At 37.1% G+C, this 119,751-nt stretch overlaps 1 protein-coding gene across 1 annotated transcript; it reads left to right on the top strand.

Annotated features, from left to right (window-relative positions):
• Positions 1-56,220: 56,220 nt before the first annotated feature.
• Positions 56,221-118,000, top strand: LOC126811582 (G-protein coupled receptor GRL101-like). Its single transcript, XM_056098414.1, has 8 exons — positions 56,221-56,241; positions 56,940-57,036; positions 57,289-57,864; positions 58,090-58,344; positions 58,978-59,105; positions 115,723-115,853; positions 116,439-116,581; positions 117,867-118,000. The coding sequence occupies exons 1-8, from the start codon at positions 56,221-56,223 to the stop codon at positions 117,998-118,000; spliced, it is 1,485 nt and encodes a 494-aa protein (XP_055954389.1).
• Positions 118,001-119,751: the final 1,751 nt, after the last annotated feature.

Genomic DNA, 119,751 nt, shown 5'->3' with positions numbered 1-119,751 from the left:
TTACAAGGATCAATTTCCGATCGATTCATCAATCATGTTTTCTTTTAATTATCAGTTCTGTTAATTTTGACAGTTCAATTCATTATATATTTTGATGGGTGGTATAACACGGCAGCAGCAAGGTACGGTGGGTTATTCGGGGCTATTTATGATCTCTTTTTCCCCACCTCCACCATGCCTCGGTTCCACGAAGTTTTTCTTTATATCTCTCTTAGTACCGGTACGTAGTTATGCGTTTGTGTACTTGTGTTATATTTTGTCAGGCGCAGTATATTATTTTGTCAGGGCTGGTATATTAAAGATACATTATGTTAGATTTTTATAAAGAGCTGACAGTTCTCACTATAATAGTGAGACCGTAGAGAATGGAAAGATAATATATAGAAAATCAATCAAATTACTTCATTCTCAGCGGAGTAATCGCCGTTGGAAGAATAGTGTAGTCTCGGTTGTTATTGCTATCGTTGTTACGATAATAAACAAAGTCTCCATTATCCATTTTAAATTAAATTATTAACTAATTCAACCACCCGCTGCTCTAGAGAGTTGATTATGGATTTAGCATTCTAATAATGATTTATATAACATTTGAGGCCACAATTCTTAATCAATCGTCTTGAAAAATTTTCATATGAATTGCTTATACCCTAAGTATGATCCCTATTGTTTTTGGTGCATGCCCGACCCCCAGGGGCAGAACCACGCCCATTCCTTATATTTATTTATTTGTTTGTCATCTACAGACAGCATTTCTTAACGTATCAACTTAACATACTTATTCCTTATACCCTAAGGATGATCCCTGTTGTTTTTGGTGCATGCTCGCCTCCCCGGGGCAGAGCCACGCCCATTTTTTGTATTTGTTTGTTTATCGTCTACAGGCCACATTTCTTAACGTATTATCTTGAAACTTTGCATACTTATTCTTTGTACCCTAAGGAACATCCCTATCGTTTTGGGTGCATGCCCAACCCCCAGGGACAAAGCCACACCCATTTTCTTTTTTATGTCTGTGTGTCGCCTACAGGCCACAATTCTTAATCAATCGTCTTGAAATTTTTTCATATGAATTGCTTATACCCTAACGATGATCCCTATTGCTTTTTTACCCCCAGGGGCAGAGCCACGCCCATTTTCTTTTCTTTTTATGTCTGTGTGTCACCTACAGGCCACAATTCTTAATCAATCGTCTTGAAAAAATTTCATATGAATTGCTTATACCCTAACGATGATCCCTATTGTTTTTGGTGCATGCCCGACCGCCAGGGGCAGAGCCACGCCCATCCCTTATATTTATTTATTTGTTTGTCATCTACAGATCGCATTTCTTATCGTATCACCTTAAAACCTAGCATACATATTCCTTCTATCCTAAGGAACATCCCCATTATTTGTGGTGAATACCCAACCCCCAGGGGCAGAGCTACGCCCATTTTCTTTTTTATGTCTGTGTGTCACTTGCAGACCGCATTTCTTAATCGATCATCTTGAAAACTTTTTTATACTTATTCCTTATAGCCTAAGGCTACTTTTTATACTTATTCCTTAATCCTAAGGCCGACCTCTATTATTATTTTTGGTGCATGCTCGACCCCTTGGGACAGAGCCACGCCTAATGTTTGTGTGTCTTGTGTTTTGCCTACAGACCGCAATTCTTAACAGATCCTTTTGAAACTTTGCATACCTATTCGAAACGTCATGCTTTTGGAATAAAGACATCGATTGTTTTAAAATAAAAATTGTGTTCTGTTAATGTGAACGAAGTGTTAAACTGATAGCAGTCCTACAACCCAGTTTTATTTCACAGACCCTCAATGCAAACTGGACCATATCAAACAAAACAGGAATGTGGACGTATATTGCTGCGTTAGCGATGCTCTTGTTATTATCACATTGATAGACATTACAAAACGTCACTATGCCCACCAAGATAAGGCCGATATCAAGAGCTACATTTGCACACAAAGTAAGTGCGCTTTCTGGATCAGACGAACAGTTTGTTTCTCTTAAACGAAGGGCTGGAAAACAGAGAAGACTATTATACTGTAGTATATTGATCTGCTAATGTACTGACTGTTAACAGCTTTTGATAATTATAATTCACACCAATAAACCTATCGTCGACACATTAGGCAGAATAAACGACAAAAGGAATTATAAATCCATAAATGTTTAAATTTCTACTTAATATACTATGCTACAATATTCTTATCTCACAGAAAATTTTGATTGTCTTTTTGATAAAGTTCCGTTTGAATAGTTATACACTTGGTGGCCATTTACTTGCGAGAAGCAATATGAATAATTAAACCGTGCAGACCGACGTTTACTTTCGACAAACAAATCTTCAAACGCATAATACATATTATTATTGCCAATGTCATTTTTAAGGTTGGGAATCTGATAATACAGCAGATAATAAACCCGATCATGTCCCATTTATTGCTAATAACCATGGTTTTTTAATAACAAGAACTGCTACAAGAAATATAAAAAACTTCTGAGTAAAAAAAATTTAACTAAAATATATCCAACTATATTTATTTTACTTGATTATGTGTTTCGGTATCTGTAGTTGGCCTCCGTGGAACTGTTATCAAAAATAAATTGGGTCATTTTTGACCAACAGGAAGTGTTTTACGCATGGGACAAAAAATAATCTCAGATTGCCCATATCTCGGTTATTTCTCAACAGATCTTCGTCGGGTTTTCATTTTTGGATTCTTTGGACGAATCCCATAGGGGCTCTGACTGACGAAATTCGGAAGTTCGCTCGATTAGTTTTAACATCAAAGATTTGCAAAAGTTTTCTTCGGCATTTTTTCAAACTTTTTAAGGTACCCAGTTGGTAGGGATATAAGGAACACGTCGATACCTTCAAAATGACATATTAAATTTTTTGTGAGGGCTTCGGGAAACTTACAGCAATAACTGAGGCCTTCCGATTTTTCCAGAGAATGAATAGTGTTCTCTATTTTCAAAATAGACCAAGAATGACATATGGTGGTGTTAGCCTCAGATATTATCTTTCATTTTCAGAGACCTTGTTCCATAACTTTTTCAACCGTTATGCCGCCATATTGGATTTTTTTTTTTTTTTTAAAAAAGAGCTTCAAATCGATATCAGCCGCCATTTTGATTTCGATTTCCGCAAAATGTTTTTGGGTTTGAAGCCAGTCAAAGTGGGAACAATTCTTATGGAGCCGATTTTTGAATTTCGATTTTGTTTTCTTCCTGTTCCACTTTGAAATATTTCGATATTCAAAGCCTACTATCAATGAACTTTGACCTATACATATTAGATTACTTTGACCTATACCAATAACTTCTGGTTTTATTAAGAGTTAAAATGGCAGGTTTTTCCACAGTAATATAGACGTGACTTTATCGATAGCGCATAACATACAGAAAATATATATGCAATGCGGGTAGAAATTATTTATGCAAGTGCGAGTTATGAGCGGAGTTGTTTCCCATGTATCATGTATATGGTACTGAATAAAGTCTCTACGACACGCTTGATAAAGGCTATTAAAATCAAAATAAAATGAAAATAAATGGGGTTTAACGTCCTACTGTTCTGCTCCGACTGGGCTAATGAAGGCGGGATATAAAAGCTATTAAAGTCTTGAAAATAAAAGTGAAATGATGACGCCGAGTGAGGCATTTAACCGAAAAACGCCAGTACTAGTTATTACGTGTTCGGTACCTTTGGTACGAAACATTTTTTGTTTTCGTAAGAGTTATATGCATGCCAAGTTTAAATCATAAAATGCCATGCATTCTACAGCGCCATTGTGTCATAATTGTTATTATGTTTAACTCTAACTCCTTTGTACCCGCATTTAGATATAAGTTATTCAAAGTGGCCTACGGGATTATATATCTTATTCAGACCAAACTAAAAACCTTTCATAAGAATTTGCGCATTATAGTCCAATTCTTTTTTAGTGACCAATCATGCCTTACGAAAAGAGCATTGGCGTCTTTTCTAGAGGAACGTCTCTCATAAAAAATTTGTCAGAATTCAATTAAAATATTTCTTAGGGCTCTGATGCCCTCACCAGTTTCGTTCTTTATATTTGGTTCTAAACTTTCAAATTCCCGGTTAAATAAATTTGGATTCATCACGACTTAGTTCGGCTCAGTCTGTAAAAGTATTTCCCCGATTTACTAGTAGAACACTAGATGTATTACTATCTGTATTATTATTTCTTGCTCTGGGTTGCGACAAAGATTGCGTCATTGTCGCTGCTGTAGCCTTTTGGTCCAATAATAATTTCTTGGTTGCTTCCATTAGCATAATTGAGAGAATTACCGATTATCGGTGTTGATGGTGGGTATGTTGCTGATAAGAAAGGCGAATAAGTGATCATAGTTGAAGACATTATCTAAAGTTGACGCGGTGTCAATTCCTATAGTCGATGATGAACAGATTCCTGAATATAACAGTTAATCATCTCCCAAAGTTGGCGATGTATTAATCCGTGTAGATTGTTAAATTATTGTTGAAGGAATACATATATAATACTGAAGCAGTTGAGGGGTATTATGTGGTAGTGACGACATAGTTTCATCTCCTTTTCGAGAAAATGAATTATATGTTATTTTTTTCACGAATTGGGAGCCGCGGTGGCTCACTGAGTAAGACATTGGCTCGATAACCTGGCGGCCCCATGTTCGATTCCGTTGACGGCCGAGAAAGTCTATCTGAATTTTTTTCAAGCGTGGTTCTCCCTTGCCAGTGATGCAGGACAGAGGGCCTGGCAAGGGAAACGTATAGTCGTTCGGATGGGAAGAAAAAACGTGGTAGCGTGTATGCATTGGCATGCACGTAAAAGGCAAAATAATAATAATAATGGATGAGTGAATGACTAAATGAATGAATGGGTGAATGAATGAAAGAATGGGTGTGGTTTATTGTCCGCTCAATACCTATTACACGGATGAGGCGTGCACTGCGGGACATTTTGCGGCACCACTACTACTCTTGTTTCGATTTGTGTATGCTAGTGGACCCCAATAGTACAGGTTCCACGGTTTTCCGTCTCATCCTAGGACTAGAAACTTTTCTTACACGCTCTCCCAAAGCCTTCTCCATCCTTAGTATTACAATACAAACAACCCTGAAAATAAATATACTCATTCTACGCTAAAGCGGTATTCTCCACCCAGATAACGTTTTACTATACAGTTCATCTAGCAGCAATTATACTAATCCTTAATATGTAAATACAAACTGAACTGACAGGCAATGTATAGTTCTGTACACCATGAGCTTTCACAAATTCAGCAAAGGCACCTACCATTTGCATGTCATGAAACAATAACTTCCCTACAATGTTGTGGCTAACTTTAAACAAATTGGGCTTTAAACCATGAATACCTTCCAACACATACGTATTAAATCACATTCTTTTTACTTAAAAAATCGATCGTTTTTCAAAGTAAATGGGCTTATTACTAGTCATCTGAATTCTTTATTATAAATATTGATACTATAAATATTAGTATAAATTTGGGCTTGTTTCTGAATCCTTTCTTTTCCTGATTTGTAAATATGAAGGGGGGGGGGGGTGATCTAGTGGTCTGTCACTGATCATAATGTCTGTCACTGATCATAGGGTCTGGCAGTGCTAAAGACCCCTACGTGCAAGTGAATTATTGAAATACAAATTGAACCATATGTTAGTCCCAAAATGACATAGTTTGCGTCGAATGGACGTTAAACCACATTTCTTTCGTTCTCTGTAAATATGGAGATATCACAAATGAATAAAATTTTGTTTAAATCAAGTCGATTTAATACGGAATAAGCAGTAGGCCATCAATGGATACAGGACATCATAACTGATTCATAAAATGATGGTTCTGCTAATAGGATTGGGATTGTTTAATAATAAAATATATGGATCTAAATGAAACACGATATAAAATGATATTTTTTAGTTCAATGTTTTGGGTTTGTTTAATAATTAAAACAAATGAATATGAATTCCACGCGATATAAAATGATACTCTTAAGTTCTGGTTATTGTCGTTAAATTATAAAAGCTATATACTTTAATCATTGATGAAAATCTATTAGCAAGTTTTGTTTGTTTTCAGAATAAAAGCTTCTGTTAGTAGATACAACTATTTTCTTTATGTATTAATGATGTCGATACAGCATAATAATACTATTCATTTTTATTAGTGATGCTGATACTACACAATAAAACTGTTTGATTGGGCCCTTGTGTCGACGCTTGGATGTATTGGAAACCACCCAATATTGGAAAAATTGATGACATATTTAAAATGTAACCGCGCTATTTTGGTATAATAAATTACACTATAGATACATCGAGTCAAACCGTTTATCATATAAGGTATGTCTCGTATATAATCTGTGTGGAAATTCTCAAAACTTCCCACATGGGTTGGTCTCGTTTCTTGTAAAAAAAAAGCAAGGCAGTAATTAAGAAATAATAAGGAAATGAGTTACAGATTCAAACCAAACACCGCTACTAGTTTGAATCTTTCCCTAGCCTTTGTAATGCTAGTTTGATGGTTTATCCATAAAAATAAGTCTATACGGGCAATAGTCACAACACCTTGATAGACTACATTATTACAAATACCTCAACCATACCTAATTATTGTGCATATAAATTTCTCTGATATATAAATTTCTGTTCTGTCCTTCCTTTTCTCAAAACGGATTACTACCCTAATTTGTTACTACTTCGTTTCCGTGAAACTGAAGCGTGAAGCTATTTATTTTATTGATTGAAAAACATGGGCGTAGCCTTTACTAGCCGACCAGAATAATCAATTGGTAGATTAATTATGTAGCTGTATATCATATCTATTCTGTAAATTCCAGCTGGCAAGCCCCGCCCTTTGAGCGAAATCCGAGTCATCCAGTAAATCAAGTCCAAACGAGAAAGTCTGTTGCAGAATATCATATTAGTTCGTTGTAACAGTCAGATCGAAACAAACACGATGCTGTTTTTATTACTTATGTGTTTAGGCACAAAAGGAGAAATTTTAAGAGATGGAGATCTAAACGGTAGGTGTGAAATTGAAAATGATTAGAGGAGTGTGTATATAATCTAGCTATTATTATATTATTTTGGTTCCGTTTACTCGATTGGTTACTCCATTACTATTTCTTAAGAGATGTTGAACAAAACCTCATTTGCGGCCTGTCACGAACGCACTAGTAGGCATACCTTAATGAAAGCTTAAGCCAATTTTTCAGCATCAAGACTTTTGATTGGTAGGTTCATCTGAAGTCGACTAATCTCTACCTGCGTATTGCTGAAATGTGTTTACACCAAGTCTAACTTTTTGTCATATATTCCTGTTTAAAAATATAATTACAGGTAAAGCAAAGCCTATTATTTTTTAAGATAACCATATGGTTAATTTTAATACTGAATTGAAGAAATATCTGCCATCGCGTATTTGAACTTTGATTAAAAAAAGGGGGTACCCATTTTAGGAATGCGAAGACACAATGATTTTGAGAATAACAGTGACCAGGGTGGATTAAACTATAATATATAGATTCGATCGTTTCTTAACAAAAAAAGTCCACTGTGTTCATTAGGTATTTTGAAATAAATGTCACTCTTACACTAGTGGCCTCTTGCATCCTTAATGAAAAGGAATTATGCTGATGGTCAATACCATAGCTTATGTTTCATGAAACATGAATATAATGAAAATCTCAGTCAAATTACATTATTCTGAGCGAGGTTATGAGTGTTTCAATTGGAGGAGATAGTCTCGATTGTCATGTACCATTGCTACAATAATAACAAGTATCCATTTTAACGTTAAATGACGTGTGTATTCCAATCCATTCAGTATCAACGGCCATCCGATGGAATAGAGAGTTGATTATGGGCTTGTCATGTGCAGAAATGTCAATATAATAATTTATCTAATATTTGAAGCCAAAACAAAGATCTACAATGGGCAGATTAAGCCTTTACAGCAATTTTAAGAATTTAATTAAGATATATATTACCCGGCTGTTTATTTTGCCGGTAAACTCAGCTCTCGTGATGATCATTTCGATCCAAACTAATTCCCCCACCCAGCGCGAGGAGTGTTTATACACGTGGCAGTGTATGTTTAATATTTATGAAACAACAGATACCACTTCTCATACAACGTGCCTTGAATTAACACCTCGGCGATTTCGCTTACAGTTAGAGATTCCGATGTGAAAATTTGGGTATATTAAGTGCTTAATTGCGACTAAAATGTTTACAATGTTTACGTTAATTTCTATCAATGTATTACTACACTCTTTAATTGACTAGATCTGCCACAGTTGCCATATTAACCAAACCTTCTTATATGCTGTATACTTTCGATATTGTTGATTTTTTAAATATTAATTGACTTTAATGAGAAACATTAAGGTATATATCTTTAAAGAAAATAGATTATAATCAGTCGATAGACACACTGCATTCATTAATTTAATGCTCAAATGCTGATAACTATAGGAAACCATTGACCATTGGGCGAAGAAAACGCCTTTATGAACTATCCTTAAAGTCAAAATCTTAAACTCAAAATCTCAACATGGGGTATACCAATTTCGACTGTACAGTTAAAGTTATTATAATAAAGAAACTAGGAAGAGAAATTAGCTGTAGCATGTTGAGCTAATAGTAATATACAGTGAAGCTATTTTGTCAATGTTTAAATTTTTCAAAAATAATACAATATCTATTTTATTTTGTCACAGTATGCTCTTTTATTGAGTGTCTTAATAATGGTGTTTTAAATAAAACTGTATATGGTAATGTTGAGACGGTGTGTTCCTGCACCTGTATAAATGGCTTTACAGGACGATTCTGTGAAAAAGGTAAGCTTTCCTTTTTCGAATATTTAGACTAATTGGCATATAAAAACCGCGCGACCATTTATGATATAAAGAAGTTTTACCTAAAGAATAATAATTATTAAGAAAAATGATCAAAACCAGCTAATCCTAACATAACGTAAAGTTACTGCATCCGTGAAAGGTTATTTTTTGTTTAATTGTATAAATTACCGTCTTAAGACTTTTCAGTTCTATTTTGTTATATTAAAAAAAGAAAATGATTATTGACATTGGTACTTTAACAGTATTTGTTACAACGCCGTCACCTGCACGCTGCAGGAAATTATTGATTTTACTACTAGATACGAAATGTAGGGAATTCTTTCCCTGTGAAAGTACCAAGTCTATCATAATCCTGAAACAATATTTGGGCCTGATCGGCTCATTGCTACACCTGCAATGAAAACGTTATGTCTCTTGTCCAGTTATCTTGCCATTCTGTTCCATTAAGTTCATCTCATCATTAAAATTTGTGTATCGAAGTTATTGCACGGAAAAGGTTTTATCTGATAGGACAGACAGATAGACATTGTCATCTCCTGACTGTTAACCTCCAAAGGTATCCAGACCACTCGGACCATCACATAGCACAATAATTTGGAAATATTCAGCTAAACAGTAATTTTATTACCTATATAAATGTCAAGTGCTAATCATAAAGTATAATAGATTCTGAAACGTCATGATTGTTTTATTAGATATAAGTCGTTCAAAGTGGCCTGCAGGATCATATGTCATACCAAAACCAATCTACGGATGTCCAGACGACACATTTAGGACAGGGTTGGCCATGACAACAAAAACAATAGCTGATATAAGTCATCCTAGTTTTTGCGGTAAATCCAATTTTACATCGTCAGTAAGCTGGCCAACAGGGAGATACTGTGTCTTAGCAGAACATAATAAATATTGTCCACAAGGTAAGTTTAACTATGTCTTTTATCTAAAACACCTTACTGGTGCCGCCCCAATTAATATTGATGTCCAAACAGTCTATTATGTTTACACAAAGTCTTTCTTAAAGAAGACACCCGATCTACATATCCAGGGAAAGCCCTTAACGCTTTTAACTAGCGACAACAATTTATCTGAAGCTATGTGATACATTTCAAAGTAACGCCACGAATATCCAGTAGAACAGTGGAGTTAGAGACGATCATCTTGATCAGCAATCAACTTCTGATCACTTTTTTCTTCTTTGTTAAACTTGGAAATGGACTTCAATATTTTGACTTCATTGTGGACTTTACGTTGTGTTTTCTAATAATTAAAACTCAGAAAATAGTATTGTTCTAAATCCGCGTTTATATTAACAGCAATGCAAGACACTAATGATATAATACAAGTAATAATCTATTGTCTTGAACTCAGCTCTCTGAATGGTACCTTTTATAGTCCGAGTTGCACGAGCCTTTAAATCAAACCTAACGTCTGAAACGCTACGTGATGTCTCCAGGAACTCTGAACGATGTCTGTCTGCGGTGGCTGTTGGGGAACCAACGTTGGTAGTTCTCCATCGTGGCACAATGACGGCTTCTATAATCTAACGCAAACCTAACTTCTGAAACGCTAACTGATATTTAAATCGCCTTTTCATGGGCGCCGGAACCCGGTTACCAAGGTACAAATGGTACCATGCCCTTTTCTGGTGTACACTTGTATACCCATGCCCTAAGGATGAAAGTTTTCAACCCATTTTACTAGTCTATTCATTTTTAAATGATAGATATGTAATTGCTCTCTGCTCGGTCGCGAACAACTGTCTCGTTCAAAAGGCTTATTCTATTTTCTTGATGAAGATTGGTGTATTGAATGTCAAATTAAAAATAATTTTTATGAGATGAATTGCTCATGATAAGAAAATTGTGAATATTAAGGCTTTTGTCTCTTTCATTATCATGCATTTTAAAGGGTTTTATGTTGGAATTGGAATGCTACACTAGGCGCTCTAAACAGCGTTCTCTGAATTGACAAATATTTCAAAATTTTCTAGAGGCTTTTTTAAATGCTCATAGTTGAATGCGTCAGAGAGTGACCCCTAAATCAACGACGTACTGTTTACTTTATTGGTAATGTGTAAGGATTTTACGCCAGATTCAAGCACAGTGCTCTAACATAGAAACCCCGTGTCCGTTTTTCACAGAATGAGCTAGAAGGGGATGGGTTATTTCGTCAAAAGTTTTGTGTACCAAAAACTTATTAAAATGATTAACCATAAATCTTATTTGTAATCCAGACGGACCTCCCATATACCTGAAGGTGATTGTCTTAAGCAATTACAATAATCTAATTTGTAACATGGATGGGAAGTCTTCCTTTGTTCTTTTCGCTGAATAAGCAGATTGTTTTCCCTCTAGTAGATTGGGTGTAGCTTAACCGTGCAATAACTAGACATGTTCAATGTTATTGCACACTTTTGCTGGTTTACACTAGTTTTAGTAGGAATCATATAGAGAAGTGGGGTAGATTTTCTGTGCAATAACAATAAGCATGTAGAGCAGTTGTCAGTGTTTTCAAGTCATTTATAGCACGCTTCATTCGTTAACAGGTTTAACCGCTCGGCATTCGGCCTCTGGTTAAAGCTGTTAACTCACGAAAGCCGTGCTATAAATATAACATAGTAATATTGTAATACAATACCAAGTTAAACTAGAACTCCTAAGGAGTACTGACGTGTTTCGGTATGTCACGTCACGTCACGTCACGACACGCCATGTCACATCAACACGAGTATAGTAACATCCAATACCTAATAAAGTGGAAAAATTGTCATTTTGAACTATTATCACATGTCATTTTTTGTCTATTTTTAAATTTTAAACCTGATACCTCAAATAGTGACAGAGATACGCCATCTTGAATGTCCCAAAAATGATGAAAAAAACTTTTGCAATACTTTGATGCTAATATTAATCGAGCGAAATTCCGAATTTCTAAAAAAAAAAAGTCAGTAGATCCCATATGGGATTCGTCCAAAGAATCCAAAAATGAAAACCCGAAGAAGATCCGTTGAGAAATAACCGAGATATGGGCAATCTGAGATTATTTTTGTCCCATCTGTAAAACACTTCCTGTTCGTCAAAAATGACCCAAGTTACATTTAACTATTTAAACCAAATCTGTCAACCATATGTAATTAATGGCCTAGATAATATACTAAACATAACAGTGTATTTTTAAGCTAAAGGTATATAGCACAGTTGTTTAATTTAAGTCTATATATTAAAATTTCCTATTGGAAATGTGGTTCCTTGAGTTATAAAGTGCGAACGGACAGGAGGGTCGACGTACAAGGTGACGACAGTATACGACTATAGCAATATGTGGTGGTATTTAAATTATCCCAAGAATTATACCCTTCATAGATGTTATACATCATATATTTTCCGTGACATCATGGTTTTTCACTACAACATCTTATGTGGCAAAATCTCTTCGAGAGTCCTCTTCTACCCAAAGCTTTAAGACTATCTTAAAAACATACTTATTTCAAAAATGTTTTTGAACTGTTTTGTTGTGAATGTGCTTAGAAACACTCATGTGTAATGAAGCGCTATATTAATCGAACAATAATAATAATAATAATAATAATAATAAAAACTGTTAACGTTTAATGATGGTATTTTCTTGTTTTTCTTAGGTTTTAATGAATCGTCCATATATTTAGATTATGAGATGACATGGCTAAACACAAAAGCACCATATCCCTGGACAAAATATGAAGAAGATTATACAATATTCATTGCTTGTTGTAGAGATGATGGAAACGGTAGCAGTATTTCTCTGCCATCAAGCTTTCCCTTTTATCTACTGAAGGTGGGGTTTCGCTGGTCTTTTTTCTTGCTTTTTAACATTGAAATGTTCATAATCGCTCTTTTACATCACTTTTGGGGGGTAAGTGGGTAAGACGCTGGCTCGCTAGCCTGGAGGTCGGATGTTCGATACCTGCATTGGCCGGGAAAGTTCATTCAGATTTTCCGGCGTGGCTTCCCCGTGTCAGTGATGCAGGATGGAGGGCCTGACAAGGACAGCTGTCTAGTCGTTCGGATGGGACGAAAAACCGAGGTCCCGTGTACACATTGGCGTGCACGTAAAAGATCCCTTGGCAGTAGGAATTCGATATAAGAGTAGGCCGTAGACCCGCTGCCAGGGCAACATTTCCCTCATAGCACACTGTATGGCGTATGCCCGTCTTCATTAGCCCAGGTTAGGAGCAGAACAGTACGACGTTAAACCCCAATTCATTTCATTTCATTTCATTTACATCACTTTTGCATTATCACTTTTTTTTACATTATTATCTTGTAAGTTAAAGATGTATTATGTAAGATTTATAGTTTATATAATGATTTATATAACATAACATTTAAAGCCAGAATAGGTAGATTTAGCTCTTGCATAATGCATCTTTAAGCTTTCGAGACAAAAGTACAACTTTGCCTCAATTTTGATCATAACACGCTGAATGAATTATGTTACACAGAGTCTGTTATGTATTGTTTAATGGTCGAGAGCGAGACATTAAGTAATATATTGTAACAACATGAGGGCCGTGAGGCCCGAATGTTTTTACAATATATTACGCAATGTCTTAAGCTCGAGACCATTAAACAACTTAAAATACAGACACTTGCACGTGCTTTGCAATGAAATACGTCACTCGAGTTCAATATTTTACCAAGTTACGCTTGGCACATTGCCCGTACGATTATTTGAAATAATGGTACTCCAATATCAAAGGATGACGTCACATCTGTATTTTAAGACTAGATAAGAGAATCTTTCAACCAATCCCGTTAAACCAGTGATTCTTAACCAGTGTGCCGCGAGATCTTCCTAAGTGTGCCGCGAAATTTTGAACGGCACACTCAGAAAATGTGAAAAACCACGTGATCCCAATTGGGTATCCACTGGTGTCTACTGATAAGTTCATAGCTGTGTTTTTCTTTAAGTCATTTTATGTGTCCATGACTAGTCTCTGTCTACGGTTGTATTCCGTCTGACGGCACACTAAGAAAATGTGAAAAACCGCGTGACCCCAATTGGGTAATCACTGGTGTCTACTGATAAGTTCAGATACTAATGTCCAAAAGAAAGTATACACACTAAAGATATGGCTAAGTTTTGTTTAAATCAACAAAATGTGATAAAACTACACTGAACATCACTCGTGCGTCCAAACTCAATATTTCTAAGCAAATAAATGGCAAAACAAATGAACATTGTACCAAAATATCGCATACAATGAAAATACGACTTTGTTTGAAGCAGGACGAAATGCACAGTGTATACTTTCTTTTGGACATTAGTATAGTTGTGTTTTTCTTAAAGCCATTTTATGTGTCTATGAATAGTCTTTCTCTACGGTTGTATTCCGTCTGACTTATTTTGCAAAATTCAAATATTTTTCATATATATTTAACCAGGTGTGCCACGAATATACACATGTATTTGTGTTCGGGTAAGGCGTATCTAAAACTGGTGACCAAATTTTGAATCTCTCCGTAGACTGAACCCGCCACTTAGAATGTCTACTTCAAATTTGAATCCACGGTGAAATATTTTCAATTTCAACCATAGCCCCCGCCCCACGCCCCACGCCCCTCCAGTACAGATTGTGAGAAAATTCTATAAAGCGAATATTTCATCAGTTAAAAATTAGTGCATTAATGCTATTCTTATCTCAGGAGAGCACCGTTGAAGAGTGTCAAGCTGTAGACAAAATGTCAGTTAAAGAAGAAACTGTAAAATATTGGGGTTGGATTAACGCGTTTGGGCATCACAAAGTCATTAAGTGCTTCTATACTAATGGTAAGAATTTTAAATAGATACCTATCTATACCTTACTTTTCGTCAGCATCCAAAATGTTTCCTGTACTTCTGCATTTTAATTTTCAGAATAGGCTTCGTGTTACTAGTACACTTACTTTGGTCTGTTATATAAATGTCATTTTTGAGTGGATAGAAAATGGACATATACTTTTTTGCTTTGAATATGTCGTATAACTAGCATACATTCAGAACATTTTAAAATATAGACAGGCGGTTTGCAGCAACTTCAAATTTGAGATTTACACAAGCAAAACAGTGTCCGATTGATTATTGTAATGAAATCGAAATTCCTTTTTGCGCTACGATTTCAAAATGATTCGTTTTTCTTGTTTAATTGACCACGAGATGTTATTCATGTGTTCAGAAAACTGTTCTTCTCTGCTATCAAACTGTTTCTTCATTTTTCAGCCAGATCAACAAGCTGCACAATACGCGATGCTGTTAATATGGATATGTCCAGGGAAACCTGCTTTGAATTCCCGAACCAACCTAAAAACTGCACAAAACCTTGCCAACGTAAGTCAAAGACTTAAGGCTAAGACAGACGAGCGTAATTTTCGTCCGATCGATCCGATTTTTAAAATCGCTCGAAAGAAATCGCGACGACGATTCTATTCGTCGAACCATTCGCCCGATCGATCTCCCTTATCTAGCATGTTAGATATTTTTGGCCAAATATTTTACGCCGGTAATCGATTTGCCGGCAAATCTGTGTCCAGCGCATATTGTCGAACGAACCTTTTTTGTAAGCCAATCAGAGACATCATTGATATATGGCAATTCGCCATTTTGTACAAGTCACATTTACGACGTATTTTACTCGCAGAGTGGCGTACGCTCTCGAGACGATAGCTACGTGTGCCTGTACGTGATCGGCCAAAAGAAAATCGATGGCGGATTTCAATTGGCGCAATCATGCGAAAAATACGCTCGTTTGCCTTAAGCACTAGCCATCATATTTTGAAATGAATAACTACGCGGGTTACTATAGTTTTTTTTATTAAATGAGAAATCCCAGATATCAGTGTGAAATATTGAGTGAAAGGCATCTGGACAGGGGAGGATCCAGGAATTTTTGCAGGAGGGTGGTTTACCCAGTACCTGAGACAATGTATATGTGGGGAAGGGGGGGGGGGGCAGGGGGTATCCCCCCGTGCCTTGAAAGTTTTTGAGAAGTATATGGTTTCTATCGACATTTTGGCGTATATACAAGCACACTGAGCGTTTTAAAAAGAGATCCAACGATAAATAATGAAAGTTAAAAAGTGTTGTTTTACAAATATTTTACAGGGGATCCGCTCCACCTTTATTCTAGCTCCAAGAAACTATTTGAAATTCTATGGTGCAATTCAATCGTTATATTACAAATTCGTTTATTATTTTCTTCTATTCTTTTTACAACTTTCTTTTATCACCAATCCAAGAAAATTTGGTCGACCATTCATTTTTATGCGTACGGTAAATGTCACGTCTACAAAATGACTTAAAACGTATTTACAATAATGACAAAATGGTATACATTTTACATTGCTTATTTTCAGTCTTTGAATCCGAGAACTATCTACGAGTGTATTTCAACTTGTTTACACTAGAAAACATACTATGTAAGTATCATTCAGTCGGATAATTTCGGTACTTCGCGAAGATGGTATTTCTTTATTTCGTATATTTGGGTACTTTATGAATTATGGGTTTATTAGGGTATTTCGTGTGAAATTTATTTCACCGTGAATTACTTTGGTTTATTTCGGTACACGTGAATAGTGGATTTCGTTAGTTGTTGCAGAGTTTTGCTAGCCATCTAGATATTTTAGAATGTCTAAAGGCCCTGTTTGCATGCACATCATTTACTCCAGATCCGCAGGGAAGCTCCGGGGATGTTTTCCTGGAGCTTCCTGGAAATATTTTTCCCCGAGGCATCCCTGAAACATCGGCCATCTCTGGCCGAAGTATCAGGGAGACCTTCGATGATATTTGAATACTCGGCGAATGTACGGCGATCATTCGTTGACCTTTCGCTGACACATTCCCGAGCGCGGGGTTTGAAAAGTGCATTCTTCCCATTTCGCTGATTGGTTGGTTTGTGCCAAAAGTCAATACGACATTGAATTTTTTTCACAGTTCTCCCAATGGTTCCACATGGCTCGCGACACTCCCGAAGCTTACCCCGGGATATCTGCTACCAACGCCTCCCAGGGCTCACCAATTTCCATCGGCAGTACATCGCCGAGGTAAATAAATGCCCAGTGGGACCTAGCTCTAAATGGACACATAGTTCCACTTGGCTCGCGACGCTCCCAAAGCTTGCCCCGGGAAACCTGTTACCGACGCCTCCCGAGGCTGATCAATTTCCGTTGGCAGTAAAAAATGCCCTGTGGTCCCGGGGCCTCCCGATGGTTCCACATGGTTCGCGACGCCCCCGAGGCTCATCAATTTCCGTCGGCGAAGTGAAAAATGCCCAGTTCTCCCTCTAGCCCTCAATGGACATGCAGTCTATTACCATACCGTCGAAGGATAAGACTATAATTACTTTGTCGGGTCTAATGGCTACGGCTACGGGTCTAATGGGGGGGGGGGGGGCGGTGGCCGAATGGCTAGCACGTGTGCGCTGTATCATGAGGTCTGTCATTGAGTCAACTGGCGTGGTTTCAATTCCCCGGTTGTACGTGACAAGGGGTATGGTCGCCTGTCCAACCTCGTGGGTTTCCTATGGGTCCCCCGGTTTCCTCCCACTGCTAAAGACCCTTACGCGCAAGCGAATTATTGCAATAAAATTAAATCGTGTGTTAGTTCTGAAATGACCTAGTTTGTGGCGAGTGGACGTTAAACCCTCTCTCTCTCTCTCTCTCTCTCTTCTCTCTCTCTCTCTCTCTCTGACATATTTCTCAGATTGTGGTCACGCCTTTGAAGAATCTGATAATTTTCTTTTAATTTGCCCCTTACATTAGGATGCACGATCTGCGAAAATATCAAAACTCCAACAACAAATTCTCAAAATTTATTATTTGGAGCTGCAGACAGAAGCAATTCTGAAGAAATTATTTCGTTAGTACATGACTTCCTCGACATCTTCCAAAGATCTTGAAAATTCTGTTTGAAAATGTCTGATATTTTAAATATTCTGACTGTGGTTTGTACATATCGTGTATATAGCAATCTTATAATTTAATCGTTCTTTACTTTATTTTTCTTTTTTTTCTTTTTTTACATCATATATTTATGTTGTACTTTTATGGAGATGGGGTCTATAGGATTCCGCCTGTTCTCCAATCCAGTTTCTGTGAATAAATATTGTTTAGAAAAAACAAATTGATTAGTCACTCGCAAAGACGTCATCCTGGATTCTAATACAATATACTAATATGGGACCTGAGGGGAGAAACTCTTTAGTGACTAATGCTGGATACAAATTTGAAATAGGACACTGTGACGCCACTGATATAGTTTTTTTTCTAGGTACCTAATAAAAACAAAATCATAGTATATCCAAAACACACAGACCCCAGCCACATCTCCTGCATGCATAAAGGCACCTGCCCTAAGCAACTACAATATTCTATCTAATTCTATCGACCCTGATACACTCACCAGAACTTGTATTACTTGTATTCAAAGAACTTGATTAACTTTATAATATTACAAATGTTTGCATAACCGTTAACTGGATAGCATCAACAACAGCAAATGATTTTTGCGTCGGGAATATCATGATGTCTGATAGCATGGATGTGGTGTCTTAACTGACCTCGTTAGGAACACTTAAAGGGACTATCCCGATTTGAACAGAGTCTCAAAAATCAAAGTCCGAGTACGTATGAAATTTAAGCGCCAAAATATAGAGGAACGGTGTACTTACCCTGTCTCAAAATTTCAGCTCAAAATATTATGTCGTTTGGACGTGAACGTCAAAACTGCTTATCCGGACACGTAACCCTTTTAAGATTTCGGGTCATATTTTTCGTTGGGTGACCTGATAATCGATTCCCGTTACTTTAGACGTCTATACAGTGAATGACGCATGTGCTGTACTTGATAACGAAGGGTAAATTTCACCTTCACATTATTTTTATAAAATAAAAGTTTGCTTTTATTCGGATACCGTATAATACAGCTAAGGAGACCGATCTCCATTTCCAGATGAAGACTGGCGGGTTTAAGTTGTTTGAACACTTATCAAGTATAATGATAAAATAAAACCAAGTACGAACAATCCAAACCATAAGACAGAATTGCTTGGCTCTACGGTAAAGGGCTTTAATGGATTATAACACAAAATTAAGCAGTTTTTTTCTCCAAAATGGTATTGGGATTGGCCCTTTAAGTAAAAGACGTATGTGAGTTTAATATTATACTTTGACATGACACTATTTGCACATGGTGCTTATATGAACAGGTGTACATAACATTTTGCACTACACACTAATTTAATATAAATGTATGCGTTAGCAAGATACCATGTGTAAACCTATGCAAATTTTCATGTTTAATGATACATGCGAACTTATTGGGGTATATGTTGTGTTTGTATTGCTGGTCAGTTACTGTGAAATCAAAATATAACTTAGCTTGGCAATGCGATAGTCCAATAATACAGATTTGAGGAAGTGTGGTCAGGAAGTCGAAAATTCTAAGCAGGTGCTAACTGAACTTCGATCCGATCTAAAGAAAGTTGATACATAATAATCTTGTTGTACTTCTTTGGTCGACTCTCTTCCAAAAAATCCTAAGGTTCTTCTATTCAAGCGTGACATAATTTATAGTGATTTCCTGATTCATACAGTACGGTCGTTCTTTGTATTAAGTAACCATAAAGTTATAGGATATTTTAAATTGATTGTTTGGTTTGACCAGTGTCACCTTAAAGGGCTAATCCCGATATTTTTTGGAGAATAAAACTGCTTAATTTTGTGTTAAAATCCCTTAAAATCCGCTAGCTAAGGGCCGAACAACTAAATCATTATTTGTGATAAGTTTTCAAACAATTTAAACCCGTCAGTCTTTATCTGGAAATGGGGGCCGGTGTCCCAAGCTGTATTATGCCGTGTCTGGATAAAACCAGACTTTTATTTTATAAAAATAAAGTGTAGGTGAAATTTACCTTTCGTTATCAAGTACAGCACATGGGCCATTCACTATATAGACCCCTCAAGGAACCGGAATCGATTATCAGGTCACCCAACGAAAAAACTGACCCGAAATCTTAAAAGCATTACGTGTCCGGATAAGCAGTTTTGACGTTCACGTCCAAATGACTCAATATTTTGAGCTGGAATTTTGAGAGAAGGTAAATACACCATTCCTCTATATTTTGGCGCTTACATTTCATACGTACTCCCACTTTTAATTTTGAGACTCTCTTGAAATCGGGGTAATCGCTTTAAGGTTAAGACTAATGTATAATAGTACCAACTATTCAGACCCAACGTTCTATCTTATATTTATTCAAATATATTTCTAGATATGTCTGGCATTTATACTAAAGGCTACTGGCAACAGATAGACCTAAAGTTCTATCATTGGGTTTCCGGATTTTCAATAAGAGGTAATGAATTAAAAGTAACACCGCAATTTAGAATTACGGTATCACTTTCAACAAAATAATTTATTTAATTAATTTTAATATCATATTCCAGCTATATATCCTTCTTTAGATTGTCATATAATTACATAAAATCCACACAATCACCTTCTAAACTTTCGAGACATAGCTGTCCAGGCCTAATTCCAGGCTTTGCTTGGCTATCTTTTCAAAAGTTTAGATGTGTTCTATGACTAGAAGTATTTTGTGTGGCTCAATAGGCCTACAGCATTTTGTTCACATTGGAATCCATTCTGGTGGGCCGAAACCCGATTAGTGCTATCCCGTCGCTTTAGTTTGTTTCTTCTTTGGAGAACGTAGCCTTGTTTTGTGACAAGCGAGGTGGTCGCATGCCTTGGGTTATATTTGCCACTTGCTCTCACACAGAAAACCTAAATGATAAGAAAACGGTTATTGACACATATCTCAATGGATAATGATAATTGTGCATGGGAATGGGTTTACATCCTAAGGCAGTTTTTGGTCAACATTAATAGGAAATTATATTTTCACAGGTAAAATCATAAACGGGGCAATGGGCATTATATATGTCAATAAACATCGTTTCGACTTCTTGCAAAATACAGCAATTCCATGTTCCCCTTCATTTGAAGTACCGATCCATGGTGGATCTAGTGAGTCATGTTTCCGTCCATTTGAAGGAAGGTTTGTCACTTTTCATCAGCTGACTCCTGCATCTCCATTACTGGAACTGGAATATCTGACTATTAATGCGACAGGTAAAAAATTTATATTTCATATAATATTTGTTTTCGTCGAAGAATAGAGACTAAAATATTTATAACAAATTTATCTTGGATATTATTCGGAACTTATGACAGAAACAATTCTGAAGAAATTATTTCTGTAGTACTTAAGGTCAATGAACATTCAGTATCATGAATTATAGCGGGTTACATTTGGAGGTATTTGATTGCAAGATAGTACACTATATATAGCAGAGTTACAGATCAAGGTCGCGTAACATGGGATTCCGTTAAAAACAATTTTTAGATTAAACGTCGAAGTATCTGATTAAAGGTTTGTTACAGATTAATGTAGAGTTTTGTGAATTTCCGTCAGTATTTTCATCTGAAGAACTTAGCTTTGAAAAGGAGGAACCTCGCCACTAGACACGTTATTATTCCACACAAGTGATTCAAGTTCGGCTTAGTATTAGTACAACTCCCAGAGTACAATAGAATTAGATCATGGTCCCACGTTTTGACACTACAGTACAAGCACCTATGTATATACATTATCTTGAATTTATATTTCACTGTGATTTTTTCAGGCACAGATTGTGGTAAGCCCCTTGGAATAACTACCGGCAGGATATTTTCCAGTCAGATTACTGCTACTGTTAATGATGACCAGACATATGCTGCATTAGAATTTGACATAAACAGAAGATTATGTTTTTCGTCACTTGCTGGTAATATGGGCACTGTTAAGGTAATCAAGAATATGTAAATTAGAACCTAATTAATCGTTTAGAAATTGACAGAGATTATGATTGCCGGTTGGCAACAGGCTCATTGTTATGGTAATCAATGAAATTCTCGCTCTGATAGGGCGTGGTGTCACGTGTCGTTATTGAAATGGAATGGACTTGTGAAAAAGAAATACAATGAAATGAAATGAGTTTAACGCCCAACTGTTCTTTTCCGACTGGGCTAATAGGTCATCCAGTCTGCTATGAGGTGAAGATTTGCCCAAACAGCGGCGCTGCGGCCTAGTCTTATATCGAATTCCAACTGTCAAGGGTTCTTTTACGTGTCATCCAACGTGTACGCGGGAACCTCAATTTTTCATCCCATCTGAACGACCAACGTTGTACATTGCCAGGCCCCCGTCCTGCACCACCGACAAAGGGGGACCACGCCGGAAAATCCAGATGAACTTTCTCGGCTAACACCGCGATCGAACACGGGACCTCCATGTTAGCGAGCCAGCGTCTTACTGACTGAGCCTCTGTGGCTGCTATTTTAAACGAGACAAGACTAGACGTATGCAGTGCATTGAATGGTTTGGATCTGTAATTCAGGAACTGAGGATTATAAGGTAGACGTTAAACTTGTCAACAGAAGTGTCGCAGGGAAAAACGAAGAATAAACTGACAACGTCCCAACAATACTCCAGGCAGCACAAATAAATCAAATCGTCAAATTAATAAAATAGAAAGGTTTTAAAAACAAATTTCATTTCAGATTGATTTAATCATCCCAACGTTGATACAAGCTATAAGATGTGATAATTGCGGCAATATGCCTTTAATCCAGCTGGGTTTGGAGAACCTGGAAGAACAAGAGTTTAATAATTTTCAGGTGTGTTTAAGTTTTGATCATTTTTGTACTTGCATTTTAAACGATATAAATCTGGTATAAATCTGCAGCTATAAGATCTTTATTTATCAAATAATGTGTTTATATATTTCTTGTATATATAAATTATTGCAGAACCCCGTATCCATAGAAAATTGGCAATTAGAAATTGTATTTATATACGAAAGCGAAACAAAAACTGTTTAACTTGCGTATTGATAACACTAGTAAATAATAAGAACAACAGTAACAATAATAAAACAGGATCGGTGTCCGTCCACGATTCTTCTCGTCACATGGCCCTCATGTGTGATAGAAGAATTGGCAGTCTAAATATCTGACGAGTGACGGCCAGTTATTCCGACTGTTGCTTGTACTTCAAACGGTCACGCATTGTTTGAATTTGAAAGACAGTTTATGACTCAGATATATCTTAGCCTATTATTAGTACCACATTAAGTTATTCCGACTTTCTGGTTGTTCTCGACCATTTCTTTAATTATGATTAGTCTTGTTTAACATATTTATTGTCTTTCAGATTGTTGATTCCCTAGCAGAAATATATTATGTTCTTGAAGAGAAAATTACCAGATATGTATCTATCACAGTTCCGTTTTTATCAAATTATTTTTGTTTAGAAATTGAATTAGTTGGGTGTGTGCGAAATGGTGAGATACGTTTTAATATATATTGCATTATCTCCTAGGTTAGGCGTATATAAAATTCTAGAATAATAATAATAATACAAACGTACGACAATAAATTTGTAGCGTTATAAATGTCGCAAACGAGAAGCATTGGATAATTTAGAAATAATCAGCATATATATGCCCCTTCGATGTATTCATGTATGCATAGACTAAAATGTATGCAGTGAGAAAAGGCTGAATAGTTATTGCATCGACAAAATTAACTTAGGCTACAACTGGGTTGGACAAAAGTTATTAAAAACTTATGAACATTCTTTCCGTAATTAGAAACTGTATAAATATAATTATGCCATTTAGTTGGAGAATTGTAAGATTTAACAAATATAAATCTAATTTACATAATGAGCAACAGCCAAATACACAAGCAACAAATACATATCATTTAAACAACATTTGGACATTTTCAAACGTAAATTCGTTGTACCCCACATTAGGATGTGAACATTACTTATAGGGAAAACGACCAGGGATACAAATTAACTTGTTCTTTCCCCGATAAATTGTTTACATTGTAAAATGAAATGATCGCCGTTTTCGTTTGGATATCCATAATTACACTAAGGACCATTAATCAATAGTTTTTTTAATGAAGATCTGAGTTTAGCAAACTACACCGGTGACGCCTTCTAGTAGGTATGATATTTTCTTTTCTGTTTCCGTAGTGAAATTAATTGGGCGCTACATTGTCAATGTTAGTACTGTATATTTTAATTTATATCAGTAATTATTTTAACAGATTCCTGTAAGCTGTAACGAGTTTCGATGAACCCCTTGTAATGGACTACCAATATTTCTCTGCGATTTCAGAATGGCTTTGTATGCGAATGTGCGAATGTTCTTAACAACGTCTGTTCATTCTATTTATACAGTTGAAAGAAACCATCATTGTGAAAAACATAGCAATTGGGTTGGTTATGGTATTGAACCTGGAATTAGTTTAGACCTACCAATAAGTGATGATGAATTCACAGAATTTCTCAACAGCTCAGCTGAATGTATTAAGCGATGTGAGAGCGTCCAGTATTGTAATTCAGTTCAGTATAACCAAGGGTCTTGTTTATTCCGTATACCATATCGCTATCATCGATACTATTTGAATAGTTTAATAAAAGTAAATGGAATTTATTCGACATCTGATGGTGCTGAAAGTTTTGGTAACGTGTATTCTCAAAATATATGCATAAGCGGTAAGTATTTTGTGACCATATTTCACAGTAGTTTATATTTAGATTCATGAATAGTAAGTTGCATGTCGAATATATCTTCGTAAATGATACCGGGGCGGGGACTGTATATACAATAATTGCAGGCGTGGAGCTGATTTGGCGTCATAAGCGTAAATTGTAGTCAAAACTAGACTTTGTTGTAATCGGATTAGGTCTGGGCGATAATTCAATAAATCTAAATATCAGTTTGGAAAATATATCAAAATATTTATGATGAAGGTTATAGAAGTTTCAGAAGCGACTTATTTTTATTTTGCTGGATCAACAAACCTGTGGTCTAGCAAGACAGTGGAGCCATATATGAGTTGCACAGCTCACTTTTTAAAACCCATATTATGATCATGCAGGTGGGGATCGACTCAAAATATGATTGACCGTTTCTAGGAGCAGGAAAAAAACATGTAACTTGTTTTATAGTCTGACCGAAAAACTATGTTCATTATAATTCCAAAGTAGGACTTAGTAGCCTTTGTGACATTTAATAAAGTCGCAGACTCAAATTTAGACTTCGCAGATGCTCTTAGCGCTGAAATTGCTTGTATTTCACCAACAATGAAATCCATAAATTACCATATTGTAACACCCGAAACACTAAAATATAATTTAATTTAAAAGACAATTCGTCGCCTGAAAACCAAAGTGTTCTATGTCCACTTTTGGTAAAATTGGAGTTATTGCCCTTTACCGCCAAATTAGGCTCTATTCTATCTATTTATGAAATTTTTAGCCTTAAATATGAAAATAGAGGTGATTTCTCAACAATTATCACCGTACTATCTCCACTTTCTTAGCCCTCTATGAATTCTAGAGTGTTCTATGTGATTAACCAATGACAAATGTCAGATTTGTCACGTTACTTGGAGATAGTATAAATTGGTTTTGAAGTTCTGTTGGAGGGAAAGTACAAACGTCAGGTAACAATATTTGATTTTTCTTAACACCTATGTGATGTTTCTAACACTTTTCATGCCTATCAAATCCTTTTGATCCAAGGATTTGTACTGATGCTTTATATTTTAATTTACTTTAGACATCTGTGTTAAAATGATGCATTTGTTTACTTATGGAGATAGAACACTATGGATGTGAAGTATAGAAGAGATAATAATAAGAGTTGCAATACACATAGAACAATTATCAATCATTTCATCTTATATATCAATTAATCTACATTCCAAACTGAACGTTAAACCCAATTTCATTTCGTTTATATTTCAGGAACATTAAACTCAAAATGTCAGTTTTCTTCGACTTCAATGATGTTTTATCCATGATAACAAAAGATGACGAAGAACAAGAAGCTGATTTTGAAGCAGTTGAACCAGTCATAGAACTAGGCCTACACCCTTCAAAAGGGGATACACAAAGTGATATACAGATATTCCAATCTGTTGACTCTCCAGTTTCAAGTTCACCAGCTGAGATATCTACTGATGAAATTTTAGATTCCCCGGCCGATGTTAGTACTGATGAATGGGTGCCAAATGATGATGAAGAGAATTCTGATAGCGATAAATCCCAAAGTAATGATAATAATAGTACAGATCGAAATAATGATGACGAAAATATAAGATCAAGAAAAAGAAAAAGGGATATAAACAAGTGGAAAAAATGTGAACGGAAACGTCAAAGGCAAGCTGGAGAAGCCTATACAGGTTCTAGAGGTCAAGCTATTCCCAAACGAAATGTTAAAACAAAAAAGGATTGTGTAGGGAGCTGTAAATTTAAATGTTGTACCAAGGTATCACACTCAGATAGGCAAAACATTTTTGCTGCGTTTTGGTCTTTAAATGACAACGAAAACAACCATTTCTACTCAAAAACAATAGACAGGGCAGTTAAATCCAGAAATAGATCTAAAGATAAAAGTAGAACATTTTCTTATATTTACAATTTCTATATTGAGGACTCTAAAATAAGAGTTTGCAAGGTCTTTTATTTGTCAACTCTTGATATATCCCAACGGAGAATTTCCTACTACTTTGAAAAAAAACATGATACCGCTTCTTCAACACCGATGTGTGGTGATCAAAGAGGAAGTAAAACAAAGGATAGAATAAATCAAGAAAATAAAGATTTTGTACGCGAGCATATTCGATCATTCCCAAAAATAGAATCTCACTACTGTAGACAATCAACTACAAAAGAATACCTTGAGAATGATCTCAGTATCACGAAGATGTACAGGTTGTATCTTGAAAGGTGTGAACAAGATAGAAAAGATTCTGTTAAGGAGCATATTTACAGACAAATATTCAATACAGAATTTAATCTCAGCTTTTTCTCACCCAAAAAAGATAGATGTGATAAATGTGAAGAATTTAGAATGAAAGAAAGGTGTAATCTTTTAGATGAAGAAATTATTGAATTGAATAGAAAACATGTAGAGTCAAAACTTGCTACGAAAGTTGAAAGAGACAATGATAGACAAGGAACAGATATGGTTGTTTGCTTCGACTTAGAGAATGTAATATCATGTCCTAGAGCAAATATTTCAAGTTTCTTCTACCGCAGAAAATTAAGTGTGTATAATCTGACAGCTCATTGCTCTTCCAACTCCAGTGCTTACTGTGCTATATGGCATGAAAAATTGGCCGGTAGAGGCTCAAATGAGATAGCCAGTGCATTAATTGTCATACTCGAAAAGATCGTGGAAGAATACAATCCCAAAACAATCACGCTTTGGTCAGACTCTTGCGTTCCCCAAAATAGAAATTCAGCTATAGCATTTTCCCTTAAAGACTTTCTGCAAAAGCACCAGGTAGTTGTCATTCATCAGAAATATTGTGAACCCGGACATTCAGCTATCCAAGAAGTAGATAGTATTCACAGCTGTATTGAACGACGACTTTCGCAACAAGAAACATTCAGTCCCCTTTGGGTGATGAATTGTCTGAAAACCTGTATGAGAAAACCAGTTACAATTATTCAAATGAGGGAGGGTCATTTCAAGAACTATCTGGAATCATCCAAGCTTCTAAACTTTAGAAGTGTACCATTTTCGAAAGTTAAGCAGATTTCATACCGTAAAGATGCGACATATCAAATAGAATATAAATTATCCTTCGAAGAAGGACACACTGCAAACAGTTGCTCCATACGTTCACAAAATATGAAGAGACGTCTTTCTTCACCAGAAAGGTGGCCAGCTGTTAAATGTATCCACAAGAAGATGCAACTTTCCCAAGAAAAAATTAAAGATTTAAGAGCTATGTTAAAGTTTATGACAACAAAAGATAAAGTCTTTATGTCTAAATTGACTGAATAAGATGTTATTAATGATCGTCAAGACACTGATGTTTATATTGAAGTCTATTTCTTTTATATTGTTCATGTATCATCTATAGACTACATCATATGGAATGTATTTTAATGTTCTTAGTTGAGACTGATGTTGAAACTGATCTACCAGGAGTTCCAAGTTCCAAGAACCAGACATGCATGCTAATAATTTTTTCAATCTCTGTGTATTAAATGTCAGATATTACAATATTAGTAAACATTTAGTTCAATTAATCTGTTATTATTATTATAAAGCTGAACCGGTCAAGGAGGTTTTCATGGCCTCTAACTATGATCGAGTGAGTGAGTGAGAGAGAGAGAGAGAGAGAGAGCAAACATGATACCATTTTATTCTGATAATACCCATGTGCTTAGAGGGGTATAGTGGGGGAGGGGGGGGCTTAGAAAACACACGAGGTTGGGTAAGCGAGCCAACTTTTTGTCACGTACAAGTCAAGTTTGGGTTCGAAATCATGCCACTAAATGACAGACCTTATAGTCTATAGCGAACACGTGAGCTTCCCCCTTCTTAAACACCCATAATTGGATAAAATTACCAGTTACATTTCCTGTGCATGTTCATATGCATATATAATGGACATAGAACATTTTGGATTTCAGTTTGAACGATTTCAGATTTAGGAAAATGTTCTATTTCCAAACAAAAAAATCGTTTTTTAGCTTTATTTCTCATTATTTCATCTAAAATTGATGCTCCAAATTCAGGTATAATTCATATGCATGTGATGTAAAATAATAAACAACTGATGGCCAATAATATAAACAAATGTACAGTGTCAAACATTTGATCTCATTTTTCTCAAAACAGAGGTCATTGGAAATAGAACAATATGGTTTTCAGGCGACGAATTATTGAGTTTAATTTCAATGCTGGCTGCACAAATGGTTTCTTAACAGCTCAGATTCCTAACTATTATTAAATTATTGTGACAAAGTGTCGGGTGGAGCTTATAACTAATTTAAAGGAAGAATCCCAACTATATTTTAATAAATGCAACAGGTTGCTTCTGTATTGAAGAGTCTTCTTGCTCTGAGTAGATTTCGGAAGCTATATGATGAATTTTCAAAGAAATGCCGAGATCCATTTGTCATTCCCAGACTTTGCCTGTCATTATTATCCTAAGAGTAAGGAAACATTACAAGGATCATAAGGAACATTCTAGTTCAATAAGCCCCCTGCCAATGGAATCTGTATTGTGCGTTTATGTTGTTTACAGGTTTAAGTATCGTGAATAAGGTGGCAAACTTTAAATAAAAAAATGACACCAACAACATCTAAATCATGCTTATTATTTTCTTTCTTTCTTTATTTTCTTTCTTTAGATGAACACAGTGCAGTCATCCATAACAACATTGCCAGACCTGGGTTACTCTACTCCCCATCCTATCCAACCTATATAGCTGGGATATATTGGACAGTAAACATTACCCTATCAGTAGAAAAGTTTTTGATTCTGGAACTGCTTGAAGTATCTTTAGCGTACGGCGTGGTAAGTTTAAATACACATATTCACCTTTCGTATTAAAGTATTATCAGCTAAAAAGCATTAAACGAGTCAGTATTACTATTTCGCGTGTTTGAGATAAATCGGGCATGCAGTCAAAGGTGCTTTTGTTTAAACATGGCAGTGAAGATCTGGAAGGTGGGGGCGGGTGGTGATGGTGCCTTGGGCAGTCTGTTTGCAAGTATAGATATATAGGTTCCATACATGTCCATTTTTATTCAGTGTTTAGACATATTACACAAATAATGTTATTAGAGGAATCGAAGGAAAGGCCATAAAACCATTTGCATAAGTGCTGTATTTGTTTTTGTTTTTTTTTTAATATTAATCTTTGCTTGAACTATCTGTCAGTATAAATAGCTTATTTTAACTGAATTGTAACAGCATGGAGTAACAACAGATTCCGCGGAGTTGAAGTCAAGGACAATACCGAAAGAAAATTGTCGAGATCAACTAACGATACAATCGTTTACCCAAACCAAACCAACAACAATCGTACTCACATCAGACAACGCTACAAACTATAATGGTAACTATAATTGATACTTCATTGCTGAATCACAACACAAATTGGTCAATTCCATTGCAAAACTGCTGAGTAGATTCGTTTTCCAGGAAACAAGGGATGAAATGCACTTTTATTTTATATTTATTTAATGTTCAAATCGTTTTTGAAGGCCTTAAAATTAGCCTTCACTGATTAAGCATAAATAAAAGTAAAAGACAAATTATGTATAATAATTGCACACTAGAGGCATGGTGACACATGATTTTGCATGAGGAACAAGATCCCGTCCGCCCCCCCCCCTCCAAAAGAAATCCAACAAATTTTATATGTGTGTGCGGGGGAGGAGGTGGGTTGGCAGTCCCTCCCAGTGCCCTCGGGTAATATTGGGTTGCGTAGAACATGGTAAAGTCGATTGTAGCATATCTGACCCACGGTATAAGTTTGACACTGGTTGGGCAATTTGATTATGATTCTAATGTTGGATACCGCATTGAAACCGCGTGATTTTTTCCCATTTGCGAGGGGCGCAAAAACTCAAGGGGGGGGGGGCAAAAACTCAAAACCCCGACGCAAACCTCGTCATTGCGCCCCCCTCACGTAGCCCCTGCTGTACACCCAAATCCAAGTAATCATTTTTCTGTGATGTTGAATGTTATAAGTCTATAAATATACTCATTTTGGTTTATACTCATTTGAAAAAAATCAAGTGGCCAATTTCATAAAATCTGCACCATCATAATATTAAGAATACTAAACGCATAGAATCTATCATGGTTTAGATATTAGTTCATAAAATAATTATTTATTGCTGTACATTTGTATTCTTAAATCTGAACATGGTCTATTTTTATAATCAAAATGGGGGTATACAGTTAACAATCTAATATTGTAGGAGCAAGTATCCGGGCCGAGGAGAATTCGCTACAACTAACGTACAAGACATGTTTAACTGGTTTAACTGAAGAAGTTTATGGGGTGGCGATAAATATAACACAAACAGGTAATGTAAAATAAAGTATCCTTATGTTTTTGAAATGACTTAGACTTTTTGGGGTCTATAATAACAAGTATCGATTTAATTAATTTTGATGTGTTATTTTGGTAGGAGATGTTGAGATGTAGCTGGTGTGTTTCACTGCCGACAGTTTAAACCAACACGACGGTAAATTAGTAAACAAACCAACTTCCACTTCATATTTTGAAATCAAAATCGTAATCATACGTCAGCCGAACCCAATTCAACAATTTATTTTGACTTAAATGGAAGTGGTATATCCCCTTTAAAGCTATTTTTGTAACATAACACTATTATGATCAAATATCGTATGCCAATAGGATCGCGCTCTCAGATCATGGGTCATAATTCAGAGAGAGAGAGTCAGAGAGAGAGAGAGAGAGAGAGAGAGAGAGAGAGAGAGGGACTAACATATGGTTTAATTTTATTTCAATAATTCTCTTGTGCGTAGGAGTCTTTAGTAGTGGGAGGAAACCGGAGGACCCGAAGAAAACCCACGATGTTGGACAGACGACCATACTCCTTGTCACGTACAATTGGGGAATCGAAACCACGCCAATTGACTTTATGGCAAACCTTATGCTACTGCTCGCAGGTGTTAATCCCCCTCCACCACCACCACCAACAGGAAATAACGAATATACTGCTTTATTATTAATAATAAAATAAAATAGGCCTAATGACGGTTTCTGTTACTTTTCAGATGATTGTGGTGGTTGTAATTTTGAATACGATATGAAATGTGGCGGTTCTTCAAACGAATGTAACAAACCTTGTGGCTACATCAATTCTCTGTTTTATCAAAATTATTTTAACAAAGTAGTCGACTGTTCGTGGGTAATTAAAACTCCTGATGTGAATAGATTCTATATAAGGTTGGAAATTATTAACTTTAACATGATTAGTGACGAAGACTGCTACAAAGCCAGTGTGACAATCTTTAATACACACCTCAATGGTTCCAAGGACAAATTAGGAAAGTACTGTGGGTATAATATGCCACCCAATGAGATAATCTCAAAATGGGGACAGTTACATATAGAATTTCGATCCACTGGTGAAAGCAAAGGAACTGGATTTCTTTTCAAGTATACCACTTTAAAAGCTCACAGCACCATTTCTGGTGGTAAGTATCTAATTCTGTTAAAGAGGCCACCCCAGATATGCTTTAGTGAATTCAAAGAAAGCAAGGTAAATATAAAACCAAGGTACTGTTAACAATTCTGTTGTTATAATTGACGACTGTCAACTGAAAACTTATAATTTCAAGAGAATTTTAGTCACGTTTCAATATGTGAGTTTTTTAAGATGCCTTAAAGAACAAAAAATAGTTCTTAGTATAAACAAGGGATTAAACTCGAAATGTTGCCAATCATGTTGTTCACTGGCAAAGAAAATAATCACACATTCCTAGAAAAAATGTCGGAAATTTTAGGTTCTTGGTCATGTCCGGTCTAATCCATTTTACTGAATTATAATCTTATGTTTCAGGGGCTACAACTGAATGTGAAAACGGCTGGATAAACTATAGGGACAGTTGTTACAAAGTTCATTATGAAACAGACGAGCTCACTTGGAACGAAGCCATGCGTGCATGTTCTGTTTATAACACAGAATTGGTGTCCATCGAAGACAAAGCTGAGTCAATGTTTATACATAAAACTCTCACTCAAACATACCGTCTGAAAAATCCACTGATTTATATAGGTAAATCGTTATAGATCATTCTATTTATGCCATGAAAAATTAACATATTATCCGACAAATACACATGATGGCTTTAAGCATACAATTATACCCAAAGTTAACGAGGTCTGTAAGATTCATGGAACAGCATGTGCATACTTCTAGAATATCTGATACAAATTATAGCTGGGCATATATGTCAGACGTCTATTGAATGAATGAGTTTTATGGAACATCAGCTCCAACCGGGCTATATTACGCCAAACGTATGGTGAAGTGTTAAATTACAATAAATTTATATTCCTAAAAACAAATATCACAGCGGTTTGAAAATAAAAATAGATATAACTATGCATATGAATATATAAAATATACAAATGAAATAATACTTGTATATAGAATAAAATTGATAATAAAAACCTGTCTCTTTAATAGTCTGATGTCTTACAGCATAGACCCGATTGGACAAATAAGTGGCGTAATGACATCCTTAAGATGCATGCATACTATCAAAATGTGCTTAATATTCAAAGGAACATGACAGTGTTCACATTCTGATTGAGGCTCTCGCTTTAAGACAAAAATGTGAGTTATCAAAGGATGTCCTGTGCAAAAGCGACATAAAACAACTTCATCTCTCCAGCTGGACCTATCGGAGGCTTGATTTATTATAGATTTAAATTCTTTAGAACTAATATAAAATTCGGAAATGGTAAATCAAAAGCAGACTTGACAGTCATGTCGTGGACCTCGGCGTATAAACTGTCCACTGGCCGTTTCTATTAATATACATGTACAAAGGAGCATACCGAATAAACACTGCGTATGATTATCCAACTACCCATGTATTGCATACTTGTAGATTAATCAAGCTGTGCGCCGTAAATAATTTAATGTACCCGTTAACCTAGGAATTTCTTTTTAAGGTCTGATTGTTGACAGATCACCCAGATGGAGTGTTGGTTCGCCGTTATCATTCATAAGCTGGTGAGTAGGTTTTACCTTCCGATTACCGACGATACCGCTTCTATGTTGCCACACAGAGAACAGCTGGGTTAATTAGCTATTCATCCCTGGGATTGTTTTCCTTTGGGTTTTCCATACAGCTATGTTTCTAAATGTTTCATACGGGGCGCTGGCAATGACCGAAGCTATGATTCTTTCCTCCAGTTCCTCTTCCGTAAATTGGCTCACCCGTCCTTTCGTCTGGTTTCTAAACTTGACATTCTGATTCAACTGAATTCATAGTAGAACCGAAGTGATTTTATTGTTCCCCACATGTTCTCTCCTATGGTTATTGTTTAGATGAACTGAAAGATTGATTTCTTACTTTGTCAGCAGTGTCTTAGTAAAATCCGGCGTTTCTCTAGGTCGTATATTCCTTTTTATTTAGCTAATTGTGTTGTTCATTTTATTTATCTAGCTGTGTTGTTATTTTATTGATCGAACTGCGTTGTTCTTTTTATTTATTTGACTGTGTTGATCTTTTTATTTATGCAGCTGCATTGATCGTAAAAACAATGGTGGTGACCAAGGGCTATGTGGATTAATGGACATCAAGTCAGTCTTACCTGATGAAATACAATGGCATACAGTACCATGCACTTCCAAGGAAACAAATCAGTATGTCTGCGAGAAAAAGATGAAAGAATACCCATTAAATACGAACAATCCGTTTGGTAAACTACGTAATAATTATATTATCAGCCAGTGTCCGTTGTCAATGTGTTATAAAGAATAGTGGCGTAGCGAAAAGAGAGTAAATGTTGGGCTTTTTGCACGTCAATTTTAGGAAGAAAATTATCATTGCTGTTGGAAAAACAGTTACGAATTGTCGTAATAGTGGGGCAGGAAAAAAAAATCGTGCACTTTGGGTTAAAAGCATGAAACTTGGCACATAGATGGCATCAACCCTACTGATTATTTTGGGATGTGGATCCACCTCAGCAGCCCCCCCCCCCCCCTGGTGGTCGTTGCGGCCATCTTTTCCAAAATGGCCGCCTATCCATTGAAATACATATCTAGGGGTGTCACAATAAGACATTTTTTTTACAAATCATTTCAGGCCAGCAATTTCCAAAGGCGAAATTACTAGCTGAACACGATTTTTGAAAAAAGATTTATCTATGACGTCATTTTCGGTTGGGGTTTGTCTGATTTCAAAATGGGGTTTGTCTGATTTCAAAAATAGCCGCCAAAATTTGAAGAAAAATGAATTTCCAGATAGGATGGGTGATTATCACGCAAGATATGGCTTGTAATATATCAAATATAAGGTTTTTGTTGTAACTGAACTGAAAAATAATCTCTAAAACTAGTTTCCCCAAATCCAAGATGGCGGAGATAAAAGTCATTTCACTCTTTGGTATGGTTTGTAATATGTAATATAAAGGGTTTGCAAAGTAATTGAACTTAAAATCTAAAAAAAAAGAGTTTCCAAAATCCAAGATGGCGGAAATTCAAAATGGCGGTCAGAATTTTCCTAAAATGATCAAATTTTAAGATAATCATTCCTGAATTTGATAATTGTAGATTGTTTCAGAAAATTGGATTGGTTTATAATAGAAAAGTGTAATAGTTTTTGGAGGGCAACTGAAATTTACCGGACTCAGGAATCTACCTGTCAGTCAATTAACCATGTGCAGAACTTACCAGTAAGCTAATTAGAATTTCAAAGAATTTAACCTTAACACACAATAAATGTAGTTAGATTGTTTTATGCATAAAAACATATGAATGATGCTAATGATAATGTTAAGAATTGACACATTCTTTGGAGAAAATATCTGGTTATTCCCCCCCTCCACCCACCCCCCACCCCATAACAATACAACTGGGGCATTTTTAATTTAATCTCCTTTGTCTTTGCACCGTTTTACCGGAGTGAGAATCATTTATGGTATATGCAGTTAAGAATTTAAGTTCTATTCGTTCAGAAATGGTAATGTGATCCGTTTTTGCATCGAAGACTCTGTGTCTAGTAACTTTTGTGGTAGAGTCTAGATGTGGTATCCATAGGTCATTTTCGTCAGTGACGTATTTCACAACAAGTTCTGCATGTAAGAACAACACATTAGAAAAGAGGTAATCGTGGGGGATGACTTTTGGGATACCAATACTAGTCGTAAATGCATTTCAAATTATTTTCGTGATGATTATTTTTAAACTTAGAACTTGGTGTGCAATACATTGCAGACGAAAATGAACTGTGGATACCATATTTAAACTATACCACAAAAGTTGCCGGACATACATGTAAAGACTTTGATGATTCATTTTACACTTTTTACTTTGTGAAAAACATGATTGACAAATATGAATCCATCTGTCTAGATGATACCACAAACGGTTTCCGGACATAAGTCTTCTGAACCAGAAATGATGCAATGGGGTTTAATGTCCTACTGCTCTTTACTAACAAAGTTAATGAATATTGTTATTCGTTAAGCAGTGTGCTATGAGGAAAATTGGCCTACTCTTATTTCGAATTCCAACTGTTTATGGTTCTTTTATGCGCACGTCAACATGTACATATAAACCTGGTTTCTTGAGAAGCACCCTTGTTGCATCCTCGAAAATCCTGAGGTACTTTCTCAGCAAACATAGGGATTGATCCCCGGACCTCGTTCTTGACGAGTCTTACTCACTGAACCACTGTTTCGAACCATTTCTGAATAAACAATAGATAAATTCGTAACAACTGGATATATATGCCTCATTGTTTTGCTGGAATAATATTAAATCTTGTTTATGTGAGATCCAGTATAACAATTCCAGTTACCATCAAAATAACTACTACTCTTCGCTATTACAAGCCAATCCAAGAGGAAAATTCACAATTGTCCCTTTTTATTTTTAAGCCATCATCAATCATCTTCAAAATTCATTTTTGATGTAATATTCATTTTCAAAATTCATTTTTGAGATAAAATTCATTTTCAAAATTCATTTCTGAGGTTATTTTCAAGTTCATTAACTTTGAATACCCAATAAAGGACATTATTACAAACCATACAAAACCGAAAAAATGACGATTATCCGAAAAATCTTTCCTTTTAGGGAAATTCTAGTCGCCATGTTGCATTTTCAACCTTCTTGGATTTTGGAATTTCTTCTTTTGAGGTTGTATGTAAGTTCAGTGACACAGAAAACCCTTTAAATCGCATATCACTAGCCATATCAAACTTTAAAATGACGATTATCCGAAAAATCAACCATTTTAGGGAAATTCTGGTCGCCATTTTGAATTTCCGCCATCTTGGATTTTGGAAACTCTTTATATTTTGATTAATTTTAAGTTCAGTGACACTGAAAACACTTTAAATTACATATTATAAACCATATCAAAGAGTGAATTGAGCTTGAAAAGTTATTTCCAATATTTATTTATTTTTAAGTTTAAACAAAATATGCTTTTAATTTATTTTGATAGTGCTGTTTGATGTAATTGATTATATCTTATGTTTTTGCATCCGCTTGCTTGGTTGACCTTAGAGCAATACATTTAGACACCTAGATCATGGTTCTACAATGTATACCTCTAAAGATATATATGTATTTCAATAAATTGGCGGCCATTTTGAGAAAAATCGCCGTAACGACCACCAGGGGGAGCTGCTGAGGTGGATCCACATCCCAAAATATTCAGCAGGGTTGATTCCATATGTGTGCCAAGTTTCATGCTTTTAACCCAAAATGCACGATTCTACCAAAAATTCTTCCTTAACCGCTCCACTATAAGGTTATATTTCATTCTCATAATCCTGTTCATCACCATCCGTATAAAACTGGATAGTTGACTGCACATTAGGCTAGACTCTTTACATCCCAATGCTCAGACTGTATGATATCATCTGTATACTTTATGCTCTGAAATAATATTTTAAAATATTGACGTCCAAAATAGAATTAAAAGTCTATTTCTAGAGGGGGGGTTGGATGGCTGAATGGTTAGCGTGCGCGCGCTGTATCATACAGTCTGTCATTGAGTCGACTGGCGTGGTTTCGAATCCCCGGTTGTACGTGGCAAGGAGTAGGGTCGCCTGTCCAACCTCGTGGGTTTTCTCCGGGTCCTCCGGTTTCCTCCCACTGCTAAAAGACCCCTACGCGCAAGCGAATTATGTAAATAAAATTAAACCATATGTTAGTCCCGAAATGACCTAGTTTGTGTCGAGTGGACGTTAAACCCCATTTCTCTCTCTCTCTCTCTATTTCTAGAGGATGTTGATAATATTTTGAGTATGTATCAGATAATCACTATGATTTATTTAGAATATCTGGGGGTTGGGTGGTCGTATGGTTGACGCAACGCTCGTGCGTTGGATCATGAGGCCCGTCACGCTTGTACGTGACAATAGGTAGGATCGCCAGTCCAACCTCAAGGATTGTCCCCGGGTCTTCCGGTTTCCTCCCAATGCTAAATGCGCCTACGAGCAATCGAATTATTTAAATAAGATATATACCATATGATAATCCGAAATGATCTCTCTCTCTCTCTCTCCCTCTGGACTATCGTAATATTTGTAACGTACCCAGTGTCGTTACTACCACACGAGATAATTGTCAGTTTTGTTTACTACTTTACTGAACTGGGGTTAAAGTATTTAAGCAGGATTTTTAGCCATTCAAGTTGTATTTGTGGACGTCAATTTTATTCTTTGATTAATTACGATAATTACGAAATGATAAGTACTGCTTAGCTATAGGACATTATAAGTCTGTGGTTCAATTTTATTTCAATAATTCGCTTGCGTGCAGGGGTCTTTAGCAGTAGGAGGAAACCGGAAGTACCGGAGAAATTAAAAGCTATGAGGGTCAATTTTCAATGTTGTTATTCAGCTAAATAATTGATTTTAAAATTGTATTTTAGATTCTGTCATACGATTTAAAAGAACAACCAATGTATCAACCTCCGATGTAATTTTCCAGTGTGGAAATATGGAATATATATCAGAATTGTTTTTGTGTGATGGGGAAAACGACTGCAGTGATGGATCGGACGAGTCCATATGTGATACTGGTATACTTTGATGAATTATAAAATTCCCATTCGCGTAGAAGCAGTCGCGCATATTATTTAAAAATGACCCCGAATGTAAAAATTTCTAGTTGAGAAAGCATTACATTCCAGTAAGGAATGGCAGAAAGTAGTTATTGTTTCATTAATATGTACATGTTCCAGATATCTTTATATTTTGACGATATGGGTGATCAGGTCCATTTCTGTATTTCCATCTATATAAATTTATTATATTTCAGATTCGTTGTCACCAGAAGGATGTCTAGAAAGCAGTTTTCTTTGTAAAAATAAGCGTTGTATTTCTTTAGCATTTTACTGTGATTTTAAAGATGATTGTGGCGATTCCTCAGATGAAGAAGGTTGTGGTAAGGCGTAATTGATACAAGATCTAATATCGCTACATGTTCCCGCTTTGGTCAATTTTATTTATACTGTATTTATTTTGTAAAAAAACTCAATAAGGAAATCATTAGACAGGGAAATCTTGCTATGACATGTTTAACTCGTATATCTATTTCCAAATGAATGGCAGTGTAACAGGTCTGAACAATCCCAAGGAACATTCTCAGCTAATATCGGGATCGAACCCGTAACCTCTTGATTATTGAGCTAGTGCCACACTCAACCCACCATGGCTCCCAAAATCGAGCTGCATAAACACATTATGAGAAAGTCGAAGACTCGAATAGCATATATTTGTTTTCCAGTTTGTGCAGTTTCGAAACTATTAAACCAACAAAAAACAGCTCCTGGTTCCCGTATTAATTTGTGGCGATATAATAATAATAATAACAATATCAGGATTTATATAGCGCATGATTACTAAACAATTTGGTTCCTAATGTGCTTTTAAGTATTTTCGCGTTGGTCACATAAAACTATTTTGAAAAAGATGGGTTTTCAATGCTGAATTGAATGTTTCGATGGATTTGGATTGTCCAATACTGGTAATTTGTTCGAGAGATATGACGCTGAAAACGCAAAAGATCCTTTGCCCAGTTCAAATTGTATTGGTGTTGTGACACGAAGGTCTTTAGAAGAAGGACATAGTCCTCTGGTGAATTCATGGCGTTTGAGCATTCCTTTATGTAATTAGACATTTTGTCATTTAGTCCTTTATATGTAAGGAGTAAGATTCTGAAGATGATCCGCCAATGTAATTTTTAAAGAACAGGTGAAGATATATTGTAGTTATGTTTTTTTAGTTTTGTGAATGTTATTCGTTATTTGGTATTCAGACGATGTCTTTAAAAGGGTGATAACGTAATATTCTACAGTGACATTTAGCGACTAAGCTCAATAAAACACAACATAATTTATATTTAAACTATTCACTGGTACATGTATGTACATACATATCACGACATTTCGACAAGAGAACATTTGAATATAGATATTTTAGATCCAGAGAAATGTTTCAAATAAATAGAAGCATAGCCAAGTCATTGCTAGCCCGTAGATTGAAGACCTGTTTACTTTTTTGTCCTAATTAACATTATTTTTTCCATCCAAAAGTGTTAGATATGTTATTGATAGGTTCTTTTAGTTTGGGGTATCCATGTGTGTTTAAATGATGTTTGATTAAATTTCTCAACCTTTTAAGCGAAACTACTTGATGGCATGCAACCCAGCTTGGTGAATATTTTTGCTAGGGTGGCGCGTATTGACACATAGTTACTTGGCTCCACAGCTCAACTTCCCATTGTATTCCAACCAAATTTGGTGTAACATAATATGCTGCTTGGTTGGTTATATTTGGATTTGTTCAAATGAGTTTGCTGATGTTCGAAAAAACAACTGTGTATGGATGTTCGCCTTTAGGTATTTATTCAGATGTTTGTGAACTAATAAGGTTGCATAAATTTTCTCTTAAATAGATAAATTATTAACGTATTGAGTATAATCCAAACCACGGATGGGAGAGTGACGGATAACAAAGTTATAATATTGAACATCCTTTTTATTTTCAGAATACCGGAAATGCTATGTAGATGAACGGTCGTGTGATCGGGGTAAATGTGTACCCCCTAGACAGCGATGTAATTTGGATGTTGATTGTCTTGACGGTTATGATGAATACCTCTGTGGTAATTATGTTCTTTTTACAACAGCTGTAAACGTTTCACGCCTCTGTAATCGACAGTGTTGACGGCCTGTACCCCACCGTGAGCGTGTCTGCTTCAGAGCACCGAACGCCCCATACTATTGAATCACTTTTATGAATGTTGCGTTAGCTTAGTCGGTAGAATGTTGGCTACACAAATTTTGTGCGATGGATCAGGAGGTCGATTTCAATCCAGTGTTGAATCTATGGATCACTCTAATAGGTCACACTATTTACGATATTTTGCAATTTGTGTAATTGACAATTATTGTCGACTGTTTTGTGATTGGGGATATTATAGATTAGCCTACAGTAAAATGATCATGAGGTTCCTGCATCTTTAACATCAGCCTAAAATACAGTAGGTTGGCATCATCTAGATGGTTACCGGTCAAATCATTGCTACCACTTTATATATCCAATCATCAACACTGATGCTATAAATTGGCATATTTAACGGAGATAAAATGTTAATTCAGACAGATACACGATACAAGTAGCATATCTGTAAATATAATGTTTGTTGCTCCCGGTGCTGTACTGTATGATCAAAACATGCAAACAATTAATCAAATTAAGTTTGATCACGACTCCAATACGATAAAAAATAACATGGTTTTCCCAAGGTCATAACTAACTGTAGCAGATCCAGAGGAATGAAAAGATTCAGACGACCATGATTGAATTATTATGATGTTCGATTCTGTATATGACCTCCAGACGGAGCAGAACAGTAAAACGTTAAACCCATTTCATTTTATTTTATTTCTGTATTTGACTTTTATCTACTAATGGTAGCAGTTAATAAACCAATAATGTTTATTTCTTTTTAGGGCCTTGTGCAGACTCGTATTTTCCATGCATTGATTATATATGTTTACCTTTATCATGGCAATGTGATGGGTTTTGGGATTGTCTTGGGTGTGTTGGGGAAGATGAAATCAATTGTGACAACAATTTCAGAACATGTTTAGATTACTTTAAAATTGGCCACCGAAAACGCGGATATTACTCTGTAAGACATACAAATGATACAACATTTAAAATCGAATGTGATTTTACGTCGGATGAGAAGCATGTACTAAATATATTTCATCATTCGGCTGAAGGGATCAACATCAATAACTTGAAAACCACATACAATGTAGAAACTGACATCTTACGAGATATTTTTAAATCGTGTGAACAATGGTTTCAGGTAGTTTATACTACCCCTCACAAACTGGAGCTTATCGAAGACGATACTGATGAAAATGTTTATAATAAATCAGATTTATCCTGCTACGTACCAAGTATAAATAATACTAACAGAAATAAAAGGCAAGTATTCATTTTTGTTTAAATCATAAAAAATCACAAATGGTCAGTTGTAATAACGTTAATAATGAACTCGATATAGTCTACTCTAGTAAACTGTCAACTACAACGAATATTAATCTGGACAAAATAGCAGCCATCTTGTATATAACAACTGTCTGCCTTGCTTTTCGCATATACAATAGTAAGTTCAATGGGTATAAATTATTTGTTTTAATATTAGATTGTTACGCCTTCGACATGCCTTCGACAGGGCAACGCAGAACAAAATCCCTGTAAGAATTCGTCCATGCAAAAAGTGCACATAAGATTGGCAAGCAAACTTTTCAGTACGTCTAGCCAATGGTTACAATATCCAATATTCACACCAATTTGACTAAAATTAATTCAGCTAGCTTCACTCAAACTCGCAAAAAGAGATCGAAAAATCCCCGCAGACGCCAGTTTATTCCTTAATTACCTATATACAGCCGGCGTGCGTATTTATTAACGCCTGACTGATTCTTGTAATCCCCCAATTAAATAAAACAATTGACTGTGGAATAATTTGTTTTGCAATATATTCCCCGTGTCCTTTTAATCAGAATAAGGCGACAGTGAATGACGATCCGTTATCAGAGTAGACAACTATATCTCGTTTTCTTTCTCCGCGTGGATGCTAGATTAGACTTCATTACTCTGAAATATCTCACTACGTTAGAATCAACAGTACAACTAAATTTGGGGTAATTAATTTTGTTGGTAACCAACTAAATCGAATAACAGATTGTTTGAACATACATCTGACTATAACCCCGTTTACATTACAAATGTTAAGTGAGCCAGGCACGGTACCAGGTACGAGATAAATACAAGCGTGTCGTACTGAGTAATGTGCCAATTTGGCCAACTGAAGTGAAGTGGTCTCGGCACTGCACGGATAATTTTTTGTAGTGTAAACGCTATCCGGTCTGAGAACGGTTCTCAGTACGGATTACTGCGCATGCGCCAAATGAACCTTGACCTTTTTCCCCGCGAACTTTGACAGTTCTGTCATCAGTTCTGTCAAAATGGCAGCCCAAACTAAATCAACCGCCATAATTGTTTTTATCCGTGTAATTTGCATAGGGACTGAAATTAACTTTTCTGTGAAGAGCTCCATATTTGGCGAGTCTGGCACGGTTCCAACCAGTTATTTTAGTGTAAAGTAAACGGGTCAATTTCTTGAAATTTATCGCGGCCTGCTACATTAACCAATCGGACTAAAGTTGCACAGACGTCTGCTTCATATATTAATTTACACCTGGATGTTAGGAGTGAGTGCTAGTGAGATTAAGAACGCTGATTAGGTAATTATCCTTTTGTACGCCGACCAGATCAAAGATATAGATTAACACCAGTGGTTCTCAACCTTTTTTGTCAATGGCACACCTTGGAACACATGAAAAAATGGCGGTACACCTGGCTAAATATATATAAAAAATATCTGAATTTTGCAAAATTAGTCCCTATCACACAAACAACTTTCGTTTTACATACACATACAAAGTTATATTCACTCTCAAATATTCTAGTCACAGATATGTAATCTATAACAATTCAAGACTAGAACGAACATATCTTGGTTCGTTAGTTCGTTCCTTTTTTTTTTGGTTGTTTTTTTTTAAATAGTTTATTTACAAGAATAAAAATACACTCAGATATGCATGAAACTATATAAAATGTAATATACAATTTAATATTATAGCATTGAATTATTTACATTTACTTGAGAGTCAATATTTAATTGTTTACATTTACTTCAAAGTCAATATTATTATATATACAATGTGTAAAATACATATGATATATTTATACAATTATAAACATAAATACTAGATCTAATTGTTTCGTAGCCGAAAGTGTCTGGTTGGTCGAGATGCACGTACCCTTCCCCTTGATACTTAAAATAGAGATGACGCGGTCACAGAATTCTGGGTTAAACAACATGGCCTTACTGTGAGAAGATAGGTGTGCAACTTTAAGCCGCATACTTCCACTTCATATCCAGTAAATGCTTTGACTTATATAGTTTTTGTTGTTGTTTATTACAAATTTAACGTCCAATACATTGAGTATGATATTATGTACAGGTTAATTTAATTAAATTATTTACACTTAAAATGGTTGAAAGACTTATATAGTGATATGTAGCTTAATTTATATGTAGATAATTAGTAGTTAATGATTAGGCCATGCCAATCATATTTTAATTGAACCGCCAATAAATACTTGTCAACTGGTGGAGTGCATAGACAGTGATATATTTTACAGACATATTTTATAGATAATGTATATAACTATGTGTAGTCCCTGTGACGTCACCGGTCGATCAACCGGATTAAGGACGTAATTGAAAAATTGAAAAGTGTTTTGGAGTGTAGCATACTTAAACATTAACAGCTGAATTAATTTTAATCAGATTGGTATGACCTTCCGTAAAGTGGATATAGTAACCATTGGCTATGCGTACCGAAACGTTAACTCGCCCATTTTATGTGCACACGTTCATCCCAAACTCCCGTAGTATAATAAACACATTAAACACTATATTCGATATACTAGACGAACATCAATGTAATAGGTTTTACAGAAAATAATTTAAATCACGATAAAAGCAATGATACTTTAATTCGCATTGATTCTCAAATTGATTAATTGTAAGTTGAATTTTACTTGAGAATCTTATGGGATATCGTCGTAAACACATTACAAATGAAAGAACTGTTGTAACAAAAATAATTTTGTTTAACTTAAAAGTATCATTAACAAGATTTATTTCTAACTTTTCAAAAGCCTTTGTTCAAGTCAACAGATACAATCGTGGTATAGACTTAAAGAGTTTGAAAAGGTATATGAGTATGGATATTTGAATTGGGCAATTAAAGAAGTACTTCAACAACCAATATTTATAGATTCAGATATACAAGTTACACTTGGACCATTTGTCTGCAAAGAAGGTATTTCCCCACGTCCTTTATATACTATTCAAAAAAAGTAGGGGATATTTGATTTTTAAGTGTTATTAAAGTCACCTAATGAAACTGACGAAGAAACAAATGACAAAATGAAATGAAGTTCACATTCATCGATTTATTCCAAATGATCGTTAGACTAAGTAAGGCACAGACTGACCATTATAAGGGTAAAATGATACCCGGGGTCAAACAGCAAAGTTACCACAGCATCACAACCAAGTCAGTAACGGGTAAATCCTCCTCTGTTTGCCAAACAAGCATTGATCCGATGTGGCATACTCCTAATGAGACGTCTAAGGTCATTTTGGTCCAGATTGTCCCATTCCTGTTGCAACGCAGCAGCAAGTTCTTGGACATTGGCAGGACGTTGTTGACGTTGACGTAACCTCTGTCCAAGCATGTCCCAGACATGCTCGATGGGTGATGTTCTGTTGTTGGAGGTAACCTGTAACGATCCTGGCCCTGTGACATCTTGCGTTGTCATCCTGGAAGATGAAACGGCGGCCATGACGTCGTGCGAACGGCACAACATGGACTGCCAAGATGTTGTCCCGGTAGTACTGGCCTGTAACACGCCCTGCAACAACATGTAAAGCCGTTCTTCCAGCAACAGTGATGCCTCCCCACACCATAACAGAACCACCCCCAAATCGATCATGTCTGATGGCGTTAACGTCTTGGAAGCGCTCGTTTCGACGACGCCACACCCTCCTACGTCTGTCCAAAAAATCAACAGTGAACCTTGACTCATCTGAAAACATCACATTGCTCCAGCGTCGATTATCCCAGTGTTGACGATCCCTACACCAACGACGTCTTGCCTGAATGTGATGATCTCTCAAACAAGGGATCACGCGAGGACGTCGGGCGCGAAGGTGACCCCTATGCAGTCGATTCCGAATCGTCTGGCCACTCACTCTCACACCAGTGTCTGTTTGAAGACGAGCGATGATCTGATTTGCTGTGATGACACGATTTCTCAAGGCCAAGGTACGGATAAATCGATCCTGGGCTTGAGTTGTCGCCCTTGGTCGACCTGAGCGTGGTCTGTCCTGTACAGATTGTGTATCACGGTATCTGGACCATAGCCTGCTTATGACAGACTGAGAAACATTCATCGTCCGCGCCACAACCGCCTGTGTTGTGCCGATCTGTAGCATGCCAAGGGCACGTAACCTTTCATTTTGGGTAAGCCGACGCATATCAAAATTTGTTTTCTGGTCACTAAAACAATTAAACTGATGTTTCCACCCTGGAATTCAATGCCACAATGACTGTAACATTCAAAGTCAGAGTCGTGCAAATCTTGGGTTGGACCCCCATGATGATCCCAAGCATCACCTGCATTCCATGCGGTAGCTATTGGTGCGTTTGGGCGTCACATGTAACTGGAAATGTTTCTTCTGTTAGGTTCTATAGTGACTTTTTTCGTAGTCATTTGCATATTTTAGTATTATGCCCCGAAAATCAAATATCCCCTACTTTTTTTGAATAGTATATATCAGTAAAGATAGGGCGTCCATTATGTATAAGTGAAATGCGTTGGTAAATTTATATATGAAAATGTTTAGAGAGCATAATCCTTTCACGAGGTTTGACCTAGACGACCAAATCCTTTCGGAGACTAAACTCCTGACACTTATAGTCTGGTCGAGGTAGAAAATTTGTGGGAAGAAATTCCTACCCAAATGATTTCTTCATTTTCTGAAACAACTATGTCCCTAGTGTTCCAGAAAAATTTTCCCCGCCATTATGGGTCAACATAATGAAACTGAAAACCATTTATAACTTCAAAAATATCAATTTTACAGCCTAGAAATGTATTATCAACATATAGGAAAGTGATACCAAGGATTCCAGAAATGATGTAAAAAGTAACATACGACGTCACCGTGACCTCAGAATACAAAATGGCGGAACTATGACGTCACTGTGATGTCAAAATTCAAAATGGCGGAGACGTGTTGTGAATAAAGCAACTCTTCCAGATTCTAGTATAGTAAAGACAATTAAAACGAAATTTTGAACTATAAAAAACTCAAAAGAAATAGGATCTGTTTTTTAATCAGATTGTGTTAAGCTTGTCTGAAAATTTCAACTCATAATATTGAGTCGGTTTACGTAACCGGTTTACGTAACATTTTTAAGATTTTGGGTCAAAGCTTTCGTTGGCTGAGCTGGAAAACATAACAATTCCATACCAAACGTAATCTTTTAAATTGAAGAGTTATACAAATTGAGTCGTTTGGGTTTAAAAAAATTTTTGTTTTTTTTAAACAATATTTTTATTCAGGTTGTCTGAATGGGATTGGGGAATAGGCTTAGGCTATGTAAAACCCCTCACCCTTAGTTATCACGTATAACCATGGCCAAACGTTGCGGATCTAGAAAGACACATTTATATACGAGACGATGGCAAATTATATGGCGTATGTCCGTTTTCATTAGCCCAGTCGGAGCGGAGCAGTACGTTAAATAAACCCAATTTCATTTCTCACCCCCCACCCTCCCCCTTAAGCAATGTATATCACGTATGTGTTCAGTTCAAGGAATTCCTCTATCAAGTAAAAGAGAGTAAACTAACCCAAGTCAAACTAGGGAAAAAGCAACATTTTCAGGATAACCAACCCTCATGAGTTATTGCAATATAAGAGTGTTTGAACATTGATACCTTGTATATACGGGAGAATTCGCAACAACGCTTGCTTGAACAAATCAATGTCCGAGTACCCACCAAGTACAGTCCCGGCAAATTACAACAAAGAATTCTATCAATGAGGTCCACAAATCTAGAGCATTGTCGTAAATTCTAATAAAGTGAGAATTCAATTACTTGAAAAAGTTTAAACCGTAGGTTCCAATTAGGACCTACACTGTAGACTTTCAACTAACAGTACGTTTTGGGTATTTGTCTCTATAATAACGTATACTTTCGTATAGAGGACAACAAAATAATAATAAGGAAAACAGATATTTTGTTGGGTAGACTTTCAACTAACAGTACGTTTTGGGTATTTGTCTCTATAATAACGTATACTTTCGTATAGAGGACAACAAAATAATAATAAGGAAAATAGATATTTTGTTGGGTATAACGAAGTGAGATTTTTGTTTTTGTTTTTGCCTATTCTCTGTGATTAATAAGGGGTGGTTGGTGTGTGTGTGTGTGGGGGGGGGGGGTAGTGCGGCGTGATAATTACTGTTTAATGTGTGTCCTTTTAGTGTGTAATACTGCTTATATTGTAGTTACGTATATATAAATGTACAGTGTATTTCAATAAATAAATAAAGAATTCAATTTCTTAAAATTAAAGATGATTGTATCCAAAGTAGGGCCACGGGCCTAAAATAATACCGTGTATTCCAGCACAAAGCAATATACTTACCCAAAAACTTTGAATAAAAAGCCTGGCGGTACGGAGAAAGCTTGACACGCATAGCTTCCATGAAATATGAAATACATAAGTGTTTAGATAACCGATGGTATATTAATAAGTCACGCGTTACAATTACGTATCGGGTTTCCCCAGTAAATATTAAAGATGCATTACGTAAGACCTAATTCTCCCCATTATAGGTTTTCATTTTGGCTTTAAATGTTATATAATTACTATTCAGACATTTATTTACATGAAAAGCCTATAATCAACTCTCTAGCTCACCGGGTGGCGCAGATGAACAAATGGATTAAAATACGATTGCCATTTAATGATATAATTCAAAAATGGGGTAGCAAGACTGGGTCTCGATTAACAAGTAACGTTGCTAGGATAATGAAGACTTAAATGTTGAAAAATAAGAATATGTATATATATATATATATAAAATGAAATGAAATGAAATGGGGTTTAACGTCTTACTGTTCTGCTCCTAACCTGGGCTAATGAAGACGGGCATACGCCATACAGTGTGCTATGAGGGAAATTTTGCCCGGACAGCGGCACTACGGCCTACTCTTATATCGAATTCCAACTGCCAAGGGATCTTTTACGTGCACGCCAATGTGTACACGGGACCTCGGTTTTTCGTCCCATCCGAACGACTAGACAGCTTTCCTTGTCATATATATATATATATAAACAGGATTACAATTTTAAATGGCACTTTTACTATAGATGCATTAATATATGCACATTTATTAGATAAAGTGCTGTTAGTTCTTACTATAATAGTTAAGAACTAGATAATGTAAAGGAAATTTGCTGAAATTTCAGTCAACTTGAATTAATCAGAAGCAGCAGACCGGGTTCTAATCCAGTAAATATCGCAGGCTAGCGATGACATCGAGCGTTGATTATGGTCAAGCCAAGTGATCTAAATACCGACTTTATCGTCTTGATAACTTTAAACATCATTTACTAAATACCGACTTTATCGTCTTGATAACTTTAAACATCATTTACTCAAATTATATTGGAACCAAGATTTCTATAAATTAGTGTAGTAGGAAGTGATTCAGGTTGTCGAAATGGATTATTAATATCTTTATATATGTTTGGTTGGTTGGGTGCAAGATGGAGGGCCATAGATTGTGAATGATCCAAGTATACATGGATTAATAATTCAGAAAGTCATAATAGAATTTCGCTTTTGAAAATATTTAGATCAGTAAATGTTACTTTAAATATTAAAGGGACTTTTCCGATTTGAACAGATCGTCTCAAAAATAAAAGTCTGAGTACGATTGAAATTTAAGCTCCAAAATATAGAGGAATGGTGTGTTTACCTTGTCTCAAACATTCAGCTCACAATATTTAGTCGTTTGGACGTGAACTTCACAAATGCTTATCCGGACACGTAACCCTTTTAAGATTTCTGGTCATTTTTTCGTTGGGTGACCTGATAATCGCTTCCCATTCCTTTAGAGGTCTATACAATGAATGACCCATGTGCTGTACTTGATAACCGAAGGTAAATTTCACCTACACAGTATTTTTATAAAGTAAAGGTCTGGTTTATCCATAAGCCACATAATAGAGTTTGGGACACCGGTCTCCATTTCCAGATGAAGACTGACAGGTTAAATTGTCTGAAAACGTATCACAAATATTGAGTTAGTTGCTCGGCCCTTTGGTGGAGGATTTTAAGGGATTTTAACACAAAATTAAGCAGTTTTATTCTCCTACATATTATTTGGATTGGCCCTTTAATATATTTCGAGGAATAGACACATAGGGGATTAACTTAATTTACTTGAAATTTGGACTTTTAAGCCCTCCAGATAATATACTTGGTGTTCTGTTTCATTGTGTAATATTTTATGTCAGGACAGGTTTGATATGTATAGGAGAGATTCACGTAACTGTTATTTAAATTTGAATTATATTATATTTCACTAAAGTAAATATATACTATTCAAAAAAAGTAGGGGATATTTGATATTTAAGTGTTATTAAAGTCACCTAATGAAACTGACGAAGAAACAAATGACAAAATGAAATGAAGTTCACATTCATCGATTTATTCCAAATGATCGTTAGACTAAGTAAGGCACAGACTGACCATTATAAGGGTAAAATGATACCCGGGGTCAAACAGCAAAATTACCACAGCATCACAACCAAGTCAGTAACGGGTAAATCCTCCTCTGTTTGCCAAACAAGCATTGATCCGACGTGGCATACTCCTAATGAGACGTCTAAGGTCATTTTGGTCCAGATTGTCCCATTCCTGTTGCAACGCAGCAGCAAGTTCTTGGACATTGGCAGGACGTTGTTAACGTTAACGTAACCTCTGTCCAAGCATGTCCCAGACATGCTCGATGGGGGAGAGGTCGGGACTCAGTGCTGGCCAAGGTAATGTGGTGATGTTCTGTTGTTGGAGGTAACCTGTAACGATCCTGGCCCTGTGACATCTTGCGTTGTCATCCTGGAAGATGAAACTGCGGCCATGACGTCGTGCGAACGGCACAACATGGACTGCCAAGATGTTGTCCCGGTAGTACTGGCCTGTAACACGCTCTGCAACAACATGTAAAGCCGTTCTTCCAGCAACAGTGATGCCTCCCCACACCATAACAGAACCACCCCCAAATCGATCATGTCTGATGACGTTAACGTCTCGGAAGCGCTCGTTTCGACGACGCCACACCCTCCTACGTCTGTCCAAAAAATCAACAGTGAACCTTGACTCATCTGAAAACATCACATTGCTCCAGCGTCGATTATCCCAGTGTTGACGATCCCTACACCAACGACGTCTTGCCTGAATGTGATGATCTCTCAAACAAGGGATCACGCGAGGACGTCGGGCGCGAAGGTGACCCCTATGCAGTCGATTCCGAATCGTCTGGCCACTCACTCTCACACCAGTGTCTGTTTGAAGACGAGCGCTGATCTGATTTGCTGTGATGACACGATTTCTCAAGGCCAAGGTACGGATAAATCGATCCTGGGCTTGAGTTGTCGCCCTTGGTCGACCTGAGCGTGGTCTGTCCTGTACAGATTGTGTATCACGGTATCTGGACCATAGCCTGCTTATGACAGACTGAGAAACATTCATCGCCCGCGCCACAACCGCCTGTGTTGTGCCGATCTGTAGCATGCCAAGGGCACGTAACCTTTCATTTTGGGTAAGCCGACGCATATCAAAATTTGTTTTCTGGTCACTAAAACAATTAAACTGATGTTTCCACCCTGGAATTCAATGCCACAATGACTGTAACATTCAAAGTCAGAGTCGTGCAAATCTTGGGTTGGACCCCCATGATGATCCCAAGCATCACCTGCATTCCATGCGGTAGCTATTGGTGCGTTTGGGCGTCACATGTAACTGGAAATGTTTCTTCTGTTAGGTTCTATAGTGACTTTTTTCGTAGTCATTTGCATATTTTAGTATTATGCCCCCAAAATCAAATATCCCCTACTTTTTTTGAATAGTATATCTAGTTAAACAGGCTTGCAATTTCCGAGAAATGTCCCTCTTGTGTAAAAGTTCGTGTCCGGGTATCTTGAACGAAACTATTATTTATTTAAACTAAATTATATTATATTTCACTATTGTTAATTCTTTTATATATTGTATTGTCCTTCTTGATCAACGAATCCGTATTTTATTATTTTATCAAAACTGTATCCATTATTGGTTATATATCATAACAAGATTATATATTGAAATATTGTTTTAACTTATGTTATATAATTTAATTTTATTTTATTTAAATTTCAACATTCAGAAACAAACATAATACGAATCAATATGCCTATATACAGGCACAGATTAAGATTAAAACAAACAAAAAACTAGTCGGGGGGCAGGGGGGACCCTATCGAAATTCAAACGCCATACAGTGTTCTATGAAGAAAAAATTTCCCGGACAGCCGCCCACAGGCCTACTCTTATATTTAATTCAAACTGTCAGGGTTCTTAAACGTGCGCGCAAATGTGTCCACTAGGCAAAACCTAGTAACTCACTTTTCTTTTTTTTTTTTATCAAAATTGAGTTAGGACCAAATTTGTAGTTACTAATGTGTGTGCTTCCTGTTGTTGTACTAGATATTCCAATCTTTTCATTTTGTAAGCAGTTACACCCATGGCACAACCTAGCAACTTCCTTCATTTCCCTAGTATGCCACAGTAAAACCTAGTAACTCAATTGTCCAATCAGATTGCTTGAAACAAAGATGGCAGCCCCCGTTGTTTCAATTTATTATTAGAATATGTTTAGTTTTCTTTGAATATACATAAATTACATTATGTTTTCGACAAATCGGGGGAGGAAGTTAGTACAACTGGCCTTGGAAAATGCAAAATAAGTATTTTTAAGACCCTATTTATTTATAGTGAGAATCAATAGACTGCTTGGGTCCTGGCTTAGGCCTAGAAAAGTAGAACGTGGTCTATGCATGGCTGATAAATAATTGAATGCAGTGCCCAATACATGACAATGTGCATGCAGAAGGTGACAGTTCTGTGCTATGACACATAACCAGCCGGTTTATGTATGGTGTAGGCCCTGCATGTTTGTTTGTTATGGGAAAGGCCCCAATATAGGCCTAAAGCCTTTTGTTTATCTACTAAGTTATCTTGGTTGGTGTATAAACTGCCTATCTTCTCTAGCGTATATTCAGTCTTGGTACTATATAAAGAGAATACCCTTTGACATATAATAATGTTTTTGATCCCCACCTTTCTTTTCACCCGCCAGTCTGTCCGATCAAATGTACGGTGGAAAGTTTGGGACACAATAACTCTTTATTCACAACACGTCTCCGCCATTTTGAATTTTGACACCACAGTGACGTCACAGTTCAGCCATTTTGTATTCTGACGTCACGGTGACGTCGAACATTACTTTTTACATCATTTCTGGAATCCTTGGTATCACTTTCCTATATGTTGATAATACATTTCTAGGCTGTAAAATTGATATTTTTGAAGTTATAAATGGTTTTCAGTTTCATTATGTTGACCCAGGGGGTCAAAATTTCAAAATGCTGTAAAAAAATTTGCTCAACTCCGGTCGGCGGGGAAAATTTTTCTGGAACACCAGGGACATAGTTGTTTCAGAAAATGAAGAAATCATTTGGGTAGGAATTTCTTCCCACAAAGCTGGATTTGTCACCTTCTCCAACCAGCCTATTACACCAATGACAGTGTCATAATCTACATCTGACATGTTAGACCCCTGTCACAAACGGAAACCATTAATGTAAATTTACAAAAACAATATAAAGAGTTCAAATGGAAAGATTTAAATGTTTCGTAATTTCATATTTTTTCAAAAAGGAGATTAAATCACGAATAGCAAGTAAAGTGACGGGATTGATGATTTAAACAATATTTGATTCAGATAAGATTCATGTTAAATACATACATTGATGATTTAAACAATATTTGATTCAGATAAGATTTATGTTAAATACATACATTGCTGATTTAAACAATATTTGATTCGGGTAAGATTCGTGTTAAATGCATACATTCTCATCAAACAGCCATTTTGTAACTAGCCTGTCAACACTACCCGACTAATCTGTCGTTACAAAAATAATTCTAACTTTTTTTTAACACCATTGGACGTAATCTCACGAAACCCCCAACCACTTGAGAAGGTGATTAACAATCCTGACATGCAGTTTGTATAAGCCTTTGAATGGGATAAACGTTGGCACATGATTCTGTGAAATAGAAATAGAAAATTATCAAAAACGTCCATGGATATACCGCTTTTATGATTTGAAACTCGTGTATCTAGTGTTCCCTAAAGGGTTAATATTAAAATATGTCTTCCACCTTTTTTTTCCTTCCAGAGAAACATGCTACAACTGATCATTTTTTATGTAAAAATGGTGGTGCTGTGTCAGTAAAAGAAAGATGTCTTCTAACACCAGATAAACATGGTATCTATAAGGGATGTAGAGATTTGTCGCATATAGAGAATTGCAGTAAGTAAAACCAAGTAACACATCACCGTTCACATAATTTCAGGGTGGCTATGAAAATATAATTAAAATCGTTCGCGATATCACCTTCAATGAAAACGGATGTTGAGCCCCACGAATCACTGAAAGCGCTAGTATTAAATCGAGCCTTTTAATCCATCGGCCATGCAATAACATTATTTCTAGAGAAATTAGACTACAGAAATCTGATCGGGTGTTCCTTTGAAACCAAAAGCCAGGGAGGCACTGCATAAAAATTGGCCATAGAGTAGGGTCTAAAGGGAACCCTATTAAAGTGGAAATCATTCTAGATTATATAGGTCTACATCGTATTTGGGAGTTCTAACGCATTTAAAAAAAAATTAAAGAAGACACATAAACTCCTTTGCCTGACCCCAACCCGTTAGAGCATGTTTGGGTCATCTTCGGGCCCACATGTACAGACTCTGGCGCACCTGGAGGCATTACTTCATCGAGAATGGCAGCAACTGCCCATTCAGCATATCAGACGACTTACTGGAGGGATGAGATGAAGGATAATCCGTGCACGTGGCGGTTTAACCGCTATTTTTAGTCCACAGCTGATATTGATGACGCAGGGCACCGAGTCTGCTATACAATCTAATAAACAGTCAACCTATATTTATAGTTGTCTTTATTTATTTAAACAATGATTTATTAACGATTATGTTTGCCAGGAAGATATTCAAAGACTGGCATATTTCTAGTTAATGTTTATATCATGTAATTTGTTTAACAGATTTTGGCACAATAATTTGATACTTTATTTTTTCTTTATGGTACCAGTAACCATATCGTAGGGAAATTATATTGTTTCATCATGAACAAAGCTGTTACACTACAAGAAATGAAATGAAATGGGGTTTAAAGTCCTGCTGTTCTGCTCCGACTGGGCATACGCCCTACTTTTATATCGAATTCCAACTGTCAGTGGTTCTTTTAAGTGTATTCAATGTGTATACGGGGCCTCGGGTTTTCCAACGAACGACTACCTACCACCCCCTCCCACCCCCACCCGACACCACTCCGATCCGACACAACTCCGGCACCACTGAAAAGGCAGGACCGGAAAATCACCATGATTCGTGAAAATATAAGTTTTCTTGCTTCTCGATGAAATAAAATATGTTATTCACTCTAAAACGACAAATATCCTCTATATATCCTTTGGGACTATGCCGCATGTCTAGGGAATCGAAGTCCGCTCAGTTCTTTTAAAGCCGACCTGGCGGGAACCCTTTACCTTTACTCGATTGATAAGTCTACACATGCCCATTTTCTAAGATTGACCTTGAAGATGAGGGTTATTTCGTGACTAAAATGATGGAAATCTATCCAACATTGTTCACTATACCATAATCTATCATCATTTTTCTGGTTTCCTTGTAAATATTTACTCGATTAAGTCTTTCCTTTGAAACGACTCTTGTAGTATTCATTGGTACAGTATTTGTATGTTTAATAAAGTAGCTAACCATATAAATTATAGTAAAACCCCAAACTACTAACTTGTTTATAGTCCGGCAGAGTGGTGAAATAATTGTGTATCGTGGTGATAAGTTATGGTAAAGTGAACAATGTTGGGCGTAGTCCCAATGGAATTCTATCCCTCAATTCTGATTATAGATTTCCTTTTCACCACCTGGATTCCAATATGTAATGGCGGCTGACACATATTGTAAATTGATATCTTCTACTTTTCAGATGATTTTATGTGTCCTGCTAATTATTACAAATGTAGTAATAGCTACTGCATACACGTTTCACTTCTTTGTGATGGTAACAATAATTGTTTAAAACATGATGACGAAGGTCCAGTATGTAGTAAGTATATGATAGTCTTCCACTAGTATTATTTATACGCGCTCGAATTTAATCACATTTAAGATTTCCAAAATATTGGAGTTAACTTACTTTGGTGTTCGCCACCTTCTTTCATCTGTGTTTTATTTCGTCAAATTGTATAATTATTAGTCGGTATCTATGTACATTTGAGCGAATAAAGCGTATTTTGGTTCTGTTAATGCATGTGTAATTGACGTTTGGTTTTGTTAATGTATGTGTAACTGACGCTTGGTTTATCGTCATGTTTAAGAATCGGGATGCTTGCCATTTGTAAGTAAACGATCTGACTGTGATAGCATGTAATGTGTATTACATCTTCCTTTTCAGATAATAAAACTTGTTCGGGTTTCTATAAATGTAGGAAATCCAACCAATGTATTGAGCATCAACAAGTTTGTGACACGATCGAAGATTGTCCTAACGGTGATGACGAATATAATTGTGACTTTGTGTGTCCAGAGTCTTGTGCATGCCAGGGGGCTATGGCAAAGTGTAGCGGATCACGCATTCATGAATATGTTGTTGATTTGTCAGTTACTACAAAGAAATTAATTTTGGACAACAACATAATTGATTTAGAAAATATTAATTTTAAAAATCTATCGTTGCTACGAGAACTAAGCTTAAGCAGATGTGAAATTTCATACATTCCGGAAGATCAATTTATCAACCAGAAGAATCTTCTTTCCCTTGATTTAAGTTATAATAATATTACTATTCTATATCGTGGAACATTTCGAGGTTTGCACAGACTACAAAATTTGGAACTCCTCGGTAACGAACTGCTTCGTGAAATAGAACCGGGGACGTTTGAGGGATTAAGCAGCCTTCCCAGTCTTTTAATCTCTCGTACCAATGTGCGTAATTTAGAATCATATACTTTCCAAGGACTTAGTTCATTGACTAAGTTGTCAATTAATCTCGGTATATTACATACTATTCAGGATCGTTCATTTGCCTCACTGGAAAACTTACAAAACTTGGATCTCAGAGAACAGAATATAGAATCATTTTCTGCGGGAATATTTCAAGGTTTAAGTAACCTGATAACTGTTCATAGTGATTCATTTATCTTTTGTTGTTTAAAACCCGATTCAGTGACAGATGACAACTGTTATCCAAAACGAGGAACATTTTCATCATGTGACAATTTGATGCGACGAGAGGTCTTGAGGATCTTTATGTGGGTCATCGGTGTTTGTGCTTTAACAGGAAATTTTGGTACTGTCCTTTACCGCTTGATTCTGGACAGGGGGATGCTTAAATCCGGCAGTGGACTCTACATTACCCATTTAGGAATTTCTGACTTTTTGATGGGAATATACATGCTAGCTATTGGCGTTGTGGATGCAATGTTTCGAGGGAAATATATATATTTTGATCAATGGTGGAGAAATAGCACGTATTGTCAGGTTCTCGGAGCTTTGGCTACTCTCTCTAGTGAAGCATCAGCTCTTTTTCTATGTCTGATAACTCTTGACAGATTTCTCTTAATAAGGTACCCTCTTGGACAAGTTCGAATTTCACCACGAATGTGTAGAACGGCGATAATTTGTGTTTGGTTATTTTCTCTTGTAATAGCCCTGGTTCCCGTTTTACCAGGTACAGGATTTACAGAATTATTGTACAGCAGAACAGGTGCGTTGATTTAATATTTCATTTGTGTGATATATTATTATCCCCCCCCTTTGCTGATAGTTTTTGCATTTTATCTATATAAGTATCAGAATAGGAGTGATCATTTTAATGAAACGATAATTAATAGTCTTAGGAATTTGGTGTTTTTTCTTTAAAACTAATATATTTTTTTATCAAAATGCCTTACAGGTATCTGCTTGGCATTACCGTTGACTCCCGACAGGACACCGGGTTGGCAGTATTCCACGGCAGTTTTTGTGTTTTTCAACTTTATGACATTTCTGTTGATATGTATTGGTCAAGCTATTATGTACAAATCCGTTGTTCAATCTGGTTCTTGTGTTCAAAGTAAGGAAAGGCAAGCACGAGATTTACAAATAGCTAGAACATTGTCTATTATTGTCATAACGGATTTTATTTGTTGGTTCCCAATTTGTTGTATGGGTAAGTTTTCCTTTTCGTACGCCAAAATTTTATGCATTATTATATTTTCGCCCCCACCCCCACCCAGTCATTCCATCGACCCATCTGGCTATCTGTTAACATTTCTTTTAAGCACTGATAGTACTATGATATTGTTGGTAGTGGGAGTTCATAGTTGTACATTCTAATCATGATTCGACTTTATATCTATCAAACACAGCCTAATACGAGATTATCAAATTGTGCTGATAATGAGGATTGGTCCAGCAGTGGGATGTCCATTATTCTGCATTGTATACCCTATCGAAATGCCTGACAAGAACAGCTGTCTAGTCGTTCGGATGGGACTAAAAACCGAGGTCCCGTGTACACATTGGCGTGCACGTAAAAGATCCCTGTCCGGGCAAAATTTCCTTCATAACACACAGTATGGCGCATGCCCGTCTTCATTAGCCCAGTTCAAAGCAAAACAGTAGGACATTAAACCCCATTTCATTTCATTTCATTTCCTATCGAAATGATTAGTGTAGTTATGGGCCTAGCCCCCTCCGCCCCCCCCCCCCTCACCCCCCCCCCCCAAAAAAAAAAATAATAAAAAATACCCGCAATCCTATAAGTTTACTGGCGTTTTTAAGTTGATAAATATTGTTTCAGGTTTGATGTCTCTTGGTGGTGTTTCTATTGATAGTGAGGTTTATGCCTGGGCTGCTGTTTTCATATTGCCTGTAAATTCTGCTCTAAATCCAATCATATATACAGCTTCAGCTTATTATAAGCATTACGTATGCCATTTTATCGATATACAGTACAACAAAGCAAATATGCACTCACGAATATATACATGTATATACAGGGTGTGCCAACAAATGTTACCCATTCTAAGAAGGGGTGCGTGGATTGAGCATATCATTAATTATTGAACCGTGTTCAGAAACAATGACAAAATAGGAGACTATAGTAGTATCCAATAAAAGTTCGTACTTCTGTGCCATTTTCTGTAAAAAATTATCAAAGTATTCACATTTAAAAAAAAGTAGTATACAATCAGAATGGGTAACTTGTTTTGGTACACCCTGTACATTATTTAAAGGGGACCAGTGGTGGCTCAGTGAGTAACACGTTGGCTCGTTAGCCTGGGGGTCCGGTGTTGGATCCCGGTGTTGGCCACAAAAGTTTATCTGGGTTTTCTAGTGTAGTTCTCCCTTGTCAGTGGTGCAGGGCAGAGGGTCTGACAAGGTAAAATCTTTCGGATGGGATGAAAACCGAGTTCCCGTGTACATATTGGCGTGCGTGTAAAAGAACCCTTGACAGCTGGAAATAAGTGTAGGCCGTAACGCCGCTGTTCAGGGAAAATTTCCCTGAAAGCACCTTGTGTGCCCTATGGCGTATGCCCTTCTTCATTTGTCCAGTCGGAGCAGAATACTTCAATTCATTTAATTTACATTATTTAAAACCATTTAATCCAGTTAGCATGAACCTTTCAGATACTAATAGAAAACAAATTCTACACAGAATACCGCCAAATGATCACGCCTACCATCAGTCAAATTCGATCTTTCAGCGTGAACACATTGCAATGTTCAGGTTGACGAATCAAGTAAAACGAGGCCTAGGCGTGCTAAAATATGGGCTTTGTATGACTTGACGGCCTAAATACTTCAGTCATATATAATCCGCTAATGACAATTTGATTATAATTTAAAAATTTCCATTTTTCAACCGCAGTACACTTTTAATAGGCCACGGCAGAATATAAATTAAATGTACAATTTAAGGGGAATCGTCTTACTGAAAACATATTAAAATATACTCTTTCAAAAGAAAATAGGGGATATTCAGAAACAATACAAAACTGCGGAAATACACTGCTGCTTTTATTAGAGGTAACCAGTGTATGTTAATAACAGGCCAACTGCCAAACATGAACATAAACAGTTCATATTGGCGGCTTATTTGACGGCCCCATTTCACTCGCAAAGAGATACACTGTCAACTGTCAAAATTGAAATGGACGTTTTAGATTTTTGTCTTAATATGAGTAATTGCTCCACCAATCCCCAGACATTCAGCAATTCGTCGTGGCATGCTCCTAATCAACCGTCTAATCACGATTTGGAACAATCTGACCCACTCCTCTTGCAGTGCCACGGCCAATTCTTGCAGTGTTGTCGGTTGACGTTGACGTCGATGAACACGTCTCCCGATCATTTCCCAGACATGCTCTATAGGGGAAAGCTCAGGACTCATGGCTGGCCAAGGCATATGGACAATATGGTGACGCCGTAGGTAGGCATTCACGACACGAGCGCGGTGGACACGGGCATTATCATCTTCATCTGTGAACATACTCTCAAAGCATGTCAAGTGTCCATGGCTATTAATTATATCACAACCTGCATAGGTATTTTCATTTCAATATCCCCTACTTTTTTTTGAAGAATATAGATCATTGCCATTTGGAATGTCAAATTAGTATGTCTAATCGTTCATAGTATTCTGCTAAGACCAAAGTTTAGTACCCGTTGTAGTTATTATGTTGGATTTATATCCACTTATCGATGTCAGAAGCCACAGTTTGAGGTCAGTGTTCTAAATTACATTCTGAATAACACTAGCAATATTATGCTATCTCAAAGTCTTCACGTCACTACTAATATAATTTTTAAAGGAATAACCAATCCATCAGTCATAATGTCCTTAATTCTTGAACACATATTGTTAAATTGGTATATTTCAGCGAAGAAAGCACCCAAAAGCAGAACAGTCTTTTGCAACATCCAGCATCCAGACACTCGAAGTGACTGCCTTAGGTAAATTATAATGCTTGGTGCTTGAAATGCATTTGTGCAGCATGAATGAAGTTGGGAGCAGGATTGAATTCGATCATAAAGATGGTATCATTAGTAAACTGTTGCACTGGTCGTGCCTTATTTGTTTACGCATTAAATAACTAATTAAGCTTAAAATAATTCGTTTTATGTTATTCAACGCTCAGATTTATACTTTCCGATTCAATCAATTGTCTAGTCATACGGGGTTGGTATCGTTGTGAATTGTGGGAAAGCGTATACAGGAACAATTTTGGATGGTTTGGGAATAAAATTGAATGATATAAATATTTTCCTGATCGAACATCTTGATTAACATTACAATGTCGCGTAAATTCAGTACGTTTACACGACATTGTAATGTTAATTTAATTAGATTGACTTGAAAATAACACATCTTTAATTTAAAAAGAATCAGTTGCTTCTCATTGCAGTAGATATAAAACCACTTGAACTATTCATGCAACTATTTCTGTTTACCAATGTTTACTGATTATTAATTCGAACTATTTTCCTCTGAAAGATTTTTTGCAGTCGGCTGAAAGAATTGGTAAAATATTACGTTCACAACAAAATGAGTCGGCATCTGACAACAACCACGTGTTACTTAAAACCTACATGAGTTCACCATCATACACCTTTACTGCTGAGGGGATGTTATTTATTACAAGTGAACTAATGAAAAGTATGGCTACTTTGCATAGCGAACATGTGCTGTATGGAACTATATCAGATGAAGATGTTCTGATTTTATTGGACAAGTCGGTAAGTAAGAACTTAATTTTGGAATCTAATGAAATGAAATGGGGTTTAACGTCCTACTGTTCTGCTCCAAACTGGCCTGATGAAGGTGGGCATATGCCATTCAGTGCTATGAGGGAAATTTTGCCCGGACAGCGGCACTACCGCCCGCTCTTATATCGAATTCCAACTGTATACACGCTAATGTGTACACTGGACTTCGGGTTTTCGTCCCATCTGAACGACTAGACAGCTGTCCTTGTCAGGCCCTCCGTCCTGCATCACTGACAAGGGAGAACCACGCCGGAAAATCTGGATGAACTTTCTCTGCCAATGCAGGGATTGAACACTCGACCTCTAGGCTAGTCCACTTAGCCACCGTGATCTCCTTGGAATCTAATGTGATTTGGCTTAGAGTATTGGTGAACTGCTACATGTACAACACGTACTAGATTGAGATAGAAAGTTAGTTAGATTAAAATGTAGGGTAAACATCAAAAAACAACATTTGAATTCCATTACATTGAATCGCTCAGATTGTTCGATCATCATCACCTTATTTTGACCTACATCCTTGAGATAGTGTTTCCTGAATTATAGATGCGACGTTTAAATATTTTTCAGAAAATTATTTCTGTCATACTAACTGTCAATGAAAGAACATCGGAGGTTGGCAGTAAACAAGAGGATGTATTTGGTTTGGGTACACTGCTGTCCAAAATGCTGGATATTTATGCAAGCAAGAGAAAATAGCAATTTTAAAAAAAATTGAAAACCTACATTTAACTAGTTGTGAATTAAAGTATGATATGTTGCATTTTTTATATAATATCTTTTGTTGTTTCGATGTCTTTTTGTGAGCTTTCAATTTAAAGATATATATCTTTGACAATCCATATCCTAAATATATAGAGACGCAATGAAAACGTACCACGTTAATAAATGAATGAATGTACATCAGATACAAAATCCTGAATGTTACAAATTCAGATAACGGCGATAACACGAGTGAATGTTTTCACGGTCGCGATGAGTCGTTCCTGAGTTACCCCTTTTTTAAAACCCTGTTAACGCGATAGAAGCTACATATTGTTTTTTCAAAATTAGTTTAAGGATAAAATTATTAGAGAATCGATAAAAGTCGAAACTAAATCGAAGGTTACATAAAATTGAATGTTAATATAGGGCTAAATATATCACAGAATACATATAAAAGTAAGTTACAAGCGATATGCAGTCTAGATTTAAAAACTGAGATATTAGGTTTTTTTTTTACATCTTAAGGCAATTTCTTCCATTCACAAGGAGAGGCGTACTCAAACGCTTCTTCACAAAACGAGTTCTGGTCGTGGGACAGATTAATTTATTTTGAGTTGATGATCTGAGCTTTCTTGAAGGGTTGTATGGATGAAAAGTTCAGCGAGAAAGGCTACAATATGTAATAGATTGTTTTCAAACTCAATGTGAATCATTGAGGTCATGTGAGGACGAACACCATCTATATTCCGTAATCTTCTGTTCAAGAGTTACCCCCTCCCTCTTCCCTTTCTATAAAATCACTGGAATCGGAAAGGATAAGTCCGCTAGAACGTGTAAACATGATAGCGACTAGATGTCTTTGGAAACCCTAGTCAAATGTAGTCAACATCCGAGATTTCCTATTGGGCAAGCTGCTGTGTCGCTATTTTCAATGTCTGTCATGGTCTTTGTCATTTATTCTTGAATATCGGGCTTTTAAAGGACAATATTGGTGTCAGTCATTATAAAATATGTGATAGAGCTCGTTAAATACATCCCAAATATAATTTTAACACAGAGATCATTGCTACGATAGCTGAGTAACAAGCATGTGAAGAAACGGGAAGTGACGTCAAACATGACAAACATGAGTTGTCCTTCTATATAACAGATTGAAGTAACGAGCGGTAACAGACAAACGATCGAATTTCTTTTCACTGATAATTCAGTTGAAGATGAAAAGTTGTTATATGGGACGATGAGAGGATATCTGACAATTCAAAAAAAGAATTGGCTGTCAGTAGATAAAAGATAACGAACAAATTAGAAAAAGTCCGTGCATTGCCATGTTTTTATTAAGAACAGAATGAATAAAGACGGGGGAATGCACGGGATTTTTCTATTTTTCTCGTGTCCCTTATCTAGTGACAGCCAATTCTATTTTTGAATTGTGAGATACCCTCTCACCGTCCCATATAATAACTTTTCAACTTCAACGGAATTATCAGTGAAATGAAATTCGATCGTTTGTCTGTTACCGCTCGTTACTTCAGTCTGTTATATAGAAGGACAACTCGTGTTTGTCATGTTTGACGTCACTTCCCGTTTCTTCACGTGCTTGTTACTCAGCTATCGAAGCAATGATCTCTGTGTTAAAATTATATTTGAGATGTATTTAACGAGCTCTATCACATATTTTATAATGACTGACACCAATATTGTCCTTTAACCGTGGGTGTATGAAATCCCTATATCATTGAACATGACACGCTTTGGCTTGCGAACCTGATAGCGGATGTCGGTTTTGGTGGATTCTTTTTGCGGAAAGAATTTGGGCCGTGAGAGGAAAAAACATCTTGATATTACGACACTAATTTTCCCCTTTTCCATTACACCCGACGTGTTAATTAATATTAGATTTAGAAAAAGAGTCTACAACGACTAGACAAATTCCCCATTATTTTAATTTACTTTTCTCGTTGCATTATCGTTGCATTGTTTTCAGCGAAATTATTGTCTTTTATTAAAACATCTATTGTTTCATTGAATAAAATTACATAACGCTCTGTATTATGTTATTATTCTTTTTGAAGCTTGCAGTGCGATCATTTGGCTCGGGCAGCTACTGTTCCAATTACTTAACATTAAATTAGTTTTCTTGCCTTACCGATTTGTAAATAGGTTGTCCGATTAACACCCAATTCAGAATGATTGAAAACACCTTCCAAATTGACTAGCGCACCAAATCGTATCAATATGTGCATATTAACCAATCACCAAATACATTAATAATATTTGTGAACAACCAACGCTGAGTGTTTGAATATACAAAATATATGACTTATAATTATACAGAGGTGCGTGGTAATAAACCACTAACCAAATACAAACTTTGTACACATTTCATATTTTCCGTAAAATGCATTGGGCATAACTGTGAAACGGAAGGTCCGATGCACGTCAACATCGAACTCATCCAAGAATCGTTGACGCTTAAAGATACATTCCCGCGTACAAACTGGGAGATTTGATGATATATTTGGGCTAAAAACATATTCAACCTAAATAATTTATTATAATTTTGTTTCAAATCCTTCTCAAAACATTGTAATTGTCAGGGAATACGCCTGCTATAAAAACATCGATCAAAAGAGGTCATGTTTGTGTCACGTGACTTAACTCGGTACCTTTCAACGGCTGCGAAGCCGGAGGAGAAGAATTCATTGCATATACAAGACGATGTTGTCTTTAATCGCTGACTATTTATTGCAAATATCGAAGCCCAATAAATTCTCGGATTATCCATTGCCCAAGCTTTTTTCCGTGGCTTACATCAAGCGCTCACTAACGCTGGGAGATTAGGCAATCTTCGCAAGCTACCTTTGACGTTACTCGAGCAGACATCACTAATCGTCGGGTTGCCGGTTAATAAAACCCTTACGTTTTTGCCCTGTATGCACTCCATGGGTGTTTTTCATGGAACCCAGTATATTTCCAGTAAGATTGGATGTTTCTACTTTCCATATATACCAAAATTGCCATAGTTTTATTGGAAATAAACACCCGATAAATACTTTTCTGGGGAAGTACCTTTAACACACATTTTAAATGTCTCTTCTGGAGGGTCCACAAACTTTAGCCTAAAGGACAGGAAGCATGACTCCGGCACGGAGCGTCCAATGCGCACTACACGCGCACTCATTCAAGGTCTTTTGATTCGTAACATACATTTTAAGTCTCCTCGAAATCGGACGAAAATTGTGGCCTCAAGAGAGTCAGCATCCTTGGTGATACAGGTTTACGCACTATTTGCGTAAAAGGGGGGGGGGTCATTTTGATGGAAAGTTTCGTCCAATTTAACGAAATTCGAACCGTATTTATAGTGTAACTGTGACATTTTTGAATGTTTTTAAAATCAAGTAAGAATTTTGACCTCTAAAGTGTACACTAGCTGAAAAATGCGATTTTTCGTTCAAAGTTACGGTCCGACATGCGCCAATATCGAGAGGAACCGAGATATTTGGAATATATTAAGTTTAATAAAAATCAGATAAAAAATTATGGCGTATGAAAATATTTGATAGGTCAGCGGTGACCACTTAATCGCCAACTCAACAAATCGAATTGCTTATCTCATGGCATGCACATATCGAACACATTCATTAAATCTGAACAATCTAATTAGAAGCAGAGCTATGGTGTTAACAAAAGGTGTGACGGACAGCTAGACACGCGGACATTAAATACACGTACCTAATGAACATCTACACCACGTTTGAATATTCTCTCTCAGTTAGTACTAGAATTATTGTGTCACAAAGTCAAAACCTATCAAATTGCCTATCTTTAGTTTATTCCTGAATAATTTTGTAAAAATAGATAACACTCTGCATCTTACTTTTGACCTCAATACAATAACCGCTATGGACTAGAGTGACATTTCATTTCATTTGAGTAATTAGAACATTAGATAATGTTTAAACGTTGGTTGAGGTCATAACATTGAGTTAGCGTTAGGTTTAGAGGTAAACAATTGAGTAAAAAAATTTAACTAATAATTGAAAATAGTAATTTTCAATTTAATATATTTCCAGGGTGTAATCTAACCGGGTAACCTCGGGAGAAGTGCGGAACAAGCTTTGAAATTTTTCTCGATGTGTTCTTTACGTTTTGTTTGGAAAACAAGCCTGTGAGGCATTTGTGGAGCTTTCCAGGTCCACGGGGACCTGGAGCTTCCTCGAAATATTTTCCCCGGGGCATCCCCGATTGAAATAGCTCCATTACCGATGCTTCGGGGAAAACTATTTTGAGGAAGCCCCAATGAAACTAACCACAGAGCCTCCCCGTGGATCTGGAAATGTCCGGGGATGCCTCCCTGGGCTGTTTTTCGACAAAACGTCGGGAAAACATCGGAAAGAATTTGAATGCTAATTTCGCAGTTTTGCCGATGGTTCCACATAGCTAACAACGCCCCCGAAGCCTCGATCGGTAGTACATCCCCGAGGCAAAACATGTCCAGTGGGACCGGGGTATAAATGGTGCCGATACGCCATGATGTTTATTATCGGCGAAGGTACTCCGGAGCTTTTCCAATTATTGGACGCCATCCCCGATGATTCACGGCAATTGTTCGGGGGACGTTCTCAGAAGCTTTGTGACCATAGCCGAAACACCAGTGAACGTTCATCGGTCCATCCCCAGTGCCTAATATCAAATACATCGGGACTAATCCGGAGAAAATTTATTTATTTCCACATCGCTGATGATTTTTCCCCAGTGGAATCTAGGCCCAGGCTAACTCTTCAACTGACATAAACTCTTTATCCTGTCACTATTGTTTAGTTCTCCCATGGACGTACCCCGCTCCCAAATATACGGATAACCCCCTGAAACATAATTAACTACCGACAATATCATAGAATTAGTCGCCGTGTGTCCCTATTCAACATACCTATTAAAGCAAGGCAATGGTTTACAATTGTGCATTCATCTATCACCATTATTTCGGAAATTTTATGACATAATTACTCCAGTGTTAACTTAGGAAGTTTGGTGATATTCTTGTGGTACTGGAATACCCAAGCATCCCAGAACTACATTTGCCATAGAAACTATATCAAAAGAACAATTTTAACCTGAATTTATGCAGAAAAAAGTAGATCATCTACGCAATGTGTTTTGTAATCTGAATAATTACCCTACGTCAATATTAAATACATCAACGCAATCATAAAACTATCACCTAATAGAATCAATTGGCTCTTTTATGGGAAAATAACGTAGCAAGTCAGTAAATTATTAAAGATGTCCAACTTTGATACCATGTTCTCCGTCCCTTCCACTTTGAAACATAGAGTAAAAGTCAATGGCAAGTTTACCTTTTTAATAGAGTCTTCCATTGTCTCAAGAAAAGATGTCACTAAATTCTAATTCCATATTCCCTGAAAATATAAAAATATTTGATCATTTGAACATTTTTGGTAGTTACAATTATCATTATCTGATGAAAACTATCTCTTTCTTGTTTTTTTTTTCTTTTCATGCTGGGTCACAATTTCTGGTGGCAGTTCTTCCTTAGAACTTATATTGACATTGCCTTTGTATATGTATTACATATTTAATCATTTGAACATTTTTGGTAGTTACAATTATCACTATCTGATGAAAACTTTTCTTGTTTCTTTCTTTTCGTGCTTAGTCATAATTTCTGGTGCCAATTCTTCTCTAGAACTTATATTGACATTACCTTTTGTATATGTATTACATGCTTTGTCACTATTTGCGAAAAGGGGATGACCATTTTCACGACAATCGAACTCATCTGCATCGAACTGGATCCTTCCCAGGAAATCGCGAGAATGATCTGTGGTGAACAACCACTGGAGTCTTCCTGTCTCCCCCACTCACCCCAAAAGAGGAGTGCCACCACCCTGGAACCCCCACCCCCACCAAGGCACGGGGGAAAGTCTGGGATGTCCTGTGCCCCCGAACGTACTCCATGTCCTAACTCAAGAAGTGTGGTGGGGATTTCGGATCCTTTCCAGGACAGGATACGGGTGGTCTGGGGTCTTCTCCCTTCCCGGACATACTCAACCCAAAAGAGAGTGGAGTCATCCCCGATGCTCCAAATATTACCTATATCTCCCCACTCCGTGGTTAGAGCATTGGCAGTATGTCCATCTGATAGAGAAAAATAAAAATCCTAATTGCCCAGTGTGCTAATTGTCTTTCCTCCCTGGGTTATCCCATACCCTAACATCTCTGTTTGAAAAGCGCACTTTTTTAAGTTTTGAGATTTGATTGGGTCCAGTTATTACCTCGTAGTACTAGGACATGAGAAAACACACTGACCAAATTTTCAGTCAAATTGGGTAATATTTAGCACTACCATAAGCAATTTGAAGATTTTGACATTAACTGTTGTATAATTTTAATCGAATTTGTCGTTTCTCTGTATTTCGCAGTGGAGCACCCATTCGCTGTTACTATTACCATGTTCTACACCCCCACCCCTCCTATTTAACTTGCATATCGCGTCCCCCTAGGATGATTTTTTAAAACAAAATTGCAGAAGAAAAACAATGACTATGAATATCTTTAAGTGGTCTAGCTGAATGATAGTTCTGCTAATATGATTTTGTATTGTTTTATAATAAAAATAAATGGATATAAATGAAACACGATATAAAATGTACTTGTTAATATTCCTTTCATTGTGATGTTAGGATATTTTTAGTTGAACGATTTTGCTTTGTTTAATAATTAAAACAGATTGGCATGAATGACACACTCTATCATATTTTTAATGTTGGGGTCATTTTTAGTTGAATATAAAAGCTACTTTAATCATTGATGACAACCTATTTGCAATTAAGTTTAATTGGTTTTCATTATAAAACCTTCTGCTGCCGATATATCTTCGTTTCTTATTAATTATTAATGCTGGTATAAAATAATACTATTAAGTCGCTGGCTATGGAGCTATTGGTTAAAACCACGGGCGTAGCCTTTAATAGTCGACCAGAATAAACATCAGGTAGATTAATTATGTAGCTGTCTATTTTGTCCTATAAATGAGACCAATGTCCTGGTGGCGTTTTATTCGAAGCCACGCCCATAGAACCAAATCCGAATCAATCAGTGAATCAAGTCCAAGTGATCAAGTTTATTACAGAATAGCACATTAGTTCGCTGTGCCAGTCGGGTCAAAACAGACACAATGCTGTTTTTATTACTTATGTGTTTAAGTACAAAAGGAGAAATTGTAATAAATGAAAATCTAAACGGTAGGTGTAAAATTTAAAATAATTATAAGTGTTTGGTATACAATGTAACTGAAATTAGCATTATTATGTAAAGACATGTTTAAGAAAAGCCCGTCTTCATTAGCCCACTCGGAGCAGAACAGTAGGACGTTAAAACCAATTTCATTTCATTTCAGATACAAGTCCATCAAAGTGGCCATCGGGATCATATGTCTTACCAAAATCAATCTACGGATGCCCAGACGAAGCATTTAGAATAGGTTTAGTCAGAATAGGAAACACAATAACTCCTATTGATCAATGGTATTCAGCAGAATCGGATACAGTTGAAACTTATTTTTGCGGTAAATCCAATTTTACATCTTCAGTAAGCTGGCCACCAGGGAGATATTGTATTTTAGCAGAACATAATAAGTATTGTCCACAAGGTAGGCTTTTTGTTTTAAATCTGTAGTCTCAATTACTATACTGGTGTCAGGACTTGTCGTTTCAAAACCCCAGGTGATTCATTGACGATCTCCATGAAAACGAATCTCACTGATGTTTATAAAATAAGCACCATTTCCTGCTACATGTATTTGGTGCAATGCATGATGTTAATTTACAATGTTATGGTATCGGGACTATTTGGTGCAGTGCATGATATTTATTTACGATGTTATGGTATAGAGACTTCTCCTATAGGGAGTGTGGTGGGAGTGGATTAGTCAAGTCACCATGTGTAGTGAGCAACCCCTAGGTCTGACACTGTTCCCCCAAAATAAAACTGGTGAATGATTCAATTTTAATGGAAACGATAAACACTTAAATTCACCAATAAAACATTAATTCTTAATTTTAAACTTTTTTCTTTTATTAAAATAGAAATTTTAATTCATAACTTTGGTAATAAAATTTAACGAAACCGTTTCATTACTGACTAGATCATCGAGTGTAGTAAGTCACAAAACATATTTACAGCACTGTGTTATTACCTACATGCCTATTAAGTGCATCAGAATATCTGACAACCACATTCTACAATGTCTTCCTCTTCTTTTTAGACCATATGAGATCATTTATTCTATTCTGATCAACAATAAATTTTCCATCGTAGAATGTGCCATAGACAGGCGACTGTCTTGCAGGTTATAGTTGAGGAGGCTTACCCCCTCTCCCCCACTTACACACACTCCCCTCTCCCTCCCCCCGCTGATCTGTTAGACATATCAGGGCACAGCAATAATTGAATTACGAGACATAAAAGAGGGAATTGTTTTACTGCAGGATGTTCGTCCAAGCTTTGTCCCATCTAAGGTTTTATAAAGATGTTCGACAGTAAGCTTCAAACTGCCTCCCTTCCGGTTAATAAATAAATAAATGTAATCGATTCAAATTCATTAGCTGGACCATCACATCGCGTAGATGGATCAAACGAAGTTGAACTGGAAGCAAACCTGGATAGGATAAACCAGCACCCGGCAGTTATCATCAACCCTTCCTTGAAGTGTCAAATTTGACAATGGACCCCTCCCACGTGTATGGCGCTATTGCGTGTCGGACGTGCAGCTCAGTGGTTTTGTTGGGGCGATAAGTACTTCAACTGTAAACATACTCTCAAAGCGTGTCAAGTGTCCATGACTATTTATCTTATCACAACCTGCATAGGTATTTGCATTTCAATACCCCCTACTTTTTTTAAGAGTATATAATATACTATAACCTAACCGATATCAATTGAACGCAATTGGCTTTCTGTATATCAACTACTATTTGAAATGTACTTTAAAGGTTGGCCTTTAGCTGCTCTTAAATATGGGGTCATGGTCAGTTTTCTGAAATGTATAAAATATTATTTGAAGGTTAGGGCATATATCATCGAAAACTAGGCTAATTGCTTGTGGGTTGATGTGAAATTAGCCCGTCAGTAGCATAAATGAATACCTACAGGACCTGTTATGTCAAATAGATATACAACGTGAAGATACATAGGCGGTTTGGCTAACAAACAGTTGACCAACTTATAGCCTACTCTTTGCCGAGAGAAAAATGGCCTCATAACTACCTACATTTGAAATTGCAATTTGTGCTGGGTTCATTAAGACAAAAGTACAAACCTGTAACCATCTATGCAGCACTGCATGCTGAAGGTACAAATGCATCTTTGGGTGGAGCCACGGTGGCTCAGTAGGACAATGGCTTACTAACCTGTAGGTCATGTCTTTGATCCCTCTGTTAGTACAGAAAGTTCGCCGGGATTTTCCGGCGTGATGAAAGACAGAGGACCTGGCAAGGAACACCGTATAATCGTTCGGGTGGAACGAAAAACACGAGGTATCTTGTACACATTGGCCTTTAATAAATGTCTAATTCTGTATTCTTTTTTTTTAGGTTTTAATGAATCGTCCATGTTTTTAGCTGATGAATTATTTTATCCATGGACAGGATTTGTGCAAGATCTTTTATCATTCACTGGTTGTTGTCGAGATGATGGAAACGGTAGCAGTATTTCTCTGCCATCAAGCTTTCCCTTTTACCTATTTAAGGTGGGGTTTCCGTTACTTTACATATTGTTTTCAAAATCACATTTCAAAATGCCCTATATAAACAGACGGGGGATAATCCATAGTTACCCCATGTTTTGAGGAAATGTAATATTCAGACAATCAACAATTCTTCTTCTACCAAATTATCATAACACAAAATGGCATAATCTTTGAATATAATATAACACAACGCAGTTATATAAAAATCACTATATTATATACACACGTTTCGACAAGTTTTCACTAGTCGTTATCAAGTATACACAAGTCCATATAACATTGTAACGATATAAAATGTCATATTTTACAGAATCATATTGAATAAAATTTCCATCTCACAAATTTAAGCTCTCAGTACAAAATCTCAGTATTGCTGTTAACCTGATTCTGTTATTGTTATGTCCTAAATACGAGAATCTTCCAAGCCATCACAACATTACCTGTGTGTTGGAGTGGGGGGGTCTTGTCATTGGTGACTTGTGGCGCATTTCTGCATACATTTCTGGTAGAGTGTAGGTGGTTTATATACTGGATCCGGACCCATTCACTTGACTTGATATTTGCTGTTTTTTCTTTGCAATGTCTTTGTATAAGTTTGTCTTGTTCGTCGGTTTGCCAGTAGCGCGGTCCTCCTACACTTCCTATTAAAATATGTATGCTTACATTATATAAATCGTGAACTTAATTAGATCAAATTTAACGCATTAATGTTATTCTTAACTCAGGAGAGCGCTGCCAAAGAGTGTCAAGCTGTAGACAATATGTCAGTTAAAGAAGAAACTATACCATTTTTGAGTTGGATAAAGGCTGCTGAGGAATTCGTCGAAGAACATATTATTACTAAATGCTTGTATACCAATGGTAAGAATTTCAAATACAGTTATCCACCAGCGGATATCTCTATTGACTAATCTACCACCTCCAAAACTTATTCCTCTACTTTTGCATTAAAACAGATCATGCTTCCGAGCTCGCACACTGGTAATATTAAGCTATACCAACATTTGATTTGTGCTTCTTGAAACAAAAGAAGTGGGTATTATAAGCAGCCTTAAATTTCCAAATATATAAAGTCGAATGCTTCAATCTTCAGAATAGGTTGACTCATTTAAATCTGCTATAGGAAGAGGGGGGGGGGATAGACAAGTCTGTTTTCTTTTATCAGTTTGTTTATTCATTTTCCAGCCAGATCAACAAGCTGTACTTTAATCGATGATGTGAATATGGATAGTGCCAGAGAAACGTGCTTTGAGTTCCCGAACCAACCTAAAAATTGCACAAAACCCTGCCAAAGTAAGCCAGAGACTTAAGAATCATATTTTGTTGTTTAAAAAAAAATTAATAGGAGAATTACACCAGGTTTCCCCCCTATGTCAAAATCCCAGATATAATCAGTGAATAAAACGGGTTTTAACGTGGGTAGCACCTATAAAAACTTTAGCTCGAAACAACTATCTGAAGTTATGTAATACGATTTATCGATGGGATTACAATTACACTTTCTATTATCACCAGGAATACTGGATTGATCGCGCACTTTTATGCGTTTGGCAAATTCACGTCTACAAATTGAATTATACGATGTTTACTATAATGATGCATTATATATTTGCTATTTTCAGTCTTTGAGCCCGAGAACTATTTAAGAATATATCCCAACATACCTGCACTACAGACCATACTATGTAAGTATCCAATTGACGGTTATATTATTGTACTTCTTTATTACGGTGCGGAGTATTTTAATTCATTTTGGGGTACTTCTTTATATACTTGTGAATAAATATTGGTTAATTCGTTGCAGTGTGAATTGTACTTAATACTTTAGTTGTGGGGTACTTGTGTTTATTTCGATACTTAGAAATTTATACTTCTTTATTTCATTGTGTAGATCATATCTACCGAATTGGAGAGCAATCGAATGGAAACGTACCATATAGTACTGCGGGTAATTGTCCCCTCCTAAGAGGCCGATCAATTTCATTTGAGCAAATTTAAAAATGGAAAGGCAACAACTTATGTAGTTTTAATAAGTAGTATCCAACCAATATAATATATGTTACATACTGAAGGACAAAAAGTCCAAAATGTGTGAAATGTCCGAATATACTAATGAAGGTTTAGACGCGCGTATTAGACGGGACAGCAACAATTCAACAAATCTGAATCCACACCACTTAGGTAATACACATCCAGTTTTATTAGAAATAGATCGGTATGATATGCGAACAAGCTTATTTTAAGGCGTCCTACTGCTAAGTTCGTAATAGGCAGGACCTAACTAGCATAGCTTACCTTTCACGATATAGTAGTTTTCAAGGGATTAAAAATCAGCCAAATCACGATCAAAGGCAAAGACATTAAAGCCACAAAGTATCTTGAACTTTTTCAAGATAGAAACTGCAGAGCCAAAGTGTGCCTAGTGCCCAGTCATTCGGATATGACGACAGCCCGATTCCACCTGTATACATATTGGCATAAGATCCATTGACAGTTACAAATCGATGAAAAGTATTGCCACTAACACTGAAACCTTTCTAATTAAAGATACAATATGGGAGATTAGATAGTTTTCACTATAATAGTTAAAAGCTAGATAATGTAGTGTGAATTTGCTGAAAATTTCAGCTAAATTGATCCACTCTGCACCAAGAATTTAGCGATTGAATTTTCCGTCTAGCCTCGATCATCATTAGTAAAGTCGGTGAGATAAAAAAAAAACAACATAGTCTCGATTATCCATTTCATGATTAAATCATGAATGAAAGTTGAGCAGCACATCGGGTCCTAATCCAGTAAGTATCGCAGGTTAGCGTTGACATTGAGAGTTGATTCTGGTCTGGATAAGTTTATTAATGTCTAATTAATAACTTAGATAACATTTCAGGCCTAAAGAAAGACCTGCAATAGGCAGATTTAGCTCTTGCATAATGTATGTTTATCGACGCGTTTGTCCACTTGTCCACTCTTCTGCGATTTTTTTATTATCTGTTTTCAATTGACAAGATGGCATTATATTTCAATGGAGAACACAAAAAGGCTACTTCAAAACATCTTTAATAATTTTCAATTTATTTCTTGACGGCAAGGCACCTTATATGTCCCATGGATAGCCAAGGAAAGCTAGAGATAGAGCGAGGAATGGGGTTTAACGTTCACTGAACATCTTTTTTCAATTTATTTCTAGTTGACATTTTGCCACCATTGACCGGCTACTGGCAACAAATAGATCTAGAGTTCTATCATTTGGTTTCCGGATTTTCAATAAGAGGTAATGAATTAAAAGTAACACTGCAATATAAAGAGGCATTATCACTTTCAACAAAAATAATAATACCATATTCAAACGCGAAATCAAAATAAATGAATATCTAAATAATAAGAATACAGTTGGTACACATACTTTAACATCTGAAGAGGTTATGGTAATTATTCCTTGGAGTTCATGTGTTTATATCCTAATAATGTGGTTATCAATTTGAAAGTAAACTAACTGTTAGTGTACAACACAAATATACATGTTTCCTTTGCACACTAGTCCACGTTGTTTTAGATAATATGCTACGACCTCTGTAATGAGTACTTACTCTTACAAGCTAATTAAATCGAATATGAGCATTAAACTAAAGGAGCAGTTGTTTTGGTAAAAAAAAATGGTTTTCTGATTTTACAGGTAAAACTATAAAGGGGGCAACAGGCATTATATATGTCAATAAACATCGCTTCGACTTCTTGCAAAATACAGCGATTCCATGTTCCCCTTCATTTGAAGTATTGGTCCATGGTGGATCTAGTGAGTCATGTTTCCGTCCATTTGAAGGAAGGTTTGTCACTTTTCATCAGCTGACTCCTGCATCTCCATTACTGGAACTGGAATATCTGACTCTTAATGCGACAGGTAAGCAATTTATATTTAGTCGAAGGATAGCGGTTAAAAGTTTGTTCTGATTGAGGCCCTCGCATCAACATTAATGAATGGATTAAGGCTTCTGAAGGAGAGAGAGAGAGAGAGAAAGAGAGAGAGACAGGGAGAGAGCGAGAGAGAGGGGGATGGGGTTCAACGTCCACTCGATACAAACTAGGTCATTTTGGGACCAATAAATGGTTCAATTTTATTTCAATAATTCGCTTACGCGTGGGGGTCTTTAGCAGTGGGAAGAAACCGGAGGACCCGGAGAAAACCCACGAGGTTGGACAGGCGACTCTACTCCTGGTAACCTACAACCGGGAAATAGTTTCTGAAGGGGATTAGGGACAATTTGGAATGCTTGTAAAATGCAAGTGTCGTTTTAGTTTTTGTACAACGTAAAAATGTAAATACTTCAATATCAATGTATTTGTTATGTTCATCAGACCAATCGTTATCCTCTTTGAAATGTGTATTTATTATCGCGTGATCGTCCCTACAATTATCAGAAATCTTTTTCGGCAGTTTATGGGACACGCCCTGATCGTAGACTTGGCTCCTCTGTTGTGTTTGGTCCCAGATCACCATCCATTCCCTTTGATTTTGATATTAATTATTGAGTCTCTGGTCTACTCGATTTCAGTTTCACACTTGTATAACTTAAAATGTAAAATTTCAAAATAATGTTTGTTTATGTTCTTTTGTAATTCGGGTAATGAAGTAGCATAATAGTAAATGTACAAAAAGGATGGGAGATTACATTCGTGATTAACCAAATGAAGGGAATTAACAATGACGCTGAGTCTATTTTGTCTTAATGTTATTAACGACAACATGTTGAAGGGACGGGGAATATGTCTTTTTTTACGCGATAACGAATTGTCTTTCATTTACCCGGATTACTACGGTGTCTGGAAAAGGACATTCTATGATTTTATTTTTCGCAAATTATCTCGATCGATCGACTTAGTATCTCGATCGATCGACTTAGTATCTCGATCGATCGACTTAATTATCTCGATCGATCGACTTAATTATCTCGATCGATTGACTTAATTATCTCGATCGATCGACTTTTTCTATAACGGTTTTGGTCACCATCTTTCCCCTCAAACCAGCGACTCAGGGTAGTCGGGAGCTGCAGGAAACGCACTTCCTAGTCGTTACTCAACCGCTATTTACTGCGACTAGCTCGTATCGCGCTTCGCTCGGCCCAGGACTGTTCGTGCACGCTAGTCATAGGAGTAGATGGCTTCAGACCTGTCGTCGGCCGAGATGTCGGATCGCGCTTTTCCGCCTGACCGACGATACTCTCTTCCATGGGAGTGCGTCCGAGTATCCGTCAAGAGGACGAGTAGGGGCCAGTCTCGAAAGTTGAGAGAGATACGTAGAAGACACGACGGCGTTACCAGGTGGCGGCTTATTTGTCACCTAGCCACGCTATCGAGCTTTTCCCTCGAATGAGGGAAGATTTGACTTTGACAGATTTTTCGCCTGTCCTTCACTGCAAGACAGAGTTTCGCGGTAATGGATGCTGACCAGAATGAACACGAATCGATGAATATGGAAGTAGTGAAAGCCCTGTCGAAACATACTTTTGCACGTATAACTTTTAGACGAGTGCGAAACACTTTTAAAGGAGGTAGGTGCACGAGACGCAGATCATTTGTGTACCTTTCATACGAGTGATTTTTTTCTTATATAAACCCCTGTCACAAAGTAACGAATGGAGATAGCTTATGTCTAGTGTATTGTATTTTTTTTCTAGAAACCTGGAATTTCCAGATAAAATCTGTTTCTTAAACCTCTGACATATAGCGAATAAAGCTAACCTAGGCCTACACTGCTATATTTTCTCGGAAATTTTCGACCACAATCCGTTTCTTAGTGGATTTCGTACGCCCAACCTATGAAGACGAATGCTGGGCTTATCACTAGTGTCCATAGTAACGAATGTAACGAATGGCCTACTCTTATATCGAATTCCAACTGCCAATGGATATTTTACGTGCACGCCAATGTATACACGGGTCCTCGGTTTTCCGTTCCATCCGAACGACTAGACAGCTGTTCTTGTCAGGCCCTTCGTTCTGTACCACTGACAGGGTATACTACGCCGGAAAATCCCGATGAACTTTCTCGGCCAATGCACACGTTAGATGGGTTGGGCGTATATGAATGACCAACCACACCCAGTGTGTGAAACTTGCGTACAACGAATGATGTGCATCATAGCGTATTGGTCACTACGCTGTCAAGGCTTAAAATCTTGAACATATTAAAAAAAAATCCTCAAGACCCCAGCGAACCCTTGCTATTCGCTACGAATTTTGTTAACAAATACAATGTATTCAAAATATATCCCGAACGAATGACAGCTTACATGAACGTACACCCAAAATTCTGAGCACGTTATCTCTATTTGCAACATTGTGGCGGAGGCTACCGGGGGCGGATAATTTTTGGACGAGTTTCCTAATACGTGCGAGTCGCGGTGAAAGACTGACGGTCTCTTTCTGTAAAGCACTTACTGTTTTCTCTCATTTGCCGGTTCCCTTGAAAGGAGCGAAGCGCGAGACGAGCGAGTCCTGTAACGTATATGACGTGCGAGTGAAGGCTCGGAAATGGGTTTGGTGCAGCTCTCGGCTACCCTTCTCGTCACCGCCGTTGAGCCGGTGTCTCTTTTTCATTTGACGGTTATTCGAAGGTAGCGGTGCGCGAGACAAGCGAGTCGCCTAAAGTACATAACGTTTGAGTGAAGGCTAGGAAGTGCGTTTGAAGGGAAGGATCGACTGAGATAATTAAGTCGATCGATCCAGATATTAAGTCGATCGATCCATTTGGGAAAAATAAAATCATTGGATGTCCTTTCCCAGCTACCGTAGATTACAAAAGAACATAAACAAACATTATTTTTAAGTTTTACATTTTTTAAGTTATACAAATGTTAAACTGACATCGACAGCAATGGACAACAGAACCTATAAAGCCATGAAATAACGTAACCAGCTTTTCAGAAACGTATTGCAAACCCTAGATAACGTCGTCGTGTTGTACTGATCACATAACGATCACGTGGTCCTTTGATTTTAGTTTGGTGGCAGCGGGGCCAGTTGCATAGGATTGCAGTCGATATAAAAGCCCGCAGCTGAGATTCCACTTTCAAGTACATGTAGTTGCATGTACGTGTAACTAAACGTGCTCAGGCGACTTAACACAATCGCTTACGATTGCAAAAGCTACATAAATTTCACTTTAATTTGGTACACACGCTTCGACAGTATATACACTGTCTTGAATTAGTATTCACTGTGATGTTTTTTCAGGTACGGATTGCGGTAAGCCCCTTGGAATAACTACCGGCAGGATACTTTCCAGTCAGATTACCGCTACCGTTAATAACCAGTCATATGATGCATTAGAATTTGACATAAATAGAAGATTATGTTTTTCGTCACTTGCTGGTAATATGGGCACTGTTAAGGTAAACAAAAGAATCCCAATTACCACTTGCGTCAATCTCCTTTCACGTGATTCATTTTAAATTGACATCAAGCTAATAAAGATTATGTTTTCGCCGTTTGTTGGAATTATGTGCACTGTTGTGATAATTAGGATAATTTATGTGGAATTATACTGGATCATTAATGTCATTAGTATTAATACTGACGTCAAGAAATTCTCGCTCTGTCCTTAAAGAAATGATATAAATTAAGAAATATACTGAACATAAAGATCTGTCCATCACTTACATTATCCGCACTGCGTGTACTCTGAATAATAGTTAGTGTCCTAGTAAGCTTATTCAGAGTGTTCGAAAAATTGGGGGCATATTCTGAAATGGCCCAGGGACAATTTTACTGTAATAAAATATTTCACAGCTTAGAATTTAAAAGCAAGAGTACAACAAAACAATAATTCGCCTACGTGAACTACTAAAAGCTAACTGGAATAATGGTTTGGACCTTTAGATTTCAGCTTCATGCCAATTAAGGCTGTTGGGTAGAGGATAATATCGGGGCCGACGACTTCCATAAGAGTCACAATACAGCGCTTGAAATACAAAAATACAGAAACATGTGTTAGCTATGTGAACAGGTGTGGGTATTTCAGTAATAGTAAACAAACGCTGCGACCTGTGCAACACACAACACTAATTGTGGTCAACATGTTCAATCATTAAAAACTGGAGTTCTAACAAGCAGACGATAAACACGTTGGCACAGTGCCCAACAGCGCAACAAAACTCCGAGTAACACGGACAATCCGAAATGTAAATTTATAACTTCATTTCAGATTGATTTAATCATCCCAACGTTGATACAAGCTGTAAGATGTGATAATTGTGGGAACTCGATGCCCATAATTCAGCTGGGTTTGGAGTACCTTGAAGAACCAGAGATTAATGTCCAGGTAAGTTGAAAATAAATATATTATAAGGGTCATGCCGTCGTCGATGAATTTTACATATGTTGTAGAATATGTTAAACAGATTCCAAAATAAGAAATCGGCAATTTTATTCTTGACTGCAAAAAAAGAATCACAAAAGCAACACATACGATTATTCCTCTGAAGGTCACGTTTTGTTATGCAAGTTCGAGACCGAATATCCGTACGGACTGCGAATGTAGTACTATGGTCTTTGCGACAATATTGTATCTTTAACTAATTATTAGATTCACACTTTGTATAGAAGTCATATCTCACGGACTAATGACTTAGTGATTGACATATATTGCATCATTTGGCTTAGTAACCAATCATTGTATTTAAGCATGTCATATTTGACCAATTAGATAATTGAAAGCCGAAACCGAAGGGTAGAAAACGACCAGATCTCTTGGCGTCTGTTGCTTGCCGGTCTTACCACCAAAGGCAACACTAGGTACCTCCTACGGAATGTGAAACGCCAATAGATCAGTAAACGCACAAGACTGAGAGGCATCCATCCGGACGGTCACCATGGCGGGACAGGTAAAAGTTCTACAACTTAATGCTAATGGACTGGCCTCTGAGTGCACTGAGCTGAGAAATTACACCAAGCGTAACCCCAAAGATGCAATATGCCTACAGGAGAACCAAAATACTACCAAAGAAGAGCGACAGCTACCCATCCGGATACACGTGTCAGCGAAGGGACAGATCGGGAAGACAACACATGGCGGCGGTCTTGCCATTTACGTCAGTGACAACATAAATTATATGTCTGTTCCACTAAATGTAGCGAGCATAGCCATCACATTGAGCAATGATAAAACAGTTGACAATAGTGAATGTCTATGCACCCCCAGATGACTTCCAGTCACTTCTCGATCAGCTTCCACAGGGCGAATCTGTGTTTTGCGAGGATTCCATCGCTAAATACGCTTTGTGGGGACCCCCGAAGCGTGTACTGAATGATAAGAGTCCAACATTTTTTGGAGGAAATGCCCCACATTCACACCTGGTTCTGACATTCTGTACGCTGGGTATAGCAAACCACTGCAATTATTATGTACACGAAGACGAAACACTAGGCAATGATCATCTGGTGATAGAATTCGACCTCCAAGTTGAAGGAGATCCAATTGAAAAATGAAAGAAGCCAATTGGGCCACTTTCCGTGTCAACTGCCTTGACTGGAATAAAGAAGACATTATTGACACCAACATCGTCGTGTACTCTGCCAACATCACAAGTGCGATTATAGGTGCCGCAGATATCCGGCAGGAAGCCAAGTAATACAAAGCCTTGGTGGTCGTCAACATGTCGGAAGGCAGTTTAGGAAAGAAAGAAGGCACTTCGCATATGCAAACGCTACTACAATGAAGTCAACCACAAAAATTACCTGAAGTTGAAATACGCTGCAAGAGCCACCACCCAGAAGCCACAAAGTGGACACTGGATGACATTCTGTAATGCGTTGAATCAAAACACACAAACAGGCGTCGTCTGGACGAAACTGAACGCAATGAATGGAAAAGGCAGAACATTAAACATATCAAACCTTGAGAATGAATACGTACGTTACCAACGGCAATGAAAAGGCAGATCTACTTGCAAAAACATTTGCAGACGCAAGCAGAGAAGAAAACCAATCGCCAGAATTCTTGAAGAGGAAGGAAATCTTTTACTTACAGCACCCTTCATTGGTAATTTAATCTAATGAAGGGACTTAACCAATCAACCTACCCTTCGTTGAGGAAGAGTTGAATAAGGCGCTTTCCCTAAAGAAAAATAGTGCGGCTGGTGAGGACAAAGTAAAGTAATCAATGCTCAAACATCTGCCTAGAAATGCTAAAAAGATACTACAAAACTTCATCAACACATCCTGGCTGGCAGGAGAGATACCTAAAGAATGGAGGAAAGCCAATGTCATTCCTCTACTGAAACCGGGGAAAGAGAGAACAGGACAAAGAAGGCAGAGTCCAGTCGACCAGTAAGCTTGACATCCACACTTTGTAAACCTCGGAGACAATGGTTAACATCCGACTAAAATTATATCTAGAAAGCAGCCGACTGATCGACGAAAATCAAAGCGGGATCAGGAATGGCCGATCAACAATGGACCACTTGGTGAGGCTACAGCACTCCTCTCGGGAAACCTGTTATGTGCCGTTTTTGTAGACTTAATTAACTAAGGCTAGAACCTATCGGAATAACGGGCATAATGTTTCGGTGGATCAAAAGCTTTTTGGGCGATAGAAGGATACAGGCGAATGCTGGTAGAGTGCCGAGCAAACATTAGAAAATGGCACGCCTCAGGGATCGGTCATCAGTACCACTCTCTTCAATATCATGATTAACGACATACAGAAATCGACTCCAGAACTACGTTAGCAAAATTTATTAGACAAATTCATGACATGGGCTAACGACTGAGGATTCAAAGTACCAGAGAAGAAACAGTCGGCATGCTTGTGAGTAGGGATAGTGGGATGAGCAGATAGTGGGATGGCTCTGTGTATGAACGGGAACACCATCGATTTTAAAGACCAAACCAAGTCAATCGTTGACCGAAGGCTGACCTGGAAAACGCGCATCTATGTAGATAGATGCTCCAGGATCCTAAACTTGATGAGAAAAATAACGCGCAGTTCGTGAGGAGCCAATAATGATGGTGTATCGTGTTCTAATACGCACTGTATTAGATTCCGGCCATCTGACCTAATGAACTGAGCGCCAACATTCTTAAGTAAGCTTGACACCATCCAATACAAAGCTCTGTGCATTGTGACTGGTGTAGGGCTGGGAACTGTTACTACAGGAAGTCGCGGAGTTGCCCCTATCCCTAAGAAGAAAGGAACTAGCGACAAGATACTGGGCCAAGGTCTCGCAATTAGGCGACAGATTCCCAACCTTTCTCAGCCTAAAGAAGCCAAGATTTGTGAGAAACATTCCGGGAACTGCGACTGGAAATCCAGACAAGAAGATCTTCCACCAAACATATGTTTATTAATAAATAAAGGGAATAACTTCCCACTTATCCATTCCATGGCCTAAGGTTATAAATGGAAAGATTGTAAAACAATATTCTAACACACCAGGTCGAAGCGTCCGCTAAACCACGTCTTGTCTGCAATATCACTTATATGGAAGCATACATTAAAAAGGCAGTCAGTCAGTCAGGCTTCCGTTAGAGAGCGGTTCAATTCTTAGAGAAGGTCTTTAGATGATGTAGCGGTTTCCTGAGTCTAGTCATGCTTTAGACTTTTACAGGAGTTGGGGTGGAGAGAAAAACAAGTTAATTTTAAGTATTGTAATGTAACCTAAGCTGTAACCTATGTATCCATTGCTTGATATAAAATGTAGAAACGAACTAATGCATTGTTATTCCTGGTAAGACAGACGTCGTTAACTACTGAGAATATACACAACGTGAGTCCTAGCCAAGTGAAGAGAATTACACATATAACCAGAGAGAATGCTAGACGATCTCAAAGCTATTAAAATATGTAGCAGAAGAGAGTAAGCGTCACGCGTTGGATGTGGAGAGTTTTTGGCTTATGGGCTTTCCACATCTAGCCAGTGACTAATAGCGCTGCATGTCACTACACGAGACACAGTATCAGTTAAAGCGAGAAAATATAGTAATCAACTACTGCATTAAATGATAGTTCATTATCGTAAAATGAACCAAAAATAATAAATAAGTAAGTAACTATCCTATTGCCTCCGTACCTTTGATTAAAAACGGCTAATCGACTTGTGGTCTGAAACTGCAATTCGACGATCTCCATGTATCAATTACTGTATTTATATATTTATTTCTCATCCGTCATATTAAAAGTTCTTGCATATCATGCATCCATAGAAAGTGTGTTGTTAGATTTTATCAGAAATTCCATTTATATACAAAAGTCAGACACTGGCTAGCCATGTGAGTTCGCGCAATGACAAGTGGTATGGGTTTCCTAAAGAGTACACACATCGTGCAGGCCGTGAATTTCAGCGAGCCTCTACACTCTCAACTCATACGTCTTTTGAAATGAAATGAAATGGGGTTTAACGTGCTACTGTTCTGCTCCTAACCTGGGCTAATGAAGACGGGCATACGCCATATAGTGTGCTATGAGGGAAATTTTGCCCGGGAAGCGGCTCTACGGCCTACTCTTATATCGAATTCCAACTGCCAAGGGATCTTTTACGTGTACGCCCTGTGTACACGGGACCTCGGTGTTTCGTCCCATCCGAACGAATAGACAGCTGTCCTGCATCACTGACAAGGAGAAACCACGCCGGAAAATCTGAATGAACTTTCTCGGCCAATGCAGGGATCGAACACCCGACCTTCAGGCTAGCGAGCCAGCGTCTTACCCGCTTAGCCACGTGATCCCCCATACGCCTTTTAGTTTATGTTTATGTTACATAATATGACCAACTTGCTTATCCTTTTTAAAGTGGATTTATCAAGACACTAAGATGGCTCCTACAACCAATCGTCCTGGTTCACAATAGTCAATGTCAACAGAAACAACCCGTTGTTGCGGTCGTTGCCTAGTACGACTGATACAACCCACCCCCATCCCACCCGCGCGCACGTTATTCTTTGAGTTTGATAGACAATTTATGACCCTGATATTATTCAGTCCATTATGTCGATCCTCAAATACCACCACCTATCTTCCGCTATTGCCACTTTCTGATAGTTCTCGGCCTCTTTAATTATAATTATGATCTGCAGTATATGTATATATCTTATTATTTCAGTTTGTTCATTCCCTATCAGAAAAGTATTTTGTTCTTGAAGAGAAAATGACCAGATATGTATCTATCACTGTACCAGTTTCATCAAATTATTTTTGTTTAGATATTGAATTGGTTGGATGTTTACGAAATGGTGAGAACTTTTAAAAAGCACGAAACTTGTTATCGAGTAAATTAGTTTCCTCTTAAATTTAGACTTGTAAATGGTAGTAGTGTAGTATAATGTTCTGTCGATTTGAATACTACGGAGCCCCTTAAGTGCACAATTCCACTCTTATATAATTTTTTCGGGCATGATCCCACTCTTATATAATTATTTCGTTTAAACGAAATACTAATTCGTTTTAACGAAATACTAATTCGTTTTAACGAAATACTAATTCGTTATAACGAAATACTAATTCGTTATAACGAAATACTAATTCGTTATAACGAAATACTAATTCGTTATAACGAAATACTAATTCGTTATAACGAAATACTAATGTTATTTCGTTTAAACGAAATGTTATCGAAATGTTATTTCGTTGATAAGAAATATTATTTCGTTAATACGAAATACTATTTCGTTAATAAGAAATATTATTTCGCTAACACGTTATCACGAAATAATTAATTCGTTATAACGAATTAATTATTTCGTTATAACGAATTAGTATTTCGTTATAACAAATTAGTATTTCGTTAAAACGAATTAGTATTCCACTCTTATATAATTTTTTCGTGCAAATTCCACTCTTATATAATTAATTCGTTATAACGAAATATTAATTCGTTTTAACGAAATATTAATTCGTTTTAACGAAATATTAATTCGTTATAACGAAATAATCAATTCGATTAAACGAAATATTAATTCGATTAAACGAAATATTAATTCGATTAAACGAAATATTAATTCGATTAAACGAAATATTAATTCGATTAAACGAATTATTAATTCGATTAATCGAATTAATTATTTCGTTATAACGAATTACTATTTCGTTTAAAGGAATTACTATTTCGTTATAACGAATAAATATTTCGTTATAACGAATTAATATTTCGTTATAACGAATTAATATTTCGTTATAACGAATTACTATTTCGTTAAAACGAATTACTATTTCGTTTAAACGAATTACTTTTTCGTTTAAACGGATTACTATTTCGTTTAAACGAATTACAATTTCGTTTAAACGAAATAATTATATAAGAGTGGAATTTGTACGAAAAAATTATATAAGAGTGGAATCGTGCAGTTAAGGGGCTCCGTAGAAAACTAATTTTAAACCAGAAGACACATATATACGTAACTGGGAAAATAATCTAATAGCAGACTGTATACACATTATGATAAAGACTGCACACTTTGTGCAGTGATGGGATTTACCTTCCAGATCTGATACAATGCCTACTACTGTCCAGTCTTATTTTCAATACACAATTAATTCTATAATGTGTATGTAAAATTCGCTTATCTGTATTCATACGACAACATATTTCAAAATTAAATAACATGTAAAGCATGCTTGTCAATATTGTCTTCAGATGAACACAGTGCAGTTATCTATAACACCATTACTAAACCTGGTTTACTATACTCCCCATCCTATCCAACCTATATAGCTGGGATATATTGGACAGTAAACATTACCCTATCAGTAGAAAAGTTTTTGATTCTGGACCTGCTTAAGGTATCTTTAGCATACGGCGTGGTAAGTTTACCTGTTCCTTTTTTTTATCTTCCTTATTGAAATATTAACAGTTAATAAGCGTTACATTGAACGGTTGTGATTGACATAACGGTGGAGATTACCGATGTCAAATAATAACTGCTGTACTATGGAAGGGTATCGCTGCCAATATTAAATGCTCTGCGACAATGTCGTTTCCATTGATTATATGTAAAAAGTACAATGTACAAAGTCCTAATACCGATATTGATAAAGTCAAAATACCTCTAAGGCAAGAGTTAAATGTAAAACGTCAAATGTTAAGTGTTAAATGACAAATGTTTTGTGGGAAAATGCTTTTTTTGACGTGTCTACATTTTACATTTCTCTCATTACATTTTACATTTGCGCTCTGCCAGATCCCATTTGTCCTTCACGCTTTCTACATAGCAACTTTCGCACAGCATCAACTTGCATATGCAAATGTAGGATATCACGTGACTTATTAACATAATATATGGAAACCCGGCACAAGCACACTATAAGGATACTCACCGCGCGACAAAAGAAATCAAGCTGGAACAGCATAAGAAACTATCTAGACGACCGTGCGTAATTTTGAATGTGCCAGGAAATAATTGATAGATTCAAGCAGCCAAAGAAACATACTTTCCAGTAATTTATAACACAATAACTGGAATTTCGTATTAATACCCGTATTTTTATATTTTAAACACCCCCACTCTTTCCGGTCTCTCTATAAAATTTATTAAACAGAGTTGAGTAGCCTACTTTGATCCATTAAAAAAACAACAATATATAAGCATTGTGCCCAACAAATAAATAGTATATTTAAAGAGAGGAATGACTATACATCTTTTAGTATGGACATAGAGAATTTTTGATTAAGCCCTGTATCTTTATTTTAGTTTAGTTTAGCCCCCCCCCCCTTCCTTCACTTCAACTTTAATCTTATTTTGTAAAGTTAAGCAAATATGAATGTGTCGAAATTTATTTGCATATCTGAAAAAGCAATCACTGATACTTAACATGGTATCTGGAATTTCGTATTTAGACCAGTATTTTTACTTGAATACCCCTTTAATAGTGTGATATTTATTGGATTTAAATTATGAAAATACAATTGTACCAGAAAACTATTTACATATTTACAAACAGAAATGAATGTGATTTTCACTAATATGTAACATGATACCTGAAATTTCGTATTTGGACATTGCACAGTCCCCCCCCCCCCCGTAATCATCATAAATATGGAAGGGTATCGCTGCCAATATTAAATGCTCTGCTACAATGTCTTTTCTATTGATCATATGTAAAAAGTACAATGTGATATTTATTGGATTTAAATTATGAAAATACGATTGTACCAGAAAATTATTTACATATTTACAAACAGAAATGAATGAGATTTTCACTAATATGTAACATGATACCTAAAATTTCGTATTTGGACATTGCACAGCCCCCCCCCCCCCCCGTAATCATCATAAAGTGCCATCCAAAGTGTCAAGGTGAGTAAATTTTTATTGTGTGCTAGTTTGATTTCCTGTTAATGTGTCGTGAAGTGAATATCCTTGTTCTGGCTTATAGTGTGCCAGATTTCCGTATATGTTAATAAGTCACGTGATATCCTACATTTGCATATGCAAGTTGATGCTGTGCGAAACATGCTATGTAGAATGTGTGAAGGACAAATGGGATGTGGCAGAGAGCAAATGTAAAATGTAATGAGAGAAATGTAAAATGTAGACACGTCAAAAAAAGCATTTTCCCACAAAACATTTGTCATTTAACACTTAACATTTGACATTTTACATTTAACTCTTGTCTTACGGGTATTTTGACTTTATCATTACCGGTATTATGACTTTGTACATTGTACTTTTTACATATGATCAATAGAAAAGACATTGTAGCAGAGCATTTAATATTGGCAGCGATACCCTTCCATACTGTACGACCATGGTACAGTTATGTACCTGTGTACAACTCGAAATCAGGTAATATAGGAGATAATTCTGCTTGATTCGCAATTCTCAATAAGAGACTAACGATACTATAAATCTTTTTATTTATCTGGGTTTTTTTCTATTTTTTTATAAACATTATTTTATTTAATTTTAGGGTTTGGGAAACAGGCAAAGCCACGGTGGCTAAGTGAGTAAGTCGCTGGCTCGCTAGCCTGGAGGTCGCGGGTTCGTTCCCGGTGTAGGCCGAGAAAATTCATTGGGATTTTCTGGCGTGGTTTCCCCTTGTCAGTGGTGAAGGACCGGGGGTGGGGGGTGGATGACATGGTCAACTGTTTAGTCGAAACACCGAGGTCCCTTGTAAACATTTGCGTACACGTAAAAGATCCCTTGGCAGTTAGAATTCGATATAAGAGTAGGTCGTAGCGCCGCTTCTGGGGCAACATTTGCCTCATAGCACACTGTATGACGTATGCCCGTCTTCATTAGCCTAGTCGGAGCAGAACAGTAGGCCGTTAAAATACATTTCATTTCATTTCTTAAGCAGTAAAAATAGAACCGAAATATCCCAGTCTCGTGGGACCGCGATAGCTCAGTGAGTAAGACGTTTGCCCTGTGTTGGCCTAGAAAGTTCATCGGGATTTTCTGGCGTTGTACCACCGTGTCAGCACGGTATGGCGTATACCCGTCTTCTTAAGTCCAGTCAGAGCAGAATAGTAGGACGTTAAATAAAATTTCATTTTTACATTGCTTAATAATCTGCCAATAAATTTTAAATATGAATGATAGACACACAACAGACGAAATACAACACAGTAAAAGGTACGCGAATAACAATTTAAAGCCGCTGAGAACAAAAGGATTTGATATTCAGAACTGACGTAATTTTAGAAGAATGATAAAACCAAAATATAACAGAGTAATAACTGTAACTTTACATTGATTGAATATATTAACATTTACTGCTTAAAAAATGTCAGTATTAATAGTTTATTTCATCTGAATTGTAATTAATAGTTTATTTCATGTAATTGTAATGGTGTAAAATTGGTCAGTATTAAATGATGTGTTTTATCCGAATTGTAATATAGTATTGGGTAACAAATATAATTCTAATAGTGTTAAATCTGTCAGTATTAATAGTTTATGTTATCTGAATTGTAATAGCATGGGGTAACAACAGATTACGCGGAGTGGAATTCAAGGACAATACCCAAAAGAATTTGTCGAGATCAACTAGTGATACAATCGTTTACGCATACCAAACCAACAACAATCGTACTCACATCAGAGAACGCTACAAACTATGAAGGTAACTATGTCAGTATAACTTTAAAACTGTAGTGAAGTTGGGTATTCCAGATTAAAATCTAGATAAAATGCACAGGTTTATTTTGATATGCTTTGTTGGTGTAATAGAAAAACAAATAAAATCGGGCAAAACTTCGGAACTACATGCAAACACGAGTACAAGGGAAAATGTATAAGGCATGTTAATTCCTTAAAGTAGTATCAAATAGTGCTAGAGAGAGTATGCATATATTGCCTCATGCCCGTAAATGCAGAAGTACATGCAAATACGAGGACAAAAGAAAATATGACAGTCAAGTAAGTTGCTACTGTACGGCATCCGGAAAGACACACCTGAATCAGAACACGGAGAAGAAAGTTTTAGGTTGTTCAAACGAGAGCCTACTGTTACCAATCTAATATTGTAGGAGCAAGTATCCGGGCCGAGGAGAATTCGCTGCAATTAACGTACAAGACATGCTTAACTGGTTTAACTGAAGAAGTTTATGGGGTTGCGATAAATATAACACAAACAGGTAATGTAAAATAAAAGTATGCTTATGTTTTTAAAATGACCCGGTCTCTTTGATTTAGATTTTGAAAAAAAGACTAGATATCTTTGATTTAAAACAGACCTGATATCTTTGATTTAGGTTACACCTAGTGTCGATGCACTCAATGTTGACAATTTTACACAGACAAAAATGTATCACATTCTATTAACGGAGGAATAGGCGATTGACCATATAAACGCAATATACAGATAGTACTTACCGTACTCATATTGCAGACGTTAAATATCCTTTGTAATAATCCTATTATGTTTCCAATAATTATCACAGATATAAAAAAAAAATACACATCCAAAACAGAGCGCACGTCACAAGCCCTAAAAAGATTATAATTCGAGTGCTGTGACCGGTATCGTAATTTTATTTTAATCAGACAAGTTTGGTTAATAAAGACTACGGAAATACATTTCGTTCAGTTAATTTCCGGTCTCAATTTTTTGTGCGTATTTAGAGCTAGCTACAAATTAACTTCTAAACGGACTAAGGCGAGTTTTAATCAAGTTGGTTACTACCTATTTTCTTAAAAGTCAAATGCGTAAAGAAGAAAATTAATGTTTTCATGGCAATTATCACGTTAATTTCTATTTTGGGCTAATGTTAGCTGTCTGTAGAGCACGTGCGAGATTTCTGTTCAATGGTTGATCATGCTGACAAGAGAAGGTTAGATTTTTATTCGCAACATACTTGAGACTGTGAACCACTCTACTAATGGTCGAGGGATAGTGTATCTGTCTATATGACATCATAACATTCCCCGTGCCAATAATTTGCCGTCTTTTAGCTGCAGTAGTGAAAATGGCAGGGTATCGGGTTCGAAATGCGATCTAGAGTAAAACGGAAATGGGAACATTCTTATCTACAAGTGTATTTTTTATGGTGGAAACCTATTAATTTATGCATTTAATCTGCAAATTCATCAAGTTTTTCAACTTTCAACCTTAAATCGTCAGAATTCTACTTTCATGGACATAAATGCTACTGTCAACTTTTGACTTTCTGCTTCCATCGTCTTTAGGTTTTCTACTTTCTACTTCTGACTTGCTACTCACGATTCTCTCCAACAGTATGGTGGATGGTGGATGGTGGTGGCAATGTAAAATCTCTTCCTTTTCATAACCCAACAACACGACATAACGACAATATAATGTCGAGCATACGACAAAGTAGACGTGATATTTGTCGTAACGTCGTGTTATCGTCAACTTATCACCGTGGTCTCTTTCTGCAATACTTACATTGAAACCTAACATTGTACAAAACTATGTAGTGTTGTACCTTGCAGAAAGCAACTAGGGCAATAACACGATATTAGGACAACAATCAGTCTACTTTGTCGTATGCTCGCCCTAATACTGCTGTTATGCAAAGGGCGAAAATTACATGGCCACTATTAGCCACCATATCATCAGAGACAATCTGCGTTAGAAATATATGTCAAAAGTAGAAAGTAGCAATTATTCAAACGAATTAAAGTTGAACTGATGTTTTTGCAGATTTACTGCATAAAGTTACAGGTTTCCACCACAAAAATACCGTTTTAGACGAGAATTTTCCCTTTTACTTTTGATTTTCTACTTTCTACTTTTGAACCCGGTACACCGCCGTAAGTGAGTTACCGAGGTCCAATCGACAAATACAGACAGTGAACACAGTGATTTTAAAACGTTCCTCATTTCAATGGCTGATTTCCCAAACACATTTTTCATGATGCAATGGGTTCATGCAATATTATCATTTTCGCTTCTTTTCCAGAGTTTTGCTGGGGGAAATGACGAAACGCTGCTTTAATATTCTTAATAATAAAATATAATATTGACTGTTCTGTTTCTTTTCAGATGATTGTGGAGGTTGTAATTTTGAATACGATATGAAATGTGGCGGTTCTTCAAATGAATGTAACAAACCTTGTGGCTACATCAATTCTCTTTTTTATGAAAATTATTTTAACACAGTAGTCGACTGTTCGTGGGTAATTAAAACTCCTGATGTGAATAGATTCTATATAAGGTTGGAAATTATTAACTTTAACATGATTAGTGATGAAGACTGCTACAAAGCCAGTGTGACAATCTTTAATACACACCTCAATGGTTCCAAGGACAAATTAGGAAAGTACTGTGGGTATAATATGCCACCCAATGAGATAATCTCAAATTGGGGACAGTTACATATAGAATTTCGATCCACTGGTAAAAGCAAAGGAACAGGTTTTCTTTTCAAGTATACCACTTTAGAAACCAACAATACCATTGTTAGCGGTAAGTATGTGGTACTGTTAAAGAAGCTACCCGGAATATATTTATTAAATACATAATGGAAAAGGTATGATTTTGTGGTCATGGTTGATTTATGAAAACCAAAAAAGCAGGTGAAAAGTAAAACCTTGGTTTTCTCCCGTCCTGGTTTTACAAGTTCATGCGTGGGCGAATAAATCCATACCTTGCCACAGTAAATAGGACATCATCATAATAATGTTGGTCTCAAAACTATTGTATTAAACCTTATCGTTGTGACTTTAGAAAAGCTCTGTACAGTTTTACTGACTAAAGTAATTAAAATTTGCGTTCTTCGATAATCTTTTGTCTTTAATCACCACTGTTTTTGTTTTAACTGATCGCTGTCTTTGCCACTTTAAGGTTAAGATTTCAAGTGAATTTTAGTCATAGAATAGGGAATGTTACGTGGTCTTTCATTGGGTGATTGGGTATTCAGCGAGTATGCTACGTTAAAAAGTACAAGGTTTTAATCGGACCTTAAACACGGCGGGTAAAACGGTCCTTGTCCATGGTAGTAAATCATTTCGATATTGCACAGGTTAAAAGTCCACATATAGTTTAGCTTATAAGAAGAAAACCACCACCGAATCATTTAAAATTCCTGCACATAAATTTGCGAGGTTGGCTAATAAAATGAGGTCTTGGTTATTAATTGACATCTTGCTATAAACACAGTTGATTAAACTAGCATGTTGTTTACTGGTACAGGAAATAATATCCCGTTAATATATTTAGCCAAATTTATATTTATTCCACAATTTTATCCCAAAAATAGCCTGTTAATAATGATCAAATATGTCAATTGTTTTATCACCGATGTTTATGGTCCGACTTTTATCGTATCTGCATGCTCTTAGAAATTGATTGTAAATGGATTTGCTCTTGCCATTTAGGAATTTCTACAATATGAAATTTTGTATTAGATAAGTGTCGTAGATCAAGATCTAAGGAGATCTTACAAGGTACTTTCAAAACAACATTATTATAGCAAATGTTGTAATCTAAATCGAATGTTACTTACCGTTTGAAAATGCTAGCCAATACATATATAATTCAAAGAGGAAATGAAATGCGGTTTAGTCTCATATTTTACTGCAGTTCTTTATCGTTACATATTGATACAAATCGCTACAATTAGAATTTAAATTTATGAGCCCACATCACTAACACCTTGCTAACATACACCAATCACCAAACTTGGAAATTGTTGTAACACTTGGCAATTCATGTTTTGTAATTGTACCCCTGTTTAATTCAAATATATATATATTGAAACCATTATGGTGGTTTAGTGTGCTGAATAAATTTTAAATTTGAATAAAAAAAATACCATTACAATTATTATGTTGCAGATGAAACTAGTACATGTGACGATGGCTGGATAAACTATAGAGACAGTTGTTACAAAGTTATTTATGATGTAGACATGCTCGGTGCCAGAAGAGCCAAATTGGCATGTATTTTCAATTATAGAGCAAGCTTGGTCTCCATCAACGATAAAGAGGCGTCCAAATTCATACATACAATTCTTACTCAAACATACCGTCTGAAAAACCCACTGATTTATATAGGTAAAAATATTAATAGGGGAGGGGAGGGGGGGGCGAGTGTGTATGTATGTTAAGTCTTCGTCGCATTAACTTAAATCATATAGAACATTCCATTGACGATATGTTTATTTGAAAATCGGCGTCACCGATTTCTTAATTAAAAGATCAACTGATCGATTTGGGTATAGTTAAACGTGCATTAAGCTGTGAATTGTAAAATAATGTTATGGCTTGTTGATACATGTTTGTTGAATTTTGTTAATTTAGTTAATTTTGTCAGCGATAAATCGCGTCAATATATCCCCATATACAATACTATATGATTTCTCATAATATACAATAATTTTATAAGCCTTTAGTCTAGGCTGTATGACATAAATATGTGTATGCTCCCTTTAATGCTTCAGTTTGACAATTATTGCAATTTATTGTTCCTCCCCACTTATTTATTTTTTTAAGATCTGACAGTTTTTCAAAGAAAACCCAATTGGGATTTGGGTCTGACAACGTTATCCTACGTAAATTGGTAAGTACGTTCAATCTTCCGTTACGGACAGAAACCTTGTTATATTTAAAGTAGTGCAGGCTGGAATAATTTGTTGTCATATATCAGCTTTTTATCATAGTAGTCCCGAAGTGACCTGTCGTGTCGAGTGGACGTTAAACCATATTCTCTCTTTCTTTTTAATCATAGGCTACTAATTGTTGAATATGCATATTAATTTTAAAATTTTAATAGTTTAAGCTATGGTACTTGCATTCTTCTTGAATAATGACCGTTGCAAATCGAATTAAGAGTACACTGTAGCACCGTTGTCTTGGGAAAACGATCCTCTTGGTACACTGTTATGGAAGACGAAATACGACAATATTCTTAATACAAAAACATAATATGGAACACAATTACTATTTGCTTGAAAAGGTTGAGAGAACCCTCAACGAAACGTCGCTTTAACTAAAATAGAAACTGTGTTCCATATTATGTTTTTGTATTACGTATGTCAATTGCTAAATGCCGCTCAAAGAAGACAATATTCTTGTGGTTGTACATTCCAAATTCAACAGTTTATTAGACCGGGAGCCAAGGGGGCCAACCTAGCTGAAAAGTGTACCAATTTTTTCCTATATGTTATCAATGCATGTATATCTGGTATCATCAGAATGTAAGTCTGCCGGGTTTCCGGTGGTGGGTGTGGTATTCCACGCCCAAAATGCCATGCACCCAAACTAGGCTAGATTAGCTCAAAAGTGTACCACATGAAAATCGTACAGCAGTGTACCGTACATCTTCAGGTGTTACAAAAACATTCTAACAGACATTTCTAGTGGTGGGTTATCCCTCACAGAGCTATGTAATTGTCAGACATGTTTTTGTAACATTGTCTAAAGGCCCGGTCCCAATGCACTTACGGATGCAAAGAGGATGTAAAACGGGGGAAAAAACGTGCCCTCCGTTTGAAAACGCCATGCATCCGTTGTGTATTCATTGCATACGTGTTTCATATGCTATATCCATCGAGCATCCGTTCACTTTGATTTCATCCGCGCAAAAAGTTTTGAGCTGCACAAAACTTTTATAACGGATGAATTTTCTGCTGTGTATGATGTAAATGCGCGACATATACGAGCACCAAACGTTCCATGTCCGTTATCATCCGTTAAACGTCCACTTTATCCTCTGTGCATCCTCTGGGCATCCTCGCAACTCACATCCGCTCCAGCTGAAAACGGAAAGGGGGAGGAAAGATAAGGTACATGGAACGTCTATACATCTTTAGTAGCACGGAATAGAAAGGATGTAAACGTATGCATCTCGTATATAAAGTTTTCAAAACGGACAAAGGGTTTGTATCTGGGATGTATCTGGTATATTGAAGGATGTCTGGAGTTTGCCTAACCCCTTCGGAGCTGTCATCCACTTCCATCCGCTTTCATCCGCAAGGCTTCCGATGAACATCCATTTAACATCCCCGCTACATACTTCCCACGTTCGTTCTTTTCCGTTCTGTTTTCGCAAATTTTCGTCAATTTTGTCCATTTCTGGAGCGGATGAAAACGGATGGAGCCACCCCCGAAAGTTTGCTCGTCCGCTGTGTCCTTTTTGCATACGTTTTGTCTCCATCGGCCACTGGGACCGGGCCTTAATTGATAATTTATATAACATTTCAGGCCTAAAGAAAGGCCTGCAACAGGCAGTTTTGCATAATATATGTTTAATTACCAACATTATTACACCAGAGGGTGTTAGTGTATATGTACAACTTTGATTCAAATTATAAATTATTCTAGTTAATAAGATCCTCGCAGTGTTTCTCAAAAATACCATCAACATTTTATTTTGACTTTTTTTCAACTGATATAACCATAACCTATTGTTACTTTTTATTCTTCAACATGTCAAAATCTTTGGAATAGTCTAATTTTTTTACGCACTACGCAGCAAACTATTATCGTGTCTGCAGCTGGAACAACGTTATCCCTGGTGTTTAGGAAGAGACTGGTCAAGCAAGTCGCAATGTGAAAGTCAAATAACGCCAACATGGGTGCCGACAAACATGCCTGGTGTTTCCGCCTTCAGTAACCCGTTAGGGGCAGAAAAGTGAAGTCTGGCTTGATGACGAGTAAAACTAGTTTTTTAATGGGGTATCTGTGTCTAGCGAGAACTAAAAAAAACCTGATATTTCGGCAAAGCCCGGGCGACTTGAGTGCATCTAAAATTATTTGTTTTACTCTCCGGAACTTGTATCAGGCGGTTTTAGTAAGTGGTGCAAAGCGATTACTTGCAGATAGTTTTGCTAAGTCCAGGATGACATGGTGACATGTGTTCATTGATGAATGTCAAGTTACAGCATAGACCGGGATAGCCAATAGGAGCTGGTTTTACATGTCGCGTGATCCTACCACAAAATAGCTTCCACTATTTTGACTAATCTTGTTCACTAAATCATTCAGCATTTCTGGTCGGCCCTGACACCGGCGACGAGAGCTCAGTTAACCCATTTCGTTTCACAGTATTTTTTTTCATTTCTAAACGCTTTCTTAAACATAGATCACTCCAGCCTCTAATGTTTAAGACAGTTTATTACAAATAAGTTACAAAGGGATTAAAACAGCTTATAAGAATTGTGAACCTTCTCCCAGTATAACTATACTAGAAGAATGCCCCGGCTTCGCTCGGGAGTTATAACCCCGAAACCGGAAGTGGTAGACTAACGCCAACTGGCCTATGTTACTGCCCGGTCCGAGCTACCCCTATACCCCAAATTTCAGACTCGGGACAGACCTAGTGTAGCCGCCAACCCCGAACAGACAGACAAACAGACAGACAGACAAACGACAGTCACAAATATTAGTGTAGATAGATGTTCGTGGCAAAACAAGCATTTAACATACATTAGATACACCTATATATCACCTATTTACAATATTTACATTGTTTTACAATACGAACAGGTTATATAATTATCATTTCAACGAATTGATTTTTCTAATATCAGTTATACAATATTAAACCATTAGCTATCTAAACAATTATAAATATTAATGTACTATTGCGAGGATTTGTATTAATCAATAAAATAAGTTATAATTACGTGTTTAACGTTGAACAGAAAGAAATAGTTTCTTGTTGAAAACGTTGGCTAAAAGGGGATATCGGATGGTAACTTCCTGAATTAGGGCCCCTGATTGTACGAAAAATCGTGTTTTTAGCTTGTGTCTTTCTAGAGATCACAATTTTTATTCGATTTAGAAACAAACGTTTTAGTTATCACCGTTTCACCCTAATGAGTGTTGAGCTCGAATTTCTTTAAAGTCGGACCAAAACTCCGGACAAAATGGCCGCCCCTTGTACGCAAATAGTGTAAAATATGGAATATCAAGGTTGTGGACCCCTAGAGGTCACAATTTTCATCCGATTGTGATGAAACTTTAAATGCATGTTTATATTCCAAAGATCTTGGTTCCTTTCGATATTTGCGCATATCGTATAATAACTTCCTGAATTATTGCCCTTGGTTGTACGAAAAATCGCGCTTTTAGCTTGTGGTCTCTCCAGAGGTCACAATTTTTATCCGATTTAAAAAAAAAACGTTTTAGTATATTACCGTTACACCCATCCTGGGTATCCCCAGTGGTTTCATTCCGTTCTACTCCACTATACCCTGGGTTAATCTATGGGGGAGACACTGGCCAAGTGGGTAAGACGCTGGCTCGCTAGCCTGGAGGTCGGTTGTTCGATCCCTGCCTTGGCCGAGAAAGTACATTCAGATTTTCCGGCGCGGTTTCCCCCTTGTCAGTGATGCAGGATGGAGGGCCTGACAAGGACAGCTGTCTAGTCGTTCGGATGGGACGAAAATCCGAGGTCCCGTGTACACATTGGCGTGCAAATAAAAGATCCCTTGGCAGTTGGAATTCGATATAAGAGTAGGCCGTAGTACCGCTGCCCGGGAAAAATTTCCCTCATAGCACACTGTATGGCGTATGCCAGGTCTTCATTAGCCCAGTTTAGGAGCGGAACAGTAGGACGTTAAACCCCATTTCATTTCATTTCATTTTTGGGGGGAGACACGTTTTCAAGTTATCGTCCTTGATGATTGTGCTATTTTTACCGACCATAAATTGTTATTTGAAAAGGAAGTTGGCAAAGGGAAGTGACTCTCATCGGACACTGTTAGGAGTTGACCTATTCTAAATGCGTTATTATTAACAACCAATTATATACTATGTTAATGAAGACCAGACGTTCATACAGCACTGTAGGTTCGTTAGTTTTATTGAGAATCGTTCGTTCGTTCGTTCGTTCCCGGAATTTTATGTCCACGTGATATCGTAGACACGTCATTGTTAATCATATTGCCAAGTATAAGTTCAATAATAATAAACATAACAGAATGACATATTTCAGACAAAGAACGAATAGTAATAGTAAGAACAAAGGTCAAACATATAGATGTTATACATATTTGAAATCAGCAACACATACTACAGATTTTGATAATACATTTAAATATAAATGAATTAGAAATACATGTATATACATTATTTACATAAATCATGCATTCAGTAAATGGACATGAATATAGTTATCTACCCTTATAAAAACGAAGGCGAAACGATTGGTTTGTAAACTGTTTTCTGATTGGTTTGTAAACTGTTTTCTGATTGGTTCGTAGACTGTAGCTACATTATAGGCCTGGGCAGATAATTTGAAATCGTGGAAACCCTGTGGATTAACCCAGGGTATAGTGGAGTAGAACGGAATGAGACCACTTTGGAAACCGAGGATGCGTTACACCCAAATAATGGTTGAGTTTGAATTTCGTGAAAATTGGACCCAAACTGTCGGACAAAATGGCCGCCCCTTGTACGCAAATAGTGTAAACATCTGGTATATCAAGGTTGTGGACCTCCTAGAAATAGATTTTTTGAAATTGAAATATAAATTGGATAGTTTATTTTATTCAGAAATATTTTGCATGAATAATGATACAGTCAAATACATGTAAATTAAGCAATTGTAGGTTTCACAAGAGCCCGCCTACTTAATCATGGCATCAACAAATTTAGCCATGTCAAACACCGTTGGCATGTCTTGCGCGATAGAGCCTACCGTTTCGAGGTGAAGCATTAATCAAATAGGAGGATGAACTCTATCGATTTTTCCTGTTCTCCGCCCATCTCTGCCAAATGTATCTTGAATGACAACCGCTTGTTTCTATTTATCTAGCTGTGTTAATCGTAAAAACAACGGTGGTGATGATCTTCTATGTGGATTAATGGAAATCAAGTCTGTGTTTCCTGATGACACACAATGGCATTCCAGACTATGTTCTTTTAAGGAAACAAATCAGTACATCTGCGAAAAAAAGGTCAAAGGATACCCATTAAATACAAACAACTCATACGGTAAACTTCGTAATAATTATATTATCAGCCAGTGAAGTAGCGGAGTGTAAAGGACTGGAATGTTGTTGAGAAACAAAGTCCTGTCGGGGTTTTTAATCGGAAAACATTTATTGAAGTCGGAGAAAGTGACGAATTCCCGTAAGCTAATATTTCATTCGCGAAATTCTGTCGATCAGTATTCTTGTTATAGAAATACTGGACATACGAATATGTCGACAACTCACAAGGCTAGATTATTTACGCCCCGTCTTCTGTTAATGTTTAGCGTTCGTTCCGCCGAATGTGATATCACAAACAAGTTGTTTAGAAGGAAACCGGAGTACCCGGAGTAAACTCACGACGTTAAGAATGCTTCCCTATCTCCAAGCCACATGCGTCCACACGAAGGATCGAAACCACGAACGCAAGCCAAAGGGGGCCGCCCAGCTAGAGCTCGAAGCGTGGAAGATTTGTTTAAACTGTAATCTAAACATGTCCGATTGTATTTACAATAAAATTGACGCAAGAAATATAATTCAAATAGTCTCTTTATAGAGGAGTTTGATAATTTGCTCAATCAGTATCGGAAAGTCATTTGTTTTACAGGGGTTATTGTCATATAGGAGTTTTGTATAATGTAATCTTATAGATGTACTACTTTACTTTTAAGTCTGACTTTAGCCATGTTTTTAACTCGGGCATATTACAAGATTTAAATTCTTTGAGAAATTACAATTATTACAGAAGAGATTGTGTTACATTAAATGTTAAAATAAGTTTTATTACAATTATTAAAATTTATGAAAATAATCGCAATAATGTGTAGCTCACGGGTATGAAATTCACAGGTGGATTATACAATAGTAATTGCTTGGCGATAGGAATATGATATTCGGTATTATGGGCAATATGGAGTACAATTATAATGCTGTTGTTTAGTTAAATAATTCCTTTTTAAATTTATATTTTAGATTCTGTCATACGATTTAACAGATCAACCAATGTATCAACCGCCGATGTAATTTTTCAGTGTGGAAATATGGAATATATATCAGAAATGTTATTGTGTGATGGAGTACAGGACTGCCGTGATGGATCGGACGAGGCCATTTGTGATACTGGTATAATTGATGCTAAAAAATATACATGTACCTAGTCTAGTGGATGCAATCGCAAATTTGCAATTTTTTTGCAATAAAATGAGGTTTATCGTCCTACTTTTCTGTGACGATTGGGCTAATGACGACGGGCATACGCCATACTGTGTGCTATGAAAGCGACGTTGACCGGACAGCGGCGCTACTATCTACTCTTATTTCGAATTTCGGCTGTCCACGGTTAATTTACGTGAACGCCAATGTGTATACGGAAACTGTTGTTTTGGTCCCATCCGAAAAACCAGACACTGGCCTTGCCAAACCCTTTGTTCTGCACCACTGACAATGGTGAATCATGCCGGAAAACTCCGAGGACATTTCTCGGCAAACACCGGCTCAACCCTGAGACCTGCTACTTAGCGAACGAGCGTTTTACTTACTGAGCCACCGCGGCACCAAATCTTTCTGTAAATCGAACCTATTATGGAATGCTATTTAACAACATACATTTCGAGTTGCATTAAAATAACAAGATGAACCGTTTCTCCGTATATATCCCTCCCTATATTTTAGATTTGTTGTCACCAGAAGGATGTCTAGAAAGCAGTTTTCTTTGTAAAAATAAGCGTTGTATTTCTCTAGCATTTTACTGTAATTTTGAAGATGATTGTGGCGATTCCTCAGACGAAGAAGGTTGTGGTAAGGTGTAATTGATACAAAATATATTATCCTTAATTAATGGGGTTTATATTGTCTTTATTTTAGTTTGTAAAAAAAATAACAACTCGAAATACAAATCATTCAGGTGTGTTCGTTTAGTCAAATTGCCAAAACGGTCAACTGCCAAAAATGCGTATTTTTGATCGAAATTTAAGGCTTCGTTAAAAATATGAAATGTACGAAAAAGGGAATTAAATCAAAGGCAATTTTCTGAATTTTAACTATGACTTAATTTTCGATCAAAAAGACGCATTTTTGGCATTTGGCAATACGACCGAAATCGTTTAGATCTTAATTAGCAAATTTGCAAACGAATTCCGCTTTCAAATTATTGCCCTTATTGTATAACTAGTTAATTGATCCTGGTTCATGAATTTAGATATAAAAAAAACAGTTACAGTTGAAAGAGATTCAAATCTTTTATTAGCACGTCTAATTATATTGGAAAATCCATCGAAGTTTGAAGTCGATCCAGGTTTATTACCGATTGCCAACATCTTCTGTCAGCGTTAGCCTGTTTCAAAATAATCTGCTGGTCGGGCTCGATTTGTATGGCGATCTAGTACATGCTAGATTTTGCATCTGTATTGAAACAATGCCCGTTCCATCGCTTTTTATGACAAAAGGCTACAAATACGGCCTTCAGATTGGTCAGCCTATATTCCATGTTATTTTAGAGCCTCTGTTCTTCAAGGCTATACACATAAAGTGTGATCTTGATGATGCAAATGTTCAGCACCTGCAAAGCATTGTTTAGGACTGTTAGCTTCTGGGTATTTTTTGCAGACGTTTGTAAACTAAACATTGTTGACCCGATTAAGAACAGGGATATTTTATGGATGTCACTAACATAAACCAACCCACCATGAGCGAATGACAGATAAGAATGGTATATCGCACATCCTTTCTATTTGCAGTATACCGGAATTGTACTTCAGATGAATGGCAGTGTAAGAACGGCGAATGTATATCCCACGAAAAGCAATGTAATTTCGATGTGGATTGTGTTGACGGGTCTGATGAAAACAAATGTGGTAATTTGTCTTATTTAATAATAGATTCACACACCTGGGTATTTAAATGCTTTAGACCCCAGTATGTCAAAATGCTGGACGTTAATAAACCAGGGGGATCACGTGGCTAAGTGGGTAAGACGCTGGCTCGCTAGCCTGGAGGTCGGGTGTTCGATCCCTGCATTGCCATTGGCCGAGAAAGTTCATTCAGATTTTCCGGTGTGTTTTCCCCTTGTCAGTGATGCAGGACGGAGGGCCTGACAAGGACAGCTGTCTAGTCGTTCGGATGGGACGAAAAACTGAGGTCCCCTGTACATATTGTTATCACAAATAGTTTTTTAATATGTTACTGTTCAATTATATACTAAATGCCACTCAATGAAGTTAGATCAAGTATGTTAATTGTCGGTCTGCACTCCACAATGACCGAGAGGAACACGGATAATTAGTATGGTCTTCTACAACGTATTTGACCATTTTTCAAACATCACAGGGTTGTAAATAAACCATTTTCTTTTATTTTTAGGATTTTGTGCTGATATGTCTTTTCAATGTCATGATAGTAAATGTATACCATCATCCTGGCGATGTGATGGTTTTTGGGATTGTTTTGGATGTGCGGGTGAAGATGAAAGTGGTTGTAATAACGATTTCAAAACATGTTTAGATTACTTTAAAATAGGCCACCGAAAAAGAGGGGATTACTCTGTAAGACATACAAAGGATACAACATTTAAAATCGAATGTGATTTTAAGTCGGATAATAAACATGTACTAAATATATTTCATCATTCGGCTGAAGGGATCAACATCAATAACTTGAAAACCACATACAATGTAAAAACTGACATCTTACGAGATATTTTTAAATCGTGTGAACAATGGTTTCAGGTAGTTTATACTACCCCTCACAAACTAGAGCTTATTGTAGACGATACTGATGAAAATGTTTATAATAAATCAGAGTTATCCTGCTACGTACCAAGTATGAATAATACTAACAGCAATAAAAGGCAAGTATTCATTTTTGTTTAAATCATTATAAAACAATCCAATAACGTTTTGAAGGAAAAGGGAAATTCAGAATGGCGACATCCTTTACTTGCCATACTCTAGCCCCGATTATAATGTACATGAGATTACACTTGTCTCTTTATCTCAGACCAAAATTGTTCTGGCTTCAACTACCCACCATTGCGGGTTTTCTCCGGTGCCCTGTTATCATACGCGCAAGCGGATTATTGAAGTATGAGTCGAATGGGTGTTAAGATTCCGTATCTCTCTTCTCTAATAATGATCCATAAGAAGAGGACGTTTATAAGTTATAGCTATTTTTGTCAAATCCTTCTGTATCGGGGGTGGGGGCTGAATGGTTAGCACGTGCGCGCTGTATCATAAAATCTGTCATTGAGTCACCTGGCGTGGTTTCGAATCCCCGGTTGTACGTGACAAGGAGTAGGGTCGCCTGTCCAACCTCGTCGGTTTTCTCCAGGTCCTCCGGTTTCCTCCCACAGCTAAAGACCCCTACGCGCAAGGGAATTATTGAAATAAAACTAAAACATATGTTAGTCCCGAAATGACCTAGTTTGTGTCGAGTGGACGTTAAACCCCATTTCTCTCTCTCTCTCGCTCCCTCTCCCTCTCTCTCTCTCTCTCTCTCTCTTCTGTATCGTACAGTGTATTGTCAATACAATAAAATAAGGTTAAACTAACTAGAGGAAGCCGCAGTTGATCAATGAGTAAGACGGTGGCTCGCTTACCAGGAGGTCTAGCATTTGCTCCCCGTGTTCTTTTTGTTGGTGGTGCAGGACAGAAAGGCTGACAAAGACAGCGTCTGGTCATTCTGGTGTGACGAAAAACAGAGGTCCCGAAATTGTTTGAATTCATCAGTTAAATATACATTATGTGTAAGATTTAGATAAAGCACTGATCGTTATTGATATATTAGTTCAGAAATATATAGATATATGAGTATATTAAATTTGAGTAAAATTACTTTATTCTGGCTGAAGTTATGAGTGTTTGAAGTAAATACACCCGATTGTCAGGTCCATTTGCTTAGATATATAATAAAGTCTATATTTCCCATTTCAACGTTAAATATTACATAGCGCAGGTGTTCTAATACATTCAATTGCCATAAGATCGTCTAGGAGTTAATTATGTGAATTAATGTTTAAATAATAATTTAAATAACAGGCAGATTCAGTTTTTGCTTAATGCACCTTGAACAATGTGTTCTGCATATTTTTAATATTTCATTCTCGACCAACCGTAATGCCACCCTCACGCCCGTGTTATGTTTATCCCGGGCCGTAACTAGCTCAGAGCAAGCGGGGGGGGGGGGGCGAGAAGTGTTCCCAGGGGTGCTGTAAAATTGACGGGGGCGAACATTTTTGCAGGGGGGGGGGGCAAAGCCCCCTTGTTAATGGCCTGTGTTTATCACCACAATGTCGCGCAATTCATCGGATCAAAGCGTGTCCAAGTTTTATTGGGGGAGAGCACCATAGGGAGGCGTATTGACGGTACCATTCGCCGTGGACCGTCAAGTGTAGGTACATCAGCGCCCCCCAGAAGCCCCTACCCCCCACCCCCAACAATTTTAGAGTTAGCCACGGACCTGCATTAGTGACACCAAAAATTGCTGTCGAGTTGAAGTCGAAGATTTTTAATAAGATTCGACATTAATTTTTTTTTTAATAGTTCAGCAACTGACGAGCGACTTTACTCCCTCCGGGAAATTGTAGGCTAGGCACTTGTAACGGGCCTGTGTTTATCACCACAATGTCGCGCAATTCATCGGACCAAAGCGTGTCAAAGTTTTATTGGGGGAGAGCACCCTAGGGAGGCGTATTGACGGTACCATTCGCCGTGGACCGTCAAGTGTAGGTACATCAGCGCCCCCCCCCCCCAGAAGCCCCCATCCCCACCCCCAACAATTTTAGAGTTAGCTACGGGCCTGCATTAGTGAAACCAAAAATTGCTGTCGAGTTGAAGTCGAAGATTTTTAATAAGATTCGACATTAATTTTTTTTTAATAGTTCAGCAACTGACGAGCGACTTTACTCCCGCCGAGAAATTGTAGGCTAGGCACTTGACTAGTAGTGATGGTGATCTTGCCGTGAAATTTTCCACCTCAGAAGAAAACCATGTGATTTGCGGAGAGCCATGTGGAATAAGGAGAACATACTACCGAATGGATATTCTTTAAATTCAACCATTTCGGGATAGAAAAAAATTCAATAAAATATTAAAGCTGAACTAAACTCAAGTCATTGAACAAAGAGATTAAATAATGTCATTTGAATTTTACTTGGTGAATTCACGGGAAGCGATTTTACATGAGCTGCAATGCTTGTTATTGTATCCATATATAGTATGTAATTATATCTGTAACTATATTATTTAAACTATATTTTACATGTATGATTAACAAGACTTATTTCTAACTTTTCAAAAGCCTTTGTTCAAGTCAACAGATACAGTCGTGGTATAAACTTAAAGAGTTCGAAAAGGTATATGAGTATGGATATTTGAATTGGGCGATTAAAGAAGTACTTCAAGAACCAATATTGATGGATTCAGATATACAGGTTACACTTGGGCCATTTGTCTGCAAAGAAGGTATTTCCCCACGTCCTTTATATATCAGTGAACGATCAATTTAAATACTTTTACAAATAAAGAGTTTTAATGTCTGCTAGAAGGTTATTGAAAAGAAAGCTTCAGAAATTCCGTAATTTCAAGAATAAATCACGAATTACGCGGCTATTCGGTTAGTAAGACGTTGGCTGGCGAACCTGGAGGTCCCGATTTAGATCCCGGTGTTGGTCGAGAAGTTCCGTCAGTGGTGTAGGACGGTGGGTCGAGCAACCGAGGTCCCGTGTACACATGGGCGTATGCCGTGCACGTAAAAAAAACATTGACGATTGGAATTCGAAATAAGAATAGTCATACCGCCGCTTGTTATCCCATGCCCAGTCATTTCATTCCACGCTTGATAAACTGTCCTTATAAAATAGGAGCAGGAGCAGCCTAACTACTTGCCAATACCCCCCACCCTCCATATACACGATACCATTACTTATGGGTTTTTCTTTTCGGACATTACTTATACATAAACCAACATATATAAAGTTAACGAACAATTCGTACTTTCTCATGACAATTATTTATATTTTCTCTATAAATATGCAGCGGTGATTAACATTATTTTGATGAGCAACAAAATAAAGTATCCATATGTTTGAATATAAAGATTATTAATTAATTTGTTCTTTTCTTTTTGCAAAAACGCAATTTTTAATAAAAGAGTTAAAATATTATTTTAGTTATCAATCAATTTCATCCAAAAATATTCATGATATACCGCTTTTAAAATTTTGGGCAGGTGCTCGGTGGCCATTACTATACAGATATCCTGGAATGTGATTTGAGATAACAGTTGCATATAATAGAAGAAAAAAAAACTTTCTCCTTTGTCTTGGTGCTGAACAAAATATATTGACTAGTAGTGTCTAGAACTGCTGATGTAGCCATGAAACATTTTTAAAGATTTTCATTAAAAAGCTTGTAAATACCTTAATACATTAACTGTTTTAATTCCAGAGAAACCTGCTATAATTGAGAATTTTTTATGTAAAAGCGGTGGTTTTGTGTCAATAAAGGAAATATGTCTTCTAACACCAGATGGCCATGATGCCTATAAGGGATGTAGAGATTTCTCACATTTAGAGAATTGCAGTAAGTAACGCCTATTGACGTCACTTCAACTTTCAGCTAAAGTATCACATCACACACCAGTCAAGACGCCGTGGGTGTGGTTGCAAAAAGCCAGAGCAGGTGCGCTGGACGATGTAAATGCGTTTGTGCAGCAGAGTCGTCTTGCAAGTGTAGGGGACTATGTGACAGGCTTTAATATACATACACGTGAGTAAACACAGGAAGGAAATTGAGAATGTTTTCCGAAACACGATTCTTGCCTTTCAATCGTTGAATTTCATCAGCGGGACCACTCGATCCAATTTTATTACCGTGTAGAAGGGGATAATAATAACATAATAAACCAGCCTATGTAACAGTATGTATAAGGAGGGAAGCGACAGCCGTAAATGTATGACCTCCATCAAGGGATATGAAAGCCAGCACGGGGCTTTTGTTAATAGTCAGTTTACAAGACCCTAACCTTAACCCTATCAAAACATAGGCCCACCACGCATACGGAAGCTTTAAATCCAGGGACAGTCGAGATAACCCCACAAAAAGAAAAAAATGTTTCAAGATATTACGAATAACTGAACCTAAAACATACGCATCATACCATAAGTTACGCATATTCTGGAAAGTGGGTCTTTATGTACATAGGATTGTAGATCACGTGATCGTGGGAGACTATTTGTGACCCTGGACCACAAAACCAGCCCTAAGTCTTAAGTACAAGTATTGTAGCTACAGTCGTTTTTCCCACAACATGCCTAAACATGAACCAGTAGTTGGTATTGGCATAAATCATAGGCAAATTGTATCAAGATCATTTTTTGGTAAGGCATGTTGTAAACGTACTACCGTAAATGCATATAAACTACATAAAGTTAAAACACATCGAAAAGTTTTGCTTAAAATCCCGAGCATAATGGTATTTTCGTGTTTGGTATTACTATCTAGTTGGGAAACACATTTAGAAGTTTTAATATAGGCTTCTCTTCGTACTAGAGTGAGGCCTAAGAGTCCCTAACAATAGTCTGAAACAGATATCTTGATTGGGTAAAATCGTTTGGCGCATGCCCAATGCGATCTCGGAACTAACTTGTACGCAACGTGAATTCTTAGCGACGGGGCAGAAATAGCTTTTACTAAATTTGAACGCAAATACATACTAGCCTTGATTTATTTGGGAATAAAATAACGAAAGTACCGACAAGTACAATGCTGGTGATGGATTCACAGGTGATGAATTTGTTCAAACATGATGAATGAAGTCATGGATAAATATAAAGTCTAAGTTTAACAAAATTTCACATGGTTCATTCTCACTGACGTCTGCGCTGCACACATAGCTACGTAGACTTTGACTATTTATCTAAACTTGATGTTGCCAAGAGAATAACAATCTTCTGTTCCAAATTGCTAATATCAGTAAAGGGGTTCCGTTACAGGATGACATGGTATGCCCGTCAGTGACTAAGTGAGAAGGACGCAATGGCAAGCTTTGCGTCATGGTTTTGGGTTTTTGCTCCCCTTTGAGTTTTTGAACCCCTCGCAAATGGCAAAAAATCACGCGGTTTCCAAGATTATAATCATAATGCTTAAAGATACATTATGGGAGATTAGCTGTTAGTTCTCACTATAATAGTTAAAAACTAGATAATATAAAGGGAATTTGCTGAAAATTTCAATCAAATTGATCCACCCTGAACCGAGTATTTAGCGATTGAATGTTGGGTCTAGCCTCGGTCATCATTACTGAAGTCGGTACGATAAAAAACATAGTCTCGATTATCCATTTTTTGATTTAATGAGAAGCAGCAGACCGGGTTCTAATCCAGTAAATATCGTAGACTAGGGATGCCATCGAGAGTTGTTTGAAACGTGTTTAAAGTTTACAGGTAGAGTATTCGCCAGCCTGTCACACTATAGCGTTTTAGACAACTTATTCCGACATATGAAATAATTATCCAATACGCTGGCATACGGTGAAGCTGAATTTAAAAATCAAGAGAACGCTCCTTTTGGACGCATATATAACGCACTTCTAACGCGCTGATCCTATTGGCTCGCAACTTGTATAGTGTCAAGTCAATCAGGTCATTTTGATGTCGTAAAACAGCTATTTGGTACGCTCGTCGCAACCTCTCAGGGTCCGCCATGATTGTAGACTTCTGCACTTGCTCATCTGTACACACGTTTCAAACACGTTCAGTAAGTTCTAAGAAAGTCAGAAGTACGTTGCCTATAGGTTAGAAATAGGTTACGCGTACGCTGCTCAATTGCCCTGCTGGTAGCCGACGTTTATGTCAACTTATGAGTAACTTACATGTAACGTGCATGAACGCGTGTATAAATTACCTGTCGCGTATTTCTAACTTACTTGGCGTACAACAACTTATACCATCGTAGTTCAGCGTGCTCGTAACTTGTTAAAAACGTATCCATAACGTATTCAACGTACACCGGCGTGTTCGCTAAATTTCCCATACGTTGCCATACGCTGATGCTATACGCCAATGTGTGACAGTCCAATATAATGGCTTGTAGTTCTAGTGAGCCTCAGCTTTTATATCTGACCCCACGTGGTTGTCGAAGTACGCTCCAACACGTTATGCATAAGTTAGGCATACGCTAGACTAAAGTTGTGCATGAGTTCCGCATAAGTCAAGAACGCTAAAAATTCGTTGGGCACACGCTGTCATATACTTGTATAAGTTATGTTTACGTTGGGGATAAGTTATGAATAAGTTATTCATGTGTTAAACATAGGTTATATATTCGGTCAGCGCGTTAGAAGTACGTTATATATGCGTCCAAAAAGAGTGTCTTCTTGATTTTTAAATTTAGCTTCAGCATATGCCAGCGAGTTGGATAATTATTTTATACGTCAGAATAAGTTGTCTAAAACATTATAGTGTGACAGGCCCATAAAGAACTAAGTGCGTATTCACCACACACTTCTCAATTTATTTTGCCCGGCTTATGTATAGAAATATGGATTGTTTGGTGCCTGCTGTAGAGGTCTCCTGCTGTAGGAGAAGTTTGTGGTTGACGCGTCTCGAGGGATCCGTAAAGTTAGGTTCCCACTGTCGTGCGATACGTTACGATAGGATTGTCCCTAATGAGTCCACGCTCTGGTATGTGCAGATACGTCACGAAACGTTTCGTTGTGATCACCACAAATACCCCGCTATTTCAATTGTATCGCGAATCGTGATTGTGAGAACCTAGTATTAAGGCTCAAATGCAGTGAATTCATACCCTGACTATTTTCTTTTTTTATACGCCCACACATTCTCACGTGGACGTATATTATTGTCGCCCCTGTCTGTCCGGACGTCTGTTCGTCCACAATTTGTTTGTAGACACTCTACAGGTCACAATTCTTATCCGATTTTTAACGAAACTTAAAATACTTGTATAGGTTTATCTCCAAAGGATCTCGGTTGCTTTCGATATGTACATGTATCGGATCGAATCTTCATAGATTTGCCCTTGATTCTACGGAAAATCACGTTTTTAGCTTGTGGACACTCTAGAGGTCAAAAGTTTCATCTGATTTTGATGAAACTTGGAATGCATGTTTATACCCCACATATCTTGGTTCCTGTCGATGTTTGCGCATATTGATTGTACAAAATTTGGATGTCAAATTTTTATCCGATTTAAAAAAAAACGTGAATATATCACCGTTACACACTAAGATCTTGGTTCTTTTTGATAATCGCGCATATCCGAACATAACTTCCTGGATAATGACCCCTGATTGTTCGACAAATCGCATATTTAGCTTGCGGATTCTCTAGAAGTCACAATTTTTTCCCGATTTTAAAAACCGTTTAAATATATCACCATTCCACCATAGTGAAGGTTGAATTAGAATTTCGGGAAAATTGAAATGAAACTGCTCAGCAAAATGGCCGCTCTTTGTACGCAAATCGATAAAAGTATGTTATACGAAGATTGTGGGCCCTCTAGAGGTCACAAGTTTTAGCATCCGATTTTGACGAAACTTGAAATGTATGTTCATAACCCAAAAATCTCGGTTCCTTTTACCGACAATGCACAATTATTTCCCCATTCTTTCGGATATTACAAGTTTGGGTTTTTAAGTGAAGTTACTTTATTATGAAGATAAAACTATTGTACACAATAAATGCTAAACACAACACAAATATTTAAAGGAAAAGGAAAGGTGATACGGTCACTTTATACAAATTTTACACAGTTGATGTATGGATGTAAATTGATATCTTCTTATTTTCAGGCGATTTTATTTGTCCTGCTAATTATTATAAGTGTAGGGATAGCCACTGCATACACGTTTCACTTATTTGTGATGGTAGATGGAATTGTTTAAAACAAGATGACGAAGGCCTAGGATGTCTCAGCTCTGCATATATATATCCAAAGGAAAAGACCAATGTGACAAAGCCAATAGGTATGTACTGAATTCAGGGGCGAACTGGGTAGCTCTGTGCCTCGGATCAACCGGTGAAGAATACGTGGCATAACCAGGAAACGAAATGAAATGGGGTTTGACGTCCTACTGGACAGTACCGACTCGTATTAAGCTTGCATGAACATATCCTGATCATTGGTCTTCACACACAAACAACTGCAGGCCAGTTTCGGTGATAGATTTGGCGAAAACATATACAACATAATAGATGACATAATTATTCATGGTACCAAATTTGTTTTTGGAAATAATTTGCAACCCCTTCCATATCGGGGACCCTGGTTTCATACCAGCCAACGCCGAGCACTTATCTTTAATCCGGGCCCGAGCTAATGAAGACGGATATATGCCATACAGTATGGTGTGGGGTAGGACACGGATAATCCCGATGCTTTTCCCCGAAAGAAGCCTGATTAACGTTTTCCGAACCCCACTCATAGATCATTTTTCTCCTTTGCATTTAGGCCATTATATTTACAATGGATACGAAGATGAATTTTATTTCTTTTAAAATACACACTATTTTGTAAATCGTACAATTTTCACCCGTACAACATTGGTAGAATCCGTCCTTCTATTAATTTTGAAACCTTTAAATTACACCCAGACGCGATTATTGTAACTCATTACTTGTTGGTCTTCCCGCAAAAAGCTTATACCCTCTCAAACCTATTCAGAATAAAGTTGCCCGTCTCTTTTCACTAACACCTTATCGTTCCCCCATCAGTAGGATTTCAAAATCAGAGAGGCACTTTAATCAAATCATTCTAGAAAACGACTTACTAATTGGATCAAAGCAATTTTTTGTGAACAGTATGTTGACACATTAGTGATTAATTTATCACAATTCCAAGACAATACCAGAAGGTTTCGAGTCTGTACACAGTCTATACATCAGTATCTGGTGTGTTTCAAAAACAGTAGCGCAGCGACTGTACATGGAGTGGACCAGACGATTGATGAACGCCATTGGAACCAGGAACCACACTCTCAGAAAAGCCTGGCGCAATCCTCGGCTGTGTTTGGTCTCGGTACGACGTTATTAAGTCTCCTCTGAATTTCACCCCAAAGATGTTCAATCGGGTTTAAGTCTGGACTAAGGGATAGCCAGCATAGAAAGTCCCGAGTAACTCTGGCAGTGTGGGCACAGGCGTTGTCATGCTGGAAAACGTTGTTTCGATGACGTGTGACATGTGATATGACGTGGTGTCTGAGAGCTTGATCGATGTAGCACACTGTTGTGATGCTGGCTCCTCTCCCTGTACCAAGATTTTGGAACACCACAGGATCCACTCTCTGGTTCAGGCCGATTCCACTCCAAACAATTATGCTTGGACCACCCCATGAATCACGTTCCATGACACATTGGTCAGAATAACGCTGGCCACATCGACGCCATATTCTGGTCCTGGCATCTGCAGTTGATACGCAATACCGACTCTCATCTGTGAACATAACAGTTCTCCATTGCCTGTGTCGCCAGTTCTGGTGTTGTTGGGCAAACTGTAGACGTTTACGTCGATGTCCAGGGGTGAGGATGGATGTTCTCTCTGGTGAGACGTCGGCGCACTGTATTGGTACTGATAGGTCTTCCATGTGTTCCCATTACCTGACGTGCTGTCTCAGATGCCTGTGTGAAGGGATTCTGCACGTGCTGTCGCACAACATTGCGGTCTTTTCGCCTTGTGGTAAACCTTAGTCTACTGGTTCGGGGGCGATCATCCGTGGTGTTGGTGACCCGAAAGCGTTGCTGAAGCCTGTTGATGATCCGAACATTGAAGTGATTGGCAACGGCGTGGCCAGTGTGGCCAGCGTCGAGTCTTCCAAGCGCCTGGTTCCTGAGCTGTTGTGAGTCGTGGCATGCTGCTGACGTTGAAGTGTGAATGATTCAGCCAGGTATAGGGTGCATTTTATAGGGCTGGTCCCAGTGAACAGCACGTGTAGCGAGTGTTATTAGAAAATCATGGAGAACACATTAGCATCTCAGAAGTCAGGTTCCGTTTTTGGGAACATTTCCTGGGTTCAGATCTGTGTTTCGGAAGGAGCCTTATTGCCCCGGTAAAGTTTGTGATGTGGTCACAAATATACAATAAAAACATTTGGCGAGTTTTATGCAATGCGTCTATTCAGAGTAACATACCAACCTGACGTTTCTTTTGCTGCTTAGTATAGCGCAAAGATCTTCTTAACTATAAACACTTACGTCAACTTCGCTCTTGAAATACCAAAAAGTAAAACACTCCAGGCTAAACGCTCCTTTTCGGCAGCAGCACCGAAACTTTGGAACATCATGTCCTTTAAAACAAGAACCAGTTCAAGTTTCGGTGTTTTCAAAAAGAATCTAAAAACAGAATTGTTCCGAATAGCCTTCATGTGAATATCTCATTTACCATTTTTTTAAATGTTTTATATTTTATCTGTACCTGTACCCTGCTATTTTACCATATAGTTTAATTTAATAAACATATAATTTGCTATCTACATGTAGTCAATGTTTAAGTGAATCATCGTAATGTTTATCTTAGTCAGGTAGGAATCAGTATGGTTGCCAATGGGAATTGGTTAAGATAAATAAATTATCTTACTGCGATAATATGTAATATTTATAAAACAATCTTCCTTTTCAGGAATAGACGTTTGTGCGGGTTTCTTTAGATGTAAGCCAATGCCATATAATGACGTATGTATTGAACACCAGCAAGTTTGTGACACGGTTGAAGATTGTCCTCAAGGTGACGACGAATTAAATTGTGATTTTGTTTGTCCCGAGTCGTGTACATGCCAGGGGGCTATGGCCAAATGCAGAGGATCACGCGTTCATGAAAATATTATGAAAATGTCAGCTATTACAAAGAAATTAATTTTAGACAATAATATAATTGATTTAGAAAGGGTTAATTTTAAAAATCTGTCGTTGCTACGAGAACTTAGTTTCAGCAGCTGTGAAATTTCATATATTCCGGTAGAAAAATTTATCAATCAGAAGAACCTTCTTTCCCTTGATTTAAGTTTCAATAATATTACTATTCTATATCGTGGTACATTTCGTGGTTTAAACAGATTACAGAATCTAAAACTCCAGGGTAATGAACTACTTAGAGAAATAGAACCGGGAACGTTTGAAGGATTAACAAGCCTCCCCAGTCTGGTAATCTCCCGTATCAAAGTACGTAATTTAGAATCATATACTTTCCAAGGACTTGGTTCATTGACTGCCTTGTCAATTAATGTCGGTATATTACATACTATTCACGATCATGCATTTGCTTCACTTGAAAACTTACAAAACTTGGATCTCAGAGAACAGAATATAGAATCATTTTCGAGAGGAATATTTCAAAATTTAACTAATCTGAAAACTGTTCATAGTGATTCATTTATCTTTTGTTGCTTAAAACCCGATTCAGTGACAGATGACAACTGTTATCCTAAACGAGGAACATTTTCATCATGTGACAATTTGATGCGACGAGAAGTGTTGAGAATCTGTATGTGGGTGATCGGTGTTTGTGCTTTAATAGGAAACTTTGGTACTGTTTTTCACCGCATCGTTTGGGACCAGGAGATGCTTACATCCAGCAGTGGACTCTACATTACACATTTAGGAATTTCTGACTTTGTAATGGGAATATACATGATAACTATTGGCGTTGTGGATGCCATGTTTCAAGGAAACTACATATATGTTGATAAATGGTGGAGAAATAGTACCTATTGTCAGGTTCTCGGAGCTTTGGCTACTCTCTCTAGAGAAGCATCGGCTCTTTTCCTATGTCTGATAACTCTTGACAGATTTCTCATAATAAAGTACCCTCTAGTACAAGCCAGGCTTTCACCACGAATGCGTAGAACATCGATCTCTTGTGTTTGGTTAGTTTCTCTTGTAATCGCCCTGGTTCCCATTTTACCTGGTACAGGATTTACAGGTTTTTTGTACAGCAAAACAGGTGGGTTGTTTCAATTTTCCATATAAACTATTCAGTTGTATATACTCATTACTAGCTATTGTGTGTCATATTAGCAAAAATGGTTTGGGGTGGTTAGAGGTGCACTTCATGTATGTCTACACCCTTTTATTCATACTGTTATCTGGTGGCATACATTGATGACATGTCCCACTCTACTGATAGTTTAAGCATGTAATGATGTATTCTATTTATTCTTTTTGCTGATAGTCTTTGCATGTATCAAGCCTATAGACCCAATAATCTTATATTTCTTTAAATTAATGAGTATGGTATCAAATATTCTTACAGGTATCTGCTTGTCATTGCCGTTAATGCCTGACAGGACACCTGGGTGGCAGTTTTTCACGGCCGTTTTTGTGATTTTCAACTTTTTGATATTTCTGCTGATATGTATTGGTCAAGCTATTATGTACAAATCCGTTGTTCAGTCTGGTTCTTGTCTTCAAAGTAAGGAAAGGCAAGCACGAGATTTACAAATAGCTAGAACATTGTTTTTTGTTATCGTCACAGAGTGTGTCTGTTGGTTCTCAATTTGTTGCATGGGTAAGTTTTCCTTTTTGTAGGCTCACATTTTCGCAGATGTACTGAAAATCCGTAACACAACAATAGGGATGGGTTCAGCATTAAGATCGTATCAATCAGGCAGTGAATAGCATGTGTTACTGCTATTAATTGGGATCATCAATAGGATATACTTTGAGCCGCAGATTAACAAAACATGCTGGCGCTATCTTTACTCTTCCATCAAAAAGAATGAAGCAAAAATTCTAATAGTTCTGATCAACAGTACTATTTGCTCAAATGTGTTGGTTTGTTTAGTACGTAAACCACTGGGTTGGTGACTTTACTGGTGTCTTTTGGTTCCAAATGTTCTAACGAGTAGTTATCTAAAGTCCATTTAGATTTTAAATTGTGATGTGGCTATCGAATTTCAGGGTCGCACATCAGCACATCAATACACCTAAGCCGTGTAAGCGTTGTAAATGCTAGAGTTAGTGACAATGTTTCCTTTCAAACCAGATACAAAAGTCCAACTAGTCACAGGTAGCAGCTTAACGAAATTGCGTTTCAACTTTAACTATAGGGGTATTGGGTGGTTTAACGCGTGCAATTTAGATGATACGGTCTGCTTTTAAGTTGCGTATGTTTGGGTTTTTTTCAGGTTTGGTGTCTCTTGGTGGTGTTTCTATTGATAGTGAGGTTTACGCTTGGGCTGCTGTTTTCATATTGCCTGTAAATTCTACTCTAAATCCAGTCATATATACAGCTTCAGCTTATTATAAGCATTACGTATGATAATTTTTTCTACACATAAGAGACAGATGTACACTTAGGATCTTAAATTATAGATGTTTCCCTATAAACACTGTGTTGTGTTAATATGTTTGCTTTGTATCTACTAATATTGGGGTCGGATTATGTAATCTAGCATTTAACTCAAACTTTTAAATTATTATCTAAATAAAACGTTCGAGTCCAGCTTGAGTAAGTTTACCTCATAATCTCGAACTCCTCCTTTGAAAACCAATAATAGGAGTCAATATTTCCTTAGTTTTTAAAAGCCTACACTTATATTCTTAAATTTATTTCAGGGAAGAAAACACCCAAACGCAGAACAAATTACAACACCCAGCATCAAGATAAACGAAGTGACTGCCTTAGGTAAATATGAATGTTTGAAATAAAGATGTACACCAAAGACATTGTCCATACTGAAATGCAATTTAAGAAAGTTACTTATCTTGAGAAAGAATAGCCCCAATAATGGTGGTCCACGATAACATTACACGCGCCCATCGACGATTACCCCAATTTTTGCGCTGCCTACACCACTGACGCCTGTTTGCCATGTACTGGCGAATTAATGGAGGCACAACACGTGGTCGTCGCGCATGCAAATGGGCTGCATGTAGCCGATTTCTAATCGTTTGGGGTGTAACTCGAATTCCTGTAACTTGGTACAAGTTTACAGAAAGCTGTTTGGCCGTTTGTCCTCGATTTTGCAGGACCTGTGTACGAATGTATCGATCCTGGGCTTGTGTAGTGACTCTAGGAAGACCTGAACGAGGTCTATCATCAACATTGTGTGTTTGTTGGTACCGGTTCCACAGTCTGCTGATCACAGACTGTGACACATTAAGAATGTTGGTTACTGCTCGCTGTGTAGAACCCATTTGAAGCATGTTGAAGACGCCTCATTGCAAATTAAACGTAACACACTAAAGCAAAGATACGCTAAACAGTAAGTCTTATGCAAGAAACGATAGGAAAGCAAACATGGATAGGATAAACCAGCACGCGCCAGTTTTAATAAACCCTTCCTTGGAGTGTCAAATTTGACAGTGAACCCCTCCCACGTGTATGGCGCTATTGCGTGTTGCACATGCAGCTCAGTGGTTCTGATGGGGCGATAAGTTCTTCATCTGTGAACATACTCTCAAAGCCTATCAAGTGTCCATGACTATTTGTCATATCACAAATATGTAAAAATAGACATAACGAAATTATAATCTAATTTTGATAATATTTTCAAAATAACACACATTTTAATCAACAACGAAAGGGACTATCCCGATTTAAACAGATTCTCAAAAATAAAAGTCCGAGCACGTATGAACTTTAAGCGCCAAAATATAGAGGAATGGTGTGCTGTATCATAAATTCTGTCATTGAGTCAACTGGCGTTGTTTCAAGCCCCCAGCTGTACGTGTCAAGGAGTAGGGTCGCCTGTCCAACCTCGTGGGTTTTCTCTGGGTCTTCCGGTTTTCTTCCACTGCTAAAGACCCCTACGCACAAGCGAATTATTGAAATAAAATTAAACCATATGTAAGTCCTGAAATGACCTAATTTGTGTCGATTGGACGTTAAACCCCATCTCTCTCTCTCTCTCTCTCTCTCTCTCTCTCTCTCTCTCTCCCTCGCTCTCTCCCCCCCCCTCTCTCTCTCAAAATTTCAACTCAAAATATTGTGCCGTTTGGACGTGAACGTCAAAACTGCTTATCAAGACACTTAACCCTAAGATTTCGGTTCTTTTTGTTTCGTTGGGT

The sequence above is a fragment of the Patella vulgata genome, chromosome 1, assembly GCF_932274485.2.
Source record: "Patella vulgata chromosome 1, xgPatVulg1.2, whole genome shotgun sequence".
In the NCBI taxonomy this organism is placed as follows: domain Eukaryota; kingdom Metazoa; phylum Mollusca; class Gastropoda; family Patellidae; genus Patella; species Patella vulgata.
The sequence above is the reverse complement of the archived record's forward strand: the minus strand, read 5'-3'. Positions and strand labels throughout refer to the sequence as shown.

Coding starts and splice junctions, on each gene's coding strand:
- LOC126811582 (XM_056098414.1), top strand. CDS start 56,221: ATGACGAAGGTCCAGTATGTA. Junction 56,242..56,939: donor TGACGAAGGTCCAGTATGTA/GTAAGTATATGA, acceptor ATCAACCAGAAG/AATCTTCTTTCCCTTGATTT. Junction 115,854..116,438: donor AGAGAAATAGAACCGGGAAC/GTTTGAAGGATT, acceptor TAAATGGTGGAG/AAATAGTACCTATTGTCAGG.